The 144179-nt window shown below is 32.6% G+C and overlaps 1 long non-coding RNA gene across 1 annotated transcript; it reads right to left on the bottom strand.

Moving 5' to 3' along the window:
* Window positions 1–31541: 31541 nt before the first annotated feature.
* LOC116420315 lies at window positions 31542–130560 on the bottom strand. Its single transcript, XR_004230608.1, has 3 exons — window positions 130535–130560; window positions 128928–129003; window positions 31542–31618 (listed from the first exon to the last, which is right to left on the bottom strand). It is a non-coding gene; the product is annotated as an uncharacterized LOC116420315 (long non-coding RNA).
* Window positions 130561–144179: the final 13619 nt, after the last annotated feature.

Here is a 144179-nt window from a genome sequence, read left to right as displayed (position 1 = left end):
GCAGGTTAGGACATTCCTTCTGGAATCTTTCATAGTACTTTGTTTCACATGACTTTAAAACACTCATCATACAAGACTTTATATCATAAATACCTGTGTAATTATTGTATACCTATAAATAAAAGGTAACCTTCAGGATGGCATCAACTGTTTCTTACTATATCTTGTACTTTCCTCTGTAACCAACATAATAAGCTGCTATGAATACAAAAATTTTTTAAATATGTGATTGACAAATAAATGAAATACCTTGTCACTCATTTTTACTTGTTGAAAATCTTCAAACTTTGAAGTCTTATATGGAAACTCCACCACTTCCTTCCCTAAATTCTCAGACAGATATAATCTTTACCTTTGCTTGCATCTCCTGCATTTTAATAGTGTTTTCATTTATTTTGCTGTCATTTGTATACATTGGATTCTTTTAGTTAAATGGTGAGTTGTTTGAGAGAAGGAACCATGACACCTTTGCTTCTTCTAGTCTCTAGTGCATGTTTCTATACATCACAGTCACTTACTAAGTGTTTATGTAATGTTAATTTCTCAGTAACTTACTGCATATAGTCACCACACTGATATGAACATTCTGTTTGTACTTATCACCAAACTGCTTAGATGACTTTTGTCATAAAAAAAAGTTTCAAATCAAATTCAGCCTTTCTCTGGTTCACGTCTTTACTGTTCTTTTCATTGAACCAAAAAGGAGATGCAAAACCTGTTTTTATTCTTTCATTTGTTTGTTTATTTGTATTTCTTCAGTTTTTGTTTTTTTTTGGGTTTTTTTTCCTATAAATTCCTAGAAATTGGAAAATAACTTCTGCTCTTTGTGGTCACAATGGACATAATTATTGTACGATAACAATAACTTCTTCACAAATAACTTTTACCAATTTCTAGATCCACCAAATTCAGGACAAAGATTACTGGAAAATAAATCAGGAGATAAGAATTTTAATGCAAATTCTGTCTCTAATTGTTTTGTATGAATGTTGGGCAAATCACTCAAGGTCTCCAGCTCCAGTTTCGTTTTGTGTCGAATGAGGATATTATACTTCATGATCTCCTTATTTTATACAAAAGGAAACTGAATTCTGGAGATCACAGATGACTTGCCTAAAATTTTCTGTATCCATTATAATTGTCCACAAATATTTAATTATTATGCCTTATTTAGTCTTACTATTCCCAATGTATTGCTAAGAGCTAAAAAGTCCAGAAAATATTCTGTGTAGCATCGAAGATGTATCATAGTGTTGTCACAAATCCTTCATTTTCAAAGATGACCAAAATTATCATGGAGTGATGTGTATATGAATTGAATTTAATTGAGGCAAAGATGAATGACGTCATCAGATTCGCTTTTTCTTTCAGAGATATCAAGGTCTTGTGACGAAAAATGAGACAACTGGCCTGGGATGGATGACCTACGTGCCTTTGATGTCTGACCAAGCTCTAGGTTCCCCAAGCACCTGCTTCAGCTGCTTCCTAGCTATTGAAACATATATTCTCATTTGCCCATTCTGATGGGGGAAATCTTCACGTCCCTGTCATTCCTTGATAGATTCAAGGTCTATCAGTTATTCAAGCTGTTTAGTCCATCTCCTGAGATAGTTTCACCAGTGTGGCTGCTGTAAATGATGTAGCTTCTTGGAGCCACAGGTGAGAGTTAGAAGGGTAGACATTGGAGGTAGATGAGAAGCACAGAAAAAGGGCTTGGCAAGCTCTCATACCAGAGGTGCTAGTTTGTTATGCATAATCTATACACTCCAGCATGATACAGGTGATAGGACCTTTAACTTGGACTCAGAAAGACTAGATTGAAATCCCACTTTAGATATTTACCAAATATACAACTATGAATAAATCAATGTGTCCTCATTTGTGAATTAAGGGTATTCAATGTTATGACTGCTCATGTCGCTTCTACCTCTAAATCTTAATGATCTGTGAAACTGAAAATTAATAATTCTATTTTGTTAAGACTTTATTAAGCTATATTCAAAATCCTTCCTTACTCTTGCAAGTTTACTCAAGTAACCTTAAGTCACTTGGACCATAATTCAGTTCTTGTAACTTGTAGTTCCACATTATCTCATGATTTGTATCTTTACCTTTGTCTTTTGACTTGTACCTCCACTCTTCTATCCTCTCAACTACATTCTGGAGAAACATTCTTTTATAAATTTTAAACAAATACAAAATAGGAAAACAAACAAACAAACAAATAGCAACATTGTCCCTTGTACAGCAGAGCATAATGATTATTCAAAATATGAAGCAATACATTTCCATTTCAAGAATGTCACTATAAAAAATACGACTACACATTCCTTTTAAATTCTTTGTTTTTTGTTTTCTACTGCATATGTTCTACTGCATATCATTCTTTTTTCCTCTTCCTATTTCCACTTCCACAATAAGGCTACATGCAATTAAGCATGTGTACACACACACATGTGTGTGTGTATGTGCTATATATATAAATATACACATATATACATATATATCACATATATATCTACATCATATAAATATAGTCATATGTACTTTCACATATATCTATGTAAGACCATTCTATGCTTGTTAGTCCTAATTCTGTGAAGGTGTATAACATCTTCTTTCATAAATACAAATCTTGCCATATTTTTCTAACTGCACTAACTCATCTTTTCCTATATCACAGCAATATTTTAACTTTATATTGCTAGTTATTTTAAATAGTCTAAAACAATATTGATTATAATGGTTGATATATAGAAGAAACTTCCTTAACCTAAAAGTCAAGTTCATGCAATTTAAGCTATTGTGGCAACTCCCAAATCTTCCAAATCACATTTTTTGTGATTAAAGGAGTTTCAGAAAGGTTATTGCAAATATTATATTATCAAGATGATAGGAAAGTATTTTACTTCTAGTCAATCAGAAGAAGATACCCTTATGCTCTGTCATCTTGCTAATCACTATAAAATACCCTATCAGTTCTCACTCATGATCTATGATTATAGAGAGACCTTTAACCCCACTGATTTGCAATTGCTAGATTTGCTAATAAATGAAATTTGTCTCTCATACAATTAGTGTGATATTAAAAATGAAACAAAAAAAAATCATTGTTCCTTGGTAAACAAATAAACTTGGTGCCGATGGTATTTAGATTATTGTCCTGAAGTGTATCATATGATCTGATAGAACCAAGAAAGATTCTGAATTGGGGAAAAAAAGGAAGAATAAAAGAAAGACTGGAATCAAAGAATAAAAACCTAGTTAGCACCCATTAGTCTACAAAGGAAAGGTTAAAAAAGGATCTAATTACTCCAAGAATATTTCAAGGAACATGGTAGAAACATGGTAGAAAACAGTTTTGCTATACCCAATCAGAAATACAATTTAATAAATCTCAAATAAAGTAAAATCAGAACAAAAAGTTACACTTTTCATAGAGATAAATAAGATGCACATTGCCCTAAGAGGTGATTCTGCAGGGTTAGGCACTGGAAACTAACCCAAGAAGTTTAAAAACTGTGATGACCATGTATTTTAAAATCACCCGGAGTCAGGAATTCAGGTTAAGGGAAAATCTTCAATCTTTATTCTCAGTAGAGGTGAAGAAGGATCAGAGGTGAAGGGGGATCGGAGGTGAAGGGGGATTGAAGGTGAAGGGGGGATCACAATAGCAATGTGTGCAGCTGAGTCAAGAAGCCAGCCAGACCAGAAGCCAGCCATCAGTCTCTCTCTGCTACTCTCTCTGCCCATCTGCCTCCACCCACCAAAATCGTCATTTCCTATACAACACATCAGGACTTGCACAAAGAGTGGGCAGGGGGCCATTCTTTCTCCAAGCATGTATATTAATAGAGTATGGTCCAATTACAATTTAGTTTCACATGCTTGGGACCTCAGTGCATCAACTCAAGCTTCAGCCCATTACAAAAAACCTATGGGGGGAATTTGTGATTGAGATGATACTCTCATGCACAATACTTCTTGGGGACTCAGCTGGAGATAATGTATTGATTGAAGATTGAACAAGACTCTGATACAATATGATGATGATTCTACTATTTTATGTCCCTGCTTTGACCATCTTTCCCCATGGGTTTAGGCAGTGATCTAAAATCTATTGAGTATAATCTATGCGTGTAGTAATATTTATTTAATTTGATGGCATCTAAGCCTTATGCTCATATGAGCATTTCTTCTCAAGGGCTACATGGCACATATTTGTTTATTAAAGTGAATTTGAGTTTATTTCCAAGAATTGCTACAGGTGACCTTAAGTTTAAGTTACATAATATGCAGGCACTTTATTAGTATAACACAAACATTTACTTTCAGCAATTACACTGAAGTTATCCCACTAAAGCAGGTTTCCAAGGAAACAAGAAGAAAATTAAAAAGGCAGAATTTAGATATGTTAAGTTTCCATTAGGGCTCTTCTGATTCTTGGTATGACCTAGAGTGTTTCAAAGTACCTATTCAAAGTCATACTTCCATAATAGTGGAAGTGGGATTACTGCTTTGGCCTTCTCATTCTGTATTCTGCTGTTCTATATATTGAGCCATACTACCTTCCAGCTGTTCAGTTGTTAACACATCCTACAAGAACAGTTGGTAACTCCCAATGGACAATTGTTACATGTCCAGAACAATTCAAGTTAAAAATGTGTTATCTATAGTGGGAAATTCATTCTGTATCCCTAGAGGCAGTTGTCAAGAAGTGAGTTGAATTATTTATGGAAATCACCCTTAGGTTTTTCATTCTGGGAGAGACTGGCCTGAATAAAAAGGGAGATAAGATTAATCTCTGGCATTGTTGTTGGAACTTGGAAAAGTAACAATTATTACTTCCAAGCACTGAATACCCACTAAGTACAAACAAGTTAGTTTTACAAGTGTAATGCAGACCTCCTCTATACTTACAGGTAATGTCTTTTCCATAGATACTACAGTTCCAAAGATGACAAGCCTACTAAGTGAATTGCTTTGTTATTTTATACATGAATTGCTGGAGTATCTGGTTCTCATTTTCATTTTTGGAGTTACTTTGAAAAAGGAGCTTTCAGCAGTTTATTAAGAGGGAAGACATCTCAAAATCTTACAGCATAATTGAAGAGAAAAGTGATATAAGAATAAAGCTGTGTTTTGTTTCCCTATTGAGTGGAACAAACAGGGACATAATAGGAAAAGCACAGACATCTAACAAGAGATTTTGAATAAAAAATTATTAATGTTAGAATAATGGGGATATTAGTATATTGCTTAAAGTGTTATAAAGGCATGCTCAAAAATATAGATGAAATAATATATCACAGGAGAGTTTGAAGAAGTCAGAGGAGTAAAACCAGAGATAGAATGGCTGATGAAGAGAAGCAGATTATTTGAAATCAGAGACTATTTCTTTTTGGAGGAATAGGATGTATTTTGAATGCTACATTTATCTAAATGCCTTGCATACAGTATTATGTAAATGCTTTTTGGATAAGATTGAATTATATTATAGTTCTGGTCTAGTTATTCAACTAAATTCAACAAATAATTATTAAGCCTTTAATATCTATCAGACAAGTGGATAAATGTTTGAGCTTTGAAAAGTATTTTAAAATAGCATCATCTTGACTTCCACTAGCTTAAATTTTAATATGGTTGAAGCAAAGGGAAAAATGCAGAAAATTTATTGCAGGAAAATTGGGAGGGAGAGACTTTCAATTGGGAAGATGAACAAGAATTCAAAAAGAAGGTGTCATTTGAGATGGGCCTTGAAAAAATTGAAATAGTTTAACAGATAACTCTGATGTCAAAAGGCAAGAAAGAGTCAAGTCTGAACAAGAAATGGTTAATATCCCAGTTTGTCTAGAGCATAAAATTTCTATGACTTGGACTATAAGGCTATCTTTAAGGCTATGAACTACTAAAATAGATCAGGTAGCAGGACTTGGTAAGGAATAATAACTAATAGATAACATTAGGATATTCATATGCTAATATATAATACTACTTCCCTCATAAGCACCTTAATGGAATTACTCTATAATTTTAATGCATGCACTGTTCTTTTTATAAAATATCACATTCACAAAGTCAACAAAATATATAAAATTTTAGTTAACTTGATTACAAAAAGGGAAGATGAAAATGAAATTGTTACTATCAAAAATAAAAAGGTGAACTTTCTGCCAATGAAGAGGAAATTAAAGCAAAAATTAGGAGCTATCTTGCCCAACCATATGCCAATAAATCTGATAATCTAAGTGAAATGAATGAAAACTATGAAAATATAGACGGACTAGATTAACAGAGGAGGAAATAAATTACTTAAATAATACCATTGTAGAAAAAAAGAAATTGAACAAGCTATTAATCAACTCCCTAAGAAAACATCTTCAGGGCCAAATGGATTTAGATATGAATTTTTCCAAATATTTAAAGAACAATAAATTCAAATATTATGCAAACTCTCTGGAAAAATAGGGAAAGAAGGAGTCCCACCAAATCCATTTTATGACACAGATATGGTGCTGATACCTAAACCAGGTAGGGTCAAAATAGAGGAAAAAAAATTATAGACCAATTTCTTAATGAATAGCAATGTAAAAATTTTTAATAAAATGTTAGCAGAGAGATTACAGCAAGTTATCACCAGGATAATACACCACAACCAAGTAGGATTTATACCAGGAATGCAGGGGTGGTTCAATATTAGGAAAACCATTAGCATAATTGATTATATCACTAGCCAAACTAACAAAAATTATATGATTATCTCAGTAGATGTAGAAAAGCATTTGACAAAATCCAACACTTGTTCCTATTAAAACCACTAGTGAGTATAGCGATAAATGGAATTTTCCTTAAAATGATCAATAGCATCTATGTAAAACCATTCCCAAGCATCAGATGTAATGGGGATAAACTAGAGCCATTCCCAATAAGATCAGGGGTGAAAGAAGATTGCCCACTATTACCATTACTATCCAAGATTGGATTAGAGATGATAGGTTTGGCAATAAGTGAATAAAAGGAGATTAAAGGAATTAGAATAGGTAAGGAGGAAATTAAATTATCACTCTTTGATTGATAATTGATGTTTCACAAAGTCATTAGTTTTCATTTGCCAAATTCTAACTTTGAAGGTATTTTTTGCAGGTTTTTCTTTCAAGAAAAGTTCCTGAACGAATGTAAACTGCTTGCATTTTTGTTTTTCCTCCCGGGTTATTTATACCTTCTGAATCCAATTCTCCCTGAGCAACAAAAGAACTGTTCAGTTCTGCACACATATATTGTATCTAAGATATACTGTAACCTCTTTAATATGTATAGGACTGCTTGCCATCTGAGGGAGGGGGTGAAGGGATGGAGGGGAAAAATCGGAACAGAAGTGAGTGCAAGGGATAATGTTGTAAAAAATTACCCTGGCATGGATTCTGGCAATAAAAAGTTATTTTTAAAAATAATTAATTAATTTTTTAAAAAGCATTTAAAAAAAAAAAAAAGAAAAGTTCCTGCTCTTAATTGGTTCTAAATAATTGAGTTCTACACAAAATGATACTTCCTTATACCCAAGATGTTGTTGGTTCATAAACAACTCAACAGATCATGTACCACACTTTTTAAAAAACAATTATTAGAGAATATGTGTTAAAGAAAGATATTAATTGTATGAGATGTGTTAAAAATAACAAACAAAAAATTGTTGAACTATTTCAATTAAAAAAAAGAGATAATTCCCTTTTTACCCCTATACTTTTCATTCATTTCTATTACAAAAATAAAATTATATCCTATGATTGAGGAGTCACTATTTAGTTAGAAAACAAACTGTTTTTTTTAATCAAATTCCATAAATCCTCTTTTCCCTTTTATGTATTTGCATTTGGAATCTAGGCCCCAATCATTTATAGGAGCTTTTATTTTTATTGTTGTTTTAATTTTGTTGTTTTTTTGTGGGGTTTTTTTTTGTGACAATATGAGTGAATTAATTGCATTTAATTCATCAAATAGAGAGTGTTTTAATAATACATATTAAAATTAGGCCTATGACTGAAATAATGATTTTCTAGTTGTATAATTATTTAAAAAAAACTTGTTGGGGAAACAAAAATACTTCTCCCCACAAAAAAAAAAAAAAAACATATTTACAAATGCTACATATACAAATACCACATATACAAATGCCACATATACAAAGAACATAGTATGTTCTTGGGAACTAATTATTCTCAGAATCTCAGAATTTAGATTTCATCTAACAAGCATGAGTGCCATGTTTAACATGGAAATGTAATGAATGAGGTATGGATGGGCAGTAATCAGCCAATTCACTAATTAATATATGTTTATATGATCTGGGAAACAAGATGGGAGAATAAGCAGTAAAGTGTTGTAACTCTCCAGTTCACTTACAGGCAACCATAAAATATCTCTCCAAGACAGATCTTAAAGTGACTAAGACAAGTGAAACAATATTTTAAATCAGAAAACTTGAAGGATCAGCAAAGAGGTTGGAATCTGTCAGAAAAGCAGATGGGGAAGTGCAGGAAGCTCCCCAAAGACTGCTAACAAGCCAAACCCTCACAAAGCAGAAGGAAATCTTGGGCCCTACCACAGTGAAACAGGTGAATGCCAAACACCCATGCCTTGGCGAAATCAGGGGAACTGGCTAACTCTAACACTAGGAAACACAACATACACCCAGGGAACCACAACTGAACAAGTACCTTCCAGCCATCGAACCTCAACATATATAGGCACAAATCAGGCAAGTATATATTCTCCAGGGATCAGCCCACCATATTCTTAAGTGTTGCCCTGGGAAACAAACTACCCAGCCTCAATATACACCAGACATCACCTGCTAAGGACCACAGTTCTGCCCCAGGTAAGTTGTCAAACCCTTACAGCCTCCCACCAACCACCTCTCAATACACCCTCTTGGCCTGCATCCAGCATAAGGGTGTCCCTAGGGGCTCAGAGGCAACATCAGTGCAGCACCAGGTAAAAATCCAGGACCCATACCCACTGGCACAAGAAGTCTGAGATACTACTTCTCCAGGAGCAGAACTCAAATGTAAAAGGAAGGGGAAAGGTAAGACAGACAGACACAGACACCACACACACACACATGAGGGGCAGGGAGAAAGAGAGAAGGAGGGAAGGAGAGAGAGAGAGACAGAGAGAGAGAGACAGAGATACAGAGAGAGAGACAAAGAGAGACAGAGAGAGACAAAAAGAGACAGAGAGAAAGGCAGAAGCAGAGAGAGAGAGAAAGAGACAGAGAGAGAGAGAGAGAGAGAGAGAGAGAGAGAGAGAAGCAAAAAACAAAATAAAAAATCTGGCCATAGAAAATTATTAGGGTGACGAGGAAGACCAAGACATAAATTGAGTAGAGGGAAACAAATTCAAAATGAACAAAACCCCCAGAAGAGTGGTCTCAAGGATGGAAAGAACTTGTAGAAGAGCAGAAAAAAGAATTTTAAAATCATATTGGAAAGGAAAAAGAAATTTGAGAAAAGAAATAAGAAGAATGCAAGAGAATTATAAGAGGATGGAGAAACATAAAAGCTTGAAAAACTGCTTAAAAATTAAAATTGGCCAAATGAAAAAGGAAATAGAAAAATCCACCAGTGAAAATAACTCCTTAAAATGTATAAGTGATCAAATAGAAAAGAAAGTTCAAGAGGTAATTTTGAAAAAGAATATCTTCAAAATTACAATTTAGTAAATGAAAACTAATGAGTTTGTGAAACATCAATTATCACTCAAAGAAACTTAAAAAGATGAAAAAAATTAAGAAAATGTAAAATACACCATGGAAAAACAACTGACCTGGAAAATAAATCTAGGAAAGAAAATATCAGAATCATTCTATTACTTGAAAACTATAATCAAAGGAGGATCTGGACAGAATTTTTCAAGAAATTATCAAGGAAAACTGTCTGGATATCCTGGAATCAGAGAGTAAAATAGTCTTTGAAAGGATCCATCATTTATTTCAGCAAAAAATATCCAAAAATAATTCTCCAAGGAACAATATAATCTAATTTCAGAACTCTCAGGTCAAGGAAAAATACTATAAGTGTCAAGAAAGATGTAATTGAAATAGTGGGGACTTCACAATCACAATTACAGAAAACTCTGCAGTTACAAAATTAAAAAATTAAAGTTCACGGAACATGATATTCTGGAAGACAAAGACCTGCCTCTACAATCAAAGTTTACCTACCCAGTGAAATTAACCATAATATTTCAAGGGAAAAATGGTCAATCAATCAAATGGAAGGATTTCAAGCTTTCATAAGAAAACCCAGACAAAACCAAAATTTTAACTTCCAAAATAATAACTCAAGGGAGAATAAAGCTTAAACAATATAAATGAACAAACAAAAATAAATGATACAATAAAGCTAAACTATTTATATCCACACAAAAGAAAATGATACTTGTAATTCTATTTTTTTCTTTTATTTAGTTTTTTTCCCAATTACATGTAAAGATTGTTTTCAATATTCACTTTCATAAGATTCTGATTTCTATTTTTTCTCCTTCCTTTCTTGCCTTCATCCTTCCACAAAACAAGAAGCAATTTTATAACAGGTTATTCATGTACAATTGTATTAAATATATTTCCATATTAATCATTTTGTAAAAGAAGTGTCAACACAAAAGAGAAAAAAAACTATAAGAAAAAAGTGAAAACGATATCTGTATTCAGACTTCATGGTTCTTTGTGTGGATGTGTATATAATTTTCCATCATGAAACTTTTGGAAGTTTTACTTCATTATATTGCTGAGCAGAGCCAAGTCTTCCAAAGTTGATCCCTGTAAAATGTTGCTGTTACTGTGTATAATAGTCTGGATCTGTTCATTTCACTCAGCATCAGTTCATCTAAGTCCTTCAAGGATTTTTTATAATCTTCCTACTCATTATTTCTTACAGTACTAATATTTGATTAAATTAATATGCCACAATTTGTTCAGTCATTCTCCAATTGATGTGGATCCCTTCTTTTCCCAATCCCTTGCCACCACAAAAGAGTGGCTATAAATATTTTTATTTCTTCTTTTCCTTTTTTTATAGTAACTTTGGGATATAGATCTAGTAGTGATATTGCAGGGTGAAATGGTATGCACAGTTTGGTTGTCCTGTGGACATGTGGCTCTAAATTGCTTTCCAGAATGGCTAGGTTAATATACAAATCCTCTATTGATGTATTTGTGTCATATTTTCCCCACATCTTCAACATTCATCATTTTCTTTTTTTGTCATATTACCTGACATGATAGATGTGATATGATATCTCAGAGTAATTTTAATTTTCATTTCTCTAATAACTAGTTATTTAGAGCATTTCTTCATTGTCTATAGATAGCTTTAAGATACTTAAAATCTTTTTTTAAATTATATGATTAATAGTAAAGCCAGAAGGAATATGCTTGTACAGAAGGTACAAATATGAAATGAATTTTAGAGAATGAAATAAAAAAAAAGTGAGGATTGAGAAAGAGGAGTACACTAAATAGAGAAGAGAGAGGTAGAATGGTGTAAATTAATTCAGATGGAGAATTAATAGGTTGGAAAGGTAAACAATTAGAATAACTTGAGCCTTATTTTAATCAGTATTACCTCACAAAAGGAGTAATATCCACAATCAGTTAAATATAGAAATCTATCTTACCTGAAAGGGAAAGGAAATTGACAGGGAGGAAATTAAATAAAAAATAGGTGGAAACTGATAGAAGGGTAAACAAAGCTTAGGAGGTGGTAAACAGTAAAATATATATATATACTGATGAAAGGACAAAGAGGACAAACAAAAGGAAGAATAGGATGGAGGGATATATATGGTGATAATCATCATCACTGGCAATGTAAATGGAATGAACTTGTGAGAAAATGGAAGTGGATCAAAAAGCAGAATCCTACAATATATTGTTTATAAGAAACAGACTTAAAGCAGAGAGATACATACAAAAACAAGATAAATAGCTGGAATAAAATCTATTGTCTTTCATTTGAATTAAGAACAAAACAGTGTGAGCAATCCTGATCTCAGAAAAAGCAAAGGCAAAACAGAGCTAATTAAATGAGAAAAAGAAGGAAATGACATTTTACTAAAAGGCACCATAGACCAGCAAGCAATATCAATATTAAATATATATGCACCTAGTCATATAGCATCCACATTCTTAAAGGAAAAGTCAAATCAGTTTAAGGAACAAATTTATGGAAAAACTATATGTGGAGCCAATATGGCAGAGTAAAGGCAAAGACTCGCCTGAGCTCTTCCCAAAAGTCTTCCAAATACCTTTAAATAATAATAAATAATCTTGTACACTTGTGAAGAAACTTTTCTAGAATACATAATATTAAAGGGGGAAACAGAGACAGAGACAGAGATTTTCCTGTTTAACATGATCATATGAACTACATTTGCTTGACACTGCCTCTATTTGCTACATAAAATATGATATATTTCTTGTTATTTTGTGATCTATTCAAAAGTATCATGTAAATGTTATTTACTCCTCTGTTCATAAATTGCTTGTGAGCTGGGACAGCTGGGGAGTGAGGGCGGGGGCAGTGCAGTGGATAGAGCATCTGAATTCAAATCTCATCTCAGACACTTAACACTTTCTAGTTGTATGACTCTGAGCAAGTCACTTAACTCCAATTGTTTCAGCATAAAAAAAGGAAAGAAAAAGAAAAAAAATTGCTTGTGAACTTAAGTATATATTAGGAGTTGTAAAACATGTAGATAGGAAATTGGTTGGCTATTGGCTTCATTTAACCTCCACTTAAGATTTGTTCAACCCATCTTTCTTTCTTTTCTTTTTTTTTTTTTTTTTTAACTTTTTATTGACAGAGCCCATGCCTGGGTAGTTTTTTTACAACATTATTTCTTGCATTCACTTCTGTTCTGACTTCTCCCCTCCCTCCCTTCACCCCCTCCCCCAGATGGCAAGCAGTCCTATACAAGTTAAATATGTCACAGTGTATCCTAGTTACAATATATGTGTGCAGAACCAAACAGTTCACTTTCAACCCATCTTTCAAAGAAAGTACCTCTCAATTCCCATTTATCAGGGTTATTACAATCTATAAAATCAAAATTTTTCATTAATCAAGAGATGTCCTCACCCTAATCCCAGAGCTATGTACTTTGGGCAAGTGGAGGATATATATACACACACACATACATATATATATATATATATATATATATATATATATATATATATTGAGTGTGGGAATCAGAAAACTGATTCAAATGTCTATTCCACTCACAACTAGGTCTATGAATCTTGGCAAATAATTTGATGTAGCTGAGTCCCAATTAACTAATTTGTAAAAATAAAGAAGTTGGACAAAAGGATCCCTGAATTCCCTTCTAGCCACATGATTCTCTGTGAAGCACAAGAACCAGAGTAAAAACTGTATGCCAAGTAATTATATGATATATATAGATCTTGTTGAAGAACTGGTTGTCTATACAGTGAACTATAGAATACAAGCCTTAAAAGATTGTCTTGCAGCAAATGTCAGATAAGCATTTGAAATACCATATTCTTATCATTGATCAGCACAGAAAGTTGATAAATGAAAAATAGAACCTCCATTTAAAAAAAAAAAGTTAATTTTAATTATTGGCTTATAACTAGTTACTAAAGAACTATATAATGCTTTAAAATTTTATCAATTTACATAGACTACCTAAGCTGAATCTCACAATAATCTACTTTAAAATGTAATCACAAATCTATCTAATTTCAAGTTGGGAAGGAATATTCCTTAATAATGGAGAATTAATTATATCCTCCTGTAATCAATCTGTCTATAAGAGACAGAGAGACAGAGGAGGCAGGAAGAGAGAGAGAAAGAGAAAGAGAGAGAGAGAGAGAGAGAGAGAGAGAGAGAGAGAGAGAGAGAGAGATTATATAAAATTATTGGGGGGAAGCTCAACTTTGAGTTCTATGTAAAGAGGAAACTCAATTCAACCTCCCTTGGTTGTTACAAGAATCACAGAATCTGAACAAAACTTGCCAATTTCTTTTTTCCAGTTTTTGATCTGCCATATGGCTTGTGTTAAAGCAAAATTTAGTTATACTGGAATCATATAGACTAGATTAAAGTTATATGTAAATTCAAGTCAGTGAATTTACATGACTTCTCTTTATCTTTTTTTCTTTTTTCATTCCATTTCATTCATTTAATGGAATTTAACTCCTCATTAAAATGTTAGCCCTATTAACAGAAACTTCCCAATATTTTAGTCCAAATTGTACAAATGTTTATGAACCCAACAAAAAGACCCAGTGGAAACACTGGACTTGCTCTCTGTCAGAAGTCTTTAAAGAACCGTGTTCAAATACTAATTTGTCATTTCCTGGCTTTGTAACAATATACATGTCATTTTGTTTCTCTCTTTTCTCTCTTGTAAAATGAGGAGGTTAGAGTAGATGATCATTTAGGTCTCCATGAAGACTAGCATTCTGTCATTCTGTTGATAATAATAAAGTTGTATTGGGGTAGGAAGAACATATTCTAAAATTATCAGATATCTCTGAGGATTTCTGGTAGCTTCTAGAAGCTGCCAAAAGAAAGGGGGGAAATGCGTTTTCAAAATTATTTTTCATGTACTTGAACAAACATTACTCTTTCCTGGATGAATATTTTATTGATTAGTGCTTTTGTGAACTAAACTCTAGATATAACTCTTTATTACTCTGTAATACTTTTAATAACTTCTTCTACTTTATATCAACAACAGTATCATATGATTTGCTGTTCAAGAATCTAGGGAGTGGAAAGAGTAAGGATATATAATTCCTTTTTTAATAATAATAACTTTTTATTGACAGAACCCATGCCTGGGTAATTTTTTTTAAGGGATAATGTTATCCCTTGCACTCACTTCTGTTCCGACTTTTCCCCTCCCTCCCTCTACCCCCTCCCCTAGATGGCAGGCAGTCTTATATATGTTAAATATGTTATAGTATATATAATTCTAGGAATAAGGAAAGAAACTTTTTTAGAAGAACATTCACATATTAAAATAGAACTTGAGGTGTGGAATGGAACATTTCTTTCATCAAGAGTTCAAAATTTAACCTAGGGAAGGTGGATCCAATACTAAAGAGAAAAAATAACTCAGCTAAACTCCCCTAAAATGCCTCTCCAAATAGGCATCTTTAAAATAATACCTCAAATTGAACTCAGGAGTGGAAGAGAAGACAAAGGGTCAGGATATGACATTTTTCTGCCCAAGACAACTTGAGAGATCATCAAAAAAAGGAATGTCGCTGGGGTAGGGGCCAGTCTGGAATACACTACATGCAGCAATAACATAAGCAGTGAATCTTGAAGGCAGTTGTGACAGTGGGAACAGCAGCTTCAGGTACAGCCAAGTGATGATAAGGGGATTGAAAAACTGTTCAGAAAGAGACTACAGAAGCTGCTTTGCCGCCACTGGGTGAAAGATTTTGTTGCATTTCCTATATGCAGTTTCAGGGTAAAGCAGATCACTGGCACTTGCAGCCAATAAGGAGAAAGGGTCCTGTTCAAAACTTTGAGACAGAAAATTCCTGGTGTCAACAACAGAGAAGAAAACGTATGTTCTTTTATAAGGAAGCAGGAGACCTAGACTTAGTTCCAAAGTCAGAAAGGAATAGATATGGCTGAAGAAGAACATGGGAGTTGGCCACCGTTCCCAGACCAAGAGCAGCACTAGCACTTGCCATTGAAGGAAATCAAAGTCCTTCATGCACAGGTCAGGAGAACAGTGACCATACCTCTCCTTGGATCAAGCATCAAAATACTTACACTATTTTAAGAACTAGCTCTTAGAGCAGCAACAAAAAGAACCTAAAGCTTGGGATGGTGTCCCCTACCCTTAGGATCAGAGTCTAACTTTGACATGAACTTAAAAGTGAAGAAGTAGTCAGGGAAAATGAGCAAACAACAACAGAATAGAACTTGACTAAAAAAGCTACTACAGTGACGGGAAGATCAAGACACAAACTCAGAAGAAGACTATAAAGTCAAATTATGTATAAGCAAATAATTAAAGAAATGCAAATTGGTCTTAAGCTCAGAAAGAATGTCTAGAGAACTTATTTTTTAAAGGCAAATAAGAGAAATAGAGAAAAAATGTGATGGAAGAAATTTATTTTTTCCTAAGATGTTAGCCGATCTGACAGGTGTGTAGTGGTATCTCAGAGTTGTCTTAGAAATAGATTATTGTCAATGAAAACATCAGAAAAGAAGAGAAAATTTGCTTCTCAGTGAATGGGGTACAATAAAATGGAACTTAAAAGTTAAAAATAAACAATGCATTTCTTTTAAAAATAGACCCATTGGTCAAAAGATATGAAAAGATAATCTTCAGATAACAAAATTAAAGCCATGTATAGTCATATAAAAATGTTCTAATTCACTATTGATTAGTGAAATGCAAATTAAAATAACTTTGAGGTACCACCTCACACCGTTCAGATTAACTAAAATGACAGAAAACGATAATGATAAATGTTGGAGGGGATATGGGAAAACTGGGACACTGATGCATTGTTGGTGGAGTGGTGAAATGATCCAACCATTCTGGGAAGCAATTTGGAACTATGCCCAAAGGACTATCAAACTATGCATACCCTTCAACCCAGAAGTGCCATTACTGGGTCTGTATCCCAAGGAAATCATAAAGAAGAGAAAAAGACCCACATGTGCAAAAATATTTGTAGCAGCTTTGTTTGCAGTAACAAAGAATTGGAAAATGAGTAGATGCTAATCAATTGGGAAGTGGTTGAATAAGTTGTAGTATATGAAAGTAATGGAAGATGGTTGTTCTATAAAAATTGAAAAACAAACTGATTTTAGAAAGTACTGGAAAGATTTACAAGAACTGATGTTGAGTGAAACAAGCACAAGCAGGAATACAATGTACACAGTAACAGCAAGATTGTGTGATGATCAACTATGAAAGACTTGATTCTTCTCAATGGTTCAGTGATCCAAGACAATCCCAATAGATTTTGGCTAGAAAATGCCATCTGCATCCACATAAAAGAATTATGTAGATTGAATATAAATCAACACATCCTATGTTCACTTCTTTTGTCTGTTTTTCTTTCTCTTTTATGGTTTTTCCCTTTTCTTCTGATTTTTCTCTCCCAAAATGATGCACAAAGCAATGAATATTAAAAATAAATTAATTTTCTAAAAAAGTTAAAATAAAGATCTCATTCTGTGAAAGCGTTCTATCTCTGTATTTCTATCTCTCTCTCTCTAAACATATATATATATATATATATATATATATGCATGTACCTATATATACACAATACACCTTATCATATATACATATATGAACAGTATATAGTTCAATTAAATTGATTTCCTTCATAAGTCCATGTATTTATTTAAAAAATAGTATCTACAGAAGAAGCCTGTATACTATTAGACTCTCAAAAAAATGTATATACATATATATAAGATTAAAACATTTGCCTTACATTATGAGATTTAAATGGATATAAATTAAAGCATTAAAATAAATTCAACATTTTATCCATCAGGTTTCGTGTCTACTGAATGTATTTGTTTTTGTCATTTTAAAGTTCAATCCTAACCTTGGACATATGAGGTAAGTTTGTGTGCACTGAGAGTAAAGGAGGACAAAGGGGAAAAAAAAAGTATTTATTTATATGACTCATTCCAGCTTCCATATTCATGCTGTTTCTATGGCATAAAATAACTTCCTCTTCACTAACTTCTAAAATCAAAACTTAGCTCTCCTTTATGAAGCTTACTTTTACTGTGCAGGACTACATTTATTTTTTCCTTTTATGACTCAGAATTTTAGCTTTACAAAAGAAGGGAGAGACCTTAGCCTTCATGATAGCTCTCAATCTTCATGTAGTTTTATGTGAGGCCCATTTTTTAAAATAAAGGGAATTAAATAAGGGAAAATTAAAAATTAAAATAAGGGAATTTTAAAATACAGTTTAAATATCTATAATAAATCATACCACCATAATTATTTTTATATTTTTTCAAATCAATTCTATAAAGATTGCAATTACTTAGTGAAAGGAAAGTTCTTGTTTGATATCTGTTCAGAAATTTTATTTAACAAATGTTTTAAGTATATACTTTGTTCAAGAGCATTATATTATATAATAAAATAAATAATAGATGTACACATGACAAAGGAACAAAAAGAAAAAGAATAGAGTAGTCAATTTGAGGTAAAACTCCTGTTTAGGACAGAGCAAGATTTTGAAAATTGAATACCAGTAAATAGCAAAAACTTGAAAAAATAAACAATTTTTTTAAAAAAGGAAGTGAAATGATAGAGAAGTTCAATAAATCTTCATTGTATATTTACAAAATACTCATTTTATAGGGAATAAGCAATGAACATTTTTATTACTAAAGAGAAAATAAAGAGATTTAAAATAATCTGTGGAAGATTTTTTAAAATTCAGAGTGTCAGAAAAATAATAAATCCAATATAATAAATACAAAATGAGTAAAAAAGAGGAATTTATCAAAAGTAAAACAAGAATAACTAAAATATAGTAGCAAGTTATTGCTATGATAGCCAAGACCTTTTTTAAAATACCAATAAAACTGATAAACTTTCTGATATATTCTTAAAGTGGAAATCCAAATTAACTAAAAGAAAAAGAAAAAATCATAATAAACAGAAGTGTAATTATCAGAATATATTAGACACATATATATGCCAATAGAATTTGTAATAAAATGTAAATGAATAAATATCCATAAATTATTCAAATTGATGTAATACAAATAAACAACTTTAGAAAATTAAACTGACTAGTCCACAGATGTGCTAAAGTTAAATAAGATTAGAAAAATCATAAATGCTAACACCAGATGGATTTACATATGAACTTTGTTAAATATTTTAAAAACACATTTTTAAATATTAATCCTTATGCCATTAAGGACTATTATTTATGTAGCAATTTTATTTTTTATAATGATATCTTTTTATTTGTCAAAACATTTGCAAAGGTGGTTTTCAATATTCACCATTGCAAAACTCGTGTTCTAAATTTTGCTCCCTCCTTCCCTCCTCACCTACCCTTTCCTCCACTCAGAAAGTATTCCAATACAGGTTAAACATGTAAAATTATTTTAAACCACATTCCACAAGAAAACTGATATCTAAAGGGGAAAAAATGAGGAAAAAACCAAGCAAGCAATCAACAACAATGAAAAGGATGAAAATATTGTTTTAATCCACATTCAGTCTCCCTAGTCCTCTCTTTGGATGCTGATGTTCTCTCCATCAGAAGTCTGTTGTAATTGTCCTGAATCACCTTATTGTTGAAAAGAGCCAAGTCCATCAGAATTTATTGTCACATAATCTTGTTCTTGCGGTGTACAATGTTCTCTTAATTCTGCTCTCTTCACTTAGTATCAGTTCAATAAAGCTCATCATTTTCTAAAATCAGCCTGCTAAACATTTCTTACAGAATAATAATATTTCATTAATTCATATATCATAACTTGTTCAATCATTTCCCAACTAATGGGCATCCACTCAGTTTCCAGTACCTCATCACTACAAAAAGGGCTGCTACAAACATTTTTGCACATGTATCCTCCTCCCCCCCTTTTTTTGATCTCTTTAGGATACAGACCCAATAGAAGCACTGTTGTGTCAAAGTGTATGCAGAATTTGATAGTTCTTTGAGCATAGCTCCAAATTGTTTCCTCATTATATACTTTAATTTTTACAATTTCTTTTTTCCTGTTATTAGGAAATATCCTAATATTTCTAATACAATATTGAATAGTAATGGTGATAATGGGCAATCTTGTTTCACCCCTGATCTTATTGGGAATGGTTCTAGTAAATGCCTATCTACCTATGATGCTTGCTGATGGTTTTAGCAAAATGTTACTGATCATTTTAAGGAAAACTCCATTTATTCTTATGTTCTCTAGTATTTTTTAAAAGAATATGTACTGGATGTTGTCAAATCATTTTCCTGCATCTATTGATATAATTGTATAATTTCTGTTAGTTTGGCTATTGATATAGTCAATTATTCCAATAGTTTTTTCTAATATTAATCAACTCTGCATTCCTAATATAAATCCTATTTGGTCATAGTGTATAATCCTACTGTCATCTCTTTGCCAACATTTGAATTAAAATTTTTGCATCAATATTAATTAGGAAAATGTATCTATACTTGTCTTCCTCTGTTTTGGTCCTTCCTGGTTTAGGTATCAATCCCATATCCATGTCTTAAAAGGAATTTATTGGGCTTCTTCTTTCCCTATTTTTCCAAATAGTTTGTATAGAACTGATATTAGTTGTTCATTAAATTTTGATAAAATTCACTTATAAATCCATCTGGCCTCTAGATTTTTTCTTAAGGAGTTAATTAATAACTTGTTCAATTTCTTTTTTCCAAAATCGAACTATTTAAATAATTTATTTTCTCCTCTTTTAATTTGGGCAATCAATATTTTTATAAGCATTCATTCATTTCACTTAGATTATCAAATTTATTCTAATAAAGTTGAACAAAATAGCTCCTAATCATTGCTTTAATTTCCTCTTTATAGGTGATAAGGTCACCCTTCTCATTTATGATGATGGTAATTTAGTTTTCTCCTTTTCTTTTTCTAATTAAATGAACTAAAGATTTACCTATTTTGTTAGTTTTTTCCCCATAAAATCACTTCAAAGTTTTGTTTATTAGTTCTTTGATTTTCTCTTCAATTTTATTAATCTTCCCTTTTACTTTCAGAATTTCAAATTTGGTATTTAATTAGGGCTTTTAATTTGTTGTTTCTCACTTTTTTAGTTGCATATTTAACTCATTGATCTTTTCTTTTTTCCATTTTATTCATGTAACCATATAGAGATATAAAATTTCCCCTAAGATCTGTTTTGGCTGCATTCCATAAATTTTGGTATATTGTCTCATTATTATTATATTCTTGGATGAATTTATCAATTGCTTCTATAGTTTGTTATTTCACTCACTCATTCTTTAGGATTAGATTAGTTTTCAATTAATTTTTGGTCTATTTTCCCCTACCTCTTTATTACAAGTAATTTTTATTGTACCACAGTTTGAAAAGGATGCATTTAGTATTTCTGCCTTTCTGAATTTGATTGTGAAAATTTTATGCCCTAATATATGGTCAATTTTTTATATAAGTATCATGTACTGCTGAGAAAGGAAGTATATTCTACTCTGTCCCCTTTCAATTTTATCCAAAGGTCTATCAAATCTAACTTTTCTAAAATTCTATTTACCTCCTTAACTTCTTTCATGTTTATTTTGTGATTCAATTTATCTTTTTCTGCTAGAGGAAGGTAAGGATCCCCCACTTTCTTTCTTCCTCTTTCTTCATGCAACCCAACCCCTTTAACTTCTCCTTTAGGAATATGCACTTAGTGCATATATGCTTAGTGTTGATATTAATTCATTAACTGTGGCACCCTTTAGCAAAACAATTTCCTTCCTTACCTTTTTTAATTGGTTCTATTTTTGCTTTTGCTTGAATTGAGATCAGGATTTCTACCCCTGCTTTTTTTTTCCCCCGTAGCAGAAGCATAATAGATTCTGCTCCCAAAATTTACCTTTACTACATAACTATTTCTTTATTTCAAATGCATTTCTGGTAAAGACCATATACTAGGATCTTGTCTTTCAGTCCACTCTGCTACCCACTTCCACTTAATGAGAGAGTTCATCCCATTCCTATTCACATTTAAAAATACTAACTCTGTATTTTCCAACATCCTATTTTCCCCAATTGAAGTTTTCTTTTTCTTTTCCCCCCTTTCCCTCCCACACAATATTTTGCTTCTGATCTTAGACTCCATCAGACTACTTCTCACCCTATAGGAAGTAGGACTTTGTTAACCCTTTCCCCTTGTATTTCTATACGTCCTTCTTTTAGCCTTCTCCTCTCCTTTCACCTCTATCCTCCTACTTCCTATAGGGTGAGACAAGTTTCTATAGCAAACTAAATATGTCTGATATTCTTTCTTTCAGACAAATTCTATGAGATTAAAATTCAAACAAAGCTCATCCCCCTCCCTTCTGTCCCTTAAGTGTAATAGATCTTTTTTGACCTCTTGAAGTAATATAATTTACCTCATTTAACGCCACAATTCTTCCAATACAATCTCTTTTGTACCCCTAGTTTATACACACACACACAAATATACACACACACACACATACACACACACACATATATCATCATCATCACATTAAAGTTGCTAATAAAGTTACAGCTTTCAAGAGTTATACATAGCATCTTCCCATGTAGGATTGTAAACATTTTAACCTTTAAAAACACTGTTTATTTTCTTGCCTCTTTACCTTCTTATGCTTCTCTTGAATTCTGTATTTGAAGATAAAATTTTCTATTCAACTCTGCTCTTTTTATCAAAAACATTTGAAAACCCCCTATTTAATTGAATGTTTATATTTTTCATGAAATATTCGGCATAGTTTTGTGGTAGATGATTTTTGGATGTAGTTCAAGTTCCTTTGCCTCCAGATCCTTCAATCCTTTAAAATGAAGCTGCTAGGTCCTGGGTAATCCTGATTGTGGCTCCTTGATATAGGAATCATTTCTTTCTGACTGCTTGCAGTATTTTCTCCTTGATCTAATAATTCTGGATTTTAGCTACAATGTTCCTTGAAGTTTTAATTTGGGGGTCTGTTTTAGGGGCTGAACAGTGGATTCTTTCAATGGCTATTTTGCCCTCTGGTTCTATGAAATCAAGGCAGTTTTCCTTGAGAATTTCTTGAAAGATGTTGTCCAGGATCTTTTTTTTCACTGTGGTTTTCAAATAGTCCAGTGATTCTGAGATCTTCTCTCCTGGATCTATTTACCAAATCAGCAGTATTTGATTTTTTTTTCAATGAGGTATTTTACAATTTCTTCCAATTTTTTTCATTTTTTTGTTTTGTTTGACTGATTCTTGATGTCTCATTGAGTCATTCTCTTCCATTTATCCAATTCTAATTTTTAGTTAACTATTTTCTTTAGTTAACTTTATAAACTGTTTTTTGCACTTGGCCAATTGCATTTTTTAAAACAGTTGTTTTATTCATTGATTTTGTCCCATTTCACCAATTCTGTTTTTCAAGGAGTAATGTTTTCTTTTTCTATTTTGTCAAATGTATTTTTAAGAAGTTTTCTTCAGTATTTTTTTTCATTTCAGCATATGTATTTTTAAATTATTTTCTTATTTCGTTTTCTGCATTTCCTTTTCCAAATTCTCCTTCAAAGCTCTCAATTTATTTCTCAATTTTTCTTCTTTCTTTTAAGAAATTTTTTGAATTTTTCAAAGAGAACCTTGTGAATTAGAGACTACTTATATCACCCTTTGAAGCTTCATTTGGATACATTTTCTCTTTAGTGTCCTCAAGGTTTGGATTTTGTTCTTCCCTGTTTCCATAGGAGCTATTTATGATCAGAGCTCTTTTTGCTTTATTTGCTCATTTTTAGAACTTTGAGTTCCAGATTCTTTACCTTCTGCACTCCCCCATCTCTATCCCATTGAGAAAGCAAGCAATTTCTTATGGGTTAAGGCTAAGACTAAGGCTAAACAAACAAACAAAAGCATATTTAAATCTGTATTCAAATCCCATCAATTCTTTTTCTGGGGTTTGATGGTATTTTTCATCATAAGTTCTTTAGAGTTATCTTGCATCATTATATTGTTGATAATAGCTAAATCAAAGGATTTTTGAAAATCAGCTGATTTTCTTAAAATATTGCTATTACTTTGTACACAATATATTTCATTTTGCAACAATTTCTGGAAGTCTTTCCAGATTTTTTCTGAGAGCATCCTGCTCATAATCTCTTATAGCACAATAACATTTCATCATAATCACATATCAGACATTCCCCAATTGATGGGCATCCTCTCAGTTTACAATATTTTGCCCCCAGAAAAGAACTGCCTTAAATATTTTGTCACATATAGCTCCTATTCCTTTTTAAATGCTATTTAATCTCTTTTGGGATACAAATTTAGTAATCAAATCACTAGGTCAATGAGTATATAAGGTTTCATAGCCCTTTGAGCATAGATCTAAATTGTTCTACAAATTGGTAGATTCAGTTTACAATTCCAAAAATGCAATGATGTCTCATTTTCCTCACCTTCCTTCTAATATTTGTCATCTTCCTTTTTTGTCCTATTACCTAATCCAAAAAGTATAAGATAGTACTTCAGAATTGTTTTAATGTGCAATCAATAGTGAATTAGAATATTTGTATATGGCTATAGATAGCATTGATTATATGAAAAATTGTATATCTTTTGATCATTTAACAATTGGAAAATGTTCTTTTAGTTATAAATTTAACTAAATTTTCTCTATATTTGAGAAATGAAATCTGTATCAGAGAAACTTGATTCAAAACTTTTTTTTTTCCACAGTTACCAATGCTAACTTCTAATCTGTCTTTTTTCACCCTGTCCTTCCTTAATAATGTTTTGCTTCTGACTATCCCCTCTTCAAATCTGCCCTCCCTTCTATTAACTTTATCCCATCTCTTATCCCTTTCCCCTCCTATTTTCTTGTAGGGTATGTTAGATTTCTATATACAATTGAGAGTGTATATTATTTCCTTTTTGTGCCAGTTCTGATGAGAATTGCATTCACTCACTCCTCCTTAACTCCCCCCTTCCATCTTCCATTCCATTGTAACAGGTTTTTCTTGTCTTTTTACATGAGATAACTCATGTAAACCCATTCTACTTCTCCCTTTTTTTTTTTCTTCCAGGACATTACCATCTTACCCCCTGAATGCATTTTTAGTTATTATCCCTTTATATTCAACTAACACCTGTGTCTTCTATCATATACATTGTGTGTGTGTGTGTGTGTGTGTGTGTGTGTGTCTGTGTGTCTGTGTGTCTGTGTGTCTGTGTAATTCTTAGTTATAAGCATAGATCATTTGCCCTCCAGAATATCCCAACTCTCTGATCCTTTAATATAGGATTTGCTGAATCTTGTATTATCCTGACTGTGGCTCCATGATACTTGATTTTTTTTCTGGCTGCTTGCAATTTATTTACCTTGACTTGAGGAGCTCTTGAATTTGCCTATAATATTACAAAAACTTTTCATCTTGTGATCTCTTTCAGGAGGCGAATTATGGATTCTTTCAATTTTCATTTTACTCACTTGTTCTAGATTGTCAGGACAGTTTTCCTTAAGAATTTCTTGAAAGATGATTTCTAAGCTCTTTATTTTTTATCATGGTTTTCAAGTAGTCGAATAATTTTAGTGACCTCTCCCAAATCTATTTTATAAATCAGTTATGCCAATGAAATATTTCACACTGTCCTTTCCCCCCATTCTTTTGTCTTTGTTTTATTGTTTCTTTATTTCTCATAAAGTTATTACATTTCATTTGCTCAATTCTAATTTTGAAAGAAACACTTTTTCTTCAGTGAATTTTATATTTCCTTTTTCTATTTGACCAGTTCTATTTTTTAAGAAGTTGCTTTTTTTCCTTCAGTGATTTTTTTGTTTCTTTTTTTCATTTAGTCAATTTTGCTTTTGAAGGCATTCTTCTCCTGATTGGATTTTTGTACATCCTTTACCATTTGGCCTAATCTCTTTCCTTTTCTCAATATTTTTGGATTTCATTTGCCAAGCTGTTGACTTGTTTTTCATTACTTTCTTGCATCACTCTCATTTCTCTTCCCATTTTTCCTCTATCTTCCTTATATGATTTGTTTAAAAAATCTTTTTTGACCTCCTCCATCATCTAAAACCAATTCATATTCTTTTTGGAGGCTTTAAATGTAGGATTATTGACTTTGTTATCTTCTTCACAATATATGTTTTAATTTTCCTTGTCACCATAGTAACTTTCTATGACCAGAATTTTGGATTTTCTTTTTACTGTTGTTTGCTCATTTTCCCAGCCAATTATTTGGCTTTTAACTCTTTGTGTGCATGCATTCTTCTGTGAATGACTTTAAGAACTCTTTTCTGTGAAGAGGATCCTTACTCCACCATGGTGGAAAGTTTTGAAGGGCTAGTACTTCTCCTTGCCTTGGGAATGTCACCTAGGACTATGGCAGATCCAAATATTGGCAGGGATAGCAAAAACACCTCTATAATCTTCTTTTGACCACTTTACTAGAAGTGAACTGAAAACTCTGGAAGCAGCCACTACTACTACTGATTCAGTGGCTTCCAAGAACTCTTCCTTCATATTCTTAAACTCTTGTTTGTTTGGATGAAATCAGATATTTTTGCAATCTCTATGAAAATGTTTTAGTTTGATTGCTATGTTTCTAAAACACTTATTAATCTAGGCAAAATTATCATTTTTATTATATTGACTCTGCCTGCTCATGAGGAAATGATATTTCTCCAAATGTTTAGCTCTGACTTTATTTTATGAAAAGTTAATTTTTTTAATAGTTCCTTTTGTCTTGACAGGTATTCTCCTAAATACATAGTTATTTTAATTGGAAAATCTCTTTCTGTCTATTGGTGGTGGGCTTTGTGTGATATATGGAACTGCTGATGAATTATGAAGGTTTATTTTACATCCTGCAACTTTGCTAAAGTTGCTAATTGTTTCAAGTAGTTTGATCTTGTTTTTGTCTTTTTGTTTTTTGGATTCTTTAAATATACCATCATGTCATCTACAAAGAGTGATGGTTTTGTTTACCCATTGTCTATTCTAAATCCTTCTATTTCCTTTCTTTTTCTTATTGATGTACTTAGCATTTCTAGTTCAATATTGAATAATGGCTGTAAAAATGGACATCTTTGCCTCACCCTGATTATATTGAGAAGGATTCTAGCTTTCAAAGTATAATGTTTTAAATTGTTTGCATCCACTTAGTAGGAAAGCAGCACTTAGGAATATTATATGGATAGAAAAATTGGGATGAGGGGACAGAAGGAAAAGTTAGAGAAAGATTCAAAGTAATGAACACTGGAAAGAAGAGCAAATTGCACTGAAGATAAATCATATGTTAGTATAAAAATGAAAGGAAATAAATTGTACTAACAAAAAAAAAAAAAAACAACCTAAGGAAAATAGAGGCCATGAACTTGAAGTATTGTAATAGGTAGTATTTAGAATCTTTAATTTGGAGTCAGGAAAACCTGACTTGTGATATGTACTATCTATATGACCTTGGACAAGTGCCTTAAAACATTTCAATTCAATTATCTGCAAAATGAGATTAGTACTAACTATCATCACTTATTTCACAGTTTCTGTGAACCAAAAATGAAATGATTTGTTCAAAATGTCTTACAGGGGCAGCTACAGGATGCAGTGAATAGAGCATTAGTCCTGAAGTCAGGAGTATATGACTTAATACTTATATTTATTGGCTGTGTGATCCTAGGCAAGTCACTTAATTCCAATTGCCTCTCCAAAAAAAAAGTTTTGCAAAACCTTACTGTGAAGTAGCATGATATGTATTATTGAGCAGTGAATAGATTTCTGGGTTTCAATCAAAGTTCCTAGGTCTAAATCCTAGCTTTGTCACTTGTTGAGTCTGTGACTACTTTGATCAAGACCCCTAATCTGAGCTTTAGTTTCCTCATTATAAGAAAAGCAATTTAGAAGACAGGACATTTTAAATCTTTTTCACTTATAAATATATGATGCTATCAATGTAGAGTATGATCCTAGACATAGACATAGATGTTGATATCTATAGATAGATAGATAGATAGATAGATAAATCTCCAAAGAAACTGCTCCATAATAAAGAGATAGAGATAGTGGTAGAGACAAAGATAAATAGAGATATTTGATGGCAAGTTATTTTCCATAAGTGACACAGTGAAATAACACGCAAAGTCTAGAGTCAGGAAGACTCATCTGACTTCAATTGTACACTAACTGTGTGACTCTGCCAAGTCACTTAACCTTGTTTGCCTTAATTTCCCCATCTGTAAAATGAGCCAGAGAAGGAAATAACAAACTAATCCAGTATATTTGCCAAGAAAACCCAAGTGGGGTCACAAAGTGTCAAACATGATTGAAAAACAGCAGTAATATTTTCAGAAAGATTCAGCAAGATAAACTAAACATGTTAATGGCAAAACTATAACATAAAGAGCAAATGTGCAATCCTAAATGTAGACAAACCACTAAAAATAAGGAAGTTTTTGAGATGAGAAGGAATAGGTAGTCCTAGCTTTAACCTTGGCAAATGTCATATTGGGCAAATTTATATATTTCTCTAGACTTCAGCTTACACAATTTTCATTTGGGAGGAATTATATTTGCAACTTCCTAAATTACAGTTACTATAAGAATCATGTTAGACAATGTATGTATAATTTGTTATATACCTTAAAGTCACAGATAACGTAAGACATTGTTGCTGTTTCATTACTATAATCCTGATAAATAATATTGTTGCCTTCTTCTTTCTTCTGACCCATGTTCCTCTGAACCAAGTGAATACACATTATGTGTCTAAGTGACAGAGGCTGCAAAGCAGTATTGTATGTGGTTTATCTCACTATTTATTTGATAATAACTTGTAGACTATTTGAGCTCAGACAACATGAATAAAGAAAGGCCTTCATAAACAAGTGGATGAGTCAATCCTTCATGACAAATTTAAGATGTGGAAGTGGAAAATATACTGATAACTAAGTAGATAGATAGACAGATAGATAAATAGGTAGATAGATAAATAGAGCACTTATTTGGAATTGACAATGAAGCCACAAAAGACAAAGTGCTTGAAATCACTTTAATATAATTTTATGGAGATATCCTTTCTGGTTTCATCTCTAGAAATCAATAATGGGGCCTAAAATGAACTACACAAGGAATGTTGACAAATTCTTAGTGTGGAGTCCACATTTTAGTTGCTACATGCCTTAAGATACGATTGATTAAGTCTTTGTGGAAAGAATCAGGAGAAGCTTAGACTATTGGTGAATTTTTTATGATTTAAATAATATTTAACCCATGAACCATAAATATTTATTTTATTTATTATATTATATAAATAATTAATTATATTTTGTTATGCTGTCACACGTTACAAAATGGATGGTCATTGAAGATGAAAATGGGTAATATACAAATGTGTTGGAATATTACAATGCTATAAGAAAAAAAAGAGGCATAATGAACACAAAGACAAAAAGACATATAAACTAAAACAAAGTAAAGTAATAAGAGCCAAGAAAAACAAATAATGACTACAACAATGTAAATGAAAGAAACAACCACTAAACATTCAAAGATTAATGTTGCAAATTTACAAAGGACAAATTTCACCTGAAAGGAAACAAACAAACAAACAAACAAAAAACCCCTCCCTTTCCTACTTTGCAAAAATGGGAGATTCATAGATGTGAAGAATTGCACATCCTTTTGTTGTTTTTTAGATAGCTTTTTATTTTCAAAATATGTGCAGAGATAGTTTTCAACAATCACCCTTGCAAAATTTTGCATTGCAGATTTTTCTCCCTTCCTTCTCCTCACTCTCTTCTCTAGACAGAAAATAATACAATATATGTTAAGCATGTGCAATTTTTCTAGATATATTTCCACATTTATCATGCTGCACAAGAAAAAAATCAGATCAAAAAAGAAAAAAATGAGAAAAAAAAAAGCAAACAAACATCAACAGAAAAGGTGAAAATACTCTCTTGTGATCCACATTCAATCCTCACTTTCTTCTTTCTGGATACAGATAGTTCCCTCCATTACAAGTCTACTGAATTGGCCTGAAGCACTTCACTGTTGGAGAGTCATGTTCATCAGAGTTTATCATCGCATAATCTTGTTGCTATTTACAATATTCTCTTAGTTGTATTTACTTCACTTAGCATCAGTTCATGTAAGTCTTTCCAGGCCTTTCTGAAATCATTCTGTTGATCGTTTCTTATAGAAGAATAATATTTCAAAACTTTCATACACAATAACTTATTCAGTCTATCCTTAACTGATGGTTCACTTTTTTTTTTAATTTTGGTTTTTGATGCAACTTTCTGGTAGTAAGGAAGAGAAATTCAGGCTATGTAAAAACAAAAAATATCAAATTTTTAAAAAATATATTTAAATTATTTTAACTTTAAACTCTGTACAAAAGGATTTTAGAAGGCAATGGAAAGTACATCAATACATCCCATCCAGGAATAATTACAGAGTTATTTTGATCATGATTTTTAGTTCCAAAACAGAAAGTAGACAACAATAGGAAGATTGTATACTAGTTGCAAAGTGTTTGGTAACAATGATTTGGATTGTGAAGTGAAACATGAATGGACTTTTACTAACATATCATTTTAGGAAAAAAAAACAGTCACCAATCAGCACTACAGAGCTCCAGAGTGGAAGTTTCTTCAGGGCATTAAGATAATAGGAGAATAGAAGAGAATTGGAAAATAGGGAGAGAGAATTGGATTTAAATACAGATTATATCATGTACTAGGGTCTGGTGCAATATACAATATCTTGGAGGAAGTTAGGAAACCTGTTTCTGGGGAAATTTTGGTGAAGTACCTTTGAGAGACTATGGAACACATGTAGATATTCTGTACCTTGTTCTAGCTTGCTGATCACACGGTAAAATGCATGTTTCTTTATTGAAATGAAAACATTCTAAATGCCTTTGTGAGCTTTTGCCATGACTCTTGACTCAGTCTTTAAGCTGTTCTATTTTTTTTTTTTTTTTGGTATGACCACTTTACTTATGGGGTCTGGTTAGAGACCATACTGTCAGGGAAGAGGGAGAGGGAATGTTTCACTTCTGAGTCTATGTGGTCCAAGAAATGGGAAGCAATACTCAACCTCTGCATTTATTCTTTCCCATTCTCTGTAATATAGTAAAGTCTCTGATCTATGGTATTTCAAAAACCAATCACAGGAATCTTGGAGTTGTGATACATAGGCTAGGTTAAATCTTGGATTTGGAGTTTGTACCTTGACAAAAACATAAATTGATATTGGGACCTTCTGAGTTGTGAGGTCAGAGAAAGCAGGGGTGAGGTCTTAGCCATAATCATGCCCAGGTTCAGGAGAAGAGTGAGCTAAATTTTGAGTTATTCCCTGCATAGCTGAGGTGGCTTAGGGTAGAGTTTGTCCTTGTGGTTTTGGGGAAACATGATTATATTTGTTCTAGTTATATCATTAAAGTAATTACTTATTTTGTAAAAGTTAATTGATCTTGAGTAGTTAAATAGAAACAGGATGCTAATCACTGACTCTTAACAATGAGGAAATAGAGTCAAGGGACTTGATGGTGGTAGAAAAATTATATTCAACAACACCTCAGGTTTATCCTTTATAGCTCATATAAGTAGATAGAACACCTTGGCTCTGGGAGAGTGAATCAGATCATATCACATACAATAGAACTGTCAATTAATTTAGAGATGGCAGTGAATTTAAAGATCACCTAGCCCCAATAGCCTTATATTATGAATGAGGAAACTGAAGCAAATCTACTAAATGATATGGAAAGAATTCAAACTTGGAGCTTTGACTCACAATGCTCTAGAATCTGGCTCTATTGTTTCCTTGCTGTGCAGCATGGGAAAACTGCTTCAGTTCTCCAACTTTTAGTTTCTCATCTAAAAAATCATAAAGACAAGGTTTATATTAGTGTAAACACCAAAAGAGACAAATATTTGAAACAAGAAAATATTATATAAATATCAAATGTAATTTTTGGAGGGTAGGACCATTTGTAGTATTTAATACAAAGCTAGAATTCAACAAACAAGTAGTGATTGTTCAATTTAAATATAGGCCTGTGAAAAACCTTCAAGGATGCCCTTGTAATCTGTCTGCTGAGTGCCTCTTGGACATGAGGACATTTTCAAGTGACAATACTTCTGTGGGTAATGAGTGTTTCCTTTCTGGTATAGAGTTTTACAAGCCTCCATGTCCCAACACTGATTCAATTATTGATTGCAGTTCATCAGTAATGGGGCAGCTAAATGGTATAGTGCATAGAGTACTGTCTCTGGAGTTAGGAGGACTTGAGCTAAAATCCAACCTAAGACATTTAACACTTCCTGACTGTGTGATCCAAGTCACTTAACCCCAATTGCCTTACCAAAAAAAAAAAAAAAAAAGTTCATTAGTAATGATAACTGGCATTTACATAGCACTTTATTCACAATGCCTTACTTTAGCCTTAAAGCAAACTAAGAATTAGGTTAAATAAGAATACTCAGGTTCAGATACATTAAATGATTTGTCTGTGTCCACATACAGCTCATAAATGTCAAAAGGAAGATTTGAATTGAGAGCTTCCTAAACCCAAATTGAGTATTCTGCTCACAATAACATGTTTCCATTCAAATATTCATTAGATCTGGATAACTTTGAGACCAATGATTTCAATTTCCTGCATTTTCAGGTAGGGAAATTGAGAACCAAGAAGGAAAGGACTTGGACAATCTCACAAATCTAGTTAACAACAGGGATTAATAGAACACTTCTAATATTCTGGTGTCCACAGCATATTTTGTTTAAATCTTTTCACTTAATTGTGTATTGGGTGGCTAGCTCCAGCCATGAAATGGATCTCAATGGATTATTTTCAGTCATGAGAAGAAAAGTGTTTCTCTTTCTCATCCAAATGGTCTTTGTTTCCTAAGTGCATGTGTAAGAAAAAGATGACTTAGCAAAAAGTTCCAGACTGACTTCCAGAGTAGAATACATCTGCATAAGCACCAAAATTTCATTGTGTTCATTGTTAGAGTTGGTTTTGAAAGTTCATCCATCAGTAAGTTTTCAGCTAAGCTGGCATTTGTCTGGAAGGCACAAAGAAGGGTCACACCAGCTTGTTTTCAATTTCAAACTATTGTACATTGCTCCATGGGTGTAATTTGCCAAACTTGGTTGTACTTGCAGTGAGAAATTAGACATGATTTGGATCACAATTGCAGCAATGAATAAGAAACTCAGAGCTAACAAAAGCCCTGACTCAAGATTATAAGGGGCTGAATTATGCCAAAGAAATAAGCACCCCTGGACATGAAGCTCATATCAATTGTAACAGAGACTTAGAATAACAAGAAATAGAATTGCTGACTTAGAAAATAAATACAGATTAAGAACTCACATGACAACTAATACCCAGAATGGTAGAAAGTGAAAAAGAAACAAAACAAAACAAAACAAAAACATTTTCTATATAATAGAATTATGGTTTGGTATAATAATAGGAAAACTGCTATATTTGGAGTTGGAGAGCTAGGATTCAAAATTTGGCATGTTTCCTACCATGTGTTCAACTTTGAGCTAATTAATTCTCCTTTGGTTTTTTTTGTGGTTTTTGTTTGATTTTGTTTTTGTTTTAGAAAGGGTATTAAATGATCTCTAAGATTCCTTCCAATTTAAAACCTATTTCTCTTAGAACACTATTCCCATTTGTTACTACATGGACGATGTAGTAAGGATAGGCAAGGTCTGATGACTGAAGAGAAAAAAAATGAAGATCATAAACAAAAAGAAAAACTTCATGTGGCTAAAGGCCCAAGCTAAACTGCATTGTCAGTGTACTAGTATGTGTATGAATACTACTTTGTTCTAAAGATTCTTGGTATGTAGACAAGCAAATTCAAGTTTGAAGTATGCGTACTGTTATAATTCTAGAGAAACTGAGGCAAGACAGAGCTTGGTTTTTAATGTTTTAATGTGGAGAGTTTAGACTAGCTGACCAAATGGAACTCATGTTCAAAAACTAAACTCTCCATATTAAAACATTAAAACCTAATCTCTGTCTTGCCTCAGTTTCTCCAGAATTACATTTGGATGCCATCATGAGATATGAGATCTGAGAGCAAGATTAGAGTTTGGAGAACAGCAGCCTCAGCAGGGAGCCTTGGGTTGGCTGGTTCTGGACTCTTTCACGGGATCCGGATTTTTGTTTCTTCCAGTCCCATGGGAAGGATCAGATCCAGCTTAGCAAGGACTCACCTCTTACACCTCTATTTGACTTAGGTGGAGAATCTAGTTAGGAAACCCCTGCATGGTAAGTTTTCTGTCTGGTATGATTGCTAGCTCATCTGGGTCCCCAGAAATAATTGGATTGACAAGTCATACAACTCTGAGAAGTGCCAATGGGACACCATGTGGCACTACTTGGTCTCGGTGCCTTCAGGCACAAATCTGGTGTTTTTTTTAAGCACAGCTTGGTCTGGGTGCCTTTGGGCACAAATCTGGGTGCCTGTTGTCACAAATATGGCTACCATTAGACACAATTTGTTCTGGATATTTTTTGTATGTTATATGCAGAAAAATACATCTGGGTACTCTCTGTGGAGGCAGGGAACTTAACAGAGTAGAGTTTGGAAGCCGAGTTAATCTTTGAAAAGGCTCAGTTTGGGTTTCTGGGAGGGAGAGATAGTTGAGCTGAAAACTCCCCTCACGATACTCCTGAGATATCAGGAATTTGTCCCTACTTTGTATTTAATTGTTGTCTCTGTGCAGTCTGTGTTTATGACTTGTCTATCTGTTGTGTTGATTTAAGGAGTTCTCTTAAGTTTTAAGACCAATGGAAAAAAATTTTAAAAAAGTTTTAAGAATAATGATTGAGGAATTAAATTGGTCATTTCAAGATTGCAAAGGTGCTTAGCATAAAACAAAATGCTTTATGAATGTTAACTTCTTTATTAGACTTAATTGTAACTGGTTTGCACTAATTTGGGGAATAATGGAGAAAGCTTGGCTGCTTTTAAAATCTGGCAAAAAAGCAGTCTTTTCAAAAACTTGTTAGAAGAAAAAAAAGGGGGGGGAATAAAATCTTATCTGAATCAGATTGCAGCCCTGAATGGGAGGAGGTAAGAGGTAGAACAAAAAGCTGATGTAAATTGCTTTAAAGACAAAAAACTCTGGCAAAGGAATATTCTCTTATCTAGTCAAATTTTTGAGGAACAGTTTTGTATGTATTAAGAAAAATAATAACAAAATCGTAATTCAGTTTGTCTGCAATGTTTAATTAGAATTTAGGGAAACTTACTTATTTGGGGGAAAGGATATGGCTTATTGGTCTATTGAATTTGGGGGACTTAGTTTTTATTCAAAGTGGCATTGTGATACTGAAATTGTGGAAGATAATTACTTATTGCTTTGTGCATGCTTAATCTGTTTATTCTGGGTATAAGGTCTTAGGAACTGGTTTGAATATTGAAACCTTACTACTGAAAATTTGTAGCAGTATTTAATTTGATTTGGGTTAAAAATAGCTTGTTAAAACAAAGTTCTGATAATTTACCTGAAGAGGTCATATGTTTGTATTCCCTATGAGCTAGGCTTTTAAAGTTTGTTAGCTCTGCTGGACATGTGTATATGCTTTATGAAGATAATTAACTGTTAACTATATTGTAAATCTTAAAAGTTTTGAAGAAAAAGAAAACAAAGGAAAGGAGAAAAGAGATGGTTTTAAACACATGCGCCAGTAAATATTGCTTTGCAGAAAAAATTGACAGTTTGAATGAAATAGCTAGTAAGAATATCACCTGGAAAAGTATTGATTTGTATAAATAATTTTAATTGGAGTGTATGTTAAAATTTGAAATGACTGCAAATTACATGAGATTCCTATCCTTTTTGTAATAGGTCATGTTATGTTTATTTGGTTATCATTTGTTGAATATTTTGACATTGATAATTTAACTAGGGGTTATCATAATATTGAATTAAAACCTAAAATATGTTAAATATTATTGCTTTGATAGGTTGCCGGAGAGAGGGGGATATAGGACGCTGTATTCAGAGAGAATGGAGAGAGATGGAACTTATTGGAAAGGAAGAGAAGAACAGCATGTTGGAGAAGGGGAAGGACAATATTGGGAAAGAATTGTGAGGAAAGAGAGGTGGGATGTGTTATAGGGGGTAGTAATAGGTATAGGTAATATGGAGAGAGAGAGAAAAAAAAGAGAGAGAGAGAGCATTTTGAAAAAGGGGAGAGAAGTGGGTTAAAAAAAAAAAAGGTCAATAGCCTTAGTGGAAGGAACCTGCCATTTGTTTGGAGAAAGAAAATGCACTGTCCTGAGAAGGACTTGGCACTCTAAAAGTTAATTAAAAGAGAAATAGAGTGGGGGAAGGAGTAAAGGGAAGAGAACTTTTGCTTTGAAAAGTGAAATTTTAACTCACTCTCCTCCCTCCTTTTATGGCTGATTTTTTGAAGTGAAGACAAACTCAGCTGGCTCTCTGCTGTAGAGAGCATTTTATTGTTTAAAGAAACAGCATACTTTTAAATGGTGTTAATTACTAAATGTTTATTTTTTTATTTTTATTTTTTTCAAGTCTATGGCTGCTTTAAGGCAAGGTCATTTTTTCATGGATTTTACAAGTTCTCTGAAAGTGATTTTTTTTCCTACCAAGGTCTCCATCTGTCTTCAGCAAATTATATAATGTTTATCTAGGTGCATAATGCTCTCCTTGTTTAATGACTCTAATAGCAAATGTGTTCTATAGCTTTCTTGAAGTACCTGGACCAGGATTTTAATCTGATTTGATAAGGTATACATAATTGTTTGTGTGATCTTTTTGTTTTATATAGATTTTGTTGTACCTGTTAATTATATTTCCAAAACTTTATAGGAAATCCTCAATTGGAGAAAGGTGAATTGATATTTTTTTTAGAATAACAAAGTTATTAATGTTAATTCTGATAAAGTTCCTTTATGTGAGATTCAAATACTCTGTATTTTGCATGAGTTTTAATTAATGAATTGAATCATCTTAAAGTTGCACCTATTATTTAAAGAGACTCTGAGAATAATAATTTTTGCCTTTGTCCCTTTGAATATGTTTCTGCTATAGACAATATGCAATTTAGAATTTTTCTATGTATCAGACATTCTAAAGCAAAATGATTGTGTAATGTTGAACTTTAAAAAATCTACTTAGATATGAAAGATAAACTGTGAAGTTTCTGGGATGAATCTCTTTTTGTAATATGTGATCCTTGAGAACTAGATTCATCTGAAGCTCTGATTACTGGGATTTGTTATTGGAGGTAAAAATCTCTTGGGACTGTAGCTGATATTTGGGAGTTTTAAATTCAGCTGATAGATATCTGATAGATCATCAAGCCAATGCTCCACCATCTGAAAGTTACTGGGAAAATTACCTGAAGTAAACCTGTATTAAGGCTATTTTATTCTGTGAAATGTATGCACTGAAGAATCAGTTTTGACTGATTATATTATATTATAAACAGAACAAATAATAGAAACCATTAATAAAATCCATTATATAATAGCTTGTTATTTCCAATCTAATTATATGTAGTCATTATATCCTAAGTAATTAGACAAATGAGGATTTAGCCTAGTCATCCATCAGTTACTAGATATTTACATCTGAAGGTAATCAGGTCCTTAAAGGTTTCTAAAATAATGAAAGGACAATTGACACAGTTGTCCATGAGATCTAGCTGTTCTTTTGTTTATTGGGACTACAGCTGACACATCTTTAATAGTTGTCTGTCCTGTGAGAAGACAAACATATTTTCTTACATGGGAAGCTGCTGATCAATCTATTTTGGCCTTGCCACATCTTGTAGCAGTCCTTATGGAGCAGTCTTTGTATCTCGGCCAATTCTAATCTTTACATGTCAGATTTGGTTTTTTGTTCTAAATTTTGGTCAAGTTACAACTGTATTGACCTGCTTCTGGGACCTACATCAACCCATCGGATGCTTTGATAAGTTCCAGCATGCCCCCCCAAAATGAGATCCTGTGGGATGATTCAAGTCTACGCCGATTCTCAGCAAGAAGACCATTGCCCCTGCCCCAAATGGACTTTGAGCCCCATTGATTGTTCACATTCTGAATGGGTCCCCTATTACAATGTATTTAGGATTTAGGATGAAAAATATTGGCTTAAAATTTGGATAACAGTTGCTGTCAAGGATGCTTATAGTATATATCTGCATTATCTAATTGAACGACATTCCCTTCAGAACATGCAATTATTTCAGGGGTTTTTAGATAAATTCCAGGATAGAAAACCCCTAATGTATTAGTGTGTTATGTACAGGAACTTAAATTCACTTTCAAGACTTATATGTGAGATGGCATTTGGAGACCTATTTACTTCCCCTTGGATGATTGGCTAAAACAAAAGGGGAGGATAAGAGATAAGGGATCAGGAAAGCTGGTGGATTTTCCCAGAAGCACTTGAAAGGATGGGGTGGGGGGGGGGGGGAAATAAACATCTTCATCAGATAACTCACCTAGGGATTAGATTGAAGGGACAGCAGCATAGGGAGGGGTCGAAAGGGATTTGACTAAAGTTAAACTACAGGCAGCAGGTTACAGGTATCTTTCTAGCCAACATAGTAATCCTTCCCCAAACCTCGGTCCTGCCTAACTTCATTCAGTCTATACTACCCCTAGTGCCACTAGCTCCTGTTCACTCTTCCCCAGGCACTACTGCCCCACAGCCCACCAGTTCAAATTGGAAGCCCTCCCAGCAATACTTTTTGTATTTACTCCTTGCTTGATTTATTATTTGTACATTCATTTTAAACCCCAGTTGTGCTGTGATTTCTAGCTCTGCTTTAACTTTAAACCCCCTTTTTTGTTGGAATTGCCCTGGAAGCCTCAGTTTCTAGTATCACTTTACAATCTACCTGTTCTTGGAAACAACCAAAAATCACCCTTGGAAATCTGTAACTGTCTCCCCAAGTTTCTGATCTACTCCTCCAGTCCTATAATCCCAGTTCTTTAATTAATATTTCAGCATTCTGCAAAGCATTGCAGTTTGGTATCAGGTCCCTGAAGGTTCATGGTTTGCCTGAGATGACAGTCTGACTAGTGTGCACACTTCCACACACTGCTCGGTAATCCGGATACTTTCTGTATCCTAGTAGTGGTGTTCCTTAGTCTGTCTGTCCTTCCAGGATAGGACAGGCAGGAATGGAAAGAGTCATTTCAGATCTCACCTTTCCCCCTTGGAGTCTCTGACAGCCATGCAGTAGGAGTGGCCAGCAAAACTGCTCCTTCTACAAGGAGATGCTGAGTTAAGTGCACAAATGACTGCAGACCTAACTCACATTGAATTGTCCATCTCAGACTGGACTCCCTGGCTGAGATGGTGCTCCAGAACTGCAGAGGACCTGACATACTATTCTTGGGGCTCTGTGCCACTCTAAACAAAGAATGCTGTTAACAACTCTGGGGTTATCAGGGAGAGTCTGACTTTGTCTGTGAGAATCTTGAGTCCAGCCAACTGGAGCAAAGTCAGGGGACTCTTGTCTTGTTCCACATTGTTTCTCCTCCTTGCCTTGTCATGAGTCCTTTCATCTTTTCTAATCTTGTTTGATTTATCCATTCCCAGGTAGGGTCAGTCAAAATCTTGGTTCTGAGACCCTCCAAGATGATTCAAATATTTGAATACCCACCCACTAGAGAGAGTGTGGAATTGTTATGCCCTGAATAAAATTATTATGGCCACTACCACCCCCTTCCTTGCCATTAAGACTGGGAGAATCAAGTCAGGAAAAACCTTGATGCTCCAACTTCCCTTCACATTCTATTGTGACAGAAGGATAGAAAAGAAAAACAATATCCAGGTGCCCGCCTTTCTGCCTCTATCCTTGTCCAAAACTACCCTGGAGAAGAATTATGTTATTTCACTCCCTGCCTATGCCCTTATTAGAAGTCCCTATTTATCCAAGAATGCTCTACACAGGAACTGAGCCATGATCCAAGGCTGTAAATACTAGGTTAACTTCTCTCTCCCTTCTCTCACTCTGAAGTAAAGACAGCAGCAGTAAAATGTTAGACTAATTGTCTTATCTTCTGTATCCTGCTTACAAACGATAATATATGTTCTCTGCCTCAGATTCCCGTGGCCGAATGAATTTGAACATGAGTTCCATTCAGTTAGCTAATCTAAACTCTCCACATTAAAATATTAAAAACCAATCTCTGTCTTGCCTCAGTTTCTCTGACTTTACACTATTCCTATCAAATTAATTTTTCAATTCAATCCAATTCATTTCATTTCAACCAGAATTTATTAATATTAAAAGAAAGAAATATTAAAATAATATTAAAAGAAATATGTTCTTAGCCTTCTTGACCAAGATTTGTGAGAGATATTGCTGAGAAAAAAGGTTTTCTTTCTATCCTGCAGACCATCTATTTCTTAGTCATGCACCCTCCTTCTTTCTTAAAAAAACCTTGTCTTTTCTGTCCTTTTTTAAAAATAAATAGTTACTGAATTGAAATAAATGAAAGTAAATTGAAAGAATTTGAATAATTCAATAGGAATAGTTCACATAGTTTGAATCAAAAGGTTTCTTATGTATACACAGTAACCCCAGGTTTCCTTGGGGAAAAGAAACAAAGTAGTGCAGGTACACATTCATGTTTTGGTTTGATTAGTGCTTTTGGCTATCAAACTTTGTTTTTCCGTCTCTGTATTTTTCTCTCTGTGAATATCTCTCTATGTCTCTGTCTTGTGCTGTGTGTGTGTGTGTGTCTCCTATTGGTATCTGCAGTGTGGAACATTGTGATTGGCACATATTATTAAGTGCTTAATAACTATGCATTCATCATTCATTCATTCACTCTATCATCCTACCTCTTCAGATATAGCTACAGATGCACAGGCTGACCACATCTCTTTACCTTGTGCTGAATCATAACCAACATCATAAAACTTAATATAGCCGCCCTCAAGAAAGTGGCCAAATCCATATTCCCCAGTAACAATGTAATCCATTAAGTACTACATAGTGAAAGCAACACCTAAAGTATTTTTCCCAAGTAGCCACAACTTAATGTCATTACTGTAAGTACCCAGTCAACCAATTTAAGGAATGCATTAAAATAAAAGCATATTCATTTACAAGACAATTTTATGGGCACACAGAGTTGTCAGTGTCACCAATATTTATGGTAAATTCCTTCACAAATGGAGGAAAATTCAGTGTGAAGCTGAAGTGAACCTTTTGTATTTGTACCATCCATTCCTATTACAAATATAATGTCAGTTTTAGCCTAGGAAACTCTTGCAGGAATATAATTTAAACAAAATAAAACCACTCTTTAAACTGACTTTTTCAGTGTATTCAGCATGCTAAAGAGCACAAAGAGACCGCTATGTTTTAAATAACAATTGACTATTGAATCATCATTGGATGAACATATTTTTTTTTTCCCTTATGCTGAAGGCTAACAATTCTACTGCAAGTATGTATCCAGTAAAAGTAACTAGAGCACTGGGATTGGAGACTGTTCATAATGCTTAGATATGGTTTAAATTGAGAACTAAATAACCACATAAAGAACAATTTCCATCATTGCCTAGCTCAGAAACTGCTTTACTTAACCTACAAAACTACAATGTTTGGATATTCCTAAAAAAATGTTTGTGAATATAAACCTTCTGATTAAGAGGAAACTATTGCCAAACTCTAATCAGAATACTAAAGGGATAGGATGTTATTACTGCATAAAAGCAAACAAAAAGAAAAACAAAACTTTTGATTCCTTACTAATTTTTCAACAACATCTTCCTTTATCCATCAGTATAGGAAAATGAGCATGGTAATTGAGTATTATTATTAGTTAGAGATTGAGTATTCATAGCTCTTAGAGTACAATCATAATGAATAAAGCTTTTCATTATCCAGTGATGAGATGTAGAAGATGTAGCATTTCAGGTTAAATTGGCAGAACCTAAGATATAAAAAGTATCTATCTGGGAAGTCACTTTTTAAAATCATTATTCTCATTTTCTCCCTTTCTCTCCTTTATGTCTTCACTCTTTTATAAAATTAAACCACAGATTGTTCAGTGATGAAGATTTTTTAAATATGTGAAGAAATTAGATTAATATTAGTAAGTCAAGATTTTTCTATAAATGAAACTTTCCTAGGTATTCCTATACATGCCAATATATATATGCTCTGTACTTATTCCATCTTCACCCTTCAGAAGAGCAGGGATCTTATTTCAAATTGTATCAATAAATGCATTTGGGTGGGAAATGAAAGTTTAATTTAGAGGAAATAAAAGACAATCTTGGTTCCAGGGACAAATGGAGAAACAAACTTCTTTCTTCTCTATATGTTAGGCAATAGGTATGAAATGCTTCACTTAGTCAGACAATGTCACTGTATCAGGACTTAGAGGTATTTGTTTTTTGCTGACTTTTTCCAAGGAAGATTATTATGCTGAGGGAAGATTAGATATAGGAAAATGGATTATATTTTAAAAAGCTATAACTCAAAGTTCTGTCAAAATATATTTAGAAGAAAAAATGTATCCAGTGATTTCAATTTAATAAGTTGACTTAAATTCTACAATATAGCTTGTCAAGCATAATTTCTTATTATACTTATTTTATAAATAGAAAAATAATTTATCAAAAATGAATAATGATCATTATGCATTCATGTGTACATGATCCTTTATTGACAAAATATATTAAATCAAACAATTAATCAATAATTCCTTATTAAATACTAACTATGTGTTAAGTATTAGGCTGGAAGATATAATGACACAAAAAAGTAATACTTATCCTTGATGAAATTATATTCTATTGAAGAAGAAAAAGACAGATATAAGTATACAGAAAACAAAACACATATGTGCACATGCATATGTAATATATATTATGTACTAGATAAACAAAAAAGTAAATAAAAGGCATTTAGAAGAAGGAAGGACTAGAGATAGATAATATCTGGCAGGTTATGGCAATATTCCAGATAAGAGGAATAGGTGTTGTGGGAGAATGAGAGGTAAACAAACAAAAACTTATTACCTAAAATACTTTCCAAAACAAATTTTCCGGACTCCATAAATATAGGGTGAATTATATGCTAAAACCTGCATTAAATGTACATATAATGGGGAAATGCTCAGAATCTTCCCATGAGTATGGGCAAAGAAAATATCCCCTGAAGAGTTTAGTATGCTTAGACAACTAAGTGATACAATGACTAAGGTACTGTTCTTGTAATTCAGAAATATCTGAGTTCTAAACCACCCTCAGACACTTCCTCAGGATCTAGAAAAGTCACTTATCTGTGAAATGAGAAATAACTCCTTTCAAAATTGTTCTAAATATCAAAATGGCATAATGTTTGAAAAGTATTGGGCACAGTTCTTGGAAAAGAGTAGGCATTTAATACATGCTTCTTTCCTTCCTTCTGTGTGGAAAGGTGAAAAATTTACAGATTAAGCACATATTGATCAGAGACTATTAACTAAAGTACATCAGGCCTATAGACCCCAGTCATAAGAACTGGACTGCATTCCATTGTCCAAAGAAGGAATTAAGTGGCTGAAGCTGTATATCACCCTTTTCACTGCATTTCACTGACCAAATAGGGGGATAAAGGTTTATGTAACCTATCACAACCTATAGAGGGTGGGATTTGGGGGATTCTTTGTCTGAAATCTTTAAAAGTTGTAAGCATCTTCAAGGGAATGACTCTCTTCCTGTGGGTATCTTTGCTGTCCTTTCAGGCCCACTGGCCAGGATGGTCCAACGCTTCTCGCTTCTCAAGATTCTAATAAATTATTTCTGTACATCATTTGGAGCTACTCCTGAGTAGTCAGTTTGGGTAGGTGCAATTGCCCTGAACACTTCCATCTTACTTAGCATAATAGTTATGTTCATTTATCATCATTAATCAATTAAAAAAATATTGAAGCCCCTACATGGAATTCTTGGATTAGAATAATTGCAACTGAAGTGATGTGATTCAACTTGAATGTAGTTGGATCCCCAATGTATACCTCTTCCCTAATTTTTCCACCTGTTGATATGTTTCATCTGATTTCTACATCTCCAAAAGCATAAAATTATTTTATTTGGCTCTAAATTTTTTCCTACCTGGAATTTTAATTTTAATTGATGAGGTAAGATAGAATCACAAAGTCACAGAATTTGATTATAGAAGAAACAATAATGATGACCCAGTCTGACCCACGTATGGATGAATCCACACTATAACAAATCTGAATTCTCTTTGAAGACCTCCAAAGAGAGATAACTCAGATCTCTAGGCTAGCTATTTAACTAGACTCTCTGTTAGAATATTTTTTTTCAAATGGTATCAAACCTTCATTGACCATTTAACAATGTCCACCTATGAATAACAGTTCTCTCCTTTGGAGTTAAATATTGGGAGTATAATCTCTTCTACTTATAACAGTGCTTCAAATACCTGAATATAGCTATCGATCCCCCACCACATTTTTATAGACTAAATATATTCATTTTCTTCAATTTATCATCATATTCATAAATTTAAGCTTTTTAATATCTTAATTGCCTCCCCAAAGTCCACTTAAACCATGTTACCTAAACTGAAGGTTTAGGTTCAGGTAAGGGTTCAGCAAGACATATCAGGTTTTCCAGGATCACCTCCCTATTCCTAAAAATTACAGCCCTCCTAAAGCAGGTGAGAGTTTTATTAGTCTGTTTGGCTGCCTGTTCACACTGCTGAATCATATTGATCTCATACTCCACTAAAAACTCCAAATCCTTTTCAGAATAACTATTGTATATCTCTGTTTACCAACCTCATATATGTTGATTTTCTGTAACTATGTTCAATATTTTACATGATTACCTCTTAAATTTCAACTTAAATTGAGCCCAATTCTCTTTTATGGAGATCCTTTCTGATCCTAACTCCTATCATTGTCATGTATTGTGTTATCAGTCCTTTCCAATTTTATGTCATCATAAATGTAATGAGTGTATAATCTTTATATATTCTATCTTTATCCAACTTATTGCTAAAACATTAAAGAACAAAGAATGACATATAGATCCCTGGAGGCCTATGAAAGATGTCTTTCCACAATGGTAAAGAATTATTAACACCTACCTCTTAGATCTGTCCATACAATCTATAATCCTCTTGCATTTTATTGTCTAATCTATGTTCCCCTATTTTTTCTACAAGAATAGTATGAGGCAATTCATGCAAACTTTTGTTGAAATTTAAGTAAACTATTTTTACAACATTCTCTTAATATGATAGCATAGTGATCCTGAAGATTTTTTTTTCCAGGATGTGAGGTTACATTCCTTGTTTTTACCTTCTGTTCATTTCTTTTTTCTTAGTCAATTGAAATTTCCTGTCCCTAAATATAGGGTATATGTCAGATCATATCCAAGTTTCCACTCCTTTTGTCACAAATTCTATGATAGAGTGTTCATTTTCCCAAAAAATTTTCATAATTTCTACCTCAAAAAGCAATTTTTTTCTGTTCTTGAAAATCAAATTACATGTATATTGCAATAACAAAATAACTTCTATGTATTCTGCCTTTGACTTTCACCTACATACTCTCAGTAATGCTTTTCCCCCCCAATTTCAAAGTTCCCTCACATGAGGATACCTTAATATCTATTATTACCAAATCTCTTTTACTGATCTTATTACTGGAATATAATACACCCATTCAATGACATAGTGATACTTGAGAATTTGAATGTGCTTCCCTCCAGCTTTGCATTAGGAACTGTGGATTCTTTCATCTGCAAGCTGAAATTTTGAAGAAGACAAGGGAGAGAAAAAGAGGAACAGAGACAGAGAGAGAAAGAAAAAGACAGAGAGAGACAGAGAGACACACAGAGAATATGGGATAAATAGAAAATAAATAGGAAATCATTAAAAGAAGGAAAACATTAAAATTGAGACGTTAAAGAAGTCTGCCTTAAGAAGATAAGATTTTAGTAGGCTTTAGAAACCAGAAAGGTCAGTCATCAGAGCAAAAAAGCTAGAAGGTTTTAATTATGAATAAAACCAGTGAAAATGCCCAGGGCTAAGCGCTGAAATATCTTGTTTGTGGAGCCAAGAGATCAGTGTCAAGGGATTGAAGAGTGCAGTAAGGGGAGTATGATGTAAGAATATTCTAAAAGTAGGAGAAAACTAGATAATGACGGGTTTTGGATGCCAAAGAGAACATTTTCTATGTGTTCAGAGAGGCAACAGAAAGTCATTGAACTTTCTCAAGTGCCTGTGTGTGTGTGTGTGTGTGCGTGTGTGTGTAGGAGGGAGGGGAGGTTATGGCTGACCTGGCATTTTGAAAAATTACTTTAGTGGCTGAATGAAGAATAGATTGTAGTTGGGAGAAAATTGAGTCAGGCATCCCTACCAACAGTCTAGTAATCAAGATGGGAGATAATGAGAGTCTGTACTGTAGTAGGAACAGAGTTAAGAGGAGAGAAAGGGGTAAATTTGAGAGATGTACAAAAATGACATAGAATGGCTTCAAATTAGCTTGGATGTGGTGTGAGAGATAGTGAGAAATCCAGAAGGACTCCTAAGTTGCAAACCTGAGGGGCTGGAAGAATGGAAATAAGAGAAAATTGGGTCTACAGTGATAGCTGGACTCTTTCTGCTTCAAAACTCATCAAATTAGGTATTTGACATATCAGTGAGAAAAAAGTGCTTTAGCACTTGACGCTTGTTGTCATCAGAGTTGAGACTTAGTTTGTACATCTGCCAGACACAGTGTAAGCCCCCCACTACTGTATTCTGCCATGGGCAGCTCCCTCCCCAGAGATGGCAGAAGTGTACAGAACTGTCTGACTGGAACCCGGAGGGTGATACTGTGTGCATTAGCAGACAGATTCTCAGGACCTTGTGGCTGCAGATTTAGTCGCCCAGCAGTACTGAAAGGGCCACAGAGGGTCCAGCAAGCTTAGCAAGGGGAGATGCAGCAGGAGTAGGAGTAGTAGTGGTGGGAAGAACAGCAGCCTTGGGAGGTCAGGCAGGAGCAGTGGCCACAGCAATGGAATATCCCCTGAGCAGCTTTGATTCCTGGGTAGACTGCCAGAGACCTGGGAGATGAAGGGAATAAACCATAGCTTTTGCCTCCACATCCAGGCTCCCTCCATACTCTTGTTTCCCCCTCCTCAACCTCCAGTTAATTTTTGGAACTGTGAGTTGGGAAGAAGTATGAAGATCAATTCCTCTCAGAAAGAGAATTGGGTCAAGAAGAGAGGAGCCCAGCTGGGTTGAACTGGGGTGTCTTGTTTCTTCACAGATTAAAGCCCCACTTGCCCTTTTGAGAAAATGGGTAGGGGGGATGGTTAGGATGTGGACTGCAGATATATTCCTTATTGGAAAAATTCATTTGGTACTTATCTTTTTTTCCTCTCATTGTGCCTTCTGGAACCGTTTATTGACAGATACCAAGGTACTGCTGTATTGTTTAAAATGTCATTGGGTCATCCAGTTTGTGATGTCTGAAAAGTAGTTGGAAATGTGAGGTTGAAGATGAATATAGACATTGAAGTAGGAAAAATAGATTTTAAAATCATCAGCAAAAGATAGTAATGAAACTGTAGCAGCTGATGAGATAATCAAAGGAATAATATTTTTTTTCTTAATAGCTTTTTACTTTTCCATATAAGCTTTCAATATTGACCTTTCCAAAACCTTGTGTTGCAAACTTTTCCCCCTCCCTCTACCCATCTTTCATAGACAGCAAGCAATTCAATATAGGTCAAATGTGCAATTCTTCTAGACATGTTTCTCTATTTATCATGTTGCGCAAGAAAAATCAGATCAAAAGGTGAAAGAAAAAAAGAGGGGAAAAACTCAAGCAAACAAACAACAATAATAAAAAGGTGTAAATACTATGATTTGATCCATATTCAGTCTCCATAGTTCTCTCTCTTAATGCAGATAGTTCTCTCCATCCTGCATCTATTGGAATTTCTTGACTCACCTCACTGTTGAAAAGAGCCAAGTGCATCACAATTGATCATCACATAACATTGTTGTTGATGTATATAATGTTCTCCTGGTTCTACTCACTTCACTTAGCATCAGTTCACATAAGTCTCTCCAGGCCTCTTTCAAGTTATTCTGCTGATCATTTCTTATAGAACAATAATATTCCATTACATTCAGGTACCATAAATCATTCAGCTATTCCCACACTAATGAGGAATTTCCAGTTTCTTGCCACTACAAAAAGGACTACTACAAACATTTTTGCATATGTGGGTCCTTTTCCCTTTTTTATGATCTCTTTGGAATACAGACCTAGTAGAGACACCATTGGATAGTCCTTTAGACATAGTTCCAAATTACTCTCCAGAATGTTTGGATCAATTCACAATTCTACTAACAACGTATTAGTGTTCCAGTTTTCCGACATCCCCTCCAATATTTATCATTATCATTTTCTATCATCTTAGCCAATCTAAGAGGTATAAAATGATACCTCAAAGTTGTCTTCATTTGCATTTCTCTAATCAATAGTGATTTAGAGCATTTTTATCATATCATTAGGAATGACTAGGAATGAGGGATCTAGGATGCTGATTTATGTTGTGACTTAAGAGCCTCTATCTAAATAGTCCATATAAAGCCTGAATTGGGCCAGGTTTCTCTTTTACCCAAGTGAGATAAATCTTTTTTGATATTCTTCCAAGTTAACTTAAGCTGCAAAATTGTTTCACTCTGTTTTTATATGGGCTCTGTCACTCCAGAATCCACTTAGAGATTTGATTTAGCATTGTTTCTGGGGAGAACTCAGAAAACTGAGCTTTTCTCTGCCATCTTGGCTCAACCTCCTCAAAGCTGAAAAAATTTAAAGCATCATGCTGAGCCCCTTCCTCATGCCATCCCATGATTATGTGTGATATTTAAGAAGGCTGCTGAAATATGCATGAAATTGTAAAATCCTATTTCTTTTTCAGTTCAATGAAAAGATGATTCTATGCTCTGGGCCACTTGTGTGAAGCTCCCAGTAAATCCACACTACTATTTCATCATTAGCCTATTGCCACAGGACTTTGAGGTAGTTAAAACAGTAAGATAGTCTAGTAGTAAAAGAATGAAATAGAAAAACAAAATGGTATGGGTGATGCTTTTTGATTTGAGTGTAAATTGGATTTAAATGAAGCAGATTTGTGCAAAGTTTTCAGTTTCATTCTCTCTTCCAAATTTATTGGAGCCCATTTGCCAAATGATTTTACAAGGGTATGGCCATTGAACATACTTAAGCTTCTTCAAGCCATAGGTGAGAACTGGAAATCAAGTGGACATCAAAGATGGATGAACAGCTAGTGTAAGCATCAGAGATTCGAAACCTCCCTGAGCATCCCATATATTCTACAAGATTTTAGTAGGTAAGGTATGTAAAAGAGCTCAACAAAGGGAGATAGCTAAGAAGACACAAGTCAGAGCTTAGTAAGTAGTCTCTTTGTATTATAGGATAGTTATATATGGAGAGAATATTCGGATACTAGAAGTTTAATTCAGAATAAGTTTGTAGAGGGCTATAAATGTCAAGCTAAGGTTTTAAAAGCTGAAATGAAAGGTCAGAGGAATATCATATATGAAATTATAAGATAAGTTTAAAGCTAAAAGGGCCAAGAGAAGTATCTAGCTTTACTCTTTCATTTTATTTTTCTGTAAACTTTTCTTTTCTGAAAACTGAGGCACCAAAAGACTAGCTGCCTTGTCATGTAGGTGAATTGGGATTTGAACCAATGTTTCTTCCTAATCCACCTCTCTTTTCATTAAGCTGTGATTTCAGGGTGCTTAATTTCTAGCCAGTCATTTGGCCAAGCCTGTCATGAAATTTTGTGTACCAGTAAAAGCATCATCCAATATCAATGAAACTTAGTTCTTGTGGTGACTTTATTTATGAATAGGACATTTTAATATGCAGAAGACGGGTGAAATTTCCACTCAAACTAGGCCATTGTCAATATTTCAAATTAAAAGGCTTCCTTTATCCTGCCAATATATTATTTTATGAAGACAAATATCCTTTATACAATAGATAGCAAAGAGGATGTATTTCTAAAGTGAATTCAAAGACAATAGATGTCTTTCATAAAAACTCCACTTTGGCTCCCTTTGGGTAATTTTTCTGAACTACAGATGGCATAGATTCAAGAGCAGGATATAGGGCGAGACTGAATATATTTATTTCAATATAGTAGTAGGAGTTAGTCCCAGTAATGTTCGTAATCTAGTAATAAGTAAGAAACCTTTATGCAACAGAAAATAATTGGTTTCAGATTAATTTTGGTTTGTAGTATTCCCAGAAGACAAAGGAAGTAATTTCATAAACTCAGTTGATGATAATGATAGCACAGCCAAGTTAAGTCTCTTATTGATCTCTCTACACTAAATGTGATGTTCAAACAGGGAAATATCAGGGTGCTTTGGATAATGGATAAAAAAGTACATTTTTTCCTTTCCATTACTACCTGATGAACTGGGAAACAAGGGAATTCACTTATTCTCCTAAAGAAGGGAAGAGAGAAACACAAGAAACATAACACCTAATTCAGGAACTAGGGAAGTGCAGCAGGAACATTCTGCCTTCCTCACTAGCATTAGATTTTGGAAGGTATTATATCCATAGAGAGGGGAAAGTAACCTGTTCTATAGAAGGAAAACAACATTTGTAAACAAACATATTGGTGTTTCTCAAGAAGCCATGGGAAGTATCCAACAATGGACCTTCAGAGAATACTTTTTTCAGAGATGTGTGTATTTGTGTATTAAGTTATTCTATAAATGAAACTAGTTTTTGTATTTGAAAATTTTCTTTTTGAAAATGGCTCCTGGCAAATTTGGGTGAGGACTATTAGAAAGCATAGACTATTCCATTACCCTTGTGGATTCTTTTGGTCTTTTTTCCCTTAAAGTTTAGGAGGAAAATAAGTGATTTCAATTAAATGAATTTATAAAAGTGCAGCCAGAAGCCTGAAAACCAAGGGAGGAGAGGGCTTAAGGGAATTGTGAAAACTTTTCAAACTTTTGAAAGGCTGTTACTGGGAAGAGAAATCATCTTTACTTGATAGAGTTACAGACTAGCACACTGAAACCATGAATAGAAGGAACATGGAAAACAGATTTAATATAAAGAAGATCTTTCTAAATTTAGGTTATTCAAAATTGAAATAGACTGTCTTAAGGTGGTGAGTTCTCCATCATTGGAAGTATTCAAACAAAGCCTAAATAACAATTTAGGGGAGATGTAGCAAAAGAATCTTGCGCTGACCACTCATCTAAATTTGAAATGCTATGATTCCTTCTTAAATCTTCTTACAGGCTTTTTTACTGGGATTATTAGAAATATTTATGATTTTGTGAAATTAGTTTATACTATAAAGATTTTTAATATACGGTTTCATTTACTTTTTTGTTACCTGTGTTTTTTTGTTTGTTTGTTTTTGTTGTTGTTTGTTTCTTGTGGTGCTGGTGTTGCTTAAATACACCAGTGCATCATAAACAAAAGTAATAATGCATCTTCTTTCCTTATGTTTCTTCTCATAATTTCTTTTAAAGTTTCAAATGAGGTCACTATATTATCAATCTTTGACTGAATAATCACTAGGAAGGTATAGTCTTGGGAAAAGACTGATCAAAGGAAAGATTACAATTGTGTGGGGAAGGCAAAAAGTGGGACATAGCTATTCATATGCTATGCTTGCCCCTTGGTCTTTAAGGGGTCATTAAGAGACTTTTCCTGTTACTCCATATACTCAATTTTCATGGTCTACAATGCTATTTTCTACCTCAGTCATGTACAAAAAAAGTTATACCTTTGATCTTGCCATAATTCAGAATCATTCCATATCATTATTCCTGAACATTCCATAATCTGATCACTCCTCCCTGAGTAAAATGTCTTTCCCTTTCCTTTTGCCTTTTAACTTCCCTTGATCTTCACAAAAAAAATCAAATCTTATTGCTTTTCTGAAACACATTAATAATATGCTCTAGGGCCTACACCTTTGAGATTATTTTCTTTTTTCTTTTTTGTTTTTGAACTAAATAACAATGTATTTGTTTCTCCAAATACATGTACAATAGATTTCAACATCAATTTTTGTAATATTTTGGGTACACATTTTTTCTCCCTTCTTCCCTTCGCTCTCCCTTCTCCAAGACAACTAGCAATCTTATATAAGTAATATATGTATCTGTTTAAAAAGATTTACACAATAATGTATTTAGGACAAAAGGGAGAAATCATAAAATAAGGAAAAAGAGTGAAAATTGTGTGCTTCGATTGGCATTCAAACTCCATAGTTCTTTCTCTGGATGTGAATAACATTTTCAATCAGAAAATAAAAAGTTTATTATAGATAATCATCACTGTGTACAGTGTTCTTCTTGTTCTGCTCGCTTTACTCAGCATCAATCCATATATATCTTTTCAAGTTTTTTCTGAAATAATGCCTCCTCAAAATTTCTTACAAAACAAGTGTATTCCATTACATTGATATATCACAACTTGTTCAGCCATTCTTTCATTAATAGGCATCCCCTCAATTTCTAATACTTTGTCACCACCAAAAGAGCTACTATAATTGTTTTCATACAAGTGGGCACTTTTCCTTTTTATTAAGGGGGCTTTCAAAGGCCCTTTTTAAAAAAATAATTATAACTTTTTACTGACAGTACATATGCCTGGGTAATTTTTTACAACAATATCCCTTGCACTCACTTCTGTTCTGACTTTTCCCTTCTCTCCCTCCACCCACTCTCCTGGATGGCAGGCAGTCTTATACATGTTAAATAAGTTATAGTATATCCTAGATACAATATATGTGTGCAGAACCAAACAGTTCTCTTGTTGCACAGGGAGAATTGGATTCAGAAGGTAAAAATAACCTGGGAAGAAAAACAAAAATGCAAATAATTTACACTCATTTCCCAGTGTTCTTTCTTTGGGTGTAGCTGCTTCTGTCCATCATTGATCAACTGAAACTGAGTTAGATCTTCTCTTTATCGAAGAAATATCCACTTCCATCAGAATACATCCTCATACAGTATCGTTGTTGAAGTATATGATGATCTCCTGGTTCTGCTCATTTCACTCAGCATCAGTTCATGTAAGTCTCTCCAAGCCTCTCTGTATTCATCCTGCTGGTCATTTCTTACAGAGCAATAATATTCCATAACATTCATATACCACAAATTTACTCAGCCATTCTCCAATTGATGGACATCCATTCATTTTCCAGTTTCTAGGCACTACAAAGAGACTTGCCACAAACATTTTGGCACATACAGGTCCCTTTTCCTTCTTTAGTGTTTCTTTGGGGTATAAGCCCAGTAGTAACACTGCTGGATCAAAGGGTATGCACAGTTTGATAACTTTTTGGGCATAATTCCAGATTGCTCTCCAGAACAGTTGGATTCGTTCACAACTCCACCAACAATGCATCAATATCCCAGTTTTCCCCTCATCCCCTCCAACGTTCATCATTATTTTTTCCTGTCATCTTACCCAATCTGACAGGTTTGTAGTGGTATCTCAATTGCCTTAATTTGCATTTTTCTGATCAATAGTGATTTGGAACACTCTTTCATATGAGTGGAAATAGTTTCAATTTCATCATCTAAAAATTGTCTGTTCATATCCTTTGACCATTTATCAATTCGAGAATGGTTGATTTCTTTTAGAGTCAATTCTCTACATATTTTGGAAATGAGGCTTCAAAGGCCCATTTAAATAAAGGCCTACTAGTAGTATTTCTGGATTAAAGGATATGCCAAGTTTTATGCTCATTTAATCATAGTTGCAAATTGTTCTCCAAATGTGTTGGATCAGTTCAGTTCACAACTGCATTACTCTTCCAGTTTTCCAGCATCTTTTCCAACTTCATCATTTTCCTTTTCTTTCATATTAGCCAAGCTGATAGGTCCAAGGGGGCACCTCACAATTGTTTAAATTTGCATTTCTCTAATAAATAGTGATTTAGAGAATTTTTTAATATGGCTATAGGTAGTTTTCATATCTTCATCTTAAAATCGCCTGTTCCTGTTTTTTGACCATTTACCAAATATGCATTGACTTGTGTCAAGTAATTCCTATTATCCATAATAATGGAAACTATTATCACTGATGCTCTGATAGCTCTAGCATATGCTATATATGTTGAGGCAACATAATGCAGTGAAATGGTCACTGATCAGTAATCTAGTTTGGGTTTTATTCCTCTTTCAGCTACTAAATAAATGTGTAACGTAAAGTCTGTCACTTCTTTCCATAATTCAACTGTTTCACCTATAAAATGGGGAGAAGAGTAGATTATGATTGTTAAGTCCTCATATCCTATGGTTCCAGAGCTAAGAAGATCACATATACAAGTGTCTCAAGTGTATATTACTTGCTAAATACTGTAAGTTAATGAATTCCACTGAAATTTCATGAAAAAAATGAACCTATAAACTATATCTGAGACCAGTAATGGGATATTCCAATATGATAACCATAATAACAGAATGTATTTGCATCATTAGAGATGTTTTAATTTTTTGAGGAGCACTGGTGGTTCAGTGGACTTGAACTAAGAAAGACTTGGGTTCAAATCATGTCTAATACACTTACAATACTAGCTGGGTGAGTCATTTAACTTCTGTTAGTCTCAATTTTCTAAACTATAAAATGAACAAAATAATAACAGCTGCCTTGTAGGATTGTTTTGAGGATCAAATGAGATATTTGTAGAACCTGCTAGTATACTACCTGTCACATATAATAAGTACTATATATGCTTATTTTCTCCCCTTTTCCAAATCCCATTTGCCTCTTTCTTTATTTTCTTCCTTGCATTAACAATCAGCTAAAGTAATTTTTATTCTTCATAGTATCTAGAACAAGCCTCAGTCTGAATCAGTTCATGAATTTTTATGTGTGTATATGCATGTATGTATACATGTAGATGTGTGTAAAGTATTTATGTATTTTATTTTAAACATTTGAAGCATTAATATGAATATGAATCCACAGACTTCAACAAAAAGCTGAAGGAGCACATGATAAAGAAAAGAACTCCTTTTGCTGAATCATTATTGAGATTATAAGAAGATGCATTTGTATAAATTCACATTCTCATATAGTGGAGTAGCTTTGCTCAAAATGAGTTTGCTTACTGTCCCTGGAAAGTGAGAAAAGAAAAATATTTCACTCATCATTCTTTCTACTGGTTGTAAGTTCATACCTAATGAAATAAAAATAATATACTGAGTAAAATTTAATTTAATGCAAATTAAGTTAAGTGCTACTATGTGCTAAGCACTGTACTTGGCACTAAGGAGGCAAAGAAAACAAAGAACTAGTATTTAACCTTAATGGATTTATATTCTGGTAGGTCCAGTTTGCAAGATTTATTCTACTTTTTTTTTTCCTTACACTGTTTGGATAAATTTGATTTGTACTGTTTATAACTTAATAAATGAGGAGAAACAATAAACAGTATGAATTTTTACGCATGTCAAATTTCATAGTCCTTTTATTTCAAACTTATCAATTAAGGCAGCAGGATTTTCTAAATCACTAGACCAAAAACATTGGAAATGGATTAAATATTCTACTATTTCTTGATACATCTGGTTGATTTAAATGTCAGAGTCTATTTTATAGTATTCCAAAAACAATTTTAATAATAACTCACATTTAAACAGGACTTCATGCTTTATAAAGATATTTTCTTTTTTTCTTTACAAAGATATTTTTAACAAAATCAAAATAACTCTGGAATCAAGTGGGAAAATATTATGATGTCCATGCTACTGATGTTTCTGTGTATAATAAGGATTTCCTTTTCATCCAAATATAAAACAAAAACAAACAATAACAACTAATCTTTTATTACTATGTGACCAGAATGTTCCAAATGGAACAGGTCCAAGTTGGTGCAATAAAGTCAGACACTTGCCTGAAGTCTCCCAAATTTCCCTGCAGACAAGGTTAAAAAAAATTGTTCATAATGAATTCTGGAACAACAGAGCCAACTAAATGATAGTTTAAAAAAGTTTTCCAGCCCAAGACAATTTAGAAAGTTTATAGGAAGTATCTGTAACACTAGTCTTAGGATATGTCCTGTTAAACTGGAAAAAGCCATGGGGACAACAGAATTGTTCTGGTAGCTTCCAAAGCTCTCAGTTTACAAGCAGTAAATGTCTTATAATTCACAGCAGATTGTGAGAAGTGACCTACCCCTTCTTACTTAGGTGTGGTCCTAAATAGGGCTCCAAAAAAGAAAATAACTATTCAGGTGAAGATTATAGGGGATCTTTTGATAACACTGAATGCAGTATTCTTTTGCATTGCAAAAATTCAGGTTGCAGACAAAGAGGAACAATGGCATATCAGAGCATGTGATTTTAAAGGACCAGGCTCCCAAGTCACATTTACAGAATGGAAATTCTGTGCTGAGGCACTCACAGACAAAAGAACAGATCAGGGAAGCAATAGCCAAACCTCTCCTTAGATCACAGCACCTTGGAAAAACCAAAAACTTACAGGCAATCAAAAATAGCTCTGAAAACAGCAGTCTGAAAAACCTAAAAAAAGCTTGGATTAGTGCCCCATTAACACAGGAAAAAGAGTCCAATATAAAGAAAAGAAATCACAAAATGAGCTGGAAATAAAGCAGTATTTTTTAAAGAAGAAAGTTATTATGGTGATAGAAAACAACAAAACTGAAACTCAGAAGAAAATAATGTCAAAACAGCTATATAAAAACATCTCAAAAAAAAAAAAAATGTGAATTGACCTCAAGCTCAAAATTATTCATGGAAGAGATCAAAAAGGATTTTAAAAATTAAGTAATATAGGGAAAAGAAAAATGGCAGGGATGATAGTGATGTAAGAAAATCATTTTAAAAAATCAATATTTAGGCAAAAAGGCAAAAAATACTGAAGAGAATAACTCCTTAAAAATAGAATTGTTAGTCTACCTCTTAGATCGTGGAGAAAGAAGGAATTTGTGACCAAAGAAAATGTGAAGTATATTGTGGAAAGCAAAATGGTCGTTTTGATTATATTAAGTTAAAAAGCTTTTTGTACCAAAAAAAAAATCCAATATACATAAGATTAGAAGGGAAGAAATAAACTGGGAAAAAAATTTATATTCAAGGGTTCTGATAAAGATCTCATTTCTAAAATGTAAAGAGAATTAACACTAATTTATGAGTTCAAGCCATTCTAAAATTGATACATGATCAATATGAACAGACAATTTTCAAATGAAGAAAATATCATTTCTAGTCATATGAAAAGGTGCTCTAAATAATTTTTTATCAGAGAAATGCAAATTAAAACAATTGTGAGGTACCAATACAAACTTCTCAGATTGGCTAAAATAAAAGGAAAAGATAGTGATGAATGCAGGAGAGGATGTGAATAACAGGGACATTAATACATTGTTGGTAGGGTTGTAAACTGATTCAATCATTCTGGAGAAGAATAAGGAACTATGACCAAAGGTCTAGCAAATTCTTCATACCCTTTGATTCAGCAATGGATCCTGGGCTTATATCCCAAATAAATCTTAAAGAAACGAAAGGGACCCACATGTGTAAAAATGTTTCTGACAACCCTTTTTGTAGTGGCAAGAAACTGGAAACTGAATGGATGCCCATTAGTTGGAGAATGGCTGAATAAAATATGGTATATAAATGTTATGGCATATTACCATTCTATAAGAAACAATCATAGGATGATTTTAGAAAGAGCTGGAGAGACTTACATTAATTGATGCTGAGTGAAATGAGCAGAACCAGGAGATCATTGTACATGGCAACAGCAAGATTAGGAGATAGTCAATTCTGATGGATGTGGCTCTCTTCAACAATGAGATGATTCAGACCAGTTCCAATGACTTCTGATGGAGAGAGCCATCTACCCCCAGAGAAGGGACTGTGGATCATAGCATATTATTTTCACTCTTTTTGTTGTTGTTTGCTTGCATTATGTTTTCTTTCTCATTTTTTTTTCCTTTTGATATGATTTTTCTTGTACTGTATAATTGTGGAAGTATGTATAGAAGAATTCAACATATCATATAGTGGATTAGTTGCTGTCTGGGGAGGGAGGGAGTGGAGAAAGGGAGGGAAATAATTTGGAACACAAGGTTTTGCAAAGGTGAATGTTGGAAATTATCTATGCATATGTTTTGAAAATAAAAAGCTTCTTCCAGCCAAGATGGTAGAGAGGACAAATACATCTATCTAGGCTCCTTCTTGCCCTCAGAATATTTTTTTTTTCATGATACAGCCTCAGAATCAGTGCTTGACTGAAAAAAACCACAAATATATTAGCAACAGAAGATATCCTCAAAATTTGCCAGGAAAGGTCTGTTTTTGCTCACAGGCAGGGACAATTAGATCATGCCCAGACTGCAGGCAGGCAGTGAGATCACAGCAGGCAACTCACACTGAGCAGACTGGAGGGGGTGGGGGTGGGGAGCAGGGTGTACTCACAGCCATTGGAAAAAGCCATTGGAACTTCTTTGCCCTGGCAGCCAGCAGATCAGCAGAGAAGCTACAAACTCAAGGGGTAAAGACTATAACTCTGAAAAGCTAGAGTCTCTCAGGACCTGGCCGCATCCACACAGAGTGATTCAGCACGCTCAGAGTCTCACAGAGTGGCCGCTGTTCAGGCAGTGCAGCCATTGCTGTTCTACTGCTGCTGCTTTGTTACCTCCTGTAGTCTGTAGAGGAAGTTTAGTAATACCATATTGCCCAAAAAGCAGATTGCATTTACTTTTTGTTTCTTTCTTTGTTTTCTTTGATTCTTTTTTGTCAAAATGAGCAAAAAATAAAACAGACTCTAACAATTGATAGCTTTTATATGGACAGAGAGTAGACTTCAAACCCTGAGGAGACTAAAAACAGACTGCCTCCAGATGAATCCCCAAAGGAGGATATCATCTGGTCCTCAACACCAAAAACTCTCACAGAAGAAATTAAAAAGGCTCTCACAAGAGAGCTAGAAGAAAAATGGGCAAAGGAAAAGGAAGCTTGGCAAGAGGGTCTGGATAAGTTATCCCACTCATTTAAAGACAGAGTGGATAAAGAAATAAAATCCCTGAAAAATAGAATTAGTGAATTGGAAAAGGTAAACAACTCCAAGGAAAACAGAATTAATGAATTGGAAAAAGAAAATAGCTCTCTAAAAAATAAAATTGGCAAAATGGAAAAAAAAATTCCATAGAACAAAACAACTCACTTAAAAATTCAATTGGACAATTACAAAAAGAAATAAAAAAGTAAATGAAGGAAATCATTCTTAAAAATCTGAATTAAGCAAATGTAAATGAATGACTTGAGGAGACACCAAGAATCAGTCAAGCAAAACCAAAAAAATGAAAGAATGGAAAAACAATATTTAATATTTTCTTGGGAAAACAACAGACCTGGAAAATAGATCTTGAAGAGATAATCTGAGAATTATTGGGCTTCCTGAAAATTATGATGAAAAAAAGAGCCTAGACACTATTTTCCAGGAAATCATCAACGAGAACTGCTCAGATGTTATAGAAACAGATGGTAAAATAGACATAGAAAGAATTCATGGATCACCTACTGAAAGGGACCCCAAAATCAAAACTCCAAGAAATATTGTGGCTAATTTCCAGAACTATCAGAACAAGGAAAAAATACTACAAGTAGCTAGAAAAAAAATAATTTAAATATAGAGGAGCCACAATAGGGATTACTCAGGATCTAGCAGTGTCCAAATTAAAGGATTGAAGGGCCTGAAATCTGATATTCCAAAAGGCAAAGGAACTTGATATGCAGGCAAAAATAACTTACCCAGCCAAAATGAGAATTTTTTTTTTTTTCCAGGAAAGAAAATGGACATTCAATGAAATAGGTGAATTTCATCTATTTCTTATGAAAACCTGGAACTAAACAAAGAGTTTCATCTACAAATATAGGACTCAAAAGAAATATAAAAAGGTATAAAGAAATCTTGGGAACTATATTTCTGTTATGAATATACATAAAGAACACATGTATAATTTGGTTTTACAATTATAATATAAAAAAGAAAGGTGGAAAGGAAATTGTCCCAGAAAAAAGGGTAAAATTGGGGTACAACATCTCACAAAGAAGCAAAAGAAACTTATTATACCTGAGGGAAAGAAGGGAGGGATATGAACATAGTGTTTATGTCACTCTCATCAGAATTGGCTTAAAGAGAAAAATCTTAGACATATTCGATTTACAAAGAAACTTCTCCCACCTCATTGAAAAGTGGGAGGGCAAAAGTAAAAAAGAAGGGAGTAAACTAAACAGAAGGGAATACAGAAATTGTGAGGAAAAGGAGTTAAGAAAAAGGGGAGGAATTCTAAAGTAGGGGGAGGAATCCTAAAAAGGGAGGGCCGTGTGAGGCAAGTAGTGCTCAGAAGTTTAATACTGAGGAGAGGGGTAAGGGGAAAAGGAAAGAGAAATGCATAATCTAAGATTAACAAGATGGCAGGAAATACAGAATTAGTCATTTTAACCATAAATGTGAATGGGGTAAACTCCCCCATAAAGCAAAAGTGGATAGCAGACTGCATTAAAAGTCAGAATCCTACAATATTTTGTTTACAGGAAACACACTTGAAGCAAGGCGATACATACAGAGTAAAGGTAAAAGGCTGGAACAGAATCTACTATGCTTTAGGTGAAGTCAAAAAACCAGGGATAGCCATCCTTATCTCAGATCGAAAAAAAAGCAAAAAAAAAAAAAAAAAAAAAAAGAGATAAGGAAGGGCTCTATATCTTGCTAAAAGGTAGCATAGAAAATGAAGCAATATAAATATTAAACATATATGCACCAAGTGGAATAACATCTAAATTCTTAGAAGAGAAATTAAAAGAGTTGCAAAAAGAAATACACAGCAAAACTATAATTATGGGAGATCTCAACCTTGCACTCTCAGAATTAGATAACTCAAACCACAAAATAAATAAGAAAGAAGTCAAGTAAATAGAATACTAGAAAAGTAAGCTGTGATAGATCTTTGGAGAAAACTAAATGGAGACAGAAAGGGGTACACTTTCTTCTCAGCAGTTTATGGAACCTATACAAAAATTGGCCATATATTAGGACATAAAAACCTCAAATGCAAATGCAGAACGGCAGAAATAATAAATGCATCCTTTTTAGATCACAATGCAATTGAAAATTACATTCAATAAAAAGCCAAGGGAAAATAGACCAAAAAATAATTGGAAACTAAATAACCTCATGCTAAAGAATGATTGGGTAAAACAGCAAATCATAGACATTATTAATAATTTCACCCAAGAAAATGACAATAATGAGATGGCATACCAAAATGTGTGTGATGCAGCCAAAGTGGTAATAAGAGGAAATTTTTTATCTCTAGAGGCCTACTTGCATAAAATAGAAAGAGAAAGTCAATGAATTGGGCTTGCAACTAAAAAAGCTAAAAAAAGGAACAAATTAAAAAACCCCAATCAAACACAAAACTTGAAATTCTAAAAATAAAAGAAGAGATTAATAAAATTGAAAGTAAAAAAAAAAAACTATTGAATTAATAAATAAAACTAAGAGTTAATTTTTTGAAAAAACCAACAAAATAGATAAACCCTTAATAAATTTGATTTAAAAAAGGAAAGTGGAAAATCAAATTATTAGTCTTAAAAGTGAAAATGGAGAACTCACCACTTATGAAAAGGAAATTAGAGTAATAATTAGGAGTTACTTTGCCCAACTTTATGCCAATAAATTTGATAACTTAAATGAAATGGCAAAATACCTTCAAAAATACAGCTTACTCAGATTAACAGAGTAAGAAGTAAGTTGGTTAAACAGTACCATTTTAGAAAAAGTAATAGAACAAGGTATTAATCAACTCCTTAAGAAAAAATCCACAGGAGATGTATTTACATGTGAATTCTACCAAACATTTGAAGAACAATTAGCCCCAATGTTATATAAATTATTTGAAAAAAACAGGGATTGAAGGAGTCCTACCAAATTTCTTTTATGACACACACATGGCACAGATACGTAAACCAGGTAGGACAAAAACAGAGAAAGAAAATTATAGACCAATCTCCCTAATGAATATTGATGCAAAAATCTTAAATAAAATATTAGCAAAAAGATTACAAAAAATCATCCCCAGGATAATACACTATGACCAAGTAGGATTTATACCAAGACTGCAGAACTGGTTTAATATTAGGTAAACTATCACCATAATTGACTATATTGATAACCAAATTAACAAAAAACACATAGCCATCTCAATAGAGGCAGAAAAAGCATTTGATAAAATCCAGCATCCATTCCTAATAAAACACTTGAGAGGATAGGAATAAATGGACTTTTCCTTGAAATAGTCAGGAGCATATATTTAAAACTGTCAGTAAGCATCATATAGTAATGGGGATAAACTGGAACCATTACCAATAAGATCAGGAGTAAAACAAGGTTGCCCATTATCACCATTACTATTCAATATTGTATTAGAAATGCTAGCTTCTTCAATAAGGGTTGAGAAAGAGATTAAAGGAATTAGAGTAGGTAATGAGGAAACCAAATTATCACTTTGCACATGATATGATGGTATACTTAGAGAACCCCAGAGATTTTACTAAAAAGCTATTAGAAATAATCCACAACTTTAGTAAAGTTGCAAAATACAAAATAAATACACATAAATCCTCAGCATTTTTATACATCACCAACAAAATCCAACAGCAAGAGATACAAAGAGAAATTCCATTCAAAACAACTTTCATACCATAAAATATTTGTGAATCTATCTGCCAAAGGAAAATCAGGAATTATATTAGCAAAACTACAAAACACTTTCCACACAAATAAAGTCAGATTTAAACAATTGGAAAAATATTAAATGCTCTTGGATAGGCCTAGTGAATATAATAAAGATGACAATACTATCTAATCTATTTAGTGCTATACCAATCAGACTTCCAAGAAACTATTTTAATGACCTAGAAAAAATACATAAAATTCATATGGAAGAAGAAAAGGTTAAGAATTTCAAGAGAACTAATGAAAAAAAAAAAAGTCAAACAAAGGTAGCCTAGCTGTATCTGATCTAAAACTACATTATGAAGCAGCAGTCACCAAAACCATTTGGTATTGGTTAAGAAATAGACTAATTGATCAGTGGAATAGGTTAGATTCACAGCACAAAGTATTTAATAACTATAGCTATCTAGTGTTTGACAAACCCAAATATCCCAACTTTTGGGATAAGAATTCACTATTTGACAAAATCTGCTTGGAAAACTGGGAATTAGAATGGCAGAAACTAGGCATGGACCCACACTTAACACTGTACACCAAGATAAGATCAAAATGGATTCATGATTTAGGCATAAAGAAGGAGATTATAAATGAATTAGAGGAACATAGGATAGTTTACCTCTCAGACTTGTGGAGGAGGAAGGAATTTGTAACCAAAGAAGAACTAGAGATCATTATTGATCACAAAATAGAAAATTTTGATTATATCAAATTAAAAAGGTTTTATACAAACAAAACTAATGCAAATTAGAAGGGAAGCAATAAACTGGGAAAGCATTTTTACATTTAAAGGTTCTGATAAAGCCCTCATTTCCAAAATATATAGAGAATTGACTCTAATTTATAAGAAATCAAGCCATTCTCCAATTGATAAATGGTCAAAGGATATGAACAGACAATTTTCAGATGAAGAAATTGAAACTATTTGTAGTCATATGAAAGAGTATTCCAAATCACTACTGATCAGAGAAATTCAAATTAAGACAACTCTGAGATAAGACTACACACCTGTCAGATTAGCTAGGATGACACTAAAAGACAACGAAGAATGTCATTCTCATTGACATGAGAGGGGGTGTGGGAAAACTGGGACACCAGTGCATTACTAGTGGAACTGTGAATGGATCTAACCATTTTGGAGAGCAATTTGGAATTATGCTCAAAAAGTTATCAAACTGTGCATACTCTTGATCCAGCAGTGTTACTACTGGGCTTATGTAGGAAAGAGATATTAAAGAAAGGAAAGGGACCTGTATGTGCCAAAATGTTTATGGCAGCCTTTTTTGTAGTGGCTAGAAACTAGAAATTGAATGGATGCCCATCAGTGGTTGGGTAAATTGTGGTATATAAATGTTATGGAATATTATTGTTCTATAAGAAATAACCAGCAGAATGAATACACAGAGCCTTGGACAGACTTACATGAACTGATGCTAAGTGAAATGAGCAGAACCAGGAGATCATTATACACTTCAAAAACAATGCTGTATGAGGATGTATTCTGATGGAAGTAAATATCTTTGACAAAAAGAAGATCCAATTGAGTTCCAATTGATCAATGATGGACAGAATCAGTTACACCCAGAGAACAAACACTGGGAAATGAATGTGGACTAATTGCATTTTTGTTTTTCTTCCCAGGTTATTTTTCCCTTCTGAATCCAATTTTTCTTGTGCAACAAGAAAACTATACGGATCTGCACATATATATTGTATCTAAAATATACTTTAACATGTTTAACTTGTATGAGACTGCCTGCCATCTAAGGGAAAGTGTGGAGGGAGGGATGGGAAAAGTTGGAACAGAAGTGAGTACAAGGTACAATGTTGCAAAAATTACCCATGCATATGTTCTGTCAATAAAAAGCTATAATAAAAAAAGAAAATAAAAAGCTTTGAAAAAGAAAGGAACAAAAAGAAATAGGGAAAATATCCAGATTCCCTCACTGGCAATGAAAAAATCCTTATTTCTCATATCTGCTACTTAACAGTTTCCAATAAGTCCTTTAAAGTCTCTGGTCCTAGGTTTCCTTATCTGTAATATTTAGACTGGATATCATCTCTATGATTATTCCAGGTGAAAATCAACGAGTCTGCAAACCTCTTTCTACCCCAGAGATCAGTCCTCTATATATATATATACGCTTATCTATTCTGGAATAAGTAAAATTTATATAGAAAACTCCTTGTTTTTTATAATTCTATACAATTGCATAATTGAAACAGTACTATAATTCTAAGCCACATCTTTTCTCCCCTAGTACTTCATGACCCCACCAAAAGAATTGTGCCAAAATTAGTAAAATGTGGGATTTCATAATTGGGGTTTAGATTTAGAACTGAAAGGAGCCTTGAAAGTCACAGAGTCAAATGCATCCCCTGATGAAGATGTGGTAAACTGGGGTGCAGTGAGGTTAGAAACCTACACCGAGTCACACAAGTAATAAGTTAAATCTTAACTAGGTTTTCCTTCCACCAGTTTCAGTGTTCTACCAAAATACTACTCTCTCCGTCTAATATTATGTGATGGGAACTCAAACGTGAAACTAAGAATTCATTATATTTCCAATATACTTCAAATAAAGCATGTATTGCAAAAAAGTAGAATTGGTAAAATGATAAATGAGACACAAAAATACATTGATGAAAATAATTCCTTGAAAATTAGAATTAAATATTAACATTTTTTTACCATATTTAACATATATTGGATTACATATCATCCAGGGGAGAAGGTGAGGGAAGGGGAGAATTAAAACACAAGATTTTTCAAGAGTCAGTGTTGAAAAAATTATCTTTGCATACGTTTTAAAAATAAAAACTTCAATAAAAAATTAGAATTACAAAAATAGAGTCCACCAGCCAAGAAATAGCAATTTTTGAAAATCAAAAAAATGAAAAAAGAGAAGAAAATCAAAATTACCTCAATGGAAAAACAACTAACATGGAAAGTGGATTTAGAACAGATAATAAGAATTATGATTATCTAAAAGCATGATCAATTTTTAAAAGCCTATTTTATGAAATTATAAAGGAAAACTACCCTCATTTCTTAGATCTAGAGGATAAAATAATAACTGAATCTAAGGGGCAGAGTCAAGATGATAGAATCAAGACAGGCACTCTCCAAAGTACTCCCCATAAAACCCTGCCAAAGACTTATAAATAATGACTATAAACAAATTCTATCATGGCAGAACTCATAAAAAAAAAAAACAGGATGAAACAATTTTCAAGCCAAAAACAACTCAGAAGATCAGCATAAAGTGTCTGTTGTACCAGAGTAGGAGTGCAGCAAATCTGACCCAGACTGCCGCAACACAGCAAACAAGGAGCAAGCATTGAGAACCATTTAATCAGTGGCTGGTAGTTTCCAGACCTCTTAGCCAATGGACAACAAAGATGGCTGAGAATTTTGTGAGGAAAGTTTTGTTTCACTAGACAGGGGAGCCCCAGAAAAGCAGCCTTGGGAGTCACTGAATCAGCAGTACTAACAGAAGGTGCAGTGCCTTGTCTCAGCTCACAGATGATAAGGGAGTAGAACAGCTGGTCAGAAAGAGATTGGTCTCTTAGCCAGAACTGAGCTGAGACTCTGTCTGTTGCCCTCAACTCATATTCAGGTTATAGTCCTGAATGAGGAGGAACACTGATATACTTTAACTTGCAGGCAGAGTTTATCTGTAACACCCCTCACAGTTTCAGGGCAAAAGAAATAGTTTTTCTGATTAGTTGCTGACCAGAGCACAGGCCACGATAGTTGTCAACACAATTCTATTTGGATCATACCATCTTGGAAGAACTGAAAACATATTCCCAGAAGTATTCAAGTTGCTCAAAACCTCAGAAGTTTGGGATATTGCACCCTGTACTCTGGAAATAGAGCCCTACTTCTAAAAAGGGTAAAAAAAATTAAATTACAGATTGAGAAAATGAACAAACAACAGAAAATGATTCTGACTATATAAAATTACTATGATGATAGGGAAGATCAAAATACACACTCAGAAGTCAAAGCTCCTACATCCAGAACTCCAAGAAAAACAAGAATTGCTCTCAGGATGTGGAAGAATTCAAAAGAGATTGTGAAAATCAATTAAGAGAAGTAGAGGAACACTGAGGTAAAATGAGACTGATGGAAAAGAAAGTACCAAAAAAACTAGTTTGGAAAATAAAATGAAAAAAAGAGGTACAAGAGCTCACTGAAGAACATAATTCCTTAAAAATCAAATGTAAGCAAATGGAAGCTAATGACTTTGTGAAAAATCAAGAAACACTACAACAAAACCAAAAATGGAAAAATTGCATATTATATGAAATATCTCATTGGAAAAAACAACTGACATTTAAGAAAAAAATAGATCCAGGGGAAATAGTTTAATAATTATTGGTTTATCCTAAAGCCATGATTAAAAAATCCTAGACATTGTCTTTCAAGAAACTATCAAGGAAAGCTGTTCTATATTATAAAAACAGAAGGTAAAATAGAAATTGAAGGAATCCCTTGATCACCTACCTACTGAACATAACTCTAAGATGAAAACTCCCCAAAATATTTTAGCCAAATTTCATCATCACAGGTGAAGGAGAAAATGTTGTGAGCATCCCAAAACAAACAATTCAAAAATGATGGATCCATAGGCACAATAACACAAGATTTAGCCACTTCTACATTATAGAGTCAAAAGGCTTGGAATATGATATTCTGGAGAGCAGTGGAGCTAAGACTGCAACTAAGAATCACCTGTTCAGCAAAACTGACTTTAATCCTTTCAGGGGAAAAGTGGATATTAAATGAAATAGGAGATTTGCAAGCATTTATGAGGAAAAGAATTAAGCTGAATAAAAAATCTGATTTCCAAATATAGGCCTCTAGAGAAGCATAATCAAGAAAGTGATATCATAAGGGACTTATTAAGTTTTATCTGTTTATATTCCTACGTGGGAGGATGATACTTTTAGGTCATTAGAACTTTCTTATTATTATGTCAATTAGAAGGAGTATATAAAGACAGAGGGCACAGGAGTGAATTGAATATGGAGGGAAATATATACAATAAAAATGATTGTATGGGATGAGAGAAGAATAAACTAATAGAAAGGGAAAGGGAGAGATGGAATGCATAAATTATCTGCCATAAAGAGACAAGAAAAAGTTTTTACAATGTAGAGGAAGAGAAATAGAGAAGGAAGAGTGAGTAAACCTTACTGTCATCAGAATTGTCTCAAATTGGAAATAACATATATGCTCAATTAGATATAGAATTCTATTTTATCCTGTAGGAAAGTAGGGGAGGAAAGAAAGATGAGGAGGAAGGCAAATTAAGGAAGGGTGATGTCAGAAGAAAAACACTTTTGAAAAGGGAGAGAGTGAAAGGAGAAGGAGAAAAGAACTTGTGAAATACAATTAGCAATATTAATTACAAAAATAATTTTGAAACAAGTTTTTCTGATGAAATGTCACAAAAAACTAAGTCAGATTTGTTAAAAGATATTTTCTTCAACTGATAAATAATCAGGAGTTATGAACAGTTTTTAGATGAAGTAATCAAGCTATTGTAGCCATATGAAAAAAAAATACTGTAGCTCACTGTTGTTTGGAGAAATGCAAATTAAAATAATTCTGAGATACTACCTTATACCTATTAAATTGCTAATAGAACAGAAATGGAAAACGACAAATACTGGAGGAAATATGAGAGAATCAAAACATTAATGCATTGTTGAAGTTGTGAAATGATAAATCCCATAATGGAAACAATGTGAAATTATGCCCAAAGACCTAAAAATATTTACATACTCTTGGACTCAGCAATGCCATTACTAGGTCTATATCCAAAATAAACTAAAGAAAAAAAAGGGGGAAAAATTACATGCATAAAATTATTTATAGCAGCTCTTTTTTTTTCCATTGGCTCACAATTGGAAATTAAGAGGATGCTCATCAATTTTCAAATGGATGGAAAAGTTGTAGTACATGATTTTGATGAAAGACGAAATGATGAGCAGGATTCATTCAGGAAAAAACATGGAAAGATTTATATGAACTGATGCAATGTGAGTTGAGCAGAACCAGGAGAATATTGTACATAATAATAACAATATTATAAGATGCACAACTATGTTAGACCATTATTTAAACTAGTACATTAATCTAAACAATTTTTAAGGATTTATAATGAAAAATGTTGCCTACCTCCAGAGAAAAAACTGAGCAAAGTCAATGTAAATCAAATGTTTTTTTTTTACTTTATTTTTCTTGTTACTTTCTTTTGATTTTCTTTCATAACATGACTAATATGTGAATGTATTTTACACGACTGCACATGTATAATCCATATTAAATTGCTTGTCTTCTTAATGAGAAAGAAGCAGGAAAAAGAGGGAAGGAGAAAATTTAGAAGTCAATTTAAAAAAAATTTAACTCTTTTACATATTATTGTAAATAATAAAATATATTAAAATATACCACATTAAAGTACCTTACTGTTGCCTAAAATAAACAAGAAAGAAATTTCATTAAGTCATTTTTCCCTTTTTTATCCCAAATGGAAAAAAGTCTATTTAATTATTTTAGGAGTTTTTGAAGTTAAATGTGTTTAAAATTTTGTGGGTATTGATAACACTCAAAGCACTTTAGACATAAATATATATTCCAGAAAAAATTTAGGACATATTATTATGAATGCATATTCTTTTGATTCTCTAAGAGGAACTCAATATTTACAGGAATTCTATGATCCATATTTCATTAATCTAAAAACCCATTTATAAATCATAAAATCAACAGTAATTTGCCAGTTCTATCAATTGAGAACCTCATATATCAGAGTTATATATACTAAATCTCTCTACAAGACAAGGAGGAGATTTCTAGGGTGAAGCAGCAATATGAAATATGCTGGACATAAAAAACTCTAGTAAATATGATGACAATTTTTGTAATACATTTTCCTTAACTTTTTTTTTTGCTTAATGAATATGAGTGTTTGTATCATTATAAAGTTGGCATTATAGTTTTGTTTAAAAATAAACTTAGATCATTCCTAATAAATTCCCTTCAACAATGTGTGAAGCTATTTGAATCTCAATATCATCAGATAGTTATTATCATCATTTTACTAGAATTTTATTTCTGTCCAACAATAAATAAAATTATTTAAGAAAACAAAATTTCTAAGCACCTTTACCTTAATTTTTCGGGCCATTCAAGACCTGTTTTAGTAAAAAAAAAAAAAAAAAAAAAAAAAAAAAAAATTGAGATTCAAGAGACTCAATTCCCAGTTGTGCCACAATCTAGTTTTGGAATTTGGGTTGCTTTATTGGCTAGATTATGCAGTTATGTATTACTCTGAGGCAACAGTTTAATTCCTGGAACCATAATAATCTTTTTGATGGGTATAGGTCCAAATATAGAGAAATCTATAGTATGCCATCAATTTTTCTTACATATGTGTTTGTTAATATTTTTTTAAAAGACTTTCATGTAGAACAGGAAGGAAACACTTTTTGCTTGACCCTGCAGGCAGAATTAAGAAAACATGAATTCCTTAATTGTTAAACGTATCCTAAATGTACTTCATAATCAATTTCAGGAGATAGTGCATTATGAGTCCTTCTTTCAAACAAAGGCTGAAAGACCATTTGCCAAGGGAGGTGTAAAGTGAATTATTATTCAGTTAGGAGTTGAAATTAACAATTGCTGAGGTCCCTTCCAATTTATAGGTTCTATAATTCTGAAATTTGTTGAAAGATTACATGACTTGACCAAGTTAGTATAAGTAGAAAGTTTTAATGAAAAAATTCAAGACCTGGGTTCATGCCTTCTATATTGGCATTCATCACTACACCAACTTTAGCTTGTTCTTTTTATTATTATTTATTATTTTTATTATCAAGCTTACTTAAATCCCCATAATACTACTTTGTGAAATGGGTGGGTGAATAGAAAAAGGATTTGTCAATTTCCTATTATATGTTAAGAACCATGCTAAATGCTTTACAAATATAAACTTGTTTTTATTTTCACATCACTTTGGGTGAGACTTACCATTATTATTCCCATTTTACAGATGAGAACAGTAATAAAGATTGAATGATATGTCCATTGTTAGAGAGCAAATAATATATGAGACCTGCTTTGAACTCAGTCTTCTTGATTGTAGACCAAGAACCCTATTCCCTGTACCACCTAGCAAATTCAGAAAAATAAAATAAAATGAAAGAACAGAGAGAGGAAGGAAAGAAGGTAGGAAGGAAGGAAGGGAAGAAGGTAGGAAAGAAGAAAGGAAGGAAAGAAGGAAGGAAGGAAGGAAGGAAGGAAGGAAGGAAGGAAGGAAGGAAGGAAGGAAGGAAGGAAAGGAGGGAGGGAGGGAAGGATGTTTTGATATGGAGCCACCTGTCAATGGCTGCTAGAGGTCTAACTCAGACCTGTAGAATGGATCTCTTCATGTGAGAGTAAGATGATGATACAAGGAGACTGAGCGGCAGTTGCATTCTCTGGCCTCTCTCCTCTTCCCTCTGCCTCTGATTTATTTAATTCCCAATCTACAAGGAGCATCTACATTAGTAAAGGCTGCTATGCAACTCCTTCAGGTGTTATGATTCATAGCTGTGGAGGCTGTTGGAGAATTGACCTGCCCCTTCACTTAGTCATGGTCCTTCACAGAAAGAAGAAAGGAAGGAAGGAAAAGAAAAGTTCAAATGTTACTAATACCTCATACCTCAAAAACTTGGTCTCAAGATCAAATGAGATCAAATATATAAATTCAAAAGTTACTTTGACTTAGGTTTTTGTATTGTGAGTCCATTCATTTAATTCATTTGGGATCTTCCTTTATCAAAGCAGATGATATTTTTTCTACAAATCAATGAGCATGTTTTAAGTATTGCCAACAGGAAGAAATCATGGATCCTTGATAATGCTGAGATAACAATAAATTCAATAGCCTATTACTGAGATAACATCTAATCATAGAAAATTTAAGTGGTTTTTTCCATGGTCAGACAGTAAATTTCAGGAGATGGTTTAGCCAGGTCTGTAGGACTCCATTACTCTATCTATAATATCATATTGCTTCTAACTTTCCTTATTATTAATAATATAATTATTTTGGTGTGTTTTCACAATCACATAATCTTTTTTTTAAGTTAAATGTATTCAAAACAGAGAGTTGTTTATGCCAACAGTGATAAACTAAATTCATAAAGGCAAATCAGTTTGTGGTAGAAGATGCAGAGAGAAGATAGCTAAGGCTATGTGTACTCAATCATGTCCTCATGAATTATTTTAGCTGATTGGGAATAAGGACATGGTCAATAATTAAATTTGGCATTAATTCTATTGGGCAGGTATGTGGTACAGTGAATAGAATGCCAAGCCCGGAGTCAGGAACACTTATCTTCAGGCATTCAATCTGGCCTCAGACACTTACTAGCTATGTGATCTTGAGCAAGTCATTTAAACCTATTTACTTCAATTTCCTTGTCTGTAAAATAATTTGGAGGAGGAAATTGCAAAGTACTCCAATAACTTTGTTAAAAAACAAAACAAAACAAAAAAAAACTTCAAATGGAGTCTCAAAGAGTTAGACATAGCTGAAATAATTCAATAACCACAACAATTATTTATTATTAAATCTAGGAAAATAAATTGACTTTCCAAATCTGCAAAGTGGAAAGTAGCTAAAGTATTTCAAGTAATATTTTTATTTCTCATATTTTCAAAAAAATCTATATATACTGGAGACAGCATTACCCAGTTTGTAAGAGCTGGTAATTAAATTTGAGCATGTATACTTCTAAAATTGGCAACAGTTATAAAACAGGGCAGGATTTATTATTTTGTTTATTATCTAGATTTTATAACATATTTATTATGCAAATTCTTTTCCTTAGACCATTTTTATTAAACATTCCTCAATATCCCTCTATTGCTCTACAATCAGAGTTTGAGCTAAACATAAATTCAATAGAAAACTTAGGGAATGAAATCATTACCAAAGTATTAATAGCACCGCTATTAATAGCATCTGGTCCCAGATAAAAGGTAGTTTCAGGAACATTCTACTCATCCCTCTGAAGTGACAAGATAGCCTCATGAAGTATGAATGGTACTTGAAATAGAAGAAAATATGAGGGGAGACTGAGGAAAATTAGAGAGAGGAAACTAAGGGAAGGAGAATGTTAACATAAAATGAAGCTCAGCTGTAATAATAGAATTTTGAATGTCATGGAACAAGAATATCCAAGTATATGAGAGGAGGGGGTAAATTTGAGTGAATCTACATAAGGGAGAGGAAATTTAAGACTGTTTTGGTGCTTACATACAAAGTAAAAGAGTCAAAGGCTAGGTTGAAGTTGTCAATCTCATCTTGTCTAGCTAATTAGGTATGCTTTATGGATACTGGATCCCATGGTCAATTCATACTATATCCTTCCTGGGCATATAAACAGGGGCACCAAGAATAATGAGTAGATTTCAAATGATAATTTGAGGATTATTTGAGTAAAATTAGCCTCAAATTCTTGGGGATGGGACAACGGGATTAGTGGGGTTTTTAGCCCTGCATTCCAATATTTGAAAGACTACCATTGGGAAATAATAGTATATGTACTATGCTTAGGTAAAGGAGAGAATTATGCTTATTTGTATTTGATTAAGGAATAAATGACAAGGGATAACAACTTTATTGACAAGTTTTAAGTTTCAAAAAAATCCCTGTAATCAGGGATCTTGATCTTTGATCTTCAAATCAAAGTAACCTTTGAAGTTAAAATAAATTATCTCTTCAATGTATTAACTATAGATAAAAATTATGAGGAAAGAGAATAATAATACCATCATCATCAATAACAAAAATAACCAGAACAAAGAAGGCATTTAAGGTAGTCCAGGAAGCTGAGAAATAGAAGACTGAAGACAAAAAAATTAAAAAAAAAATGAGACAAGGGATCTTTCAAGAATTCAAACATGCAACCTAAGAACTGTCATAGATATTATGCTCTTTTTTCTAAATTGATTAAATAAAAACTCAAACATAATATCAATCCCAGGCAGCCCATCACTTGTAATTCTTTCTTTATTATACCACCTGTGATTGGTTCTTCATTTGATAAACACCACAAGAATTCCACTGTAGCTTTCAACATGAAAGCTACAGTGGAAAATGAGAAACTAGGCAAAACTAGTGAAGAAAATAGGAGATTTTTGAAAAATGTAATAAAATAATTAAGTGACGAAGAAAGAACTGAACTATCAATAAAAAAAAAAAAAGAATTTAAACATCATTAGAAAGAATTGGAGGTCTACTCTCCTGTGAAACTAAGCTCTATCAGAGAGTGGAGGGGACATGCTCAGATGTGTGCTGAGTGGATTTTATGTGGAGTAATATCTCCCTCTTGAGGTGCTTCTTCTGGACCTGCCATTGAAGGGGTTAGCTAAATGTTGCAGAAAACAGCATTCCACACAAATTTTCAAAAATGTAAAGACTTAAACAAATAGTCAAAGCTGAATACAATAGTAGTTTAAAAATAATATTTGGACTATTGCATAAACCTTGGTATTCTGCATATTTAAATATGTATGGAGGGAATAAAGTGAGCAGCATTGCACTTTGTCAGTATTGTATAGTGAACACATAAAAATCTAATTCTTTATTCTAGAAAATAAAATATATGTAAAACTGATAGTTTAAAAAATCATTGCTTTGTGTTCATCAGCTAGATTACAGAGTCCTCAAGGGCCTGTTATATAGTTGTTTTCCACTTCTTTTTTCTCTTCCCCCATGGACTTAATATAGTGCCATGTATGTGTATGTAATAAGTACTTACTAAATGCCTACTCAGTGTCAGACACTTTACGTAACCTTTCCCATTGCAATGTGTCTATTATTCAGGTGTTTCTAATAAGACATTGCATGCATACTAACAGGTCTGAAAATGTCTTGCTACATTTATGTGAAGAATTATTGATATCATTCCTAAGGGGTTCGGTAATGACTTCAGTAATATTAAAACATGCAACCTAAGAACTGTCATAGATATTATGCCCTTTTTTCTAAATTGATTAAATAAAAACTCAAACATAATATCAATCCCAGGCAGCCCATCACTTGTAATTCTTTCTTTATTATACCACTTGCGACTGGTTCTTCATTTGACAAACACCATAAAAACTTGTGCCATTATGATGTGGGGATACCTGCTACAAATTAAAGGGAAAAATTTTCATTTTTCATAGACATTATTTATTGATAACATATGCATTCCTACACTAAGAACCTACTTGTTGCTGCACGAATGTGACTTTTGTTGTGCACACAGTTCCAGTCTCTCACAAAGTCTTCCAAGATAAAAAGTCTTTAAGTATGAACGCAAGGTAGACGAAGTCATTTGCCTGAAGATACTTTCACAGTTCCAGAAAGTTTATCTCTAGGCTATCATTATTACTTTGTTTGCCATATCATTTCTCAAAGAGCTTATATTAAATCATAAAAGAATTATAATATACATTGGTGGAAGGAATAACAACATCAGTGAAAGAGAACTTCTTGAAGTAATGAAATATAATTAATTAACCATCATTTATACTTTATTATGGACTCATTTCTGTATCTGAAAAGTTTATCTTCAGCTTGTTAATATTTACATTTTAATTTGTGATTTTGAAATAAAGTATTTTGAAAATGTGTTTATAATGAATCAGCATCTCCTTCACCAAACCTCAAAATTATATTTGGATTTGATTTGTTTTTGGTTATTTCACTTTTCTTATATTTCATCTACAGAAAAGTCATGGCAAGCACACAAGTCTTATCTTTTTGTTAACTCTGAAGGTTGGTCTTCTTTATACTAACTACTTTTATACTAGGTTAGGTACAAATTACCTAGTCCACTATAATTTTCTGTATTTTGTGAATGTGATTATAGGTAGATTTCACCCACTGGTCTAGCCTTTCAAAATCTTTCATTTAACACTATTATCCCAACTTTATTCCTTCTTTAAATTTGATAAATATACTACTTAAGCTTACTTAATCTTTTTGCATTCTTCCACCTTTGTGCATTCCCAAGGATCATTTTCATTGCCTAGAATATATTCCTTTCCTACTTCTGACTACTAAAATCATTCCCCTTCTTTAAGAGGCTGTTTAAAGGCTAGATTTTACATTAATCTTTCACTGTTGCCCATGAAAATTTTTGTAAAAAGTAAACTGTCTCTTTGCAAATTTTCTTATTACACATTATCTAACTTTTTTCTTTCTCTTCAGAATGTTATATCGTGTACCTTTTTTGCACAGGAAATATAATTTCCTAAGTTTTTGTAAGTGAAGAATGATGTCATTTTTTATCTTTACCTATCTAGCACCTTGGCCATTGCTAGTAACTAATAGGAAGTTAATTATATTTGTTTGTTGAATTGAATTAAATTAACATTTGTTGAATCTCTATCAGGTAATTCAGGGTAATAGGACAGTTTTTATCCTAAAGTATTTTAAAAATCATTTAAATTTAAAATTTAAAAAACTTAAAATCATATAAATAAACATATAAAAATAAATCATATAAATAAAAATCAATACTGGCTATTAGATTCAGAGTCCTAAATTGTCTCTAACGGGATCTGAGGGAAACAATGATCAAGATGGAAAAAGTAGTAGTTTAACAAGCCTGGTACATGCTACCTCCCATCTGAGAGAAATTATTATTTATTTGGAAGCAAGGATTTTCCACTTTACTACTTTTCCATAAATCAACCAGTGTGGGGCATCTTAGACCAAGTTTTACACCGGCCAAGATAATCTGACTTAAAAAAAATTCTTTGTTTGGGCTAATGGGTACATTCTTGTGTGCATTGTGTTTGCTTAGACAGCTCTAAGGAAATTTTGATTCTCCCTTTTGTCAGACAGATGATATGGAAACTAAAAAATCTGTTTGACCAAGACTTGGGGTATTCAAGTCATATATCCCAAGACCTTCATTGTAATGTAGCCCAGTTTCTTGTAATATTAATTTTCGTATTAATTGTTAACCAATAAGAGATGAGTGACATCTTTAGAAACATTTTGTCTTCCAAGGGCATAGAAACAATAAGTCCATTACTATTTGGAGACTCTTGTTCTAAGAGAGAGACAGTAAAATGATAATCCTTTTATTAAAATTCTGGAGTTATTGAAAAATGATTAAATTACACATAAATTATAATTCTCATACCTTTTTAACTACTACACATCCCTCCCTTAATATGCCTTGCTATTTCATCTGTACTGCCTTATATGCCCTAGGTGTGTCACTTGGTTGGTAGTCAAGGTTTCTGTGATTACTTTAATGATTTTTTATTTCTTTTAAATCAAAAACAATATAACTTAGAATCAAATAAATTCAGTAACCTGTGTAACATACTAAATCTAGTTAGTGACATTACAATAACTAGACACAGATACCCAATTCAGTCTACTCTCTTTATTAAGCCTTCTAATCACACTGCAAGTTTTCATTTAATAGTGATTCCTTATTATTGTTCTGTAAGAAATGACCAGCAGGATGATTTCAAAAAGGCCTGGAGAGACTTACATGAACTGATGCTGAGAGAAATGAGCAGGACCAGGAGATTGTTATGTACTTGAACAACAATACTATATGATGATCACTTCTGATGGATGTGGCCCTCTTCAACAATGAGATGAACCAAATCAGTTCCAATAGAGCAGTAATGAACTGAACCAGCTACACGCAGGGAAAGAACTCTGGGAGATGACTATGAACCACTACATAGAATTCCAAATCCCTGTATTTATTTCACCTGCATTTTTTATTTCCTTCACAGACTAATTGTACAGTATTTCAAAGTCTGATTCTTTTTGTACAGCAAAATAACTGTTTGGAAATGTATACATATATTGTATTTAACTTATACTTTAACATATTTAACATGTATTGGTCAACTTGCCATCTGGGGGAAGAGATCGGGGGAAGGAGGGGAAAAGCTGGAACAAAAGGTTTTGCAATTGTCAATGCTGAAAAATTACCCATCAATATAACTTGTAAATAAAAAGCTATAATAAAAAAAAATAATAGTGATTCCTTGTGTGATAAAGTTGATAGGTAGCATAGTAGAAGCACTGGCTCTGGTGTCATGAAGACCTGAGTTCAATTTCTACCTCAAACACTTACTATTTATGTGATCCTGAGCATCCTTTTTGCCTCAATTCCTCATCTGTAAAATAAGCTGAACAAAGAAATGGGAAGTACTCCAGTATTTTTGACAATAAATTCCAAAATGGGGTCATGAAGAGTTGGACACAAATGACTCAACAGTAACAGCAGCAACAATAACAACACTACTTTGGTGGTAAGCTTTGACACTATATCAGCTAATGATATGAAATTATAATTAATAGGGATTAGTAGAATGGAAAAATCACATACCATTCTATATTTTGATTCCAGATAGTCCTTCTCTCCCATGGCTCATATTCTTTCATAAAATTTAAACAACTAATGAACTTGAGAAAAATAGCTGATTTGTGCTTCATCAACTACATCCTTGTGTGCAAAGAATGAATTGGCCATAGGCAAAATAGTAAATTAGATATATGTAATTTTCCCATCCAACTCTCTTTGGATTTTCCATTTTTCCTCTTTTCATTTCTTCCATTTCCCTCTTCTCATTTCCACCACTGATTCCAGGTTCACATTACCTTTGTATCACCCATTCTAGCTGTCCAAAATTCCTTTCTGGACCATGTGACTTTACCATCTTTTTATTTCACCCAAACTGCCAAAAACAATCCAACAAAAACACTATTTACTTAGTCCTTATTTTCTAGCCTCATTGCTCTCAGGGCTTAGGAGAAGAGATACGTAAGGACAATCACATAAACCATTTTGAACAATCATGTTAATGGTTGATAGAAAGAATTACCATTACAAAACATTATCTTTTTACCACTAACTTTCAGAACTTGAACCTAAAGAAATAAATCAAATGGGAATTGCAGATCACTAGGTAGAAGCAATGAGAAAGACATTTGCAGTAAGTGAACTCTAAATCACAATTCACTATGTTCAACTCGTATCCATAGGGCCTAAGAAGCTTACCAGTCAGTAGTCAAAGTTCTATCAGTTCTATCTTCACAATATCTCTCAATTCTACCTTCTCTAGTATTTTCATGATTCTTCCAACCTAGATTAGGTCTTTGTTGACTACACCTTGACTACTGCAATCTTCTGGCCCTAGGAAGCCTATTATTTGAATCTGTATAGAATTTTATAACAATCTCTTCAAGTTTCTTATTCTTTCTTTGAAAACAATCTTTTCCCCTTACTATTAATTAAAGTACCTTGAAATTTTTCCAAGTTGTACTTTTGACCTCATATGGAGTCTTTTCATTTGAATTTTTTGATTTTATGAAACTACCTGATTTACATACCTGAACTGAGAGTCAGAGTTTTCTCCAGCAGGGAAAATTGAAAGAATTATAAAATGTCTAGGCAAGTAGTCTTAGACATCATTTAGTTCAAATTCTTCATTTAATAGATGATAGAGCATAGACTGAGAGAAGTGATACAATGCCCCAAATTATGCAAAGTGAACCCAAGTTGCCTGACAATTAGCCCAGTGTAATGGGCTGAGGTTTGAGTTGATGCACTGAGGTCCCAAGTACGTGAGGCTAAATAGTAATTGGGCTATACTCTATTAATATACATGATTGGATAAAGAATGGTCCCTGCCCACTCTCTGTGCAAGTCCTGATGTGTTGTATAGGAAATGATGATTTTGGTGGGTGGAGGCAGAGAGAGAGACAGGAAGAGAAACTGGGAGAGATTGGGCCTGGGTTCGAGACTCCGAGCTGCTGGTTGTGTGGCTGCTGGTCGAGCTAGCTTCTTGACTCAGCTGCACACATTGCTATTGCCCATTCTCTTCCACCTCCGATCCTTCTTCACTGAGAATAAAGACTGACGATTTTCCCCTAACTTGAATTCCTGACTCCTGCTGATTTAAAAATACACGATCTTCACAGCCCAGTATTCACCTACTATATCATTTACAATATACAGAAAGATAAGGTTAAGCACTACATTATAGAATATTTATATTATAGTGGAAAATGCAATATATGACATCTCCTAGGGATAGAATTTCACCCAGAACCTGCCATACCATAATACATAGTATAACCTAAGACATCAGTGCATAGTGGATATAGGGTCAGCCTTACAACCAAGAAGACTGGGCTTGAGTTGTCCCTTTGATACATACTATGTAATTGTGGGTAAACCACATTTCTGTAATCTAGCCTATTCTCTAAGGTAGTAAATTAGGGGCAAGTTGTGCTTAACACAATGAATAGCAACCACTTAAATGTTTTCTGATAATTGACTGATCTGTATTAGTAGGAATAATTTCTGCAAAGAATTTTCAAGTTCTGATACTATCATATATACCAACCCCAACTCCACTTCAACCCAAAAAAGGTAAATAATGAACCTCACTGCACTAGGCACTTTATCAGAAGATTTTGTTTTCCACTGAAGTGGAACCATCTCTGAGGATTGTGAGAGCTCATTTTTAATCAGAAGATAGCATTTGAAAATGCAGTTTTGTATAACCCATCTCATGCTTCACTAGCTTGATGGTAATCAGGGATTGGCTCCTGGGGTTTAGCTCACTTTGATTATAGCTCTTTAAATTGTACATAATAAATGTAAAGCACCTTCTCTTTTAAAATTATTTTTTCCTTGGATTTTTTTTCAGAAATGTATCTTTTTTTTTTTCTTGATCAGGATGTTTTCATATGAGACCTTACTCTAAAGATATAGTACTTTGTAAAGGCCCATTGAAAAATGCACACTTATTTGTGCTTAACACCATAATCAAGGAAAATACTAGTCCCTTTGTTTAGATTTCCTTTTGGTAATCTAGAAGCAGCATGGTGTAGTAAGCAGAGTATTGGGCTTGGAATAAGCAAGACTTTGTGTTTCATATCTTTGAAAGTTACTAATGTGATGATAACCTAACAATCCAATTCTATTCTATACTATCCTGTTCATATTCTCCTCACTTTTAAAATGATATTGGACTTCATTAGAAGTCCTATGTAAGAGTTGTTTTAAGGTTCAAATGAGATCATCCATGTAAATCACTTGGAAAAATTTAAAACACTGTAAAATGTCATCTTTTATTATTACTTGTCTTTATTCAAGGAGACTGAGCTTTGAAATGTAAAACTTTGAGGCTGTTACTGAACAATGTCTCTTTTCTCGTTAAATTGGTACTCAGAAGAGCAGCTAGCAAATAGGCTCCTATAAACCATAAACATTTGATTTGCAGTTTTATTTATGTGTCTGCCTACCCATAGTTCCTTCCACCAGATCATAATTAGAGCTTTAGACAAAATTGTGTCATTGCTGTGCAGTTCCAATTTATGTGTGTGTGTGTGCATGTTTTTAAATCCCTATATATTTGTGTCATATTGGAAAGCTGATGCACAGATGGGACCTTCCCTTGCACAAGATACTTCAGTGGCTATTACCTCCAGGATAAAACAGAAACTCTTCTGTTTGTCATTAATCAGCCTTTGTAATCTTACATCAGCCTATTTCTGCCATCCAATTTCATATTACTACACCTTTCATACTTTGCTTTCTAATTAATGTACCTTTTTGTGGTTCCAAATATGCAGCATTCTATCTTCCATCTCCATATCTTTGCACAGACCATACCCCCAACTTGGAAATCTCTATTCCTTGATCTCAATCTCTTGAAATCCTTGTAGCCTTATTTAAAGCACATATTGTGAATCACCTCTCTCTGTAAGAAGTTTTCATCAATCCACAGCGTTTGATAGTATCATTCCTCTTACCCCAAAATTAATTTATACTCAGGCATCTTTGCATATGTAAGCTCCTTGAGGGCAAGAATGATTTCTTTTTGTCTTTGTATTCCCTCTCTCTGTTGCAGTTCTTGGTACATATAGACATTTATTAAAGATTTTTTTAACAGAATAGTTTTTGTATCTCTCTGAGATAATATTATTAAGTAATCTATAGATGCTTCCTGGTAGCTAAAGGACATGGTTCTGGATAAAGAGTTAGGAGACTATTCACCTGGTTCTGGGCTCACAAATTGCCCTGAGCTTTAGGATTAAGACCATCATACAGTCTCAAATTTCCAGGAGCCAAGTTGATGGGGTAACTACAAATTGTTGTAACCCTTCCATGTTTTCCTCTAGGCAACCATGAAATAACACTCTAAGACAGGGCCTGGAGAGGAGGAACTATCAAGAAAAATAAAATTGAAACAATCTTTTAGCCCAGGAAACAAGGAAGATTGCCAGGAGAGGTCCCTTTCACTTAAGGAATGGGAGGGTGGAAGGGGTTCAGCTCCCCAGTGAGCTGGCAGCAAACCCATCAGCGGGAGATACTGAGGCTCAGGGTGGAGAAGACTACAACCTCTACCCCATCCCACTCCCAATGTGCCATGCCAAAATCAGGGAAGCCTGAAGATTACATCTCCTGGAATCACCCTCTACTTTGGGTAGCCCTGTAGAATTAGAATCCTCATATGGGTAAACCTCCAGGAACGTATAAAAGACAATTAGGAAAATTAGAAGTTCCCCAGTGGCCAGACCAACACATGTTTCTGTATTGTACCAGGGAAACAAATACCCCACTAGGGTCAGCACCCACCAAACACCACCACCAAAATCCCAGCTCAAAGCTGAGCTGTCAGACCCCTATAGCCTCTAGTAGTGTCATCCTCACCCACTCAGTCAGAACCAGACATCAGGAGCCTCTGAAAGTCCCAAGGCAGCATCAGTGCAGCACCAGGTAAACATCCAGGACATGTAGCCACTGACACAGAAGCCTGACACAGTACTCTTTCCATGGCTGGGGGAAGGTAGGTCAGAGCTTAAAATTTAAAAGAAAAAGGGGAAGAGAGAGAGAGAAAGAGAGAGAGAGAGAGAGAGAAAGAGAGAGAGAGAGAGAGAGAAGCAAAAAAAAAAAAAAAAGAATCTGACAATAGAAATAATAATGACTTTCTGGTTACAAAGAAGATTAAGGCTCAAACTCAGAAGAGGACACAATGGCAAAAATCACTTGATAAAACCCAAATAACAAATAGGACATAATTTCAAGTCCAGAAAGAACTCGTGGAAGTTAAAATGGAGCTTTAAAAAAAGATATGAGAGGGTTGAAAAATATCGGGAAAAATGAGAGTAGTTCAAAAGAATCATGAAAAAATAGTAAACATTTTGGAAAATTAATTTTACAAAATAGAATTGGCCAAATTGAAAAGGAGATTTAAAAAAATACCCAATGATGAAAACAACTCCTTAAAAAGTACAACTGGACAAATGAAAAAGAAAGTACAAAAGGCAATACCTTAAAAATTAGAATTGAGAAAGTAGAAGCTAATAAGTCTATGAGGAATAATCAGTCAAAAAAATTCAAAAGACTGAAAAAAATGGAAGAATATGTAAAATGTCTCATGGAAAAAGCAACCTTTCTGGAAAAAAGATTTAAAAGAGACAATATCAGAATCACTGGAGTACCTTTTTGATTATGTTAAATTAAAAAGCTTTTATATAAACAAAATCAATGCAACCAAGATTAGAAGAGTATCTCTGAAAAAGGCCTCTGTTCTCAAATGTATAGAGGTAAGAACCAAATTTATAAAAAATAAGACATTCTCCAATAAAATGGTCAAAGAATATGAACAGGTAGTTTTCAGATGAAAAGATCAAAACTCTTTATAGGCATATGATTAAATGCTCTAAGTCACTTTTGATTAGCAAAATAAAAATTAAAATGTAAATTTGAGATACCATCTTACTCTTATTGGTTTGGTCTATCTAACAACTGTGATTTATATTGAAATATGTTTTAAAATAGATGAAAATTATTTAGAAGAACAAATAACAGATTCATTATTAGAATTTGGTGAGACATTGCATCAGTGTCCCAGTTTTCCCACATTCCCTCCAACATTTATCATTATCTTTTCCTTTCATCTTAGCCAATCCAAGAGGTGTGAGGTGGTACCGCAGAGTTATTTTAACATGCATTTCTTTAATAAATAGTGATTTAGAGCATTTTTTCATATAAATGGATTTACTTTCATCATCTGAAAATTTTCTATTCATATTCTTTGACTATTTCTCAATCAGGAATGACTGTATTCTTATATTGTATTCTTATAAAACTAACACAGTTCTTTATGTATTTTTGAAATGACACCTTTATCAGAAATATTGGCTATAAAGATTTTTCCAAGCTTTGTACTTCCCTTTTAATCTTGTTTATGCTGGTTTTATTTGTGCAAAATCTTTTAAATTTAATGTAATCAGAGTTGTCCATTTTGCCTTTCATAATGTTCTCCAATTCTTCTTTGGTCACAAATCCCTCCCTTCTCCAAAGATCTGATAAGTAAATTATCCCTTGTTCACCTAATTTGTTTATGCCCAAATCATAATACTCATTTTGACCTTATTTTGGTAAGGGGTAGGAGACTAGAAAGGCCAGTTGAAATAAGGTTGTGGAAAGGGTTTTAAATGCTTGTGTTGGGTATATATTAGATCCTAGAAATAATAAAGAGCTATTTCAGTTTATTGGACTGGGGAGTGACATGGTCAGACATATTCTTTACTAATATCATTTTAGTACCTGTGTGGCAGACTAGAGCAAAGAGATATTTGAAACAAGGAACAGCAATTAGGAGATTACTAAAATAATACAGCTAATTGAACACAATGTTATTGATTTGGTAATTTAATCTGCAGTAGATACAATTTACCTCCTACATATTTTTTTTTTCCTAAAAGTAAAACATGGTCTTTATATTAGTGGTAACAAGAAAATCATGTCTGAAGTAAAGCAAGAAAAATTATTTACTTTACTATTTGAAATCACACATTTTGTAAAAGAACTAAAGGGAATGTTTAAACATGTATGAGAAAAGAACCAGCTTGAGAATCAACTGGGAAATAGACATAGCTTGATGTTGGTGACCTACTACCACCTCTTTCTGAATTTTTCACAGTTTTCCTGCGTCTCTGCTCTAGGAAATTATTTGATGACTTTTTCCTATAAGGCCTTGTTTTCTCAGCTTTTTCAGCTAACAGTTGAGAAAAAATGAATTTTGAACATAGAGATGATAATAATTTAGTGCATTACCACTCCCTCATGTATTTTCAAGAAAATAATATTCTCAGGCTTCGATATCCAATGAAATACATAATAAAGTTAGAATTCGTCTAATGGCAAACCAATGGGAAGACACTTGGTTTCACATACAGATTCAGTCATCTATTCCACCTACCTAAACATAATCTGGACATGTTTGAAGAATATCTAAGCAGTAGGAATGTCTCGATGTTAGAGAACAGAGCATGTTCAGTTTAGTTTTAGGCACACAAATAAAGCTTAAATAAATTCTGGTTAGATAAATGATTGGGTCAATTCTTTGACTCTATGGACTTTTCCCCTTAAATCATAGATTTTATCATTGGTTTACCTACTCCTATGAGCAATATAATATCTTTTAAATCATTTTAAATCAGATTAAAACTACACACACACACACACACAAAGTTGATTCTTTTAACTGACTAGAATTCTTTTGTTTTGATTTGGTTTGGTTTGGTTTTTGGTTTTTTAGTTGTTTTTCTTTTTAATTCATCTAACTGTTCAAGTGAGTTAAACTTGTGTTTAAAACAAGACACAGCCATGGAATTCCTAGAAAGAGTATATTTTGCCAAAGCCACAGTTCAGCAGATGCTCAAATTTAAAACACAGTTTTCTTTTTCTGTTTTATTTAAATGTGTCTGTTGTGATAATGTCAGAAACTATTTCATTTCTCTCTATTGAAAGTTTGTAGAGTTTTTATTCCTGTTTTGGGAATGGGTGTCTATGTGTATACATATGTAATTGTAATTTGTCTAGTCAGAGACAGACTCTTATTGATTAATTTATTGATAAGAGAAATTAACATACAGCCATAGGACTAAAAAAATGAGGATTAGTAGTAGTAGCAGTAGCAATAACAGTATTGTAAACATTAAAATCCAAATAACAAACTAAAATAATGCATAACTGTATCTCTTTTTTCTTTAAGAATAATTACTAAATTTCTCAAACTGTGGTAAGCTAGAGAGAGACAAAAATCATTATTGAATAAGGAGAGGTAGCAGAGTATGAATTTTTTAAAATGCTTCTTATTATAGCATTAGAGAATAACAAATACCATCCACAGTAAAGGAAAAAACAATATGGTAAGAACATGGCACAAATATGTGAATAAAACCAATTTCTAAGACAGATAAAAAGTATTTGGAAATTGTCCATAATTTTATTTTATCTATCATTTTGTATTGGATAAATGGAGCTAGTTATAATCATTTTCATATTTCAATGTGTCATTGTTGCATGGAGGAGCTTCTTGGGGCCTAAAAGGTAGAACAAAATCATAGACAACTTCTAAAAAGACTTTAAGATTGTGTGCATCAATAGTTTGAATGTCTATTATCCAAGGACAGATTTATCTAAATTCAGAGATTCTTATTAGAATGTTTACTTGTTGATTTTCTTCCCCATAGATAATATACTATGTTATAGTATATACTTATGCTATAATTAGAGAGTGGAGAGGCAATCTGTTTTTTTAACAAGTAGAAGGAATACTCACACCAAGAAAATTATAGGTCCTTTATGTTCTGATATATAATTAAAATGAATTTGATGCCTTTTTTCCCATTTTCGATGCAAGTCATGATGAGAAAGAAATATGTAAGACAAATATTTTATTTTAAAATTTCAGTGTAGTTCAAATGATAAGAGAAACAGTTAAGGAGAAGGAAAAAATTTTCCCATCAAATTTCTCTTATATAAGGCTTCATTTCCAAGACACAAAAAGTTCTAATTAAGATTTTAAGAATAAGAACCATTTCCTAACTGCTAAATGGTTTAAAGCTAAAATCTTCTTTATCTGTTTTGTTTTTAAAGACCAAAGGGATTAATTATTCTGATGGGACCTTACCCCTTATGGACAGGTTCTATTCCTTTTTTATTTCTTTTGCCCTTCATATGCTACAAAAAGTTCTGTTATAGTACTTAACAAAGAGGTATCTGATAAATGAAACACATCTTCCATTATGTTAGAAAAATGATCAAGAGCTCATCTTACCCAGCTCCAAACCCATACATACTTAACATATGCATAACTGAGGTCCTCTTAATAAGATGTAGGAGATTCTTCAATTAAGCTGAATGACTTTGCAAGGATTTACATAGTCTTTACAATTCAATCCTATCTTAAGTTTATTGAAAAGATTTTCCTTTAAGATTAAAGAGAGATATGAACCTTACCTGAGTTTTCTCTGTTGAATCCACTAATTTTGAGGCAAAGTACAATAAAGGACCATAATAATGTAGAAAAAAGACCTTAAGATAATTACCTGAAACTACTAGCTTCATCCAATAACTTGCCTATTAGTGCCCATTGAGTTGAATTGAAACCAGCGACACAAAGGTGAAGGCTTTGAATCTCTTGCACTATCTAGTTTTATTCAAATAAATTGTCTCTCTTCATGAATATATTACCCTTATAATGACTACAAAGTCAGAAAGACCTTGGGCAATCTTCCACATAAACACCAGGAGTGCAAAAGAAAGCTGTCTCTTCCCTAATTTTACTGCAAATTGCATACATTTTAAGTGAAATGTAATAAGCCTAACTGTGAGAGCATCTTTTCTTTCCCCTCCTCTACTTAAATTGAGTGCTACCTACAAAACATCAGGGCTCAAGATCCCCTTTAGTAGAAGAAGACCCATTCAATTCTTTAACATTCAAAACTATTGTTCTAAAACATTCTTCCTTCTGCTGGCTACAGAAGAAACTGGGATTTAAGCTCAGAATTAAGTAAAACTGTGATCTGGGAGAAGTGATGAATTGAGCTTATTCTTCTTTTTGGCTAAATGTGTATTACTTTCCTGGAGTAGAATGTGTCCCAAGAGTAAGATATAGAGGGATCTATTAACTCTACATATATAACCTGAGAGTAATCACATAATTTCTTCAGTGCTCATTGTCCTTTTCTTATAAATAGTATTGACCTATTTCTAGGCAATGTTGTGGTGCTAGAATTAGGACATCAATAGTTCAAATTTTTGAAATTAAAAGAAGCAAGGAAGGTAGGAAGATAAAAAAGGAATGAAGGAAATAAGGAAGAAAGGGAGGGAGGAAGAGAAAAAGAGGAGGAAAAAGAAAATTGGGGGGAAGGGAAGGAGAAGCGAGAACAGAGAAAGGAAAAACAAAGGCAAGAAAAAGGGACAGTTAGGTGGCAAAGTAGGTAGTGCACCAGCTCTGAAGTCAGAAGAACTTAAACTCAAATCTGGTCTCAGACACTTGACACTTAGTAGCTGTATGATCCTGAGTAAGTTCCTTAATTCTGATTTCCTCACCAAAGAAAAGAGAGAGAGAGACAGAGAGGGAGAGAGAGAAAGGAATGAGGGAGAACAGAAAGGATGAAAAGAGAGAGACTGAAATAATGACTTGGGCACAGTCCAGATGAATTTCAGGACAATTCTATAATCAGTTTTTGTAGCAGTTTTTACCATTTGTATTAATATTGTTCTTTTGCACTGCATGATTTCAGCTTTTGAAAAAGCAGAAGGTTACTTCTATAAGTTTAATATTCAATCATAACCAAAAACAATAAACAATGATACTACATTTCTTTCCCTTACTTGGACTATTGAGCAATAACAAAAGCAAATTACCAAAAAAGAAGGAAATATGTTATTTTTATAATTTTACAAAGAAAACTATAATAAAAACCTTTGAATGGTATAGTAGAAAAAATGAATATAGGAAAGGAGAATAGCATCCCAAAGCTTAGTAACTAGGGATTGTTATAGAGGAAAGGTGCACATTATAAAGACAATGTATTAAATAAATGCAAAAAAAATACTGAAAAAGTGCTCCTTAATGGCATATAGGTTATTATCTTTGTAAAACAATTAAATAACATATGTAACAGCAAAACCTCAAAGATACAAGGGTAAAATAAACATAAGATGGTAGAAATACATAGCAATTAGAAGCAAGGCAATGGGGGAAGGGAGTTAACAGTGGAGGTGGCAATACAACATATTTGAGCATTACAGAGTTCAAACTTATTTTTGTCTAAGTTCTATGTTTATGTAAACTTTCTTTAGATTTCTAGATATGTAAAACAGAAAACCAGAGCCAAATAGTAAACAAAAAGTGTCTGAAAGTCAACAATTCAAGAACAAGAAAAGAAACATGGTTGGGAAAAATGAGACCATGATCCAAGTGGAAACTTTGAAATATTCAATTTTTTATGCAGTTGTATACAATTTACCTCTTAGTTATATGGCTATATTGGCTTTTCCTGTTATATACATTTTTCCTTGAGTTCCACAGTTCTATTACTAGAAAGAATGTCGAGGGTTCTCTTTGTTAATTCCCTATTACAAATCAGGTTTTCTAAAAGATAGTGAGGAAATCAAAAACAAAAACTAATACAATCCCTGCTCTCAAGATTGTGATGTTTTTATGCTCTTATATAAGGTCAATTTTTGTATAGGTGGCATGGACTATTAAGAAAAAGATATGTTCCTTTTTAACTGTATTCTCCAGAGGTTTATCATACCTAACTTTTCAAAAATTCTGTACACCTTAACATCTTATTTTTTTAATTTTTGTTTTGTTTTACTTTTTATTTTGTTTATTTATTTGTTATAAATTATTTTGTTTATTTTTCTATCCTAATTTCTTTTTTATATCACCACATTAAAATCAACTTATACCTACACCCTCTAAATGTATCCTTCTAACTGCCCTTACAAAGATAAAGTTACATATATCATCTTGACATATAAACATTTTAACCTTTAAAAATATAGTGGTTTTTTCCCTGTTTATTTTTTTCTTGTTCTCTTTAGAGATTTGTATTTGGAGATAAGTTTTCTGTTTAGCTCTGATTTTTTCATCAAAAATTATTTAAAATCTCTTATTTCATTGGATGTCCATCTTTTCCCCTGACAGAAAATGCTTAGGTTTATTGAGTAGTAGTTCATTCTTGATTGTAGTCCAATCTCCTTTGCTTCACAGAATAATATATTCCAGGCCCTGCAATTCATTAAAGTGGAAGCTGTTAGTTCCTAAGTAGTTTGGGAGTCTCTTTGAGGAGATTGATTCTTTCAAAGACTTTTTTACTATCTGGTTGTAGGATATTAGGACATTTTCTTTGATGACATTTTGAAAGATTTCCAGGATCATTTTTTGATCATGGCTTGCAGATAGACTAATAATTCTTAATTTATCTCTCCTGGATCTATTTTCCGGAGTGGTGGTTTTTTTTTTTTTTTTTCCCCAACAAGGTATTTTACATTTTCTCCTATTTTTTTTCATTTAAAAAATTGATTGATTCTAATTTTTAGTAATTACTTTCTTTGTTATCTTTTTGACCTCCTTTGCAATTTGGCCAATTTTGCTTTTAAAGGAGTTGTTTTGTTCTGTGGATTTTTTCCCATTATGTCAATTCTATTTTAAGGATTAATTTCCTTCAATATATACTTTTTCTATTTTACCAAATCTGCTTTGAGCTATTTTTTCCTTCAGTATATTTTTGTGCTTCTTTCTCCAAGCTGTTGGCATTCTTTTCATAATGTTCCTCCATAACTCTCACTTCATTTCCCAATTTTTCTTCTATCTCTTGATTTTTATAATCCTTGTTGAGCTCTTCCAAGAGAACCTTTTGAACTTGAGACCAATTTATATCTCCCTTTATAACTTTATATGTAGGTATTTTGACATTGCTATCATTATCTAGGTTTGTATTCCAATCTTCCCTGTCAGCATAGTAGTTTTCTAGGATCAGGGATCTTTTTCATAATAGGGTTTTTATTTTTCAAAATATGTGCAAAAATAGTTTGCAATATTCACCCTTGCAGAACCTCTGCCTTGCCTAGAAAATAAGTAATTCACTATAAGTAAAATGAACACATGCAATTCTTCTAAACATATTTCCCCATTTATCATGTTCACACAAAAAAATCAGATCAAAAAGGGCAAAATTAGAAGGGAAAAAAAGAAGCAAGGAAACAACAATAAAAAAAGGTGAACATACTATGTTGTCACCCACATTCAATTTCCACGGTCCTCTCTCTGGATACAGATGCTTTTTTCTTTCCCAAATCTTTAGAAGTACGACTAGAGCAGGGCATTTTTTGCTTTTTTCTCATTTATAAAAGTTGAGTTCTTCTTTTAAGGAAAAGAATAAATTGTCCTAAGATTCTTTTTAATAGGAGAGGAGCTGTTTACTGACTGTTCATTCTGGGGCTGGAGGAATTGTTGGCTTTTCCTATTGCTTTTGGTTGGCTTGTCCTAGTCCTGACTGTTATACAGAGGTTCCGGTTCAGGGGCTCAAAATTTGAGTATGATTTGAAAGAGCCTAGAGTGTTTTAGAGAAGAATTAAGGTTGAAACATATCCCAAGTCCAAAGGCAGGAACATAAGAAGCAAAATGCCACAGGCCAGAATTAATTGTTAGTTTCATTTGGCTGAGACAAAGTATGTAAAGGAAAATAAGATGTAACAAATAGATTATGGACAAAGAGAGAAGGACTTTAAACCATAAATAGAGAATTTTATGGTGGATTATAGAGATCACAAGGAAATATTAGAGTTTTCAAAAAAGGTTGATGACATTATCAGGACTTGCTTTTAGGAACGACATTTTGCCAATTATAGGGAAAGAAGAGAGAGGTGTGGTGTTCTCTTCTTTTTTTATAATATATAATGGTTCTCTGTGAGAGCAGGTTTCTTGGGAAGGTTTCTGGAGGCAGCCTTAGTTTCAGTTCAAAGTAATAATCACTTCAAACACAGCCAGGTGTTAAAGTAGTTCTTTATTGTTTCTTCCAAAATAGCCCAGTAAGCTTTCTTTGGTTCCAAGAGCTCTTTTTGCTAGCTTCAGCCTCTTTCTAAATCTTGGTTCTGTCCGACTGCAGATTAGTTTCTCAATCTCCCAAACTGAACTCTCACTCTATCAATCTTCCAAAGTGACTCCTGGCTCTAGCTCAACTCCGACTCATGGCTTCTTCTGAACTGACTCACTTCACTAACTCAGCTCCTTTTTATGCTCTTTTAGATGTGAATTCAAAGGTTGACTCCTCTTCCGAGAATGGGATTATGGGAGGTGTGAATTCACAAAGTTATAAAGTTAACTGTATCTCCCATACTTGTGAATTCCAATGTGTGAGCCAATGTATGAATTCTCAAAGTTGTAAATTCAAGCATTGTTTCTATCAATACTGGTGACTTAACACCTTGTAAGGATTTGCTCTAATGTGTGCACCAATAAACATTGTATCAATTCCACTGAATTAACACTAGGATTCTAACTGAGAGAGAAGAGATTGAAGATAAGGGAATTCAACTGGGAGATTATTGTAAGAATTAAGGCAAGAAATGAATAATGAAGGTGATTGTTTCTGGGGAAAGAAGTGTATGGATGCAAGAAATATCTCAGAGAAAAGAGACAAATTGTGATAACATTTTTCTCCTAACCTTTCCTTTCCTGATTCAATGGTAAAACAAAGAGAAAAAACAATAGATCTGAAAAGTCAAAAATGACTATGACTATTTTATAAATATGGGTTAGTAGGACAGTCATACATTCAAAAGAAATGAGCAATTAAGAAAAGTAATAGATTTAAGAGAAAAATAATGAGTTCTATTTTGAACATTTTAAAGCTAATATTGAGATAGTGAATTAAGCAGAAGTGTCTAAAAGATAGTTGGATCTGCTAATTTAACCTTAGAAGAAAACAGAATGAAATCTGCAGTTTTGCATGAAAATCACAATTAAAACATACCAGCTAAATAAATAACACAGAGAGAGAGAATAAAGAGAGAAGTAAACCCCGAGTTCCATGTTATTACCCCAATGACCATTTAGAGCATTCTTTTTGTTGTTGTTTTTAATTTTAATTTTTTTTAGTTTTTATTAAAGGTTTTTTTTTTATTTTCAAAACATATGCATGGATAATTTCCCAACATCAACCCTTTCAAAACATTTTACATTGTATTCCAACTTCCTTGCCTACCCTCTATTCCCTTTCCTAGATGATAAGTAATTCAATGTGTTAAACATAGTAAAAATATATGTCAAAGCCAATATATTCATTGATGTTTATACAATTATCTTGTTGCATAAGAAAAATAAAATCAAAAAGGAAAAACAACAAGAAAGAAAAAAAAAATGCAGGACCAGCTAGGTGGCGCAGTGGATACAGCATCAGTCCTGAAGTCAAGAGAACATGAGTTCAAATCTGGTCTCAGACACTTAACAGTTCCTAGCTGAGTGACCCTGGGCAAGTCACTTAACTCCAATTGCCTCAGCAAAAAATAAGAATGCAAGCAAACAACACAAAGAGAGTAAAAATATTACATTCAGTTCCCACAATTCTCTCTCTGGATGTAGATGGCTCTCTTCATCACAAGATCATTTGAACTGGCATCAGTTATAGCATTGTTGGAAAGAATCACATTCATCAGAATTGATCGTCATATAATATTGATATTGCTGTGTACAATGATCTCCTGGTTCTGCTCATTTCACTTAGCATCAGCTCATGCAAGTCTCTCCAGGCCTCTCTAAAGTCATCCTGCTGGTTGTTTCTTATAGAATAATAATATTCCATAACATTCATATACCATTATTTATTCAGCCATTCTCCAATTGATGGCCATCCATTCAGGTTCTAGTCTCTAGGCACAAACATTTTTGCACCTGTGAGTCCCTTTCCCTCCTTGAAGATCTCTTTGAGATATTATACCAGTAGAAACACTGCTGGGTCAAAGGGTATGCACAGTTTGCTAACTTTTTGAGTAATTGCTCTCCAAAATGGATGGATCCATTCACAACTCCACTAACAATGCATCAGTGTCCCAGTTTTCTCACATCCCCTCCAACATTCATCATTACCTTTTCCTGTCATCTTAGTCAATCTGAGGGGTGTGTAGTAATATCTCAAAGTAGTCTTAATTTGCATTTCTCTCTTCAATAGTGTTTTGGAGCATCTTTTCATGTGATTAGAAATGGTTTTAATTTCTTCATCTGAAAATTGTCTGTTCATATCCTTTAATCATTTATCACCTGGAGAATGACTTGAATTCCTCTAAATATGAGTCAATTCTCTATATAATTTAAAAATGAGGCCTTTATCAGAATTTTTGAATGAAAAATGTTTTCCCAGTTTATTGCTTCTCTTTTAATCTTATGTGTATCGGTTTTGTATGTACAAAAACTTTTTAACTTAATATAATCAAAATTATTTATATTTTTGCATTCAATAATGAATTCCATTTCTTTGTGGCTACAAATTCCTTCCTTCTGCACACATCTGAGAGGTAAACTGTCCTTTGTTCTTCTAAATTGTTTATAATATTCTTTATATGTAAATCATGACCCCATTTCAATCCTGTCTTGGTATATAGTGTTAGGTGTGGGTCAATGCCTAGTTTCTGCTATACTAGTTTCCAATTTTCCCAGTAGTTTTTTGTCAGTGAGTTTTTAATCCCAAAACCTGGGGTTTTTAGGTTTGTCTAATATTAGATTACGATTATCTTAAACTATTTTGTCCTGTAACCTTAACCTATTCTATTAATGGACTGTTATATTTCTTAGCCAGTACCAAATGGTTTTGATGAGCGCTGCTTTATAATACAGATTTAGATCTGGAACAGCTAGGCCATCTTAATTTACATTCATATTCATTAATTCTCTTAAATTCTTGACTTTTAGTTCTTCCATATGAATTTTATTAATTATTTCTCTAGATATGCAAAATATTTTTTGGAAGTTTGATTGGTATGGCACTAAATAAGTACATTAATTTAGATATTGTTGTCATTTTTATTATATTCATTTGGCCTACCCATAAGCACTTGATATTTTTCTAATTGACTAGATCTGACTTTATTTTTGTGGAAAGTTTTTTATAGTTGTGTTCTTACTGTTCCTGACTTTGTCTTGTCATGTAGACTCCTAAATATTTTATATTATCAACAGTTATTTTAATGGACTTTCTCTTTATATCTCTTGTTGGTGGACTTTATTGGTAATATATAAAAATGCTAATGGTTTCTGTGGATTTATTTTATATCCTGCAAATTTGCTAAAGTTGTGAATTATTTCTAGTAGTTTTTTAGTTGATTCTCTAGTTATTTTCTCTAAGTATATCATTACATCATCTGGAAAGAGTGATAATTTGGTTTCTTCATTACCAACTCTAACTGGTTTGATCTTTTTTTCTTCCCTTCTTGACAAAATTATCATCTTGATACAATAATGAATAGTAATGGTGATAGTGGGCAACATTGTTTCACTCCTGATTTTATTGGGAATGTTTTTAGTTTGTCCCCATAATATATGAAGCTTGCAATGGTTTTAAATAGTTTAAATAATTTTAAATAGAATCTATTCCTATATTCTCTAGTACTTTTAAAAGGAATTGGTGTTGGATTTTATCAACTGCTTTTTCTACATCTATTGAGACAGTCATATGATTTTTGTTAGTTTGGTTATTGATATAGTCAATTATGCTAATAGTTTCCTAATATTAAACCAGTCCTGCATTCCTGGTATAAATCCTACTTGGTAATAGTGTATTATCCTGGAGATGACTTTCTGTTATCTTTTTGCTAATATTTTATTTAAGATTTTTTCATCAATATCCAGTAGGGAAATTAATCTATAGTTTTCTTTCTCTGTTTTCAGTCTATCTGGTTTAGGTATCAGTAACATATCTATGTCATAAAAGGAAGTTGGTAGGATTTATTTCCCTATTTTTTTTCAAATAGTTTGCATAGTATTGGAATGAATTGTTCTTTCAATGTTAGGTAGAGTTCACTTGTAAATCCATCCAGCCCTGGAGATTTTTACTGAGGGATTTGATTAATAGCTTGTTGTATTTCTTTTTCTGAAATGAAACTATTTAAGTAGTTTATTTCTTCTTCTGTTAATCTCAGCAATATATATTTTTTTAGATATTACTCTATTTCATTTAGATTCTCAAATTTATTGACATATATTTAGGCAAAATAACTCCTAATCATTGCTCTAATTTTCTCTTCAATGGTGGAAAGTTGTCCCTCTTCATCAGGGCATTCTTATGGTCTTGATTCAAAGATCATAAGATCTTAAGCATTATGGATCATAATACTTGAGCATTAATCTAGCTGGTAAAAAGTAGAACTCTTTATGTCTTCTAGTAGGAGAACTTTTGGCAAAAGAACTGTTTCTGAGAATTATGTACATACATATATATATATATATATATATATATATATATATATATTTCAATTCTCTAATCTTTCTAGCTTCCTTTAGGATCAAAACAAGCACCCTCCTGAGCCCTCTCAGGGTAGTAAATCTTTGTTTTCTTTCCTAAAGTGACAGATTCCCTCTTTTCTAATATATCTTTCTCATTAGGTGACATAGTAAACTGGTTTCTTTTATATGTTTTCAAAAAGATAACCAAAAAAGTGAGGTCATCTTGCCAATCTTTTTTCAAAAAAATACTATGGATAGGAAAGTAAACCTCAACCTAGAACCTGAGTACCTGAATTATTGTGGCCTTATTGTGCCACGGAGTGATCTTGGGCAGTTAACTTATCTACAAAATAAGAAATTTGGCCAAATGGTCTCTAAAATTCCTCCCATCTCTCTCTAGTCTAACAATCTTGTGTGATCACTGTTGGGTACATGTTCTCTTTTTTTCCCAGTGATTTTTTTCTTGAGAGTTAACAATGAGGATTCCTGTGTGCAGGTGCTTTATCATGGGAATAAAGATGAACCTAAACTCAGAGAATTTATTTTTGAATCTCAGTTCTGACATTTACTAACTCTGGGATTGTAGGTAGGTCATTTAACACAGAATTCAATGTCTTTTTTGATAAGATGAAGATGGTTGGAATGAAATATCTATAAGATAGCTTCAAGCCTTAAGTTATAGTTATTAGGTTTTGAGGAGAGGAATTATCTTTGTCCATCATGAATAATCACATAATAATTATAATGATTCTTCTAATGCCCTGCAAAACACATTTATTCACCAATAACTGTGTACAGAGTCCTCAGTAACTATGTGTTGTATATCCACCTGTTAACACCAATGTAGAACTAGGAAAAATGATGAAAATACTGTTTTCCATCTTATCCTCAGAGCACACTTAGGATCTCATCCCACACTACAAAACTGAATATGTTTACTGAACCAGAAAAAAGAAAATTGGTTCCAACCCTGGCACCATAGCAACATAGCAATTTCCCCAGTTAGAAGAGCATTTGAATTTTCTTGCCTGAGTTTGCACATATTGTGTGGCACAGTAAGTTGTACTGGGTTTTGCACCTGCTCTTTCTGGAAATGGTTTCATATGTGTGATGGGAGCTGTAGCCATTCCCAATTTGCATTTGTTTTGTACTCTTGTGTCAACTGTTCTTTTGCCAAGATGTGATTCGCAAACTCTTCCATTAGTAAGTGGGAACCAGAAAAATAGTGACTCATTCACTGAACTACATTTATAGAATAAAAGTAATCAAATCCATCTTCTCCACCTGACAGCTGGAAACACATCACCCAAGTGGTGACCATGATGCAAATACTATCCCTTACAGACATAAGAGATTGTCAAGGCAATCTGACATTAGATCTTTCAACTCCCCCTTTCTCACTTCAAAGACTCTCCATAGCTTTTTTACTCCTCTATTAAAAGAAAAAATAGAAGAATTTTGATCAGTTATCTTTTCGAATTGGTTTATCTAATTGATTGACTCAATAGGCTTTTCTAAGCATACCATCATATAATTGGCAAACAATAGTTTCATTTCATCACTGCCCATTTTAATGGATTGTAGTTATTTTTCTTGTCTTATAGTTAAAACTAGCATTTCTAGTGTGTTTTTCTGTTAGAATCCTTACAAAGTGATGTCAGTTGCCTACTTTAGCATGGTACTTAGCAAATCCTCTAGCTCACTAATGTATTTAAGTACTCATTGGAGTTCACACTTTTGGGAGATTCACAAGTCAGAAACTCATAATCCCACTTTCAGATCCCATAATCCCATTCTCTCTTTGGGAGATCATATATAAGAAGCTGACAGAGGCTCATTCAGGGTTCAGCTGAAAAGATTGAGAGGGGAGCATCAGTTCAGTTCAGAAGAAGCCCAAGCTCCCAGGGCCAAAGGGCACTCTGGGACAGACACAGAGCACTCTGGGAGATTGAGAGCCAAAAGCCCTCTCGGAGGCAAGACAGATCCATTCCAACTTTCACCTTGGTGCTAGCTGGAGACATTTGGAAGAAGAGAAGCCAAAGCTGGCAGAGGCAAAAGATTAGCAGCAAAAGCTCTTGGAACCAAGAAGAGATAGGCCTTTAAGAAAGCTAACCAGGCCCCAGGAAGAAGATTCAGAAACCAGAGATAATAAAGGATCTGAACTTTGAACACCTAGCTGTATTTGAGGTGATTATTACTTTTAACTGAAACTAAGACTGCCTCCAGAAAACCTCCCCAAGAAACCTTCTCCCAGAGAACCCTCATTTATATTATAAAGGTTTTACATATGCAATCCTTTAAAATATGTCTATGTTTATCATGTTGTGCAAATAAAATCAGATCAAAAGGAGAAAAACATGAAAAAGAAAAAACGTGGAAACCAAAAAATGGTGAAAATATGAAGCTTTGATTCATATTCTGTCTCTAGAGTTCTCTTTCTGGATGAGGATGACATTTATCATCATAACTCAATTGGAATTTTAAGAAACAATTGTAATTAAATATGCATTAGTATTGGTGTGCTTTGGTAGAATAACTCAGATATTCTATACATTTTGCATTTATTTTAAATGGAATTTCCTCTTAATTATTGCTGCTTAACTTTTACTAGGTAAAATTAAGTTTATTTTTATTGACTTATTTCATAGACTACTGGTATTTTTTACCTTTAATTTGTTTTTCTTTTTTCACTAAAGCTTTTTGTTTTCAAAATATATGCATGGATAATTTTCAACATTCCTTCTTGCAAAACCTTGAACTCCAATTTTCCCCTCCCTTCCCTTCAAACCCTCCTCTGGATAGCAAGTAATTAAATATATGTTAAACATGTGCAATTCTTCTGTACCTATTTCCACAATTGTCATGCTACACATGAAATATCATATCAAAAAGGAAAAAATGAGAAAGAAAACAAAATGCAAGCAAACAACAAAAAGAATAAAAGTACTATGTTGTCATACACATTCAGTTCCTATAGTCCCATCTCTGGGGGTACATGGTTCTCTTCATTACAAGACCATTGGAACTGGCTTTAAACATCTCATTATTGAAGAGAGCCACATTCATTTGAATTGATCATTGTATAATCTTCTTGTTGCCATGTACAATGAATTCCTGGTTCTGCTCACTTAACTTATCATCAATTCATGTAAGTCTCTCCAAGTCCTTAGGAAATCATCTTGCTGATCATTTCTTACAGAAATATAATATTCTATGACATTCATATATCATAACTTATTCAGCCATTCTCCAAATGATGGGCATCCACTCGGTTTCCAATTCCTTGCCACTACACAAGAAGGCTGCCCCAAACATTATTTGCACATGTGTGTTCTTTTTCACTTCTTTTGAATCTTTTTGGGATACAGGGCCAGTAGAAACACTACTGGATCAAAGAGTATGCAGAGTTAGATAAGCTTTTGGCCATAGTTCCATATTGTTCTTCAAAATGGTTGAATCAGTTCACAGTTCCATCAACAATATATTAGTGTCCCTGTTTTCCCACATCCCTTCCAACATTTTGCATTAACTTTTCCTGTGACATTACACAATTTGAGAGGAATGTAGTGGTACCTCAAAGTTAACTTAATTTGATCTTAATCAGAGAAATCTCTCATCAATAGTGGTTTATAGCACCTTTTCATATCACTAGATATTGTTTAAATTCTTCATCTGAAAATTGTCTGTTCATATTTTTTGACCATTTTTCAAGTAGAGAATGGCTTGAATTCTTATTAATCTGAGCCAATTTTCTATATATTTTATAAACGAGGCCTTTATCACAACCCTTAAATGTAAAAAAAAAATTGTCACTTTATCACTTTGCTTCTAATCTTATGTGCATTGATTTTCTTTGTACAAAAACAGTCAGTGTAACTTCATATAAATAAAATTATGTATTTTGTATTCATTAATGTACTCCGATTCTTTTTTGGCTACAGATTCCAACCTTCTCCACAGATCTGAGAGGTGAATTATGCATTGTTCTTCTAATGTACTTATAAAATTACTCTTTATTTCTAAATCATGAACCCATTTTGACCTTATCTTGGTATGTGGTGTTAGGTGTAGGTCAATGCCTAGTTTCTGCCATATTAACTTTCACTTTTCACAGCAGCTTTTGCAAATAGTGAGTTTTTAACCCAGTTTGTCAAACACTAGATTACTATCATCATTGACTATTTGATCCTGTGAACCTAATCTATTTCACTGATCAATTACTCTATTTCTTAGGCAGTATGAAATGGTTTTGATGATTTGTGATAAAGTTTTAGATCTGGTATACCTGGCCACCTTCATTTGCATTTTTTTCATTAATTCCCTTGAAATTCTTGACTTTTTGTTCTTTCATATGAACTTTGTTATAAATTTTTCTACCTCTGTAAAATAATTTCTTGGGGTTTTATTAGTATAGCATAGTATAAAGAGATTAATTTAGGTAACAATGTCATTTTTATTATATTTGCTCAGTCTACCCATGAACATGATATTTTTCCAAGAGATTAAATCTGATTTTATTTCTTTAGAAAGTGTTTTATAGTTGTGTTTATATAGTTCCTAAACTTCAGCAGGAGGACTCCCAAATATTTTATGTTATCTATAGTTATTTCAAATGGAATTTCTTTTTGTATGTTTTCCTGCTGGAATTTGTTGATAATGTGTAAAGATGCTGATTTCTGTGGATTTATTTTGTATCCTTCAACTTTGCTGAAGTTTTGAATCGTTTCTAATAGTTTTTTTTAGTTGATTCTCTAGGATTCTTTAAGTATACCATCATATCATTTGAAAAGAGTTCAAATTTGTTTTCCTCATTACCTACACTAATTCTTTTAATCTCATTTTTTATCTTATTAAAAAAGCTAAGATTTCTTTTTTTATTATTATTATATAGCTTTTAATTTACAAGATATATGAATGGGTAATTTTTCAGCATTGAAAGTTGCAAAGCCTTTTGTTCCAACTTTTTCCCTCCTTCTCCTCCCTCCCTCCCCCAGATGGCAGGTTGACCAATACATGTTGAATATGTAAAAGTATAAGTCAAATACAATATATGTATACATTTCCATACAGTTATTTTGCTGTACAAAAAGAATTGGACTTTAAAATAGTGTGCAATTAGCCTATAAAGGAAATCAAAAATGCAGATGGACAAAAATAGAGGGATTGGGAATTCTATGTAGTGGTTCATAGTCATCTCCCAAAGTTCTTTCATTGGGTGAAGATGATTCAATTCATTACTGCTCTATTGGAACTGATTTGGTTCATCTCATTGTTGAAGAGGGCCACGTCTATCAGAATTGATCATCATATACTATTGTCGTTGAAGTATATAATGATCTCCTGGTCCTGCTCATTTCAGTCAGCATCAGTTCATGTAAGTCATTCCAGACCTGTCTGAAATCATCCTGCTGATCATTTCTTACAGAGCAATAATATTCCATAATATTCATATACCACAGTTTATTCAGCCATTCTCCAACTGATGGGCATCCACTCAGTTTCCAGTTTCTGGCCACTAAAAAGAGAGCTGCCACAAACATTCTTGCACATACAGGTCCTTTTCCCTTCTTTAAAATCTCTTTGGGATATAAGCTGGATCAAAGGGTATGCACAGTTTGATAACTAAAAAAGCTAAGATTTCTAATACAATATTAAATAGTAATGGTGATAGTGAGCAATCCTGTTTCACCTCAATCTTATTGACAATGGTTCTAGTTTATCCCTATGATATATGATGCTTGCTGATAGATACTACTAATCATTTTTAACAAAAACTCCATTTGTTCCTATACCCTCTAGTCTTTTTAAGGAAATGGGTGCTGCATTTGGGAAATCCTTTTTTTTTTCCTTATATATTGAGATAACCATATGATTTTTGTTAGTTTTGTTATTGATATAATGAATTATGCTAATAGTTTTCCTAATATTGAATCAGGCCTGCATTTCTGATAGAAATCCTAATTGGTAATAGTGTATATGGGGTAAAATGGGGAAATTTGCTGTAATATCTTTGCTAATATTTTATTTAAGATTTTTGCATCAATATTCATTAGGAATATTGTTCTATAATTTTCTTTCTCTGTTTTGACCATACCTGGTTTAGGTATCAGCACCATGTTTGTGTTACAAAAGAATTTGGTAGGATTCTTTCTCTCTCTATTTTTCCAAGTTGTTTGCATAATATTGTAATTAAATTTTTTCTTTAAATGTTTGATAGAAGTCACATGTAAATCCATCTGGTCCTGGAGATTTTTTTTTTAGGGAATTGTTTACTAGTTTGTACAATTTCTTTTTCTAAAATGGGTTCTATTTCCATAATTTATTTCCTCATCTGTTAATCAGGACAATCAATATGTTTGTAAATATTCACTGATTTCACTTAAATAATCATATTTATTGTTATACAATTGGGCAGAGTAATCCCTAGTTATGGCTCTAATTTCCTCTTCATTGGTGGAAAGTTCACCCTTTTCATTTTTGATACTAACAATTTTATTTTCTTCTTTCTTTTTTCTGATCAAATTAACTAAAGGTTTATCTGTTTTGTTGTTTTTTTTTTCCCATAAAGCCAGTCTTTAGTTTTGTTTATTAGTTTAATATATATTTTTGCTTTCAGTTTTATTAATCTTCCTTTTAATTTTCAGAATTTCAAATGCTCAATTCATTGTTCTTCTCTTTATTTTATGTAAGTATGCACCTAGATATATAAAATTTTGACTAAAAACCATTTTGACTGCATCCCACAAATTTTGGTATGTTGTCATTCTCTTGGATAACATTTATTGTGTATATGATTTGTTGTTTCACCTATTCAATCCTTAGGATAAAATTATTTAGATTCCAATTAATTTTTTATCTATTTTCCCTGGCATTTTGTTACATATATTTTTATTTCATCATGATCTGAAAAAGATGCATTTACTATTTCTGCCTTTCTGCTTTTGATTTTGAGGATTTCGTGCCCTGATACGTAATCAGTTTTTGTGTAGGTTCTGTGAACTGTCAAGAAAAAAAGTGTACTTCTTTTTATCTCTATTCAATTTTTTCCAAAAGTCTGTCATTTCTAATTTTCTAAAATTCTGTTTACCTCCTTTACTTCTTTCTTATTTATTTTGTAGTTCAATTTATCTAGTTCTGAGAGAGCAAGGTTGAGATCCACCTTCCCCATACAGTTTTGCTGTCTAATTCTTCTTGCAGCTCTCAACTTTTCCTCTAGGAATTTGAATATTATACCACTTGGTGCGTATATGTTTAGTATTGATATTATTTATTATCTTTGGTACACTTTAACAAGATATGGTTTCCTTCCTTATCTCTTAATTAGATCTATTTTTGCTTTCCCTTGCCTTTTTTTTTTTTTTTTACTTTACTTGAAGCATATTAGATTCTGTTACAGCTTTTTAGTTTTACTCTGTATCATTCTACTTTAAATGTGTTTCTTGTAATCAACATATTGTAAGTTTCTGGCTTTTAATCCAATTTGCTGTCCACTTCTGTTTTATGGGAGAGCTCATCTCATTTACATTCACAGTTAAAATTATTAACCCTGTATTTCCTTCTGTCTTTTCGAAAAGTTATGTTTTTCTTTTTCCTTTCCCCCTTTCTCTTCTTCCCAGTATTTTGCTTCTGACCATCATCTCCTCAAACATCCTTCTGCTTTTACAGGCCCTTTCCTTTTCTTATACTTTTCCCCTATTACTTTTGCCTTCCCTTCTATCAGCATCCCTCTTTCCTTTCCCCATTCCCCTTCGACCTCCCTATAAGATGAGAGAAATTTCTCTGCCATTCTGAATATATCTAATATTCTTGCTTTGAGTCAATTCTTACGAGAGCAATTTGCACAATGTTCATCTCCCTTCCTTCTTTCCCTTAATTATAATAGGTCTTTTTTGCATCTTCATGAAATATAATTTATTTCATTTCACTTCCATTTTCCTCTTCGTCCACTTATAGTTACTTTTCTGTATTATCACAATGAAATCAAAATTACCTGTACTTCTCTTCTCTAATTGGCATTGTTAAATGTTCTATAGATAAGTCAAATAATATAAGATTTATCTTCTATTTTTAGGGAAAGCTAATGATATATTCTCCTTGAATATTTTACTCCTTTGGGGATTTATATAGATGATTTAATGTCGTGAAATAAAAAATCCCCCTATGCCTATTTGGAAGGTTTTTACCATAAATAAATGCTATCCTTTGTCAAAGTTGTTTTTTTTTAAGAAAAATCTATTGAGAATCTTGTATTTTTGCTTTAATTTGATTGCTTATATTTCAAGTTTTCTTAATGTTGAACTATACTTACATTGTTAGCATAACTCCAGCTTGGTCATAATGGATGATATTTGATAAATTGCTGGAGTCATGTTTTCTGAATCAGTATTAGTTAATGAAATTGATCTGCATTTCTTTTATTTTTATATCTATATCTACATCTATCTATGTATGTATACATGCATATGTATATACACACAAATACAGAGACAGAGAGAAAGAGAGAGACTATGACTAAATTATTAGCTAAAAAGATTAAGATAGTGTGCATTTTCCTTAGTTGAGTGGAATAATATATATTTTATATATATTCTTTAAAAGTAAATACATCATTACCTGCAATTATTTTTCTTTGATTTTCCTTTAAAGCTTATTTTATTTCCTTTTTCATGTTGAATTATTTAAAATAACTAATTCCTGGTTTATTAGTGTGGGTATTTTGTGTTTTTTGTTAGTACTCTATTCTCCCCTTATTATATGTCATCCCATTGATCAATTAAGTTCCATAAAACACATAGACTCACCTGAAAGAATGGGAAGCAACTAAAAGCTTTAATCTCTGATTTTTAGGGCTATTTCCACATAACTGCAAATATCTCTTTAAATTCCACTTTCATCTTCTGTGTACTTTTTTTAGAACTGAAAATTATTTTATTTTTGAATTAACTCTCTTAATTAAACTTTGCCAACATAAAGCATTTGAAGTGTATTATCATTGTTAATATAATTTGCATCTCTAATTATCAATCATATATTTCTTTGACAATTGCTTGTTCTGGAGAACTCAATTTTTTAAAAATCCTAATGGCCCCTCTGTTGTACTTATGTTTATTATCATAATCACTGTCAGGGTTTTTTGTTGTTGTTAGAGCAAATAAGATAACATTTAAAAGCACTTAGAACCATGCCTGGCTTATAGTAAGTATTATATAAAATGTTATTTCCTTATTTAGTTCCTAGCCAAAAGGCATCATTTTTAAAATCTCTCTCTCTCTTTCTTCCCCCTTTCTTTTTTCCTCTCTCTCATTCTCTCTTTCATTCTCTCTCTCTCTCTCTCTCTCTATCTCTCTCTCTCTGTTCTCTCTTGCTCTCTGTGTATGTGTATGTTTATGAGAATAAACAAAACGAGATCCCAGATTTAATAATTAAGTGGTTTTTGGCAATCTTGCCAAAGTTTGAATTTGAGCAGAAAAGTGAGATGAAAAGACATTTCAAAGGTATAGATAAGTTAGTGGTTAAGATGTAGAGATGATGATAATAGTAAGCTCTTCTAGTATATGGCAATGAAGGGAGCAAGAGACAAGGTAAAACCTGTATTACAAAATAAAGAAGAATGTTTTTGATGATAGTAGATACCTAAGAATTATCATTATTGTTAATGATATTGTTAGTTAGTCCACTTTTTAAGATGACTAAAAATATCACAGAGCAATGTTTTGACTTCTCATGTGAAATGGATTTAAGTAAGATAGGGTTGCACAAAGTCATCAGCCTTACTCTGTTTTTCAGTCATCAAAGTCCAGTGGTGATACATAATTCAAGATGACTAGCAATGGACAGGAATTCAGTGGATGACCTTGGTGTTTTTTTATTTCTGACCAAGTTCTAAGCATTCCTTCATGGTTATTGCAAGAAATTGCTCTCTTCTGACAATTATGCAGCCTGAGAATATAATAATTTTATATACCAACTACTATATTTCTGTTACTGGAATAAGCACTTTACAAATATTTGTATTTGATCCTCACATAAGCTAGTGAAAAGGTGCTGTTATTCTTCCATTCTACAAATGAAGAAACTGAAGAAAAATAACAATAATAATTTATTTTGAGGACACATCTTTGTAACTATATTTATCTCATTTTGACTCCATAGTTTGTTCTCTACCCACTGTTCCATGTAGCTGGCTATTTTTGCATGCTACACAAAAAAGATCCACTGAAAGGAAATGATTGAAGAAGAGATAAGGTACAAAATAGTCACTATGGCAAGCCCTAAGAGAAAAGAAGATAAGGATCAAGTATAGAAATAAAAAGCTGGCCTTGTTAAAATTGACTACTCTTTTCCTTTGAGTCTAGAGGAAAACAAGAGAATACAGAAGAAATGTAAAGGAGTTCTCTATTATGGATGAAGAGAGATGAGAGAGTTCATGAAAATTTCCCTTTATTTCCTAATTAAAGTGTGAGACAAGAGTATCAGATCTGAAGTAAAAAGGAAGAGGTTCAGGAGAATCAAATAAGTAGGTAACTGAATGCTCAATCAAGATTACAAAACAAATTTGCTAGGCTATGCCAATAAAATAAAATGACAAATCTACTAAAGCTAATTGAAAGCTTTTGCTATATTAACATCATTAACAAAGGAAAGCCATTCCATAAGAAGTGCTTAGCAGATATTGACATTTTGATGATGACACATTAACAAAACCATAAGGTAGGATAAGATCAATGGACATCAAAACAATACTGTCCACACTGAGATTCACAAAATTTCAGAGAATCTAGTGAGGATCTAAAAATGCTTTGATGAACCTATATGGTAAACTCTTAATAAAGCATGGCCAAGAGATGCATAGATGGGAAAAAACAGATGGATTGTCAACTATTTCACTGGAAGGGTTACTGACACTGATGGGATTACCTATTAAAATAAGGAATAAAATCTAAGAGCAAGAGGTTATTGTACACTTGTCATGACTACTCTTGCTTTCAGAAATCAGCCATGACCTAGAAATATCAATATTACAGCACTAGGACTACAAGCCCTCCTTTTTGCACCTCTGGCAATATATTTCTATTCATGAATCAATTAATCAGCAGCCTCTGAGTTAATAATGTCACTGCAAAGATATAGAAAAGTCTAAGCATGAGGATGTTCTGCTTGTTTCACATTCTTTTTCCCATATGGCCAAGCTGATAGACTATATTTATGGAATCCCCCTCAAAGAATGAGAGAGTACATACCCAAGAGAGTAGGAAAAGGTCATTCTGGAATAGAGCATCCAACAGTGCCATCAAGCTAAAAACAAACGACTTGAAGACCTAAAGGGAACCAGACACTTATGTCCTAAGATTTATTTGATGCCTAACATGTACTTCGCTGAATAAATTAACACCTTCATCTCTAGTAATGTATTTAAGAATTTGAATGCACACAATATAGTAACAAGAAATTTCTTTTTCACTGTATTTATACAATAGAAGAAATGTCTGCTCAGGCATGGGTTTACACGGTAACCTCTTCAGGTCTTCCACATTACTGTGAATTGGTGTCAAGATTTAGTAGTTGTGTATATTTATGTCAACCATCAAACTCAGGGCAGAATGCCTTTAACAGTTGGATGTTCATAATTGGCTTGTGTATTTCGAGTGATGAAGAACTCATTTTTTTAAAAAAGCAAACTATTTCATTTTTAATAGTTCTAATAGATATGTCTTCCTTCTGATGGATGAAACATCTGTTTCTATAACTTCCATTCACTATTTATAGTTATGTCCCCATGGAGTTATGTATAATAGAGCTAATCACGTTTCCAGGCAACATCTTTTTAAATATTTGAAGATAGTGATTTTGTCCATTTTTTATATGTCAAGCTAATTTGGCCCAAATTTATTTGGAATATTTTGGTTATCAGTTTCACATTCCTTTCTTCAAAAAAGTTGAAAATAGAGCAAACTGCAATAATTTATTCCTGAAAGTATGTATTATTGTGAACTATGTTTTGGTAGTTTGGTGTGAATCTAGTCAGAGTGAGGAAGATAAAAAGATTGCACAAGTCTTGATTTTGAAACAGCCTTTTAGCAACTTATAGTTGCATCTGGGAAAATATATTCTTTCAAGTAGTCTCAGAAGTTTTTCAAAAATTTTAAGCTTCCATAATTTTCTTTAACTTAATGCCTAAAAAACCCTGCCATGCCAAACTATCTATAATTTCCCCCCTCATATTATAATTTAAAGAATCATTAAACAAAAATATTCTGATTTCTTCTATCTGTAATGCCCACAAAATTAACCTGATTCAAAGGGGAGGGTAGGAATTTAGTTTCTTCATGGCTCATTGCCTGATTGCTATTAGGCATTTATTATTGAGGTGAGAATAGAGAAAGACAGTGAATAAATTCTATGAATACAGGTTCTACATCAATATTGTCTCAAAGATCAAGTAAGATTACAAGCATGAAATAATACAATGTCCAAACATTTTAAATGGTAGATCACACAAAGGGGAATGGAAGAGTGCATAGTATCAAAAGTAAGCTACAACATTAACAAGGAAAGATGGTAAAAGAAAGGTATAGTGTGGGCTAAGCTGAGACATATGGGACCAAAGGAAGGAAAAAAGGTGAATGTCAGACATATTGCAAGAAATTGGAGCAACTCATGGTAGGTTCAGCTTTAGCAAAGGAAATTAATAAACCTAGAGAAAAATACTCAGGACAGTAATTAGACCTTCTGGAAAACATTACTGGAGGAGATAGGCAAGAATCAATGAAAATGAATTGTGAACTGGAATAGTAGAGGGAGCATATATATTGACTGAATTAATGAACCAAAAACTAGATATTCTTCTAAAGAGAATACCTACTTTTCCTGTTATCTCTTTCTGACCATGGAAAAAGCTAAATCTTTTGATGGTCAATATTCTTGCAATGGTCTAGGCAGTAAGAAGAAATTAAACTCTACAAAATAAAAAAGTAGTTTTGCTGTAGAAAAATGAAAAGGGATCAAAAAGAGAGGGGGAAAAGTGAATAGCAAGGGGAGGATAAGGAGAATGAGGAAGAAAAAAAAAGGAAGAAGAAAACATGTAAACAAAGACAGAGAAAGACAGAAACAATACCAGAGAGACAGAAAGAAAGATTAAGACACAGACAGAAATAATTTTCTTTAATTCCTTTGTTCATTCCTAAGGAAGAAAGTCAAGACAGAGAATGACAAGCTCAAATGTAACTGCTCTCTTGTAGTTATGTGGAGTATACATCAATAGCAGAGCTGGCGCTCGCTCTCATGGCCAATGGAAAGAGAGATAATATCAAGACAAAGATTCCTACCTACTCTAAACCTATGCTACAAAGTCTCAGCTAGTATTGTTGGACCAATTAAGTTGCTTGTTGATCATATTTTTTTTTGTTTTGACTAAGTTTATTTAACTTTTATCTAAAAGATGTAGGGAATATTTGATGTCATATATTAAGTTTAATAGATGCTACTCTTTTTAAATGAAAAGTCAGGTTTGAATCAAAGTATCCCTGTACCATTAATAAATTAAAAGTCACTTTATTAAACTTTGATCTATTATCAAATGTCTCTTTCCTTGTTCCTATTGTCACTGGAGGAATTGAACATAGAAAGGCTGACATATTTTGGCCCTCCATTGATTTCTAAACAATGAGAAAGCAATTCATTGTCAATTGTCAATGATTCTGCCAAAGAAAAATGCCCAAGTAGAAATCTAGCAATATTTCTAGCTATAATATTCCTTATAAAGCTAATATGATATCATTGAGGTCATATAATTGTTTTGGTGTTCAGATTTTGCTTAACTATTTAGTTTAATTCAGTCTAAATATTTTATTAACTATATATGTATATATAATCACATATGTGTGTAGAGAGAGAGACAGAGAGAGAGAGAGAGAGAGAGAGAGAGAGAGAGAGAGAGAGAGATGGGAGAGAGAGACTGAGAGAGAGAAAGAGAGAGGAAGACTGACAGGCAGACAGAGACAGAGAGACAGAAGTTCCAAAATTTAATGTTGAATTGTAACATTATAATGACACTATGTTGGACAATACTGGCAAATATTTCTAATGACAGAAGTAAAATACAAACACAAGAGGATAAAGTAATAACACTAGTAAGAGAAAATAGAAGGATCCCAAAGAGAAAAATGATTGCCACCCACTTTTCAGGGGAAAGCAACAAGAGAACTGATTGAAAATAAAGGAAGTGAAAATCAATTAAATAATTTCTGAAACTCCTTCATCCTCTCAATATTTAAATTCAAGGATCCTTAAACCAAAATTTGAGCACAATTTTCTTCTATATAAACATGACTTGTAAACTTCCAAATATTGACTTCAGTCACTTATGAAGGGATAACTTTTTTCTTCTCTGTTATTCAGGGAACTACAAACTACCACCAATGAAAGATATGAATCACCGTCACAGTCTACCTTGGAGGTATTCAAGCAAAGGATAAATGACTTTCTGTTAGATATGTCATAGATGAGATTTCAGTTCAAATGAAAGTTATGTTAGATCCATGTGAAGTCTTTCCCAATTCCAAGATTCTATGGTGCTAAATAATTTACTACCCCACATAATCACTACAGTGTCTTTTGATTTTCTATATAAACTCTAATCATAGAACCATAAGATATTAGGTATGATAGAGATATTAGATAACATCTAGTTGGATCCACTATTTTATAGGTAATGACTCTGAGTACCTAAGAGAAGAAAAGAACCACCTAATAGTTCATTTCAGAAGCAGAAACAGAGCCAAAGTATCCTGACTTTTAGACATGTGCTTTCTTGTTTTGCATTTTCATTTGGATCAGTCATCATTGCGCATACACTGCAATCTCTTTGGACAAAAATCTCTTGTTTCTATTAAGTTATTTTGAAATATAATTTTTGGAAAAACTTTCTCTATAATTTTTCATCCCCATAAACATTATCCTTTACATTATCATTTCATTATAAAGGTGTCAAGGAATTGAAAAAGCAAAGGAAATCATTTTACCATTTTTACTAAGTATATTAAAGATTATATATAATTCTGTCCTTAGGCTTCAAGACTAATGTAAAGATGGAAAATGCTTTATAAAGAAGTCTACTTAGTGCTTTATTAATTGGTACAGAGTCTGAGATACTTGTTCTGTTTTGGGTGAATAATTTATTAATAAAATTCCAACATATCTGATTGTTTTATTAAATATTCTTTAAGTTTGACCTGAGTAGCCTGTCACATGATGATACCAAGATACTACTTAAATTTCCTCAACATATAATCCCTCCAATGTGTAACAATAGGAATTAAACTATAGGAAAAGTCTTTCAACCAATGGATACTGATGGATCTGTTTCTCCTATGGGGAGTGGTGAAAGCATTCTTAGGCTCCCAGTTTTGGGCTATTGTTAAATGAAATTCTTAGGCTACAATGACTTGAAATTTCCACATTGAGTTTCTGCTTAGATAAGAAATTTTCTTTCTATAAATACTATGAACTCCCTTTCATTTAATAAAGCAAAATCGTGTCATTATTGTTAATATTAATACTAACATATTAAATATTAATAGTAATTATATTACATTTTATATAATTTATAAATTTATATTACATATTTAGATTTTGATAGAATTTAATTTATTGAATTAATTGATATATAATTTATATGATTATATTAATGATATATTATTAATCATGGACCAATTAATGGTGGTAATTTATTCATAATCCTGCCTCAGGGCAGGAGGTAAAACCATTGATTTCTTTAGGTACCTCCAAGATCTATGACTTCTTTTTATTATTTCAATATCTTTGCTTTCATTGGCATAGGAAACTCCTAGGAAAGAAATTTCTCTTCCAAAATGCAGATCTGCAATTGTTCCACAGTTTATAATCTTGAAGACTTGTCTGGGATACTAAGAGATTAAGAGTCAAGACTAGGGATAATATTTGTCATAGAAAGACACATATAATTCTGTATTAAGACAACCCTAAGTACTTTTCTCTATCTACACTGTTGTGAGTAAACATTTATTATTATTCTATTACTTTAATGCATCAATTATTTCATGAGTTTACTATTGTAAGTATTCCCTGCTTTTTTCAGCTCAAACTTGTGGTAGTCAATTTATATCTTAAAAAGTTCTGGGCAAGTTCTTCAATAATTTGTTGATAATTATTGAAGGGTCTATCAAAGGATCTCTTCAATTTTCAAGAGGTCTTCTAAATCTTTTCATACTTTATGGCTACCAGTGAACCGTGTCCATTGGAGATCTCTAACTTTTTCTGCACTATTTTTATAATATGGTAATATATATTGAGAATATATATGTATTGTGAATGTATATATATGCGCATACATATAGGTGCACATGTATGTACATATAGGCGTGTACATAAATACATGTATATATGCATTACACATACATGCACACACATATGTATAGGTAGTAAATGTGTACACACATCCATATAGTTTTCCCTGATGGAGTCTTTATCAATCCTGCTTGTCCATTTTTTAATCAAAATATTGATAGCCCTTCCTTTATGTATTGTCTCCTTTCTTTGTGTCTATCCCCTATTGACTTCTGGAATCTTTGTTTCTAGGTGAAAAACTTTCACTTTCCTAATCCATTGCTGTTTTCTTCATTGTAACTTTAGGAACATGAAGTGGATTAGGCCCTGTAGGAATTTCTTTTTGCCTTATAAAACAAATATATTCCAGTTCCAAAGCAGCCTTGACCCTGTATCCATATGTTCCTCTGAAGCATTGTCTCTGAATATCATCAGATTACACATTTTGAGCTGGGAAGGATCCTAGTGATTGAGTCTAAATGACTTACTTTACAAATAAAGGAATTAGTGCCCAGAAAAGTTGCCAAATTTAAAGCAACAGGCTTTCAGCTACTTGTACTTCAAAAAAAAATGCTTTCCCAGTTCTTCATCAGGAGTGAATATCATTCTTGAAATCATCCTTATAGACAAGCTCTGGGAGCTATTATGAAGCTAAGCAGGAAGGCTTTGATTTTGGTTCTACTGAAAGATTTTTTTACCTTATGAGAATGGCCTAGCTCATTATTAACAGATAACTCTTAATATATTGACTAGTAGGTGTTGAGTTGCATCTATGTGCAATATATTAAAATACCTGCACCCTGATCCAATTAATTTATATCCTACTTAGGAATAAGATATATTTCTAATCTGAAGCTTTACAATTACTAATTAATTACTGATGGAATTTAGGACCTAAGCGACTATAACTATAATGATAAGTCTCTCTCTCTCTCTCTTCTCTCTCTCTCTCTCTCTCTCTCTCTCTCTCTCTCTCTCTCTCTCTCTTTATATATATATGTGTGTGTATGTGTGTGTGTGTGTGTACAGACACTCTTAAACACAGAAAATGACAATTCAAATGTTACAAGTAGAAGTAATAATCTCCAAGACATAACCACTCTTAGTTGGCCCATGTGTAATTTGAGAAATCAACCAATGAGAAAAATAGGGCTGGGGACTGGGTAGGGGAGAAATGCTCTTGGAGATAAACAACAAAATACCAACCTTTTTAGTTTTAATTAGATTGATAAAAAGATATAAATCGACTGAGTACAACACACCAAACTGTTAGAGAGAGAATTAGAATTAGAGAGAACCCAATGGTTCTCTCTAATATCAATTGTCACTGCTAAAGGCACAATGCCTTATACTATGTCTATACTCTCTCTTCCAAAATTGTTACCTCATTCTAATCTTGTGGTTCTTGAGTCTCACTCCAGCCCAGTGCACTCATTATCCAGCATCTATGCCTTTTGAAATCCATGATCAATTGCCAACAATTCTCCTATAACCTTGCATTTTTCAATCATTTCATCTACTTGCTAACTTGAAACAAAACTTGGCCCTCTGACATCCTATGTATTCCAGTTGGTGATTATTTCTTTTACTACACCCTCGATTACAATGCTGGAAGAGAATTAGGCCTTGTCCTTTTGCTTCACTGCTACTTTCAGATCATTCCTTTATCATTTTCCCTCAAAGCCTTTTCCTGGTTTGAGATTAATATTAACTGCTTGTTCACTCTTTTAATTGGAAAGTGGAGAATCAGAGATAATAAACGACTTGCTCAAGGTCATATAGATATGAAAAAGAAGTAACACTTGAACCCCAATCTTATGACTACAAATAAAAATTGTTGTTTTTTTTCCCTCACAGCATGATGCTACTACCAATACCAAACAGAGCTTATTATCTTTCTCCTCAAACCTGCTGATCCTTGTAACATAACTCTTTTATATACTCACAAATGACACATATCTCTTGCAGTCACAACCATGAGAGCTATTATTTTTTTTAAATCCTCCTCTGTTTTTCTTATCAAATCAGGTGTGAGAGAGGTGCTTTTCAAATTCATTTCTGCAGCATCTTTCAAATCTATTCCTTTGCTTCAAATCAAATTCAAATTCTCATCCTCTCTTCATTTCAGTGCTTTCACTATTTATCCCACATATGCTTTGTACATATTTTCATCTTGGCTCCCACATTAGTTTGTAAGTAACTTGAAAACAGGAACAGTTTTGTCAGTGCCTAGCACTGTGCTGGCATGCAGTTGGCACTTAATTCATGTGTATTGATGGTGATGATTAGGAAAAGGAGGATGATGCTGTCTGAACTCTAGTATTGATTCTCATCAACTTTCAGCTAAATAATTTTAAGTAGCATCTTTTCTGATCTTTGCATCTCCATGCTCTCCATTATACAATATATTTTTCATATCACTAAATGTGATTATTTTATGTAGCTTATGACTTGTCACTCCTCTTTTACACAATATACAATCTCTACCAATATGATCACTATATAAAGTTCAAACACTGTCTGGCATTCCAAGCCCACTAATCTTACCAGTTTTATCTCAGATTCATTCTTTTCAAGAAATCTGTGCTTTAATCCAACTGGAAAAAGTCCATTCCCTTTTATTTAACATCTCCCTCAGAACATAAAACAATTGTCTTCATACAAAACATGGCCATTAAAAAAAATTTGTGTGTATACAATATTGTATATATCTGTAAAGGATAAGATGTTTTTAAAGTGGATTTTATATATGTATACATATGCACATATAGTGGATTTTATATGTATGCATTTAAAATCCATTTTATGGATTACATGTTTGTGTATGTGTGATACTTATACTTTAAAGAATATTTGATTTTGTTTATATTAAGCAATTAGAATGGAATTCCTTCTAAAATAGAGTGTTTCATTCAATGGAGTGCTTCTTATTTTTATCACTAGATATGGTTTCCTTTTTGTCTTAATGGTTTAATATAATCATTATTAATGCCATTAATTATTCTGTCTTGTAACATTGTGATCTTTTTGGAGACTGTGGAGGTAAGTATGGTTGCTTGTCCCAATAACCCAAGATTATTTTGTTATATTATATTCTTTGCTTCATAAGTATAATTACATATATACATGAATATTTACCTACTTGAATATGTCCATGTACATAATCACACATATATGTACACAATATATATTCATATATGTGCGCATCCATATATGCATATGTTTGTGTTTGCAGAAATATGGTTCTAAAAAGCCTTAATGCAATTTTAAATTATTGATGGTTTAAAACTGAAATAAAAATATCAGAAATCCTGTAATTATGAGAATGCATTGTGTGAGAATGCATTCAGGGACAGGAGCACGGTGGGTTGGTCTTGAAAGCCAAGCTTTCAAGAGTCAGTTCTTAGGATTGTCAATTGACTGCTTATTATTACATAATTAACTTTTAGTCCAATTCACTCAGTAATAAAAGTTATTATAAACATATTAAAACCAACATAATTTGCAAATTCTTGCAGATTATCCTTTATTTTAGTTAATTATTTCATTTAAACGTGAACATGTTGCAGCAGCTTTTCAATCACTGCTTCTGAGGTTTCAACAGGGATTTTTGCTTCTCTTTTCATACTCTATTACTTTTCTCTCATATGGTCACATTTAGTATTTTGCTCTTATAAATTTTTTTAATATAAACCTTTTTTAATTTTTAAGTGCAGAAGATGTATTTATTTTTAATATACATATATATTTAATATACTTTGCCTTATGAGTCATGTTGTGAGAGAAAAATCAGCAAAAAAGGAAAAATCATGAGAGAGATAAAAAAAAAAAACAGAAAAAAGAAGTGAACATAGCATGTATTAATTTACATTCAGTCTCCTTACTTCTTTTTTCTGGATGCAGATGGCATTTCTGTTCAGTTTATTGAGATTGCCTTGGGTCAACTGAACCACTGAGAAGAATCAAGTCTTTCATAGTTGATCATCGCACATTTTTGCTGTTATTTTGTACAATGTATTTCTGGTTCTGATTGTTTCTCTCAGCATTAGTTAATGTAAATCTTTCCAGGCTTTTCTATAACCAGCTTGTTCATCATTTTTACAGAATACTAATATTCCATTACCTTCATATACCACAGCTTATTTAGCCATTCCCCAGTTGATGGGCATCCACTCCTTTTCCAATTCTTTGCCACCACAAAAAGAGCTGCTACAAACATTTTTGCACATGTGGGTCCTTTTCCCTCCTTTATGATTTCCTTGGGATACAGACCCAGTAATGACACTTCTGGATCAAAGGGTATACACAGTTTTAAAGCCCTTTGGGCATAGTTTCAAATTGCTTTCCAGAATGATTGGATTATTGCACAACTCCACCAACAATGTCCCAGTTTTCCCACATTCTCTCCAACATTTATCATCATCTTTTCCGGTCATCTTAGCCAATCTGAGAGGTATGAAGTGGTATTTCAGAATTGCTTTAATTTGTATTTCTCTGATCAATAGGCATTTAGAGCATTTTTTCATATCCCTATAGATGACTTTAATTCCATTATCTAAAAATTGTCTGTTTATATCTTTTTACCATTTATGAAATGGGGAATGAATGGTATTTTTATAAATTTGTCACAGTTATTTATATATTTGAGAAATGAGACTTTTATCAGAAATACTGGCTATAAATATTTCTCCAACTTTGTACTTCCCTTTTAATCTTGTTTCTGCTGGCTTTGTTTGTGCAAAACCTTTTAAATTTAATGTAATCAAAGTTGTCAAGTTTTTTTTGGTCTCTAGTTCTTTTTTGGTCATAAATCCCACCCTTCTCTAAAGATAAGATAGGTCCATTATACCGTGTTCTTTTAATTTGTTTATGATACCATCCTTTATGTCCAAATCATGTATCTATTTTGACCTTTTTTGGTATGGAGTGTGAGATGTAAGCCTATGCCAAGTTTCTGGCTTATTGTTTTCCAGTTTTCCCTGAAATTTTTCTCAAATAGTGAGTTCTTATTCCAGAAGCTGTAATTTGGGGATTTGTCAAATACTAGATTGCTATAGTCTTTGATCATTGGGCCCTGTGTATCTAATCTATTCCAATGATCCACCACTCTACTCTATTTCTTTGCCAATACCAAATGGTTTTAATGACTGCTGATTTATAATATAATTTTAGATTTGGTACTGCTAAGGCACCACCTTTGTATTTTTTTCCCATTAATTCCCTTGCTATTCTTGATCTTTTGTTCTTCCAAATGAATTTTATTATTTTTTTTAGTTCTATAAAATAACATTTTTACAATTTGGTTGGTATGACACTGAACAAGTAGATCAATTTAGGCAGAATTGTTATTTTTAGTATATTAGACTACCCTTAAACAATTGATATTTTTCCAATCATTTAGATGATTTTCTTTGTATAACAAATGTTTTGTAATTGTATTCATATAGTTATTAGGTTTGTCTTGGCAGATAGACCCTCAAGTATTTTATTTTCTCTACAGTAATTTTAAATGAAATTTCTTTTTCTATCTCTAACTAATGGGCTTTGTAAGTAATACATAAAAATGCTGATGATTTGCATGAGTTTATTTTATATCCTGCAACTTTGATAAAGTTGTGAATTTTCCCTGTTTGATTTTTGGATGATTTTCTAAGATTCTCTAAGTATATCATCATATCATCTGCAAAGAATAATAGTTTTATTCATAACCTCATTGTCTATTCTAATTCCTTTATTTATTTTTTCTTGTTGCTAAAGCCTGCATTTCTAATACAATGTTAAATAACCAAATAGTCATCTTTGTTTCACCCCTGATCTCATTAGGAATGCATGCAGCTTCTCTCCATTACAGATGATGTTTGTTGTAGGTTTTTGATAGATATTACTCATTATTTTATGGAAAGCTCTTTATTTCTATGTTTTCTAGTATTTCTAATATAAATGGGTATTTTATCACAATATCTTATGATTTCCGTTGGTTTTGTTATTCATGGTCAATTATGGTAATAGTGTTCCTGATATTAAACCAGTTCTGCATTCCTGGTGTAAATCTCACTTGGTCACAGTGTATTAATCTGCTGATAGACTGCTATAATCTCTTTGCTAATATTTTATTTTAAATTGTTGCACTGATATTCATTAATGAGATTGATCTGTAATTTTATTTTTCTGTTTTGGCCCTTCCTAGTTTAGGTATCAGTGCCATATTTGTGTCTTAGAAAGAATTTGTCAGAACTCTTTCCTTATCTATGATTTTTCTTTATTCATTTTCCATTCTTTTAATTAAAGTTCTGGCCAATGAGTTTCCAATCCTTGAAGTATCATTAATATATTTTGCCTAGTGGCAATCTGAGTGAATGCTTAGTGAATCTGCTTATGGAAATCAGTGATTTAGATAGAGTAACAGGCCTGGAAGCAAGAAGGCCTGAGTTCAAATAGTTAGTGACATAAATCACTTCACTTGTTTGACTCAGTTTTCTCACTTGTTAAATGGACATAATAATAGCATCTACCTTCCAGAGTTGATGTAAGAATTAAATAGATAATAATTAAAAAGCACCTAACATAGTGTCTGATACTTTGCATGTTATTGTTAGCTATTATTATTATCTGATTATTAAGGGCTTCTCCCCTCAATACAGAGCATTTTAGGCTACTACTAATAATAACTAATGTACATACAAAAGTCAGAAAGAGGTGAAATTTCTGCCTCTCCCAAGAAACATGTCAGTGAGACAAAATAATCTGAAACTTCTGTAGGAAAGAGATCTCAAGCCCTGTTTTTCACTCAATTATTACAGACCTATTTATACATAGAGTAACTGTTTTTTCTAACTCTGTTGTTTTTTCATCCTTCCCTAATCTTAGGTGACTAAATATCAGGAGATGGAATGGACCAGGCTTTGAGGTAAGTGTTACACATGATAGAGACTTCAGAAAGTCCCTATAGAAACTTCAGGCGCTGCAGGTGAACTCAGGGAGGAACCTGTCCAGACACCATTTTTTCGACTCAGTCAAGGTGTCAGAAAAACTAAGAAGCATAGTAATTTCACCTACTTAACCCAAACCAGTTATAGAACAAGCTGACAGTTTAGACACTGTATCACGCGAGGAAGTGAATAATTTAATTTTGGTTATGCCAAATATAGAAGCAATATTGATGTGAGGAATAGAAGTAGAAATCAACACTTTAAATTTGAGCTCACTCAGGTACTGATACATACAACAGAAAGCTGTGCTATGTTAAATGATCATCAGTGACATATCAAATGGTCCAAACAATTTATAATCACTAATCACTGATTAAATAATACTGAGTTTACAGTAATTCGAGAAGACTATTTAGGAGGGATGAGTTTGAGTGATAATTAGAAGAATCATCTTGATTCTTTATACTTGTTCCTAGTAAACTGGGAAATAGAAGTAGGCTTGCTCTGGGGAATCAACCTGCTAATAGAGTTAGGGTTAAGGAGTAGCACCAGATTTTACAAATACTGTATTATCTTATAATGACCTTTATTTTAAATAACAATCATACTTGTCTATTTCAATTGTGTTAGAGAATTCTATTAAATGTGTATACCATAATTTATTTAGTCATTCTCCTAATTTTAATGTGTAAGTTCCATCAAGCTTATTGCAATTAACTCTAATGCTGGTGAGCATCTCAAATCACACAAATCTCTTGTTGTCATTTATTTTTTTCAGGATAAATTTCAAAAATTGAAATTATTGGATAAATTGGCATGATTTTTCTTTTAAATTTTACTTTGTGCTACTAAGTTATGCTAAAAAAATAAAATTTTGTCATTCTAGATAATAAATGTACATCTATTTTTCCCACAGATTCTCCAGAGTTGAGTTCATTACTTGTAATTATATTCACAAATTATATTACTGGCAATGAGTACTTCACATTTGTTTCAATTCATATCTCTGAATATTAGTGAAATTGAGCATTTTTAAAGTAGTTAAGAATTTGTGTTGCTTCTTTTATTAATTGCCTGTTTATAATCTTTGACCATTTTTTCCATTGGAGCTTAAAAATTATTATTCTAAAAAATTTGTAATTTTTAATTTTTTTAAAAAATCAAGTATTTATTTCTAGTGTCACCTTAAATATTTACTTGTTTCCTTTGTTTTTAGTTACATTTCTGTTGGGTAAGATTTTAAAAAAATTAAATGGACACCATCTCTATCTTATACTTAGTCATTACTTTCATTTATTGAAAAGTCATCTTCCCTTCATAATTGAGACTGTTTTTAAATTTCTTTTCACATTTAAAAACATTGTTTTTGAAAATTTATATTTCATATATTGTCTAACCAGAATTCACTGAAATATATGAGATAAGATTCTAAATTGCATTTCCTACCATTTCTTCTTCAGTCATCTTCAGGCATATTGATCTCCCATCATCCCATTTGGGGTTTTCTTGGCAAAGATACTGTAGTGGTTTGCCATTTCTTTCTCTAGCTCATTTTACAAATGAGGAACTAAAGCAAGCAGAGTTAAGTGAATTTCTCAGTCACACAGCTAGTACATGTCTGAAGTCAGATTTGAAATCAGGAAGATGAGATTCTTGATTCCAGGCCTTTCCTTTATTCAATGTGCTGCTTAACTATTCTTTTTCTTACCATATGTGTGTCCAATATTCCCAAATATATTCATTAAATAATAAATACTTTCTCCATTATTTATTTCCTATAACTCTAAGAAATACCTATCTTTTGTATATTCATTTAGGTTTTTGGTATATCTCTTTATCTCATTTATAATTTTTGTCCAGTATATGATAGTGTTAATAACAATGACATAAAGTAAGCAGTTAAAATAATGCCTTGAAAAGTTTTTTAAAAATATATATTCACCTTAATGTTCTTGTTTTACAATGGCTTTTGTTTTAAATTCTATTTCTATGAAGAAAACTTCTTTCTAATTTTATTGATGTTGCATTTTATATTTAATTTGGGGACTATTATTAGTTTTATTATATATGCCCTAACTAGTTATATACATATTTAAGTATCACCATTTAGTTAGATTTACTAAAAATCAGTCATGATAATTTTATATCAGTCCTTAAACAGTTCATATATATTTTTATGTTGGTTAATGTCTACATATGGGGTAGTTTTTGTTATTATAAATGAGCTATTTTTTTAATACAGTTTCCTTGATCTTCATTGTTAGTAGGCAAATATACCAATGATATTAGAGGATTAATTATGTCTTGTGAAATTGCTGAACTGATTCATTGTCTCCAATTTCTTTTAGATGAACAAGTGATATATTTTTAAATACACTAAGAGACCATCAGCAAACAATAATATTTTTATAATCTTATGTTCAATGTTAAATTCTTAAATGATTTTTCTATTTTGGTAAAATTGCTATCATTTTAATTATAATTTGAATGAAAAAGATGAGATTTGTCATCCCTCTTTTGTACCTGTTTTTAGTGGAAATGAATCTAATGTATGTTTGTTAGTTCTTGACATTGGATAAAATATCAGTGGAGATAAATGACATCCAATGGCTACATCAGTTTAGAATATAAATTTGCTTCTTAAATTTATAGAAGAAGGTGTTGGAAGATTGTGAACAATATTGTCTCATAAAACTAATAAGGAGCAGTGGAGGGAAAAACAAAGCCATGAAATCTTTGTGAGAGCCAAATTAAGTCTGGTCATTCTCTACTTATGAATATCAAGTGAGGCATAAAACAAAAGTATGGATAACTGATTTGCTTGCCATTGTCATAAAAAGGTTCCCAGAATTTAAATGGAAGTGAGATTCCTTATAGACAGAGTTGTCATCTAGATGTGCCAAATTGTGAATGTTATTTTGTTGATTAAATTATGGCCCAAAAGATCAATTATCTTTTAAGAAAGTTGGTTCACAAAAGTACTGAGGGAAATTACAAAAAAAAAAAAAAGTGGATGAAATTTTGTTGATGTCTGTTGTATGCTGTACAAAACAGATTTGTGTTTTACATCTGATTAGACATTGCAAATCAAAAATAAACTAGATTCAGAAGTGAATTTGAAGTCAAGATTCAGTTAGTTAATGAGTATAAATAAGCACTTACTTTGTGCTGGCAACCATGCTAAATTCTGAAAATAAAAACTAAGTCAATAAATAGCCCCTGTCTTCAAAGAACTTACAATCTACTGGGAGTCATTATGCAAACAATATATAAAGAAGCTATATACACATTAAAAAGTGATAAAGAAAAGGAGCTAGAATTAAGAGGAATTTGGAAAAGTTCCTGTAGAAGATGATATTTTAGCTGGGACTTAAATGAAGCAAAGAAATAGAAATAAGGAAAAAGAATATTCCAGGCAAATGGAACAGTTGGAGGAAATGCTAGGAATAAGGAAATAAGAGTTTTTTCTTCAAGGGATAGTTAGGAGGACAACGTCATTAGAACAAAGGGTAGAAAGATGGCTGTACAGTTACCAAAACCATTTGGTATTGGCTAAGGAATAGATTAGTTGATCAGTGGAATAGGTTAGGTTCAAGGGATAAAACAGTCAACAAATATAGCAACCTAGTCTTTGACAAACCCAAAGACCCCAGTTTTTGGGATGAGAACTTACTATTTGATAAAAATTGCTGGGAAAATTGGAAACTAATATGGCAGAAACTAGGCATTTCCCCACACTTAACACCGTACACCAAGATAAGGTCAAAATGGGTTCATGACCTAGGCATAAAGAAGGAAATTATTAATAAATTGGAGGAACACAGGATAGTTTACCTCTCAGACCTGTGGAAGGGGAAGGATTTTATGACCAAAGAAGAACTAGAGATCATTACTGATCACAAAATAGAAAATTTCGATTATACCAAACTGAAAAGTTTTTGTAACAAACCAAAACTAATGCAGACAAGATTAGAAGGGAAGCAATAAACTGGGAAAATATTTTTACAGTCAAAGGTTCTGATAAAGGCCTCATTTCCAAAATATATGGAGAATTAACTCTAATTTATAAAAAATCAAGCCATTCTCCAATTGAAAAATGGTCAAAGGATATGAACAGACAATTCTCAGATGAAGAAATTGAAACTATTTCTAGTCATATGAAAAGATGCTCCAGGTCATTATTAATCAGAGAAATGCAAATTAAGACAACTCTAAGATACCACTACACACCTGTCAGATTGGCTAAGATGACAGGAAAAAATAATGATGATTGTTGGAGGGGATGCGGGAAAACTGGGACATTGATGCATTGTTGGTGGAGTTGTGAACGAATCCAACCATTTTGGAGAGTAGTTTGGAACTATGCTCAAAAAGTTATCAAACTGTGCATACCCTTTGATCCAGCAGTGTTACTACTGGGATTATATCCCAAAGAGATTATAAAGAAGGGAAAGGGACCTGTATGTGCACGAATGTTTGTGGCAGCCCTTTTTGTAGTGGCTAAAAACTGGAAACTGAATGGATGCCCATCAGTTGGAGAATGGCTGAATAAATTGTGGTATATGAATATTATGGAATATTATTGTTCTGTAAGAAATGACCAACAGGATGATTTCAGAAAGGCCTGGAGAGACTTACACAAACATATGCTGAGTGAAATGAGCAGGACCAGCAACAACAATACTATATGATGACCAGTTCTGATGGACCTGGCTATCCTCAGCAACGAGATCAACCACATCATTTCCAATGGAGCAATAATGAACTGAACCAGCTATGCCCAGAGAAAGAACTCTGGGAGATGACTAAAAACCCTTACATTGAATTCCCAATCCCTATATTTATGCCGACCTGCATTTTTTATTTCCTTCACAATCTAATTGTACAATATTTCAGAGTCTGATTCTTTTTGTACAGCAAAATAACGGTTTGGTCATGTATACTTATTGTGTATCTAATTTATATTTTAATATATTTAACATCTACTGGTCATCCTGCCATCTGGGGGAGGGGGTGGGGGGAAAGAGGTGAAAAATTGGAACAAGAGGTTTGGCAATTGTTAATGCTGTAAAGTTACCCATGCATATAACCTGTAAATAAAAGGTTATTAAATTAAAAAAAAAAAAAAGAAAGAGGGCTGTATACCATTTAAGAAGACCCAAGAATGAAAGCTATGAAAAGCCTTGAAAACCAATGAGGATTTTATATTCTATCTTGGAGGTGATGGGGAAGCACTGGAATTGATTGAAAAAAGGAGTGACCTAATCGCACTTATTTTTAAAGAGAAAATCACATTGGAAAATCATATTAAAGAAAAATTCCATCATATTGAATGGAAGGTAGACTAGAATGGCAAGATAATTGTGGAAATGATCAGTCTATTAAAATAATTTGGATATGAGGAATTGAAGCCTGCATTAGAGAGATAACAATGTCAGAGAAGAGATATTTAGATCTGCAAATGTTGTAAAGGTGAAATCTACAATAGGGGGAATATGAGATGAAGGATGTAAAAGATAGTGAGGAATCTAGGATGCAGACTTAGGGAGCTAAGTTTGTGATGCTCTTGTCAGCACCCAGGAAAAGTAAGCTTGATTGAAATTTTAAAATGGCATATTTTTAACTGCCTTATATATTTATATGTGTGTGTGTGTGAAATACATATGTGTGTGTACATATGTATATGTGTATATATACATATATACACATATATATGTATTTTTTGCTGATGCAATTGGGATTAAGTGACTTGCCCAGGGTCACATAGCTAGAAAGTGTTAAGTATCTGAGACCAGATTTGAACTCAGATCCTCCTGACATCAGAGCTAGTGCTCTATCCACTGCGCCACCTACCTGCTCCAACTAACTTATATATATATATATATATATATATATTTTGTATAGCTATGAATCATGGATTGCTGCAAACTATGAAGAATTGAAATTGCAAGTCACCCATTGCAAAATAGATACACAATAGGTGTGAAAAGCTTGATGCATAATAAAAAAGGAAAACTCTGTAAGACAAGATGTAAAAGAAATTGAATATAACAGAAATAAATGTAAGAGAAAAATGCATGACTGGACAAAAGGGTGAGATAACCAGATATTTAGAGTGGGGAATAAGTTAGGGATAGTCCATGTACTCCATTAGGGGAAGCAGATTTGGTCATTTCTCCAACTTCAGCTCCCTACTAATGCATGAAATGTCAAGATGCCTAGAGGAAGATGTCTTAAACACATATGTAGGGGTTTGATAAATTGTGCTCTGTACTATTGGATGTGATTACACTCCCAAGATCATTAAACCATCAAAATATCAGAATTTATGACTATGTATTTATTAAACAATGATTCTATATTACCAACCAAAGACCAAATTCAACTTTACTCTTTAAGTTATCCATTATCCAGTATCTCACTATCTTTCCACATTTATCTAATATTACTTTCCAATACATAAGCCTAGTTAGCCAACTAGATTAATTGCCATTTCTGTACATCTCGTGTTTATTTGTTTCATTTATTTTATTTTATTCTCATGCCTGGTATTTTCTCTACTGCTTATCTTCCTGTTATACTATTAGTTTCCTAAAATATTCACTTTAAATGTCTCCTCTTCCATGAAGCCTTTTGGCGTTTCCAGTGGAAATTTTTTTTTCCATCTGAATTCCTGCTTCCTTGGGAGTATTCCTTTGGTGAAAGGTTTGGGATGATGCTTTACAAAGTGTCAGAAAAGTGATGTTAAGAGTATGTGAACTCTCCCAGTATGGAAACTCATTTCAACAATGCAGATATGCAACTTCTCTATAATTTAAGCTTTGGAGAGATTTCTGGGCCACTAAGCTTAGTTTTTTCCCATGGATACCTACACTTAAGAAATGGAGAAACATTATTTGAACCTCGTTCTTCCTGACTCCGGAGAAAAACCACTTTATTTTAATTATGTATACCAATGAATACATTGCTTGTCTTTCTTGTTATATTGGTCATATTTACTTTTGCTTTCCATTTTTATCAAGCACAATGTGTGACACATAACAGGTGATTTTAAAATGTCTACTGAATGGATGAATGGAGTAATGAATTCTATTGAATCATCATTCATCCTGAGCTAAACAAATTTGCCTCTAATAATAAAACCCTGAAAATCTTGCCATTCTTGCTTTATTTTGTTTTGCCAAATCTTTAGTGGGTGGGAAAGTTTGAGCAGTACTGTGGAATTTGGTGAGTTGACATAGAGATTACAGAACCCTCAAGAAAACAAAGAAATAAAAAAGTTTGAGAACTATAGACCAAGACTTAGGGGGAAAAAACTTCCATGATAGCTTCCTGTGGATTTAATGAAGCTGCTAGCACAGACCAGTAAAACTGTCCTTCATCTCAAGCTGGATATGGCATGCTCCAGGCTATTTATAGCCTGGCCATACACAGTAATCATTTCTGCCTATAACCTTCAGCAACATGGCTCCTGTGTTACTAATTCTATTCTGCTCACCTTGCCAGGTACAATGATACTCTGTGCTCTCTAAAGTAGATGAATCAGGGACCAAGAAAGTCCTGATCACCTTGACAAAGAAACTACCAAATTAGAAATCAGAAAATAATTTAAGAACTGGAATAGAAAGATGTGGCTCCTTGTTACAGTAAGACAACAGCAACTGACATCTGAATTACAATTTACTGTTTGCTAAATATTTTATGTATATTATTTCATTTCATACCACACACCTATGGATACATGATAAAGGAATACATTCTACATTGTCAATATGATGCTATAAATAAGATAATAATGTCGGATTTTATAATCATTCCATCTTAATAAGACAGTCAACAGTAAATAGCATCTAAGCTTGTAGGTAAATATTATGTCAGTAATAATTGTAGTAATAATAACTGCTATTTTTATAATGTTTTAAGCTTTATAAGACTAAATCTGTTTTTCACTATTTTCATAATATTTGAAGGAGAATGGAAAAGTATTTTTACAGATGAAGCACTGAATTCAAAAGAACATCAGGTGACTTTACAAGGAATGAAACTAGCATTCAAACCCAAGTTTTCAAATTCCAACTCTCAGGTTATTACTATTTCCTCTTAATGGAACACTTAGAACATCTGGATTAGCAAGTAGAGATGGCAATTTTCCCAGTAGACACCCAGAATCACAACAGACTTTTACTAAAAGGAACTGTGCCTTGATTTTCTTCATATCTCAATTACATAAAATCTAATCGCTTTATAGTTTATATCTTTTGTAATAGAGGCAACATACAATAGTGTATGATGAATGGGAAGGAGGGGAAAACCAAACAAAACTCATTTACTATATGACCTTGGAAAAGTGACTAATCTTACACAGATTTTCATAAGTGTAAAGAATTTTTAAAATTATCTGATTAAAAAGGTAGCTGATCAGTAATAATACTAATTTCTCAGTAAGTAGTTTTCTATTCTTCATCTGAATCAGTAGAAGAAAATTTACTCTTCTCAGGGAAATCTATTCCTTATTTTTTGGAAGAGTTGGACTCTTCTCAAAGACATTATAGATATTATTTCTATTGAATCTAAATCTGCCTCCATTGTACTTCCACCTACCCTCCTGTTTTTCCCTCTGAGATATATATATACATATGTATATATATATATATATATATATATATATATATATATAAAATAAATATACAACTGTTGCTCTATTAGGGTACAGTAGAAAATTTATTACCTCCTTCATGTTAGAATTTCTGCTACCATTAATGTTTCCTAAAATCACATTTTTGCCTATATACTATTAATATTTTGAATTTTCAGTCCACTAGTACCTGAGACCTTTTTAATAATGATTTGTTATTTAGTCATGGCTCCACTGTTTTCTACACATGAAACTGATTTTGAACACAATTATTTAAGATTTTATATTTTTTGTCAAGAACTTCTAAAAAGAAAGAAATTATAGGTTTATGAAATGTGCAAACAGCACTATCCTGGCATAGATGTGTAAAGTGTTGGATAACGGTACTAAAGTTGGATAGTAAGTACCAAAATGTTTTCTTTTGGTTTTAAGCTTAGATTAAAATATGCTAAATTTGTAAGGATTATTATAAAATGGATATTTGAATATGCTAATTTTAGAGTTTATAAAAATGGACGTGTATTTGAAAATTAACACTAAAAAATACAAGGGAAGAGTACCTAAAAAGTATTTTTTTAAAGATCTTGGGCTTTTATTGAACTTAAAGCTTAATAATCTTCAACAAGACAATCTGAGAATTAAATAAGCTAACATAACCATAGGCTACATTTGGAGAAACGCAATAACTTGTATTCCCTAGCCTGTGCATTTTAGGTACTTGATAAGTGTTTATTGATTGATTGATAATAACTAGAATTCAAGAAGTTATAATACTACTTTTCTCTTCTTCTTTTAGAAAGTCTCTTGACTATTATATTGAATTCTCTGCGCCAAATGTTACTGGAAAAAAACAAAAACAAAAACAAGCTAAAGAGCATGCAGAGAAGTAAAATTAGGATAGAGAAAGCTGTTAAATTCATGTTATTTGCACAGAGGTATGTGAAGCTGGTGATGTTTAGCATGGGGAAGACTTAAAATATACAGGAGACCTTTCTTTAAGAATGTGAGTCTATCAGGAAGATTAGTAATATACAGTCATTCAATATGCATTAACTCTGTACTTACTGTGTTCCATTGATAGTGATAGGAATTTAGGATATAAAGATGAAAATGGGACAATGATTTTCTTCAAGGATACATTCTATTGGAAGAGAAAAATGCAAAGAAAAATATATTTGAAATATTTGGAAAATAAATAAAACTAATATTGTGGAGGAAGGGCACTGACAATCTAGATAGAATCAGGAAATCTTAGAAATGGGTGTTGAGGGAAATCTAGGGATGTGATGAGGCAAAAGTGAGGAGTGAACATAGTCTGAGAATGAGAAATATCTACTACAAAAGTAGAAAAGATGGGAAATAGGATATTGTATGTTAAAAAGTACCAAGTAGATCAGTTTGGGTAAATGATTAAATACATGAAGTTGAGTACTAAAGGAGTTTTACATTTAAACTTAGAGATAATAGAAAACCACTGATCATTTTTAAGTAGAGAAAGACACATTTTTACTTCTATATTTTAGGAATGTTAATATGACAAATTACGAAGGATAGATTGAAGAGTTGTATTAAGAACTGTCATAGAAATTAATTAGAAAACTATTTCAATAATCTAGAGGAAATTATTGAAATCTTGAATTAGATTGGTGACTGAGTAAGAGAAAAAAGAACAGATTTAAAAGACAAGGAAGTCTAATTAAAAAGACTTAGCCAGTAATTATATCATGTGAAGTTTTAAAAAATGGAAACCTCAAGTTGATTACAAATTTATAAACTGGAGTAATTCAAAGGATGGTAATGAACCCAACAGAATAGGGAAGTTGGAATGAGAGATATGTTTGAAAGAAAAAAAATGAGTTTGTATATGATGTGTGGAATTTGAGATGCTTTGGGGTGATTAGCATTTCATCTAATTGGATACTATGAGTAGATATAGGAATGGTAGATAGGAGTTATAGAGTCATCATTTGACAAACAGAAAAACAAATATAATTCATATTGAAACCAGCTTTCTTTGGAGACAGTACATCTTCTGCCACTACAAGTGCTCATCAAAGGTTGTATAATCACACTTTTCTTTCTTTCTTTTTTTAATAGCCTTTCATTTTCAAAAATATGCAAAGATGGTTTGCAATATTCACCTTGCAAAATCTTATGTTTCAAATTTTTTCCCTTTCCCCATCCACTCCCTTAAACAGCAAGTGATACAATGATATGTTAAGCAAGTACAATTCTTCTATACATATTTTGGATAACCTATTAATGGTGATAGTATAGAAGGGAATCATAGGGAGATATTCCCTGTAATAAATCACCTTTATGGTTTCTTTTAACTTTAAATTCTATGATTACTTCAAATGAGACAGAAAATCCATCAATTAAAAAACACCAAGTTCTACCTTAAACCAAATACTATATTAGGCACTAAGGACAAATACAAAAAATAAAAGCAATACAAGTCATCAAGGGACTTTTATACCTGACAATACACTATGAATTAAAATTGTTTTTATTTATCATCTCAGTATCATAAATGTTCGTGATAAAATTGAGTGGATGCTCAGCAGTTGGGGAATGGCCAAATAAGTTATGGTTTATAAATGTAATGAAATATTATTGTTCTATAAGAAATGATCAGCAGGATAATTACAAAAAGGCCTGGAGAAACTTACATGAACTGATGCTTAGTGAAGTGAGTAAAATCAAGAGAATGTTGTACACAGCAACAATGAGATGATGTAATGATCAATTGTGATGGACTTGGCTCTTTTCAACAATGAGGTGATTCTGGGAAATGCCAAAAGTGTTATTATGGACGTTATGAGACAGAACTTTGGGAACTGAATGTGGATCACATTTTTTACCTTTTTTTTGTTGTTGGCTTGCTTGTTTTGTTTTTCTTTATCAATTTTTTTCCTTTTGATCTAATTTTTCTTTTACCGCATAACAATTATGGGAATATGTTTAGAAGAATTGCACATATGTAACCTTTATTGGATTACCCATTTAGGGGAAGGGGAAGATGAAGAGAGAGGGAGAAAAATTTGGAACACAAGGCTTAACAAAGGAGAATGTTAAAAAAAAAAAAAAACATCTTTGCATGTATGCTGAAAAATAAAAAGTTATTATTTTTAAAAAATAAAATTTAAAAACATGCCTTAAATTTGGTGCCTAAAAGATATGCTATAGTATATTAGTTGCTAGTAACATGACAATGTTTTTGAAAACATTACTTGGTGGTAAGTGTTGTCCTCTATATTTGATAGTTATTCAACAACTAGCATGCCCCTAGTGTATAAACTTGACTTCCTATTCCAGACTTGGCAGCTCTAGAGGTGTTGATAATCATAGATACTGTCAGCAATATTAAATATCCTTTTGATGAGTTTGCATTTATTGAATTTAATATCTCTCTCCTCTTCTGATGGAATAAGGCACATGCTAAAAAAAAAAAAAAAAAAAAAAAAAGCCTTAAGAAAACACTAATAGTCACCAGGTAACTCAATGAGAATGCCAGGGGCACATGGATAGAGATTTTTTTCCTAAAGTCAGGAACCCTTGAATTCAAATATGGCCTTAAATACTTACATTTCCCTAGACAAGGATTTAAGATGAAAAGACCAAAAGTGAATAGGAAATTTGACTTTCAAATGCAAGATTCACTAGAAACACAAAAAAAGATAAGCCAGAAAGAGAAATCATAAAACAGTTAATAAGTTAATTTTTCTGTCTTTTTGAAGATAATATATGCATCTTCTAAGAACTTTATCATTATTAGGTTAACTAGAAGAATTCAGAATGAAAAGAGGATCAGAGAGTAAGTCAATTATATGGGGTGATATAAAAAGTAGACAAACAAGAAAGAATTTCCTGAGAGAACAAAGAGGAAAAATGGGGGATTTTTTTTCATATAAAAAAGGAAATCAAGAAAGATCTTTTACTCTCAAGAGGAAAATGGTATTGGGGAAAATAAGAAGAAATGCTTGAAATTCATTCACATCTGAAATGATTCATAAAGGGAAACTGCACAGAAACACACTCACAATTGGTGATAAAAATCTATTTTACTCAATGAAATAGGAGGTAAAGGGATTAAGAGAAAAGCGTGGGTGTTAAAAAGGAGGGCAGATGAAAGAAGGCAATAATCAGAAGCAAAACAGATAAAGCAACAAGTTAAAATGGAGATAGAGAAGGATAAACAGGAAAAAAAAAACCAGAATGGAGGAAAATGCACAGATACTAATTATAAAATTAAAAGGAAATGGGGGAGAAGATTCTGGGAAAATAGTCAAATAGGTCAGAAATGTTCAAGTTCTCCAGATTTCCCCCATAAGCAATACAGAATAATGTCTCAAGGCAAAAGTGGAGTGGTTAAAAACAAATGAGGTAGAATTCCTGGGACTATCTGAAAAGATCTAAAGAAAGACACCAGAACCAAATTTGGCTCCTGTGAATGTAAACACCTTCAGGCTAGTTTCACTGAAACAACAGGCAGTGAGTCCCTGGGTTAGCTGGATTGAGCTAACTCAACTCTAACCACTAAAATTTTCACCTCCCAGACAGTGTGGGGAATTTGATATATGAGGGGGAAAAGTGAGAGAAAACCTCACTGATAAGAAACACCAGGCCCAGCTAGACTGCTGAGATGTGACTATCAGAGAGGTAGAACTAGCACACATTCTGTGAGTGCAGAAGCCGCGGAGCAGGGATACTGATGGCTATAGACTCTGACAGAAAAGTGGAATTATTGGTTTTTCCATATCTAAAATTAGAGGTAATTACCTCAACAAACTAAAAAAAAAAAAAAATAGAGCAAACAAAGGAGAAAGAAACTAAACATAGAAAATTACTATCAGAATACAAAAGACTAAAGTTAATCTTGATGATATTGAAGTAAAAATAAATAAATAAGCCTTTCCTACCCTAAAAATAAAATAATGTTAAGTGGTCACTTGCCTACCCAAAATCATTCAAATAAAATAAATCTAAAGAGACTTTAAAATTAAATTAGAGAGATTGAGGAAAAACTTTAAAAATATATGAATAAATAATAATAATCCCAGAAAAAAGAGATTATGAAAAGAAAACTAATCAAGAAGACAAAGAAATTCAGAATTTTAAGGATAAAAATGAGTCCTTGAAAACTAAAATTAGGGAAGGGAAAGCCAGCAAAGTTATAAAAGACTAAGAAATAATAAAACAAAATATAAAGGATGAAAAAATAATAATATGAGACATCACAAAAGAAAAATGATGGTTCTTAAGAAAAGATCAAGAAGAGAAAATGAAAAAAATAAAGCTACAATAAAAAGGATCTTAAGAAAATAATACAAGAAGTAAATCAAATTATCCTGATGTGTTAGGTAAGAGAAAAAAATAAAAATTTTTTAAAAATTCACTATTCACCACTTGAAAGTGATCCTATGATGAAAACCTATGAAAACAATATAGTCAAATTTGAAACATCAGTTCAAGGAGAAAATATTATAAGCAAAGAAGCAAGAAAAAATAATTCAAATATAACAGCAACAACTAGAATCACACAAGCCCTAGTAGTTGCTACATTAAAAACCAGCAGGTCTATAAACACCATATATCAAAGACCAAAAGAACTGGGGTTGTGATTAAAAATATCATAGTCAGCAAAGTTAAACAAAATAAAGAATATTTAATGAATTGCCAGACTTTCAGGATTTTGTTGCAAAAAGACCTGAATTTAATAGAAATGTTGACATATAAGATCCAAGAGAAATATAAGGTAAATATCAAAGGCTAATTGCAAGGGACTCACTAAGGAAAAACTTTCATATATGGAAATATAAACCATATATCTAAGATTGTCATTAGTAACTGGGTAGTTTGAAAGCAAGATTAAGAAAGAACTGAGTATGTTATGATTCTAAAAGAAGTAAAACCACATAGAAAAAGATAAAATGAGTAATTATATTAGCAAATTATGTGTAATATGTACTGACTGACACAAAAGAATTAGATGGAAGCAAACAGCTGGTAGTTCTGGAATCCTACTCTCATTGGGAAGGGAACAACACATACATATATTCATATAAATGTATTCATCCATACATATATGGAAATATGTAAGTCTTCCAAATTTATAAATAAATAAGGAGAGGAGGGAACAAGATAAGGAACATATAGAAGGGTATATAGGTCAACAGGAATAACTTAAGGTATGTAAATTACTGGGAATGGGATAAAGAGAAAGGGAAAAGAGTAGAGAGAGAGAACAAGAAAGGGATCCTTGGAGGCAGAGCAGGTTAAATAATAGAAGCCAAGGTAGTGGTAGAAGAATAGCAGAAAAATTAAGAGGAATAGAGTATAGGTGATACACATAACTATAATAATAATAATGGTGAGGATAGAAATTATTACCAAAAAAAAAGCAGGAGTAATTATCATTGAAGTCAGGAAAAGTAAAAACTAAGATAGATTTAATCAGAAAAAACAGAGAAATTACTCTGTATGTCAGCCATATTAATCATTATTGTTCTCAACTTTAAAATAAATAAACGGGATAAGGTTAGAATATTGCTATGGTATAAATCATTAGAAGTTAGTGAATTTAGAAATATATGGGAAATCTTGAACTTATGAAGGATGCTACCATCCAACTTCAGAGAAACAGAACAAACTAGTACAGCCTTATGCAGATGTAGATGAATGTATATGTGTATGATTATAGATATCTATGTATATGTATATATGTGCATGTGTATACATATACATGTGTGCACATACATGTATACACATATATATACATATACATAACACACATCCATGCTTTATTTTAATCTTCTTGTGAGAGGCAGGACAATAAAGGAAAAAAGAATAAAGTAAAAAGTGCATAAAAGAGAACAAAAAACCTATGAGGATGAAAGAAATGATGGAAATTTTGAACACAACAGGTAGTATTTATTATATGGGGTTTCTTGATATGAAAATTTATTGTCTCATATTTTGAAGCTTTTCTTGTTCTGTTGCATACATGGCAATGTTTTTTTTTCTTTTTCTGTTGTTTTTTTCCTTTTTTTCAAGTTTTATTTGTTTTAATATATATGTATATATATTAAGTGAATAAGTTTCACTCACCCATCAAACAGAAGCAGATAGCAGATGGATTAAAAATCAAAATCCAACCATATGATATTTACAAGAAACACATGGAACAAAGAAATACAATAAGGTTAATGTAAGGAGCATGGAAGAATTATGCCTAAACTGAAATAAAAAATGCAGGGGTGACAATCACAATTTCAGAAAAAGTAAAGCAAAAATAGACCCACTTAAAAGGGATGTCAGGAAACTGCATCCCATAGACAATGAATATCAATAATGTCATAATCAAATGGCATAGCTTCCAAATTGTTAAAGAAAAAGTTAAATAAATTTCAAGAGAGAATAGACAATAAAAATAAAACTATATTAGTGGGGGACCTCAACTTTGTCTCATAAATCAAACTATAGAATAAGAAAGAAATTAAGGAAATAAATGGAGTCTTAGAAAAGATAGATATGACAGATCTCTATGGAAAAAACCTCAGAAATACATGACACTTGCACAACAATTGGCAACATATTAAAGTATAAAAATCCTGCAACCAATTCAGAAAAGCAGAAATATTAAATGCACCCTCCTGAAAATAATCCATTAATATTATTTTATTAAAGGATTGTGAAAGCATAGTTTATTTTTTTTATTGTTGTTTCTCCTTCACTCTCTCTTTTTTTTTTAATAGCTTTTTATTTACAGGATATATGCATGGGTAACTTTACAGCATTAACAATTGCCAAACCTCTTGTTCCAATTTTTCACCTCTTACCCCACACCCCCTCCCCTAGATGGCAGGATGACCAATAGATGTTAAATATATTAAAATATAAATTAGATACACAATAAGTATACATGACCAAAATGTTATTTTGCTGTAGAAAAAGAATCAGACTCTGAAATATTGTACAATTAGCTTGTGAAGGAAATCAAAAATGCAGGTGTGCATAAATATAGGGATTGGGAATTCAATGTAATGGTTTTTAGTCATCTCCCAGAGTTCTTTTTCTGGGTATAGCTGGTTCAGTTCATTACTGCTCCTTTGGAAATGATTTGGTTGATCTCATTGCTGAGGATGGCCTGGTCCATCAGAACTGGTCATCATATAGTATTGTTGTTGAAGTATATAATGATCTCCTGGTCCTGCTCATTTCACTCAGCATCAGTTCGTGTAAGTCTCTGCAGGCCTGTGAAAGCATAGTTTAAAAGCTAATTGTAAGCTAAAATAAATAATCCTTTAAAATAAGAAAAATAACAGAGAATAGAATGATAGTTCTCCTGGGACAACTGGAGAAAATGTCAAGAAAGTTTCTAGGTTGGAGGTTTGACCCATGTAAAATATAAACACCTCCAGGCTACCTCTGCTGAAACAGCAAGCAATGAGCTCTTTGCTAGCTGGGTTGGAAGGTAACCTCAGACCCAGTTAAAGGGATTTCCCTCTCCCAGAGCAAGTGAGGTATCTCAATAGAGGAAGAGCTAGCTTTATCACTGAGATTGGCCCTGGGTGAGAAGCGCATGCCCAGGGAATGCAGATGCATTGGGGTAAGATGTTGAGTGTGGGCAGTTATAGGAGAGTTTGGCTTAAGAGGAGAAAGCTGAAAGAATACGGGAGTCCAGAGACACCATACACACACACACACACACACACACACACACACACACACACTCCAGAATTAGAGATGATTATATTAACAAATTTTTATTTAACAGAGAAAGACAGCAGAAAAAATAGAAAGAATCCAACCATAGAAAGTTACTATGGGAATAAGGAAGATTTCAAAGGAAAATACTAAGGCAAAAAACAAAAACAAATCATCTTCTATCCTAAAGAGTAACATTAAAAAATGATTTGCCCCCAAAAATTCATAAAACTTAAAACATTTAAAAAATCAAATAAGAGAGAGAGTCAATTAAAAAAAGAACAAGAAAAACAAGAACATTATGAAAAGAAAGTCCAATTGGAAAGGAGATGCAAAATATGAAAGAAAAAAACAACTCTTTGAAGATTAGAATTCAACAAAGGGGAAGCCAGCAAAATTAAAAGAGGCCAAGAAATAATAAAACAAAATATGAAGAAAATATAAATAATTATTATGGATCAGAGTCAAAGATCTACTCAAAACTTCCTATCTAGCTAAGGAATATTAATCTCTTTAATATAAAACCTCTTATCTGTTGCTCCTTATTTGTCTCCTGAAAAAAATCCATCCTGTCTGATTGAAAAAACTTGGTTAAAAGACATCCTGTCTTCTTTCCTGAACAAAAAGATTTCCTGGCTCTTCCCTTATCTGCACCTTGCTCTCTGCATGTAGGCTGTTAGCCTGCTAGCTAAGCCCAAATTTCAATGTATGAAAGCTGTCCCAAACTCTTTCTAATTGTTTGATTCTCTTAGAAACTTTTCTATCTAGACTCTCTTAGAAACTAGTCTGTCAGATATGACTTAAATAAACTCTTTTGTGACTATATGAGAATCTCTTTGAATTCTTTCAAACTACAAACCATTACTCTCCCACACTTCAATTGCACTATCTCAAAGCTATAATGAAAAAGAATCTTGATACAATACTACATGAAAGAATTAATTAAAATTGTCCTGAAGGTTTAGAACAAGAGGGGAAAAGTAGAAATAGAAACAATTCACCTATTGCCACCTCAAAGAGATGCTAGAAGGAAAATTTAGAACAAAATTATAGTCAAATGTTTAAAAACCTAGCTCAAGCAACAACAACAAAAAATTCAAATACAGCAGATCCACAAGTGTAGCACTTAGCGGGCTACACTAAGAGATCATATGTGTTAGATTACAGGGGTCCTCAAAGTATGGCCCATGGGCCAGATGCGGCAGCTGAGGATGATTATCTCCCTCACCCAGGGCCATGAAGTTTCTTTATTTAAAGGCCCACAAAACAAAGTTTTTGTTTTTACTATAGTCCGGCCCTCCAACAGTCTGAGGGACAGTGAACTGGCGCCCTATTTTAAAAGTTTGAGGTTCCCTGTAAGAGCAAAATAAGTTGGGATGTGATCAGTAATATCATTCCCCAAAACACTAACCATACTTCTGAATAAAAAGGGGGATGCAAAACTTTCTAAATTTTATTGTAAAAATACCAGAATTTAATTTTCAAAATTCAACATATAAGGTACAAGAGAAATATAAAGTAAATATCAAAGTATAATTAAAAGGGATTCAATAAAGATAAAACTATATATGAAGATGTAAACCACATGCCTAAGATTGTCGGAAATTGGGTAGTTTGAAAGAAAGACTGGGGTACAACCAAGTAGGATAAGATTCTAAAAAGCAAAAATATGTAGGAAATGGTAAAAAAAATAATAATAATAATAATGTTATATGAGTGAGGTGCAGGAACAAGAATTACACAGAGGAATTATATGTGGGGGGAAGCCTGCTATTTCTGGAACCCTATTTTCATGAAGAATAAATTAGAGAGGAAATCAGACATACATACATACATACATAAACATATTTATGTGTTTTTATAAATGTTTCCTAACTTCAGGAAGAAATGAGTCTAAGAGGATAGAATATGGGGAAGATAAGAGAAAGATTTTAAGAGCTACCACTACTCACATCAGATCTGGGTTAAAGAGAACAATATATACATTCAGAAAAAAAAAAAGTCTTAAGTTTGAAAAAAAAGAAATAATGGTGAGAAAATAGGAGGGGGTAATAAAAAGCTATTTAGATTAGGGGAACAGGATAAAATGGGAACAGCATATATATTTGGAAAGCTATATAAATCTAAATCCAGATAGAAAAAGAGGGAAAGAGGAAAGAGTAGGGAGAGAGTATAAGAGAAGGATCTTTGGAGGGAGCAGTGAAGTAATAGGAAAACAAAGTATATAGAGATAAAGCGGAGGTATAAGGAAGGATCAAAAATAAGAGATTTATACAAATAATAAAGATCAGGAGTGGAATTTATCAGGTAAAAAAATAGAGAGTAGTAATTATGATCTTAGAAAAAAATTCAAAATAGATTTAATCAAAAGAGAAAATAGGGAAACTACACAATATGTCAGCCATATTAATTAATATTGTTTTGGACTATTTAAAATAACTAGAAAATATAAGGTTGGAATATTTCTGTGATGTAGGAAATGAGGAGTTAGTGGAGTTAGAAAAATATCAACAGACTTGGACGTATGAAGATTTTACCCACTCAGAGAAACAGGGAAAAAAAGCATAATATGATCTTACATAGATGTTTATGAATATGTATATTTGTATATGAATGTATATACACATGTATATTTGTGTATGATTATTGGTATTGATGTATATGTATGTATGTGTATATGTGAATATATATAATGTATGTGTACATGTATGTATGTGTATAAATATATCTGTGCTTAATTGTACCCTTCTTGAGAGAAGAAAAAATAAAGTAAAAACTGAACAGCAGAAAACAAAAGAAAACCTACAAGAAAGCAAAGAAAAGAAAACAATGTGTAGGATTTATTATATAGACTATCTTGAAATTTAAACTTATTTTTTTATATTTTGAATCCTCTCATGTTCTGCTCTGCATATGATATTTTTTCTTTTCCTGTTTTGCATTTAATTTTAAATAATATTTCAAGAAAGAAAAAGAAACCTCTAGAGAATGAAACAACAAAAAAAACCATTTAAAACAATTAACAACTTCAACAATTTTACAGGTTAGAAAATGTATTGACAGAAACCATTATCATTTCTATAAACTAGTAACAAAGCCAAGCAGAAATAAATAGAAAGAGAAATTCCATTTATAATAACTGCAGAGAATATAAAATCATGGAGTGTCTACCTGTCAAGAAAAACCCAGAGATTATACAAACAAAATAAAACATTTTTCACATAACAGGTAAAGAAATTTTAATTGCTTATAAGTAGGTTGAGCCAATATAATAAAATTACAATTCTACTTAAGTTAATTCACATATTCAGTGGCATGCCAGTCAAACTACCAAAGGATTATTTTATATATTTTGAAAAAATAGTAACTACTGAAAGAAAAAAATGATCAACAATAACAAGGGATTAAATTTTAAGAAATTGAGAAGGAGGCAGTAAATCAGTTCCAAATTTCACACTATATTAGAAAGTGGTAATCAAGAAAACTATGTGGTGCTTGCTAAAAAATAGAATGGTAGACCTTTTTAATAGATTATATATACAATACACAGTAATAAATAATCATTGTAATAGAGTGGATAAACCCAAAGATCTAAGTTTTGTAAGTAAAACTCAATGTTTAGCACTCAAATGTTTAAAGAAATGATTGTTATAAAATTTTAACGTCATTTGGAAACATTTAAGGAAATAAGTAAAAATATTTTAAAAAGAAAAAAGTATACTAAATCAATTATCACATTTGATTTTACAATAACCATTTGAAGTTTGTGTTATTAATAACTCTATCTTGAAAATTATATGGAAGAACTAAAATGGGACAGCTGAAAGGCAAATACATTTTCTAAGGATCTAATTTCATTTTCCCCTTCTATGTAATTTTAAGGTATACTTTAAGGAAGAATACTTTATTAGGCACATGAAATGACAGTATAGATATTGGGGGTGGTTGAAGAATCTCCCCAAAGGAGATCAATGGAAATTCTAGTGTAAATCTGGGCTTTCCTATTCTATATTAAGGAATAAAGACTTATAATAGCAAACAAATCCATGTCAAGGAAATGAAACTAAGTTAAAATTGGTCAATACCCACAGAAAAGTTTAGGTAGAAGGGAGTTAATTAGAACAAGGCAGATATCCAGGAATTAAAACTGAGGACATGGATGAAATCAGAAGAATTTTTGTAACTCATTCTACAGTGACACTTTTTATCTACTTGTGTAAATTTCTTCCAAACCTATTTCATTTTTCTTGGTGGTAGTTCAGACAAAAATCCCCTATAAAATACTTAAATGGTTAGCATCAGCTCATGGTATACAGGAAATGCATTTTTCTCTGGAAAAGAAGATCTAGGGGAACTACAGAAATAAAACCCCAGCCAAATGAACTGAGAGTTGGCTCATACAACAATAAGATGTTGTCATTTGGCAAAGATTTCAGTGGTGATTCCCTTTTATAGCCTAGGTCTTTATGACACCACACCATTTTTTTAAAATAAACCCTTTATTCTTGCCTCATCATCTGCCTTTCAATTTTTTAATATTTTATAGTATAAATTCTGATGTTTGTTTCACTAAGGCCAGAAAGATTGCCATAGATTGACCCATAGAAATTTCATAGAACAAACTCATAATCTGAAGTAAAAATAACAATCCAGCCATTTGGAATACTTTGCTTTTCAATAAGCCCTCACTTATCCCTTGTCTCTCCCTCACTCCCACCACGTAGTATATATTATTAAAATAGCTGTGCAAAATATTTGCCAAATGTGTATAGGCAGTGGTCAAGAATTAAATTCTAATCTCAGTTGTACTGTTTGTTAAATAGAAAATGGTGATAATACCAGCCCCACATTCTCAAGTTGTTGTGAGAATTGAATTTCACAGTATACAAATGTATTAAAAAGTAGTCTGGATAGACAAAGGGAAGCTATTATTATCTTAAGATATCCAAGCTACATTTAAATACTGACATGTGAATGACAATACATGCATTGATAATTATAATGTGTAAATATATCAGATGGTCTCTACCTACCAATGACTTACAAAAGCAGATTGTTAAGATATTTCTTGGAAATCATCATCAACAAACATTTAAATAGCTGTCATTCCTCTTTTTGCTTCTTTTTTTTCTAACAAAGGCACTATTAAATGAGAAATAACATTATTAAAAGATAATTGAAGTCCATTACAAGAAAGAAGATAGTAGCATCTCTCTACTTTAATGAATTCATTGTTCTGGCCAAATTAAATTATACTTCAAATTATTGAAATAAATTACAGAGGTGATCAGTTGAAATTCTTTGAAGATTTGAGGAATCAGTAAGAATAGTAAAGTTGCCAGAAGCTCAGGAAATGTTTCCAGTTTACAAAAATAAAAACTATTTGAATGTTCTACCAGTAAACTTAATGAAGAATTCTAAACCACATTATAAAATAGACTTTGTGAAAACATTTAGAAAGTAAAAGGATCAGAGTGTTCCTGAATAAATTCACTAAGAACGTCACTCCACAATAAGAATATATTTTATTTGATAAATAGTTGTTACACTGATAGACAAATGTATACCATGTAAGAATTTATCAAATTTTCTCATGTTATCTTCATCAGAAAATCAGAGAAAGGAAGAGCTATATTCCCATTATGTTCATCAATTGATAGATATTAATCTAAGATGGCATCTTATAGAATTCTGTCCTTGGCTTTAATTTTTTCAACAATTTTTTAAAAAATTTTTGAAGGGCTTGAATAAAGCATAGAGAGAAAGCAAATCAAATGTATAGATAAAATAAATATGGAAGGGATAACTGATAGCTTGATCAAATAACATTTATGTCATAAAAAGCAAAGATGAAAGAGATTTGGAGCATCATTTAATCCAACCCCTTCTTTGAAGATGGAAAAATTGAGCAGCTAAAGTTTTAAAAACTTGTTGAAGACTGAATGCAAGCCTAGGTCATCCAAACTGAAATGTATGTACATGGTATCCCCAGAGAGTCTTTTGATAAATCTTAATAGATTGGATTAACAAAATATAATTTAATAAGAATGAATATGTTTTCTTTAAAATTTTTTAATTACAGAATGGGGACATCTGAATAAACAAGAGTTCTTATGGAAATCTGGGAATTTCAATTGACTGGGAATTTAGTTAGAATCAACTGCATAAAAGAATGCACATCTTTTGACAAATGACAAATTGTGGTATATGAATGTAATGGAATACTATTGTGCTATAACAAATGATGAGCTGGCAGATTACAGAAAAACTTTGAAAAAGTTATATGAACTGATCCTGAGTGAAATGAGTAGAACCAAGGGAACATTGTACCGAGTAACAGCAATATTGTACAATGATCAGCTATAATTGATGTATCTTGATCTTTCATTTATACAAGACAATTCCAAAAGACTCATGATGGAAAATGCTATCCACATCCTGAGAAAGAACTATGGAGTCTGAAGACAGATCGAAGAATACTATTCTCACTTTTGTTGTTGTTGTTATTATTTTTCACAACTTTGTTATTCTATTTCTTGTTTTACAAGATTAAAGTGGAAATATATTCATATGATTGTACATGCGAAATTTATATTAGATTGCTTGTTGTTTGGGGAGAGGATGAAGAAAAATTTGTAACTTAAAATCTTACAAAAAGGAATGTTGAAAATATATTTACATGTAAATTTAACATTACTATTTATAAAAAAAGAGCATCAACATGATAAAAATATTTATTTTTTTAATGAAAATACCCATTTTTCAGTGAATTTTATTCTTTCTTTTGATAAAAGTGGAGGCAGCTAGATGGTTCAGTGGATAGTTACTGGTCTGGAATTATAAAGACCTGACTTCAAATCCAATTGCCGATGTTTCTTAGAAGGTACCCTGAGCAAGTCACTAAACTTTTGTTTGCCTTAACATATAGAAGAAAGAAATGGCAAACCATTCCATGGACAGTATAGGTATAAAGTATCTTCGCAAAGAAATCCCCATAGACAGTACTGGTCTGCTATAGTCTACACAATCAGAAAGAGTCAGACATTACTGAAAACCTTAAAAACAATTGAAAAAAAAGTACAGTGGCTCTTTCACTTCAAAGTGATTTTGTTATAGTATTTTTACTTTTCTATGCAATCATTATACCTTTCTTTCTGATCATTGGCTGATGCTGCTTGTAAGATGTTGTGGGAAGGTAGGGGAAGAGGTATCATTACTATTCAGAACATCTCATTATTTGGAACTTAGGGAGATGTCTGCAGAGCTAGACACTTAAAAATAAGCCTTTGATATTAAGGATACTAATTGAACTCTAGCACATAGTATCCGTTAAGGGTATAATGCTAAACAGAAACTCTTAGTGTTTCAGGTATGTCATTCTGTTTTATGAGGTTTTTAACGCGTGGTATTTGATTCTTTATCTTGTGGGTTCAGCTTTAGTTATACTATAATAGGTATATAATTCTTTTTTTCTGATGTTTGTTGGTTGTCAAGATTTGTGGAAAACAACTATTCTATCACTTTATCCATCACATCATATTGACTGTTTATCAACTACTGTGAGTCCTTTTTACTGGTTTACATTTACAGTGGTGTGAAATATAGACA

The sequence above is a fragment of the Sarcophilus harrisii genome, chromosome 1 (genome assembly GCF_902635505.1).
Source record: "Sarcophilus harrisii chromosome 1, mSarHar1.11, whole genome shotgun sequence".
NCBI lineage: Eukaryota > Metazoa > Chordata > Mammalia > Dasyuromorphia > Dasyuridae > Sarcophilus > Sarcophilus harrisii.
Note: the sequence above shows the minus strand (reverse complement) of the source record. Positions and strands in the feature narration are given on the sequence as shown.